The sequence below is a fragment of the Emys orbicularis genome, chromosome 3, assembly GCF_028017835.1.
Source record: "Emys orbicularis isolate rEmyOrb1 chromosome 3, rEmyOrb1.hap1, whole genome shotgun sequence".
NCBI lineage: Eukaryota > Metazoa > Chordata > Testudines > Emydidae > Emys > Emys orbicularis.
Window position 1 is genome coordinate 113,944,411 of NC_088685.1, and position 144,179 is coordinate 114,088,589.

Consider the following 144,179-nt stretch of genomic DNA (forward strand, 5'->3'; position numbering starts at 1 on the left):
ACTATATTTAAAGTATTTAGCGTATGACAACTCTTTTTTAAAAAAGTGAATTGTGTATAGCGTATACATTTTTGAGTATAAACACAATTTTATATCTTTTTCAGAAAGATACACTGAAACTCCCCCTCCCCTTTTTATGACCTTCTTGATTTAGAGAGAGGGTTTTTTTCAGCCAGACAATTCACTTTTCCAAATGCTTCTTACCTGGAAGCTACACAATAACAGCAAAAGTGTGTAACTTCTAAAGAATTAACAGCAACAAACAGACAAAGCCTGAAAGAGGATATTGGATTTTATTTAAACTCTTCAGCCAAAAAGAAATGGAAGTGGATCTGCTAGTTGGATACCCTGGGCTTCTTATAATCTATTTGGGCTTTCCCCCTAAAAGCCTTTTACTGAAAAAGGAATGGACAAATAGAGAAAAAGGTAAAGTAATAAAGAGAATCCATGGAGATTCACTGTCTACACTAATAAATGGTCTCATAAAGAGACAATCATGAATAATGGTTTGAGTGGTCTGTTGGCCATTTTCCATAGTCTGCACATTCCTTAGCTAGAAAGAATTAAATATTAGTCTTCAAACCTTAGACTTATAGCTCTGGAGCCATGCAGAAAACCTTAGAGAAAACAAATGACTCTTTTGCATAAAAGTGCAATAAAAAAAAAAAATCTAAATGGCTGAACCAAAGAATTCGATCCCTTTCACTAAACAAACCAGAAAAGATTGAGTCAATTTTGATAGTGAGTATTGCTCAGCTGCACCATCGAAGTATATGCGTGCATCTGTCAGCCAGATGTGCATTGCAGAGTTTCTGTTTTGTTGTCAGTAACGGCACTGGGCTAAATCAGGCAAAACACCTGTTGACCTAGGCAGGTAACCTGATAGTGATTTATTGATATCTTACTAATTTTTCTTATTTGGTGAGGGAACCCAAAAACTATGAAGCTTCCAAACTGTACACTTAGCTAATATGCACAAGTTTGTGTTCCTAGTGCTGCCAACCTTTTCTCCCCTCTTCTACCTTCTCAGTTGAGTCTCATACATACCTGTCATGTCTAGTCCCTATTTAGATTGAGTTACAGGGGATAGGGACATTGTTAAAACATGTGTAGCGCACTCAGTGTAATGGGGCTCTCATCCTGACTGGAACCTCTGGGTGTTACTGTAATACAGTCATGACGTCCAAGAGTTTTGCATGAATAAGAGCTTCAGCACTTGGTCTAACAATAATCATTCCAATGGATGGAATGCTCTTCAGATCATGATGAATTGATCCTACAATAAAGTAAGGACTTAGGCACAAACAAAACTAAATTTTCTGAGGAAACAGGAATAACCTGTGAGTGCAGGTTTGGACCAGTAGTCCACAAATGCAGTAGGACACTTTTGTAAGACTAGAAGCTAATTCTGAGGTACATAAGAATATTGTTCTGCTGCAAATGTGGAAATTCAATAGAAAAGATTCATTAATGGGCAGTTTCCATCACATGGTAGAAAATATACTCCAATATATACCGCTGTTTGCCCCCATTGCCCCCCCCAAATTCTGAAAATAAGGTAGCAGGAATGAAAACTTCCAATTCTATTTTTTTTTAATTGCAACCCATTGACGTTTTTGCTCGGACTGTCTGTCATTTCAGTAAGTAGGCTACTGGATTTGGCGGATAAATATATATGAAGGGCACTGCGTGCTGCTACATTTCCTTCTGAATTTTTTCACTAATTTTGTTCTCCATGCACTGAGTTCAACATGTTAACCTGTGAACTGTGAAACTCCACATACTAGCATTTATGATTAATAAATCAACAGAGCAGGAATTCATTTTACTGGTGATCACAGAAAGAACCCCACAGTGAGGTGCCAGGGCAGTAAGTCTGGTCTGAGAACACCATGTTGGGGAGGGATAGAGAGTGTTGGCTGTATGCTCCTGTCAAAGTGTCCCATTTGTACACAGATTATACTCTGACTGCTTTTTCATGTTTATCTTTGACATATGAAACTTTTAAAAGATCTGGCATCTGCTGAGAAGCAATTGGGATAGAAAGTCTGGGATATGTAAGGAGCAAAACTATGCATTGCTTCAAAGACTATCATGTGACACTAGAGCTTTTATTCATTTTTAATATGGACTATCAAGGGGGTAAGGCATCTTATCCCAAGGCACAGAATACATCTTTGTGGGGGAGAGGAAATGTCCTGCTATTATTACAGGAATCCCATTTTATCATAGGTAGAGGCGAGGCAAGGCTGAACACTCTTTTTCTTTCTTATATTTAAAGTCATTTTATTTCGTATAGGGGCTTTGCTTTAAAATTATGAATGCCCTAGTCTGTCTTAATGTTCAGTATGGCTCTGTGCTTTTATAGTCTTTTCACATTAACTTTACAGTAAAGCTAATGTGGTAGAATGACCTCCATGCCAGAATCTCTTAATTTCTTTTTCCTTTTTTTTAAAAAAAACAAACAAATATTTTGCTCTTGAAAGAAAAAGTATGCTCAACCATTTCAAGACTCATGCAGCTGATGTGGAGGTAAGTTGTTGTTCCCCCCCGCCCCCCCATGTATATTTTTAGACGAGAACTCTTCTTTACTACTACTTGAAGAATCCATATTTCTCTCCTTTTCCCATCCAAAATTGGGTTAACAGATATTTAGAGCTTTATCCAGCAGAGAGTAGGCATTTGACTCACCTAAACCTGATCCCTATTTACATATAAACTGCTTCTGATTTAGCCATCCTTAAAGCCTTTGATAAAGAATTATACTATCTATCCCATGTAGATCTCAAATTATTGTTTTCTCAGTTTGACTACATCTGTATCCAATGCTATTTCCAAGAACAAGGTGTTGTCTTTAAATTTCCATTTATTTCAAGAATTAGTGTGTAAAAAAGCATAACAACAAATGTCACCGTCCTTTAAAATTAAATTGCCCAGCTGTTGTTTATCTTGCAAAACAAAGTATCTTTAAGGAGCTAAAACACATAGGTTCATACACAAATAGAAAAACTGATAGATTCTGAAGTAAAACATAAGTCAATTCTGCTTAATTCAATCCTAGTTTAGTACAATCATCCATTTAATTTAAACCCTCAGGAACCTTTCTGGTTGTATTGTTGAAATGGGCAGCAAGACCTTTGTAATGTGTTTTGGTTTTCTCTTTGGACTGATAAACTAAGGCCTTGTCTACAAACAAGCTTGCACCATTTTTAACTCTTAGGTCCAAATCCTCACAGATATTTAGGTGCCTAACTCCCATTGGAATCAAATCCTGTCACAAAAGGTAGAGCAATGATTTCTAAGAACAGGAAATTGTAAAGTTTATTGGACCCAGTTGTGTCCCTTTTACATACCAGGCAATAAAGTGTGTATCTCTGCCCTTCACAGGTGCAACTTATGTGCAAAGTGTGATGGGTTCTTTTTTCACCAGTGCCACTTTGTGACCATTGGCAACTCACTTACTCATGTCTGCCTGTTTCACCCATGTGTAAAGTGGATACACTATTACTTAACTACCTAGTGCTGTCATTTTGACCCAAATGTTGCAGGCAGTACAAGGATCTCAGATCCCTCTACCAATGGGACCAACTACACAGCAAAAGATGTTAAATAATCTCTCTAAATCATTTTGACAGATTATTGCTCATTTGTGAGCAGAGGAAACACCTCCACAGGTATTGAATAGGAATTGTAATGAGTTCTTCAATGACTCCACATGGAATAAAATGGATGATTCTGGACTGTTTTGATTACTTTGCAAAATAAATTATTTCCCATGAACAACCTGCATAACTTTGATTTTTTTCATTAATACTTACCATTGGATAGAACAGATTGTAAAGAACAGTTCTGATAGCTGGCTGTTGCTAGGCATTAAAGCATGCCTTCAGCAAAAGGAAAAGATAAGTGTGAGGATTTAAAAATACACAAGAAGCCAGTTTAATCCCTAACCTGCATCATTTGCTTTGAAGTCATCCAATTCTATTATTCTAAAACAGGCAATTAGTAAGAGTAGTGGGCTACATTAAACTTGCTCTGCTCTGCTGGTTCTATATGGTAAGTTTCAAAAACAGATCTCTTTGATTCTTTGCATTTACATAGAACCAAAGTTACTCATTAAGCTTTCATACTTTCAAATCAACTTTTATAGCAGTTATGAAGAAACACGGAAAAGATTTTTCTGCTATTAACAGCTAGATGTGGCTGGACTACAGTATCTATTCCAATCAAAATGATTCTGTGCACCTGTCTTTTTAAGCCTCTTTAACACTTGTAGTAATTCTTCTGGCTCTTACAAAGATTTTAAATGATTAGTAATTTGATAATGCTGTGAGTCTAGGTGACCTAGACTTGTGTCATGACATACAAGTAAGTACACGCATTTACTATATATTATTGCTTAATTCACAGAGGCAAGATATGACTAGCTGAAGCAGCAATGGAATGAGTAAAGAAGTGCATGGTATCTCCTTAATGTTGACATCTGCAACAATGTCCACCAATTAGATTGCAAATGCAAGTCTTTGATTCCTGACAGTCCCATTAGCTGTGACCTGTGCATGATGTCTCTGTATCAGTACTATTCCATTTAGGAAAAAATCAAAATGGCATTCCATTTGGACCTTATTGAAACATTTAGGTTTGATTAGGTTGAAATAACTTTGTTTCAACTTTATTGACTTGGCTTAATAAGTGTTTCAATTATTATATTGAGTCATAACATACTTTCATAATGACATGACATAAGGAGAATAAAAACAATATCTGTATTTTGTATTAATATTACGTGTACCTCAGTTTACCCGCTTGATGATGTTCTGTCTGGCTACCTAGAAGTGTATCAAAAGGGGCTGTAAGGAAAAACCAACAGGAAACAAAACAATGGCTAGAGCTAAGACACCTCAGAGACAAACTTCAACTTCAAGGCCTTAAGAGAATGAGAGCTGGGCCATTACTGGGAACATGCTGTGCCCAGGCAGCCAGAATTACACAATTGGTTTCCCAAGGGCCTAAGATCAAAAGGACACTAAACAGTTAAATACTCTTCCTCTGGAGGGTGTGAGGAGTGTTCAGTTGTCAGGGGCTGCTGGTGGAAAGCAGACAGACTGAGACACTCTGTGGGATAGGTCTGGGCACCGTGCTGGGTACCTAACCTAAATAAACAATATGTTTGTTTCGAAGAAGCTGTTGTGTGTGCTTTTAATCAGCTGCTGGTAACAGGCCCCTTGGGGCTCTGCCTGAGAAAGATGAAGGCAGTGCAACCTGTTGCCTGCGGGGTGCATTTGAGAGGTACTGCAAAGGAGTCTAAGGTGCAGCTTGCTCGGTCACTGTAACCCAGGGTTACCATATTTCCTCGTTAAAAAAAGAGGACACTCCACGGGGCCCTGGCCCCACCCCTTCCCCGCCTCGGCCCCGCCCCAACTCCGCCCCTTCCTCGCCCCAACTCCACCCCTTCCCTAAAGTCCCCGCCCCAACTCCGCCCCCTCCCCTGAGCACCCCGCATTCCCCCTCCTCCCTCCCAGCCACGAAACAGCTGCTCGAGCGCTACCGGCTTCACGGTTTGCTGGGCAGCCCCCAGACCTCCAGACCCTGCACCCCCAGCTGGGCGCTTCCCCTCCCGGGCTCCGGCTACACTGGGGAAACGCCCGGCCGGGGGTGCAGAGTCTGGAGGTCGGGGGGCTGCCCGGCAAACCGTGAAGCCGGTAGCGCTTGGGCAGCTCGGCTCTTCAGCTACACAGAGCTGAGGTGTCTGGGGGGAGCAGCAGCAGCCGCCGCGGGGGAATCCGCCTGCAGCTCGCAGCCTGCGGGAGCCGCAAGGTAAGCAGGGGACTGGGGCAGAGATGCTGGCAAAGCTATTTTCCTGGACATGTTCGGCTTTTTGGCAATTCCCCCCGGACGGGTATTTGAGGACCAAAAAGCCGGACATGTCTGGGGAAAGCCGGACATGTCTGGGGAAAGCCGGACATATGGTAACCCTACCTAACTGCCCCCCAGGACTCCACCCCCTACCTAAGCCTCTCTGCTCCTTGTCCCCTGACTTCCCCCTCCTGAGACCTTCCCCCCATCCTAACTGGCCCCCTAGGACCCTATCCCCTACCTGTCCCCTGACTGCCCCCTCCTGAGACCCTCCCCCCATCCTAACTGGCCCCCTAGGACCCCACCCCCTACCTGTCCCCTGACTGCCCCAACCCTTATCCACACCCCCACCCCCAGACAGACACCAGGGACTCCCATGCCCCATCCAACCACTCCCCCCCCCGACAGCCCCGCCCCAGAACTCCCGACCCATCTAAACCCCTCTGCTCCCTGTCCCCTGACTGCCCCCTCCTGGGACCCCTGCTCCTAACTGCCCTCCAGAACCCCACCCCCTACCTAAGCCTCCCTGTTCCTTGTCCCCTAACTGCCCCCTCCTGAGACCCCCCCCAACTGCCCCCCTAGGACCCTATCCCCTACCTATCCCCTGACTGCCCAAAACCTTACACCCCCAACCCCCAGACAGCCCCCCCAAACTCCCAACCCATCCAACCCTGCTCCCTGTCTCTTAACTGCCCCCTCCAGAACCTCCCTGCCCCTTCTCCGACCCCCTGGCCCCCTTACCGTGCCACTCAGAACAGCGTGTCGGGCTCCACACGCAGCCCAACACGCTGCTGCGCTTCCCCCACGGAGCCCATAGCCTGGTTCCCGCCCTCGCAGAGTGCTGCTGAGCGGCGCGCTGGGCAGGGGGAGGAGCTCCAGACTGCTGGAGGCCCGAACGTCCGGCGATCTGCGAATGCAGGGAGGGAGGGAGTGATCTCAGCTGCAGGCGAGAGGAGGGGGAAGCGGAAGAGGGGCTCTCTCTGGCTGCCGGAGCCCAGTGCAAGTGGCACCATCTGGCCGGCTGCCCTGTCAGCCACGCGCGCTCTGCATGTGGGGGGAAGTCCGGACATTTACAAATTCCCCCCGGACGCTATTTTTAACTCTCAAAAGCCGGACATGTCCGGGGGAATCTGGACGAATGGTAACCCTATTAACCATGTCATAACTTTACATGTGATGTCATAATATAATAGTTAAAACATTTTGACTATTAGATTTTTTACTTTATATTTTATTTTTATATTTTTTCATTTTATCCTAATCATCATTGCTCCATTGAAACAAGGCAAATTTACTCTAGCTGGGGCGTTGGCCCCCGTTCTGCTTCCTCATTCTCTCCTCAGCCCTGACTTAGACCACTATTAGGAATGAGAGACATGATGCAATACATACAAGACACTTCCATTGACATAGTATCAAATTCATGAGTCATTCAAAGTCAGGCCACACATACTGTCACTAGAACTGTTACTAGGAGTTTACAAGCTAACATGAAAAACAATGAGGAATTTTGTTTTTTGCATAGAAGATATAGTCTGGTCCAAGGAGATATATACCGGCTCTTTACATCTATAGCAGGAAGCCAAGGAAAACACACTGGGGGAACATTCTGGGCAGAAGCTCTACAGGGAGAGAGTAGCTCTAGGGAGAGAGTAGCTTCAGGCATAATGCTGTTTTCCTTGTTCTTATAAAGTTCCTTGTCGACTGTTAGAAGAAGGTAACTCACATGACAGATGGATCATGATGTGCAATAAAATAATAACAGTATACAATATGCCTTCTCTGTGAAGTTGGGCGACATTATTTCTTCTCTTCAGAAAAGTCTCTCAGAGAAATGGAAAACTCTTGACAAATGATGGAGAACTTCCAACTTATTTTTCTCTACTCTCACAGGATAACTCTTGTGACATTCATGAAAGAGGGTGAAAATTCACCTAGGGTCTGTGCTGCTTTATATTTAAAACCCTGGTTCTCTCATACCGTTGTTACAGTGCTGTTAGGTGCCAGATGCTTCAATATACTTTTGCATCCCACTTTTGGATGCAGGTAATGTTTTCCCTTCTGGGGAACGATTGCAGATTTCTGAGTTAGACTATTACAATTAATCAAACCATCATCCAAATGTACCAAAAACCATACATCAGTGTTGTGGTTCTCTTAGACCGCTGCCTTTATTGGAGGGTAATCTACCATAATTTGTCAAATATGCAGCTGCATTCAAAGTTAACTAGAGAATATTTGTAAAAAGCGACAAATAGTCCTGTGGCACCTTATAGACTAACAGATGTATTGGAGCATAAGCTTTCGTGGGTGAATACCCACTTTGTCAGACGAAAGCTTATGCTCCAATACGTCTGTTAGTCTATAAGGCATCTGACGAAGTGGGTATTCACCCACGAAAGCTTATGCTCCAATACATCTGTTAGTCTATAAGGTGCCACAGGACTCTTTGTCACTTTTTACAGATCCAGACTAACACGGCTACCCCTCTGATACTAGAGAATATTTGCAACACATAACACAATAGAACAAACTAACCTTTTGTATTTTTGATAATAAAATCACCAGTTAGTGTCACTTCCATGTTCTAACTGTAATTATGGTATCAAATATCATATGGACAGTGAGGAGCATTTGATCTCTGTGACAATCATTATGAAGTGTCTAGTTAGTTTTTCTGTTACAGACTATAATGGTTTAGAATATTGAGAGATCAACAAGAAGCTCTGATAACACAGCCACTTGAATCAGACTGTTAGGTACATTAAGTTTGCCGGATTGATTTGCAAGACATGCTGCACAGTAGCATTCTTATTTGGTGTGTAAATGCAAGGTACATAGTTCATGCAACATGGATTGGAACTTTCTGAGCTTTTTAAAAGCCTGATAGATTTGGCCTGTGTAAATATGCATGAAGCTGTTTTCCTTCCTTCAGTAACCAACTAAGCTTCTCTGTTTGGTGCCTCAATTGGTATTAATATCCTCTATCTCTACCTTTGATCTATGCTGGATCAATATTGCCCACTATTTTCATCAATGAGTGACACAAATAAGGCTGCCCTATTGGCTGACTCTTGTACAGTTGGCCTTGTCAGTAATAGAATTATATGGAATTGCTGAATAGAAAATAGCTATTTGAGTCACAGTCCTATCCTCTTTAAATGTATCTCAGCTCTGCTCTTGTGATGCATTACTGTGTCTCTACTCTCTCCATGGAAATGCCAACCTCTCTCTGATCCTGGGTTCTGATCTCTGATTGAGTAGCCTTGCTTAAGTAACAACTTATGGCCTGATACCGCTCCCATTAAAGCTAGTGGCCAAACTTCTATTGACTACAGTGGGAGCAGGAACTGCAGCTGTTGAGTGGCAATGATGTTGAGCATTCAAGTGGGCCTCTCCTGTATCTTGCATGATTGTAAGGGTCAAGCACAATTAATGTTTGCCTAATTAAATTACTAAGTGGGAGACTGTGTCCCAAGGTGACAGCCCATAGTCAGTAGTGGCATGTTGTGGCCCTGCACCAGATGTACCCTAGGGAAGGAATTATAGCTCAGGGTGTCACAATTCCCTCCCTGACGTCCTCTGACTGAAATAATTCCCCACTAGCCTAAGGCACAAATTCCTTTTAAACTTTTTTTTTTGATTGACTAAAGGGATCCCATCAAATCAAAATCTAATTATATGTTATCCTAATTACAGGTTAACTAATATTGTCCTGCAACCTTAGATGCACGTATCTAAATACGATTCAGCCTTGTGTGACTTGGCAACCTTAGGTTTTCCATTATTTACTTCTACCATAACATCTCTGTTGACCTACCCCCTTCTCTGAACAGTAATTGGTAAATCATTGTCTTACAAACATGTTTAAAAGTTAAAATAAAACAAACCTGGGGATGTTTAAAAGAAGAAACCAGAATATTTAAATGCCAATCTTAATATTAAACTCGTTTAACTAGAACCAGAAAATCCTCTTAGAGTGTTCACTGTGCGAGAGCCAGGACACCAGTCCATTCCAGCTCCTGCTGAAGTCAGTGCCAATATATCTATGCAAGAAGGAGCAAAATGTGCTATCTAAAGGGTAGTCTTAAAGAGGGTAGATTAATAAAATGTCTCTTCAACAGTAGCAATGCCAATGGCCAAAGTACCTGTTAACTCTATGAATGAGCAATTATTAAACACAGTTTATGCCTCTGCTTTAGCTTGACTTTCTGATCAGCGACATTAAATAAATCCAATCTTAAGCAGAGAACCCATTGGGTTTTTTCCCCTATGTGAATAGCTCCACTTATGTTACGGCACAAATGATTGTTTCCAGATAGCTTTATTCAACATACACTGGCATATCCGATGACATAGACAATGTGTTTTAAAGACACTGTTTCCTTCTTTTAATCTCCCTTGGATATAACCACTCCAGTATTGATCCAAGTAAACTGGAAAAAGACCATGAGAACAGAGAAGACAGTGCTAAACAGTACATGTATTAAATTGCTGTGGGATGAAATCAGTATCCCTTTATTCATGAATGCTGTCTGCATGGCATATCCAGCAGGCAGGATTATTTTTTAAGCTTAATTACAAAGAAAAAATTGCCAAAGAAATTATTTCTATTGAGTTTCTGAAAGTCATTTTCAGATGCAAGTGGTAATTTTGATGCATAATTATATTTAATTTAATTTATATGTAAATGACATTATTTCAGTTGCAATTTCACTCTAGCCAGATTATTACAAAGTGAAAAGACTGAGTCAGCTCTGACAAGAGAATAGACTTTGTGAACTGACAATAAAATTTCAAATTATATTTCAAAATTTTGATTTGAACAAAATAATTGGTGTCACAAGTGCAAGATCTTGATAATGTATACCTTGATTTTCTGAGACTGTTGTTTGACATAAATAATGGGTCAAATCTCACTCGTTTAATCAAAACTTGCTCACTTTTCACGCGAAAAACTTCCATTGATTCATTGGGAGTTCTGCTTGAAAAAGGTGAAGAAAATTTGGACCAATCAGGTGTAAGCCTAAGTATAGTATGGATTTAACTAATTTCCCCAAGAAATAAATATTTTAAATCATCAGAATTTGCAAGCATTTTTTGTTGTTGTTAAATCTTGGTGCCTTTTGTCAGGGCCGGTGCAAGGAAGTTTTGCGCCCTAGGTGAAACTTCCACCTTGCGCCCCCCCCCCAGCCCTGCGGCAGCTCCCCGCCCCCCCCTCCACCCTGAGGCACCCCCCCCCCACGGCAGCTCCCCCCCACGGGGAGCCATGCGGCAGCTCCCCACCCCAGCTCACCTCTGCTCCGCCTCCTCCCCGAGCACGCCGCCCCCGCTCTAATTCTCCTCCCCTCCCAGGCTTGCGGCGCCAAACAGCTGATTGGCGCCGCAAACCTGGGAGGCAGGAGAAGTGGAGCGGCCGCTGCCCAGGGAGAGGGAGTCTGAGCCGCACGTGTCAGTGCGCTGCCGGCAGCCCAGCCCAGGAACGCTGTAAAAAAAAAAATTGGGGGCACTGCTTTTTGGCGCCCCCAAATCTTGGCGCCCTAGGCAACCGCCTAGTTTGCCTTAATGGTAGCACCGGCTGTGCCTTTTATGGGGGTAAGGGAGTTTGAGCAAGAGGGAGGGAAAGCTGTTTTTTATTGTTTCATGCTCTCTTGTGTTTTTTGTCAATCCTTCTGAGGCAGATAATGGAGTACCGTATAATTTACTGTGTTTGGGTCCTTTATTTTAGACCTTAAAAGTAAAAATCATGTCTTCTTTATTTTTGATACAAAAGGTCAAATTTTCAGACTAGATGCAATGGATACATACCCCTATCATGCTTTTAATATCTCACTTGTATGTGTGCTTAAAAAAAAGTAAGAATGAAGGGAAAACAAATGCTAACTAAAAAAAAAGTGAAAGAGTTGATGTGGAATTGGCTGAAGCCCAGCAGTAGGAAAAAGCGGGGGTGGGGGAGCCTGGCAGAGATAACAGAGGAATGAATGAGTTTTATTGCTGTTGCCAAGTAACTGGATGCCAAGTTACAGGGAGCTAGGGCCAGGAGGAAGGGAGCTTCCAAAGATCTGCCAAACTTCCAAAATGTAGGATGCTTACTTCAGCCTCTCTAGGGATCTCTTGCCCATGGGTTTACATGTAACATTCTTGTACTGAGACTGGAGATTGTTTTGATATATTGTTCCCATGATGCGTCACTGTAGTGCTGATGTGGCACCACAGTTATGAGGCAGAGAGCATATTTTAATGGGGTTTTGGTTTGGTAAGACAGCAGATGTGTAAGAACTGCTTGAAAACCATCAGTTTTGAGGCTATGATAGTTAAGATATTTAGAGCAAAGGCCCTCTTGTGTCTGAACATCCAGTGGCCCCCCATATCTTTTCTCATTTGCGAAAATGCTCTTGGGAAACTTCATCTAGTTATGAAACTTGGTACTTGCACTATGCTGACCAATTTGGAGCATCATTTACCTCACAGCTCTATTTGGCCCTAGATGAATCCTATATAGCTGCACTTGACAAAATAACTGAGTACCTGAGAATTTCTGGAAATGATTCAGTGAAGAAGTAGGAGAGGAATAATTGTTATCTGCATTATTTACTATGGCAGGAGAGCTTTTTTATGGTACTAGCAAGAAACAGAGCATCGAGACTAGTAGGTTTTATATGCAGTAGCTGGGAACAAAGAGGAGCAAATATCATGTGACCTCCTAACTCTCTACAGGCCATCACCAGGTGAACTGTGGTCCATAGATTGAGGGAAAATATTAAACTGAACACTTAACAAGTCATCCAGGAATAAAATACAAAAGGAGGCTGAAATATAGTTGCTTAGGTGCCATTCTGTATTCTGCTTAAGTATCAATGTTTTTAAGTTTAAAGAATTCATTGTACAGTGGTGGGTGTGCTTCAATAATAGATTCAAGGGATAAGTATTTTCCCCTCCATACTCTTCAGTGAAGGTAGGGGACAAAATACTATCATCACTTGAATAGTCTTTGTGTGGGGGAATGGGCATATATCAACGTTCTAACTGCTCTTCTCTTTGTTGGCTAGATACATATTACCTGCACATAATTATGGTACTGCATAATAGTAATAACCTTCCATTGAAACTTTGTTGTACATAATAGGTAATTCAAATACCATATTATGTTATCTGATACAGTATATGTTCATAGGATTGTGTACTAAAAAGTGTATTGGCTTTCATAGATTTGTTTCTAATTAATTAAACCTGGATAAATACGCACTTGTATAATCGATGCAAGAAAAGGGAAAGAACGGGTTGTATCTTAATCCTTTGTTGTGGAGCTTTGCAAATCTGTTAGTTACTGCTTGACGCTTTTTCACTGTTAAACACCGATAACAGTCATCAGTCAGGGAGAGCTACACTCTTTCAGCACCTCTCAAAATTGGTCCAATTATAGACTCAGACTTTAAGATCAGAAGGAACTATCATGCTAATCTAATCTGACCTCCTACACATTGCACGCCCCAGAACCTCACCCACACACTCCTCTAATAGCACCCTAACCTCTGGCTAAGTTACTGAAGTCCTCAAATCATGATTTAAAAACTTCAAGTTACAGAGAATCCACTGTTTAAACCTGCAAGTGACTCATGCACCATGATGCAGAGGAAGGCGAACCTTCCTGCCCGCCCCGGGTCTCTGCCAATATAATGCATCCCTTTTTAGTGATTTTATAAAAAAAGCATTGTATGCAAACTGGGAGTCCCTAACATGTTTTGCTTTTTTGCTTGTCTTGTCATCACTGGCCATTTATACTATTGACAAGCTAACATATATTTCTGGAGTAACAGGACAATGTAGAAATTGCTTTCAAGCATGTACTTCATGAATAAGTCAGATTGTAGTCATTTGCTGAAGGAATATATATTTTCACATTGCATGCAGCTGTTCTTTTGAATTATCAGTTCATTTATTTTTCACTGAGATTCTGAAGATCACTTAGGATTTCCAGAAACATAAGACAAAGATTCTTTGCTGGCAGTTTTGTTTCACTCTTGCAAGGCTTTAGCTGGGTGTACCTTTCTGAGTTTGTGCAATTGCATTTGCCCCCTTCAATAAATGTGGCAAGAACTATACACTGTGCTTCAATAAGATGAAACAATAGTTCAAAGACTATAACCAGCAGTGCAGCTCAATCCAGACTAGAAATCAAAATTAAACTTTATTCCAATACACTGTTGTTTCAAATAGGGGTGGAAATGTTTTAAACAAAAAAAAATTAAACAGAACCAAAACATATTCAAAGTCAGGAAATTTTAAGTTAAGGTTCTACAAATAACTTCAAGTTCTACATTTGCCAATGGTCCTCTTTTAGTTAGGGTGTTTCTGTTATTTCCCATATATTCCACCCATCATCTCCTGAGGAGCTATCATTTTATCACAAGTGGTTGGTACTGCATTGTAGTCCTTTTCCACCTGTTAGGAACCGTCCATCTTGGCTGGCTAAAACCAATGAGGAATCACTGGGTGAAATCCTGGCCTCATTGAAGTTGATGGGAGTTTTGCCATTGACTTCAATACAGCCAGGATTTTACTCACACTCCCTTACTGGTGAAAACTGTCCCTGCCTCCCTTTGGAAGAACAGGATGCCAGGTATGTGCCAGTAGATTAACCAGTAATTAACCCATCACATAGCATTGATAATCTTGCTATCAAAGTGGTTCAAATCATGTCTTTCATTTTCTAAGGAGGGTTATAATGGAACCCTACTGAGCTAGATGGTCTCTTTAATTACACACACAGCCTATAATGCTCTTATCTTCTCTTCCTCATCTGTTTGCATTTTGCATGTTGTTTAACTAGGGTGGACCAGACAGCAAATGTGAAAAATCGGGACACGGGAGGGGGGGGGGTGTAATAGGAGCTTATATAAGAAAAAGACCCAAAAATTGGGACTGTCCCTATAAAAATCAAGACATCTGGTCACCCTATGTTTAACTCATTTAACTGTAATGCTGTAGAAGCAAGTTATAAAATATAAGTGTATGTGGCCACGGTCCTATGCCACAAAAACTGTCTAATGAGTTTTTTCATGCCCTTGCAAAGTGGAAAATGTTCACTTCTCCTATCTACTGGTCACTTGTGCAACTGAGACACATTTAATTGCTTTGCTTAATGTCTACAGATGGCAGAAATCTGTCTGTAGGGTAAAGCTGGCCCTGTATAGCTCTGTCTCCCAGAGGAAATAAGCCTCCTGGCCTCAAGTTCACAAAGAATGTATCTATGCAACTGTGCATTTCCAAACAATCATGTCTCTTACTGTGTATTACTTCCCTCTCCTCTTTGAAAGGACAAAGGCAAAGCCAGTCCTGTTGAATCAAGAGCCATTAGTGTGTTATTTCTCAACCTTTGAATTGTGTGACACATTTGTTTGTTATCCTTTTGTTCAAGCCTACAATTATGATCCAAGAAAATATTAGCCTTGAGAAATGTGTTACAGTTGGATAAACTGAAATCCATTTATTGCTTTTAGAGAGATTTTTAAACTTTAAAAAAACTGAATGAATCTTTTTGTGGCCTTTAAGGAAGTGTCTGTCTGTCTTCACCTCCCTACAGCTGCCGCTAAGGAGAAGACTGTTAGTATAAAATCTTCAGTAAAAAGATCTAGAAGAAATTTTGTATCTTTCTCTCAACCCCCACTTCCCCCCCCCTTTTTTTTTAATCCCAGGGTAAACATGACCATGTGATAAACTATGCAGGTTTGGAAACTGTGGAAACTGATAGATGTAATACTATATGGATGGTACTATAAACATATCACATCTGCATTAATCCTACATAACATACCATAGCATTTATAAAGTGCTTTATGTTTTAGGGCCAGACTCTCTATATAATTAAAAAAAAACAAAAAAACAAAAAACAAAAAAACACCACAAGGTCAATGAGCATGCACAACTTCTCCAAATGTGCATATAAATAGGGACTAAGGCAGCTAAGTAACCATCCAAACACGCAAATAACCTCTTTATGTGAAATTATGGTAAATGAACATGTAGATATACTGTGGGCGCTCAAATGTACATACAAGTTGGCCTTTTGTATATAAAAGTTTGGTCCTCAACAGTGATGTGTACACATCAATTTTTTCAACAGTCCCCCAGGCTGCTATCTGGAGTCTCTTTGGTCCCTCCCATTACCCAAAGCCCCCATCCTGCCCCTGCTATCCCAGGCCCCAAAGGGATCACACCACTAGCTAGATCTTAGTCCAATAGCTTCACCTCCTGGCTTTGTGCCCAAAAGTACTCACACATGTTCACACCCTGCTTTGCTACCCAGATCCCAGCCCATACCCATTCCTCTTCCCCCTTGTCCCCATCTCTGCTACTTGGCTCCACTGGGGACATGGAGGAACGTTTGGGGTGGATGCATAAACAAGCAGCAACGCCAGGCAGGTCAGGCCAGTCCCGCACATCCCGTTTTCAGTTTAGGGAAATATGATTACCCTAGACAGTACGTGCGAAATGGGTTTCTTAGGAGAGACTTGGGATGCCGTTTGAAGCTACACCTTGTGCGGGGCCGGCTCCAGGCACCAGCGCAGCAAGCAGGTGCTAGGGGCGGCCAATGGGAAGGGGCAGCATGTCCGGGTCTTCGGCGGCAATTCAGCAGCGAGTCCCTCAGTCCTTCTTGGAGGGAAGGACCGGCCGCCGAATTGTCGCCGAAGAATAAAGCAGCACAGTAGAGCAGCCGCTGAAGTGCCGCCGATTGCAGCCTTTTTTTTTTTTCCTCCCCACCGCTTGGGGTGGCAAAACTGCTGGAGCTGGCCCTGACCTTGTGGAGAAAAGCCCATTGTCTACTGGCTACCTGCTCCTGGATCAAACTCCAGATCAAAGACCCTGGAACTGTATAAAGGGTGGACTAAACTTTTAATGAGTGTGCTAGTTCTAGGCTGAGGCTACTACAAACTTGTGACCATAGAAGAGACCCTTTTGTGGGGTTTTGAAGAACTGTTCCTGCCAGAGCCCATGTTCGAGTTGGGGTTATCTCTGGTAAGCTTATTAGCATGCATCTAGGTTCTTTTGTTGTTTTTAATATGTTTTCTATGTAATGCTTTTATCCAAAGAATAAATGGGCTTGCATAGAAAGAGCTGTGAGGTAGCTTAACTGTAGGCAGTTGTACTGTTATCAGTTTCTGAAGAGAAAGCTAGCAGGTCTTCTTAGGCAGACTGTCTTTTGCTGGGAATAATACAGTGAAGGCAGGAAACTGTTCAGCTTGGAAACACCTCCAATCAAGAGGGAGAGAGAGACATGGGTCTCCATCCAAGAAAGGTGATGGCTAGAGATCCAGAAGCCTGAGAGAAGGTGCCCTCACTGAACTACTATAGGGAAATATAGGTGCACTTGCCCTGAACTGTGACAGTTACATTTTTGGTTGCAACTCATTGAAATGGTGCATAAGTGATAACACATCAACGTATTAATTTGATTGGACTCATTCAATTTGCAAATACCTGGAGGATGCAGGGATAATCACTAGCAGACAGCATGGATTTACCAAGAACAAATTATGCCAAACCAGTTTGATTTCCTTCTTTGACAGTGTAACTGATTTGGTGGATAGAGGGAATGCAGTGGACAGAATATACCTGGACTTCAGCTAGGCTTTTGACACAGTCCCACATGACATTCTGATAAGTAAACTGGAGAAATGCAGGCTCGACAGAACTACCATTAAATGGATACATAATTGGTTAAACAACCACAAACAAAAAGAATAACGAATGATGTGGATTGGAGGGAGGTCTTAAGTGGGGTTCCACAGGGATCCGTTCTGGGTCCAGTGTTGTTTACCATCTTATAGTACTAGATCAAATATGCAGATAACACAAAGCTGGGGAGGATTGGCCATACTTTGGTGGATAGGGCTAAAATTCAGAGGGATCTTGATAAATTGGAGAACTGGGCTATAGACAACAAAATGAAATTCAACAGAGACAAATGTCAGGTGCTACACTTAGAGAAGAAATGCACAAATACAGAATGGGGGAAAACTGGCTTAGCAGCAGCACTGCTGAGAAGGATCTGGGAGTTGTGGTGGATCACAACCGCAACATGAGTCAGCAATGCGATGCTGTTGCAAAAAAGCAAATGCAATTTTAGGTTGCCTTAACAGAGGCATAGCATGCAAATCAAGGAGGTGACAGTACCGTTCTACTCAGTGCTGGTTAGGCATCAGCTGGAGTACTGTGTCCAATGTATAGAAAGGATGTAGGGAAACTGGAAAGGATCCAGAGGTGAGCAACAAAGCTGATCAAAAGGATGGAATACAAGCCATATGAGTGAAGGCTGAAGGAACTGGGTACGTTTAGTTTGGAAAAGAAGAGATTAAGGGAGATATGATAGCGGTCTTCAAATACTTGAAAGGCTGCCACAAAAAAAGATGGAAAAAAGTTGCTCCCTCTTGCCACAGAGGGCAGGACAAGAGGCAATGGGTTCAAACTACAGCACAGCAGATTTAGATTAAATCTCAGGAAAAACTTCCTAACTGTAAGAACAGTAGGACAATGGAACAGACTGCTTGGCGAGGTTGAGGAAGCTCCTTCACTGGAGGTTCTCAAAAGGAGGCTGGATAGCCATCTGTCTTGGATAGTTTAGACAGAACAAATCCTGCATCTTGGCCGGGGTTTAGACTAGATGACTCTTGCGGTCCCTTCTAACCCTACAATTCTATAACTCCTGAGTCCTATGTTGTTTCAACCAATAAACATGTTCAGCAGCTTGCTTCCACACACCCCTTCTTATAATCTCTTTAACATAATTGTTGAGAACCTCTGACTGTTGGCCCTTGTAAGGGTGTTCTCATGCCAGGGGTTAGATGGACACTGCAATAAGCAGTGGATTAGAAATACCTGGAAATACTTCTTGTGATGGGTTGGATCACAGAAACCCCCTTGGGAGCTGCCACCTGATGTTCAAAAGACTACCCCTGCTCCTGTTTTCCCTGCCAGCTCAGGACTCCAGCACCCTGTCTTGCTGAGCCAGACACTCCCGTCTGCTGCAACACAGACCCAGGGTCTGAATCACTTGTCCCAAAGCTGCAAGTTTACCTGAAAACAGCTCACAGAAGTGTGCTTGTCTTTAGCACTCAGATGCCCAACTCCCAATGGGGTCTAAACCCAGATAAATCCGTTTTACCCTGCATAAAGCTTATGCAGAGTAAACTCATAAATTGTTCGCCCTCTATAACACTGATAGAGAGATATGCACAGCTGTTTGCTCCCACAGGTATTAATACATATTCTGAGTAAATTACTAAATAAAAAGTGATTTTATTAAATACAGAAAGTAGGATTTAAGTGGTTCCAAGTAGTAACAGACAGAACAAAGTAAGTCACCAAGCAAAATAAAATAAAATGCGCAAATCTATGTCTAATCAAGCTAAATACAGATAATCTCACCCTCAGAGATGCTTCAGTAAGTTTTTCTCAGACTGGACACCTTCCAGGCCTGGGCACAATTCTTTCCCCTGGTACAGCTCTTGTTCCAGCTCAGGTGATAGCTAGGGGATTCTTCATGATGGCTCCTCTCCCTCTTTGTTCTCTTCCACCCCTTTATATATCTTTTGCATAAGGCTGGAACCCTTTGTCCCTCTGGGTTTCCACCCCCCCCTCCCCTCCCCTCACTGGAAAAGCACCAGGTTAAAGATGGATTCCAGTTCAGGTGACATGATCACATGTCACTGCAAGACTTCATTGCCCACTTGCCAGCACACACATATACAGGAAGACTAACAGGTAAACACAGCCATCTGCAGACAATGGTCCTTGTTAATGGGAGTCATCAAGATTCCAAACCATCATTAATGGCCCACACTTTACATAATTACAATAGGCCCTCAGAGTTATATTTCATATTTCTAGTTTTAGATACAAGAGTGGTACATTTATACAAATGGGATGATCACACTCAGTAGATTATAAGCTTTGTAAGGATACCTTACAAGAGACCTTTTGCATGAAGCATATTCCAGTTACATTATACTCACTTATATTTTTATAAAACTATTCCAGTTACATTATATTCACTTCTTATTATGTTTTTATAAAACCATATAGACTGCACAACGTCACACTTCTATTCAAGTCAAGGGGTGTATCTATCAGTAGTACATCTCTTTATAGAAATGTCAGTAAAACAGCCAATATTGTGTGTCAAATACCACAAATAGCCTACCTTCAGCATAGTAACTCAGTGTTTCTGAAGAAATTATAGAATGAAATACTGAAAGGCTACTAGTTAGTTAATTAGATGTATGTAAATAACATGGAAACTTAGGTCCACGTCCTGAAGTTTGGTGTGTGCAAGTGGACTGAGCTTGTGAGGACCCTCACTGAAATCACCAATTGCAAGATGAGGGTCCAAAATATTAAACATCTTTGGGAGTCAGTTAGAAATCTTTCAGCAAGTGAAGTGTGGTGGTACCTACTTAGAGAAGGAAAATCTTGAAGAACTTTAGCTGCGACTAAATGTTGCAAAGATAATTGATATATAGTGTAATCAGCTAGCTATAGATGGATGCAATATGTGAATAAATACATCTGAGTAGAAATATGGTTACAGATAAGTAAATGTGTGCTCAAATGTGTAAGCAATTCCCTAGAGTGACTGGTTGTCAGTCCATCACTCTGACAGATAGCCCATGATCAATAAAGTACCTGGTAGACTTGTGTGCACCGAAGAGGCGTCCACTATCATGGAACAGACTTTCTTTTATGGATATCTACACCACACACATTTTCACTGCACAAGAATTGGCAACCTTTTAAATGTCTCCATAACCCTTATAAACTGAGCTTGCTACCAGAGCTGATCTTTAGGCTACAAGAGGAAAAGTCAGTTTCATGTTTGTCAAATTAATTTCTTACTCTTGGTTGGAACAACAGGCTTGGAAATGCATAAACCCATTGCTAATTGTGAAAGGAAGAAGCAGCTTGGTTCCACATCTGCAGTGGGAGACTGGGAGACCTGAACATCTTTCACCTCCAATGTAACATGAGCCAGTTAAATTTGTGTCCCCCTCAAAATTCATCTCCCTAGCTGACTCCAAAATCCCTAGCCTGGTACTGTGTATAGGGCAAGAGACCACCATACAGCAATCTGTTACCCTAGAGAGGTGGTAGTTCAGCAGTATGTTTCTCAGACCTGCCCCTGAATTTTCAGCTTTCTTTGAAGTGAGGACTGAGGACTGCTCCCTTCAGGCAGCTGCTACAACACCGATGTACCTGTCATTGCCACAGCAACTGCTGTAAGGAAAACTCCTTTCCTCTGTTCCCAGTAGTATCACTAGGAGAGCAGGGGGCGGGGTGCCCTACAGAGACCCCATAACCTTCTGCAAGTTTCCAGCAGGAAGGAGAGGAAGCAGGACTACGCTGCTGTCCCACTGAGCGGGAATCTGCCTGCCTAATCCCAGCATAGAGTTTGAAGAATGAGAAGTGAGCCTGGAGCCTGCTTCCAACCTGAGAAACAAACACTTCCACACATGCACACACACAATCGTTCACACACACCCTTACCTACCCACTACAGAAAGCAAAGTTATGGATTTAAGTCCCCAGACTCATCTTTTTGAAGGTGTTGGGCAGGTTTCCTTTGAGGATGAGGAGTGAGATGTCAGATATGGAGAGATCATTTTGGGAAAAGCATTTGCCCACAGGTGACACAGTGTTTTTGTCTTTTATCACATTCCTGCGTGAGTTCATTTGAAAGTGTAGTGATTATGTGAGTGAAACCAGACAGTTGTTGATGAGGCATTTAGTGCACAGGATGAGGTACACCACATGCTGTGATAGGTCTGCATAGGACCCATGGATCTTGAAAGGTGTTGATCAGGGAGTTTTGATCATTGTAGCAGTGGAGCTATGTCTGCAGGTTGTGTGCCTGTTGTTCTGGCAGGGTCTGGTGCCACTTCGAGTTGGTGTGTCCTGATCTGTGGGGAGGTGGCTTCTAATGAGTTTGGTGACTTATTTGAAGGCCAGAAGAGGGGATTCAGGAAAGATTTCTTTCAGGCTGTAGGCCCTATGGAGTATGGGTTGTAATGATTTAAAGATACATTGTAGAGGTTAGGTTATAGCTAAGGGTGTATGGTCAGAAGGTTTCTCTTTTCTGGACTGAAGCAGTTCCCTCACTCTGGGAATTTCACTGCACTGTAGCAGTGTCCACCTGGGACGTTACTTCAAGGTAAGCTTGTGTGTTGTAGATTCATACCCTGGCTTGCCCCACAGTAACGCACTGTGCAAACAAGCCCTGGGACACAGAGAGTAAAGTGACTTACCACAGGTCACTCAGTGGCAGAGCTGAGAATTGATCCAGATCTCCCGAGTCCCAGTCCAGTGGTCTGTCATTGTTTGTTAAAGGTTCCAGCTTTTAAACAAGATTTTTTGGAAAAGCACTTCAGAACAGAAATGGAGGCATATTCTTTAAATATTTATACAGTGCTGTGGTCCATCTTTTCCTTTCTGTGGACCATTCTAAGAAATGGAGAAAGCTTTTCATCAACTGACCCGTTCAGTTCTCAAAATGTTTCATTTTGCAGACTGCTAAGAAGAGTCCATGAAGCACCTATCTTCCGTGGGCCATTGTCAGAGAACCACTTGACTTTCTTGTCCTGATGGACTCAAAGTGCTTCTCAATCTGATGTAGAGTTTTTGGTGTATATGTAGGGCTTACTTCACCCACAACTGAAATGCCACTTATGGGGTAGGGTTGCCAGCCACCTGAATTTTGAGAGATGGAGTCAGATGTCTAGAACTGATCTTTTCAGGACACCCCAAAGTCCCAAACTGAGAAGAAATTCTTTTTTTTTTTTAACTGGTTTATGTTACCTCATTCCATTCTTCCTCTTTCATTAGGAAATCAAAACTTTTCCCCACTTGCTTTTGTTACTATTAGGTAAGCTTTTATATATTCTTCATCAGTGGTGTAAAGTGGCAAATTCATCTTCAATTGCATGATTGTTTCAAAATACACAATGCCCATTCAGTTTCTAGGGGTATGGTTGCACTTCAAGCTAGGGCCTGTGATTCCCAGTCCACATACGCATATTCACACTAGCTCTCATCTGAGTTAACATGCTGTAAATAGAATAGCTACAGGAGCACTGGCAGTAGTGGCATGGGCTAGCTTCCCCAAGTACATACCCATGGGGTTCAAGCAGCTTTATAGTTGGAATAGTTAGGCCATACTGCTGCTCGCCACTGCCCATTCTACCCTGGCTACCCTTTTATTTTTAGCATGCTTGCTCAGATGAGAGCTAGCATTAGTATGTGTACATGATCTGGGAATCATACTCTTAGCTCATAGTGTAGATGTAGCCTAAAATAAAGGTTATGTCTGTTACTTTATCATTTACCTTTCTTTGATATTCGGAGTTTTTATTTAAACTCTGTTTGACAAATACAGAGCTTGGGCTTTATGACAAATGGAAAAACTAGAACTCCAAGAATTAATGCACAAGCTGAATATATTTCTGGAGATGTGCATTACTGGTTGGATTTGGATAAGATGTCTAATATGAATTCAGGCAGGGCTTGCATTCAGCTTGTATACCGCATTATGGCATATCAGCACCCCCAACGTGGTTCTCCAGATTCTAAGGTTTCACTTAAAAGAAGAAAAAAAAAAACCTCTTCTGGTTACAGTTATTGAGGGAACCTTGAAAATGCCAACAGAATGTAATTGATGCAAGGATGTCTACCTGTGTTTACAGAACCTAAAACAATAGTTATGAGTGATATGAACTGCCCCAGTCACCTCAGCAGGTGTTAACTCAGATTTCCAATCAATACTTTAAATGTCAACTTGTTAATTTGCTGCTCAAAGCATGTGAGAAAGGCTAAGGATCTGCACAAACTACTGTGAGTATCAGCTTATTCTGATACTGCCAATGAGGGTATTTGGGAGAGTAACACTAATTTTTCCTACCCACAATCAGGAGGGAGCCTAACAGGGCATCTGAGCCTTCTTAAGGGGAAGCCAAGTCCAAATTGCCCAGCAGAGTCCTTGGATCTATCCAGATACCACTGAGGGGGAGCTAAGTCCAAAGAGCATTCTTGATCATCATTTAAACAAGTGCATAAACTCCTGTGAGTGGTGTCTCATTGGGTAGAGGTTGGAAGACTATTTCCCCCCAGTCTGAACCCTGATTGCAATAAAAAAAAAAAAACCACCCTACTTTTTCCTTCTCTCCCTTTAAAATGGTATCACAGTTAATTGGTTGAGTTATGTCTTTGCACATTTCAGTGACAAAATGCTCCTGGTTTGTTCTATTTCTGGTTTCCTCTCACACATGGCACAGACAGTGATCCCTGACTTGGCTCAGTGTAGCTATGAAGCGTGTAAACATAGCCTCTGTTGGTTCCCTTTTCTAAGGAAGTTACACCAGGCCCTCTTGCTGTTCACAGCTGGTCCTTATTAGAAGGTGAAGCATGGTAGGGGCTAGGAGGCAAGCATTAGATAGAACTGGCTGACAAATGTTAGACAGAATTTTCCCACTGAAAATATGGTTTAGTTGAAAACTAAACTTATCGTGGGGAAAATCTAACATTTTCAACGAAAAACTGATTCTTCCCATGGGAAACTTCAAAACAAACATTTTAATTGAATTGACAGTGTTTAGTTAAGACACACACAGACCCAAAAAAATCCCAACCCATAACCCCTAAAAAGGCATTTTAATGATAATGCTGAATTAAAACAAACACCAAAAAGTTTATATTGAAAATGTTTCAATCAAAAAATGTTTACTGGAAAAAGCCTAGCTTTCTGACCAGCTTTAGCATTTAGAAACTATGCTGATTCATTTCACAGTTGTACAATCAGAAAACCTTAAGCATGTTGCCAGAGATCGATTTGGTGTGGCTTGATTTACAAGGTCACAGCTCTTTGGGATTTATGATGATCTTGGTTCCACTCCTCTCCCTTCCAAACAGGAATGGAAAAGCTGGAATGTAGGACTGGCCTCTGTTCCCCCTAGCACTGGCAGTCAGTGGCTATATTGATGATTTCCCTGCTACTGAACATGGACAGTGTAAACTAAGAAGAGAATACAAAGGAGAGTGTATACTAAGGAGATAATACACCCCACAAGTCTTAATTTTGAAGGATGTGCCAATGAATTTATTTTGTAAGAGAGTTTGAAACAGTTTTTCTATAGTCCCTTGGGGATTTGCTATAGCCAGAGCGGTAAAAGACTGAGCTTTCCTCCTATTGCAGCAAATCTTGCTTCACTTATCTCAGCTTAACTTTTCAAAATGTCTCTTCACTAATAATATGCAGTAGTGTTGTAGTCATGTTGGTTCAGGACATTAGAAAGACAAGGTGAGTGAGATAATGTCTTTTATTGGACCAACTTCTGGTGGCGAGAGAGACACGCTTTCAAGCTTACACAGAGGTCTTCTTCAGGTCTGAGAAACTTAGATCTGGTCTACACTACAGACCTATATTGATATAACTACGTCGCTTCTCCCACCGACATAGCTACCTCCTCTTGCGGAGGTGGATTAATTACACTGACAGGAGATCTCTCTTCCCTCGGTTTAGAGTGTCTTCATTAAAGTGCTAGAGCGATGCAGCTGCATCCATTCAGCTGTGCAGATGCAGCGTTTTAAGTATGGAATTGCCTTTAATCAGAGTGTCACAGCTAAATACAAGCATAAGTATTTAACACACATTTCAAGAGACCATTTAAGATGAAGTGGCCAGTTAACACCTCTCCATAGGGGAAAAGAGAGGGGGGAAAAGCTGAGACAGTGTGAGTTTAGTGGATTATAGCTTAATGTAATAAACCATAAATCCAGTCTCTGTTCAGTCCATGATTTTTAGTGTCTACAAAAGTTATGAATTTAAGCTCCCAGGTGTTGTGCAGGTCTCCTTTGAGGATGAGGTCAGATATAGAGTGATCACTTTGTGAAAGATGTTCACCCACAAGTGACATGGTGTTTGTCTTTTATCATTTTTCTGTCTGAGTTCATTTGAGAGCATAGTGATTGTCAGGTTTCACTCACATCATTGTTATTGTGGCATTTAGTGAACTGGATGAAGTACACCACATGTGATAGAATTGTGTAGGATTAATGGACCTTGAAAGGCGTGTTGGTGAGGGGTGTTGATCATTACAGCAGGGGGGATATGTTTGCAAGTTTTGCATCTGTTGTTCTGGCAGGATCTGGTGCTGCTTTGAGTTGGTGTATCCTGATCTGTGAGCAGCGTACTTCTGATGATGAGCTTGAAGAGGTTGGGGAGTTGTTTGAAGGCCAAAAGAGGGGGATCAGGAAAGATTTCTTTCAGGATGGGGTCCCTATGAAATATGGGTTGTAATTGCTTACTGGTATCCTGTACGGGTTCCAGTGTGAGGTTGACAACTAAGGGTGTGCGGTTGGAAGGGGGTTTATTTCCATATTGAAGCAGGTTCTCTCGGGGTATTTGGGATGCTCCTTCCATGATGTGATCTACTCTTCTGGTGGAGTGACACTCTGACTCTGACACCAGACCTGAAAAAGAGCTCTGTGTAAGCTTGGAAGCTTGTCTCTTTCTCAGCAACAGAAGTTGGTCCAATAAAAGATATCACCTCACCCACTTTGTCTTCACTAAGATTCCATCCTGCAAGTGTCAGTACACAACTCCATTGTCCCAGGAGCACAGCAGAGATGGAATGGTTACTTAAGAGTCACAGATTCTGCTTCCATTGTGCTTTTATTTTGGGGGGAGGAGGAAAAGGGAGGTAAAGGTAACCTGCACTAGCCTTAGCTCTATACCTTGTGATGCTTATTTCCTTTCTCTGCTGACTTAATTATGCTTCTTCTGGATGCGACATTGAAAGGGTAAAGTTGAGGGTCCACTCACTCCTCACACCTGCCTGCCCACTCCCTACCCATCTGCATAGGAGTAGCCTGGCTGTGGCTGTCTCCATTCTGTGCTGTTACCTATGGCATGGTGTGATGGGGTGTACCAGACCCTTTGAGGCCCCCTGCTGGAGTCCTCAGCATCCTACCACACCCCATCCCAGGAAAGGAGCAGTGAAGGTGGGTCCTCCAGCCCTGCCTAGAAAGGCTGCAGTGAAGTAGCCAATCAGGGAAAAGCAGGCTCAGATAAATGGAGTTGCAGGGGCTAAGCAGCTCAGTTGCTGTCTGGGACCAGAAGGGTGAGGGAGGGCTGGAAGGCTGTGAAACTCTCCAGGCAAGGAGGCCTGGGAGAGACCTTGTTCAAGCAGAGAATAGACCGAGAACCCAAGGGCTGTAACCTAAAGAAAAGGGCAAAGAAGAAAGGGTTATGTGGGAAGTGGCCCAGGGAAGTAGCAGCAACTATTGAAGAAAGCAGCATGTTGCTGATATGTGTAGGGTCTCTGGATTGGGAATCGGAGTAGAACTGTCAGAGTAGCCAAAGCCCTGAGAAGAGAACAAGTTTTGTTTAGAAGCCCAAGAAAGGGGCTAGAATTTAAAGTGCTCAAGGGTGGGGCTGAAGACCCTGCAGAGGGCAAACCTTTTTTTGAACTTTATTATCTCTGGAAGGGACTGAGTTTGAAGGAGTGATGTGGCTGGAGAGCTGGGGCAATAAGAATTGATGAAGGCAAGGAATCCTCAAGGAGAGAGCTCTATGGGGCACTGCTCTATACTAGGGCAGGCACCAACTTAAAGCTAGCCCAGAAGGGGCCGAGGCCTGAGCCGAGAGACAGGGCTAAAGACATTACCAAGGGCACAGGGTTGGTCCTGTTGGACCTTTTACCCTGGAAGGGGTTCATTCATGTGACTGACTGCGTATGACCTGGCTGGAGGGCTGGGACACTGAAGACCCACCTGAGAAGGTAACAGCTGACAGTTTTCAGAATGGAGAGAGATAAATAGTGGTGTCCTCCAGGGGTCTGTTCTGGAACCAGTCCTATTCAACATATTCATAAGTGATCTGGAAAAAGGGGTAAACAGTGAGGTGGCAAAATTTGCAGATGATACAAAACTACTCAAGATAGTTAAGTCCCAGGCAGACTGAGAAGAGCTACAAAAGGATCTCTCAAAACTGGGCAACAAAATGGCAGATAAAATTCAATGTTGATAAATGCAAAATAATGCATATTGGAAAACATAATCCCAACTATACATATAAAATGATGGGGCCTAAATTAGCTGTTACCACTCAAGAAAGAGATCTTGGAGTCATTGTGGATAGTTCTCTAAAAACATCCACTCAATGTGCAGCAGCATTCAAAAAAGCAAACAGAATGTTGGGAATCATTAAGAAAGGGATAGATAATAAGACAGAAAATATCATATTGCCCCTATATAAATCCAATCTTGAATACTGCGTGCAGATGTGGTTGGCCCATCTCAAAAAAGATATATTGGAATTGGAAAAGGTTCAGAAAAGGGCAACAAAAATGATTAGGGGTATGGAACGGCTGCCATAAGAGGAGAGATTAATAAGTAATGGGTTTCAGCTTGGAAAAGAGATGGCTAAGGGTGGATATGATAGAAGTTTATAAAATCATGACAGGTGTGGAGAAAGTAAATAAGAAAGTGTTATTTACTCCTTCTCATAACACAAGAACTAGGGGCCACCAAATGAAATCAATAGGCAACCAATTTAAAACAAACAAAAGGAAGTATTTTTTTTTTTTTACACAATGTGCAGTCAACCTGTGGAACTCCTTGCCAGGAGATGTTGTGAAGGCCAAGAGTATAACAGGATTCAAAAAAGAACTAGATAAGTTCATGGAGGATAGATCCATAAATGGCTATTAGTCAGGATGGACAGGGATGGTGTCCTTAGCCTCTGTTTGCCAGAAGTTGAGAATGGGCGACAGGGGATGGATCACTTGATGATTACCTGTTCTGTTCATTCCCTCTGGGGGCACCTGGCATTTACCACTGACGGAAGACAGGACACTGGGCTAGATGCGACCTTTGGTCTGACCTAGTATGGCCATTCTTATGTTCTTATGACAGGAAGTTCTGGAAGCAGAGAGAGAGAGAGTGTTCAGGTTTGCACCCAACTGACAGGGAGGTGCTCACGAGAGGTGAGTGTCCCTTGTCACACATGGGTAGTCTGTGCAGGAGATTAAGAGTGATCCTTTATGCCTGTTTATTTCCTGTTGTGGGCACATGGCCAAAGTCACAATCATGCGCTAATCCCCTATCATTGATGAGTTTAGGCAATGAAGAACAAGAAACTGTACTTGTGTCTATACAGTCTCTCACTCTCTTTTAGCTTGTACCTCCTTGAAGAAAATGCATCTTTGGTAGAGAGCATGTATGAAAAATAAATCCAATCTCAAACTGAATTGACTTTTTCCCACTGAGCTTGCAGGAAGATGTGAAGTCAATGGGAGTTGAGGTCAATCAGTGCCTTACAAGCTCAGACCCTTAGTGAAGGTCTGAAACATATATATCCTTGTGTTGATTGAAAACAGTTGTTGACATGAAATTTATTTATTTAGGGCCTGATCCTCTCCAATTCTTGTCAATTGGAGTTTTAGCACTGACTTCAGTGAGAGCTGGGTTGGGCCATTGCTTTATAACTTGGGTCAGGAACTTCTCTCATATAGCTTTATTTCCACCCCTTTCCACCCAAAACAAAAACAGACAAACCAAAATTAGTGCTGTAAATCTGTCCATCTCCTGACTGTCTGAGAGTATTCCTCACTGAGTTGTCTCATGACTCTGAATCTGTTTGTAATTGACTTCCAAAATGCACCTGTACTACAAACTAAACCATCCTCACTGCATTACAGATTTACTCTTTGTGGTTCAATTTGCTCACCAGTTATAAGATTTGCATCATCTACAAGTGCATCTTATTGACACCATAGCAAATGATGGCCCTGTCCTCCTCTATTTTGTGTAAGCTTGCCTATAGGGGCCTGATCCGGTAGGCGGCCTCTGAACACACTTATCAATTCAGGCCTTGCATGTGACTTAGGCAGCTGAATGCTTATCTTCCCCTACTTTGTGAATCGCTCTGGGGCTTCGGCAGGAGATAGGTGTCTGGATGCCTAGAGCGACGCAGCAGTGCACAGGACACTGCCCAGAGGCAGAAACATGGGCCCCAAGGGAACTTTTATTACAAAAAGTTAAGCAACAAGTGAGGTTTAGGTGCCTACAGGGTTCAGGAGTTTTGTGGATCACAATGGAAACTAAAACTGGAAATTAGGTGCCTTAAACCCAGGTTTAGGTGCTTAATTTGTGAATCTGGCCCAATGCCATGAGTAGCCACATCTGTATCTAAGCACCCCCCACGTGTTTCAAGATAGAGAAATCTCTATAGTTGATATGCTTTTTAAAAAGTATATATCTTTCCTCTTATAATATCTAAACTTTGTGGTCCCACAGATATTGATACAAGCATTCTTGAAAGGAAAACAGGCTCAAATTCTGAATTTTTTTTATTTTCAGATTTGTTTAAAATCAGAAATAAACCGACTTTTTTACCTTTAATTACACTAACTTGAATGAAACATTTATGGTTTGGGGTGCTCACACAGTAAGTGGCTACATTGCATCCAACATAAAATGTACACTTAAGCACAGGATCTAAGAGCAGTATTGTCTTTGAATGGGACTTGGCCCCATTTTAAACAGGGACACAGACAATGCTAACAGCTAGCATCTAATTCGATGACACAGTTCTGCAATCAAACCTCTCAGAATACTTGCATTTCTTTATCCCGCTCTCAAGTTGCCAGCAGGTTTTACCCACTTACTGTATTTCAATACACACTCATTACCAGATAATTACATCAAATTTATTTTCCCCTCAGTTAACCTTCTATCTATTATATCAGCTGCCTTGCTTAATTCATGAATGTTTGTTCTAGTGTTAGACTATATTACTTTTTTTTTTTCACCCTTCAATCAATCTGCTAGCTAGCTCTGGTGCATTAGGGACAAGTGCCTGCTTTTTTCATACCCTCCTCCGGTTTGGTTTTAAATAAAACATATCCTGCCAGTTAACAAAAGTGTTTTTTGGTGGATAACCTATAAAGAAAGAGTCATGGTTATTTACAAGAGATCTAATTTTGTCTGTGGGAAATTCAGGAATCTAAGCACTGTGGTGAGGTGAGATTGGGTGTATAGGGATGGCCAAAGGAGTTATGACAACCTAAGGGTGATTAAATTTCATTGTTTAGTGAAAATTAAATTAATGCATCACAGTTAATATGGGAATTGTATGTTCTGCTTCCTAGTACATATTTATGGTGGCTGATTCTCAAGTAAGTGACCAGTAGGAATGGATGAACTCAGAAGCAGAGAGAAGAGATGAGGGTATTTTGAGAGAACATTATTCCAAACTTGTTTTGATTAACTACTGAAAATCCTATTAAATGTACCTAATTTTCATGTACAGTAGTGACCAAAGCTCATTGGGAAATCACTTACTTTTCCATAACAAGATTTCTACAAAAACAAATTTTGATTTTTGTCTTTTTTTTTTTGTGTTTCCATAAAAAAGGAAACCCCCAAGCTTTATCAGTTTGGATGTTTTCAAAGAAAACCCCATGTGTTTTTTTAAGAAACTGACATTTGTAATGAAAATTTCAGTGTCATTTTTTGTCAAATTTCAAAAGGAAGATTTCCAACCCACTGTAGTAGTGACAGCTATTGTACAGCAAGAGCATTTTTCTTTTCACAATAGAAAGGAGCTCATATTCACTGTGCAGGAATAGGGAGTCACCATGAAACTACCAACTTTTTTTTAATGCTCAAAAATGGTTCAGTTGGAAACTACACTAGAGAGCTTACAGTGACACAGGGACCCTGATTTTCAAAGTCAGAAAATTATGCTCATGCAATTACACATACAAAACCCCTCAATTTATACCAACCCAGTGAGCACTCACCCAGGACTCCTGTTTATTAAATCCTGCAAGGTCAAAGAAACTGAACAAAGTCATGACTTCATGTCTATATCCTGACAACTTTGTGAAACTCTGTCTTGAAATTAGAAGCCACTTTAATATTTCTAGTCTCCTGTTCAGTGAGAAATAGTCCATCACCCTTACCACAGTAGCCTTGAATGGAACTCCATTTGCTATTTTTGTACATTTTATGAATCACTCTCACTACTATTAATTACTATTAATACTATTAGTATTAATTTCAGCACATGGTTGGAAATATTCAAGTGAAACCTTGCAACTTCCTCATCTCCCTTGAATTAGTCTAATGATCATGGTACAAACCCATAACTCAGACACGATTCGCCTACATTGGCTGTAAGATGAGTTTGGGCTGAGTTTTGAGTGAGTCCAGGCCATGCTTTGTACAAAACATGTTCAGAAGAGGCTGTGACAGGGAGGGATTTATTGTTGAGGGTGGATGCCAGACTTGGTGACCATGGCTGAGCTTTATTCTGAGTTTTTGGGTTCTCTCAAAGACAAATGTTGAATGAAATATAGGGAGTTATGAAGCTCTAAGGACTGAATCCAAAATAAGACTCTCTGTACACCTTGTAAACTGAAACTACCAAGTTTCATACAGCTCTGCTGGTTTCCTATAGTACTTGGTCCAAAACCATGTAGAGAGACTGATGCTCAAGTGAATGGGAGTCTTTCCATTGACTTCAATAGGGCTTTAAGATGTCACTTCACTACTGTCACAATGAAAAGATGCTCTCCTTACATCACCACAACGGGAGGATATTCCTCTCACCCCTATGGTGGCCCTTACATAGAGCGATGCTGATGATGGAAGGCTGCGTTTCTCCCTTCCAGACCACAGGAAAGATGAAGCATGGGGTAAGCCAATGAGAAAAAAAACACACTAAAGGATGAGATCCATAGGTTACAGTGGGATGTCTCATGGGGATGCTGCCACCATTTCGGAGTTAAAGCATCACAGAATAATAAGGGGCCAGATTCATTTCTGGTGTAACTCTATTTCATGAAGGTTGAATTTGGCCTAACAATTCAACTAGCATTGAAATAATTTGAATATTTTCCTCTAAATTCATAAAGCTCCCAGCATCTTTATCTTACTGGCCACTGCTCTGATTGCAAATTTATTCTTAAGCCCATGCTTTCCTAGAGCACAGCTATTCTCAATCTTTCTTTGATTTGTTCCAATTTTCTATGGTGAAAAATTGTTCTGACTGTCCAGCCTGCCCAGTCAGGCAAAATAGCTTCTGATAACTGCTGACAAAAAGGTCACTTTGCTAGGATTTTGTTACTCAGCCTCCACTTCAGATCTTGATTTTTAACTTGACAGTAAAATAAGTCACTCCATGTTCCCTAGGCTTTCAAGACTGCCAAGCTGCCTTTAGAATATTTGGAATAATTTAGTTTGAAGGCGGGTCACTGAAAATCTTTACATGTACTGAAAATACTAAGTTGCTCTTATTTTGATAGGTACCCACAGGAAAGACCCTGCATACTTCTCTCTTCCTACTCTTAAATCTTACTCTATGTCAAGTAAAAAGATAAATTGTATTTTAGTTTTTCAATGAAGTGATAGCCCATCACACCAAAACAAACGTTTTAGACTAAAACCAAGGCCCTGATCTCTTGTGGTCATTAAAAGGATCCCTTGGTATTTTTCAGAAATCAAGAATGTTACCTTAGGCCAGATTCCAAAATCAGGTTATTGCAGTTTGCTTACCTAAGTTTCCCACTCATTTTCAATATGAATTTGCCTTCACTTCCTGTCCCAAACTTGTTTAATAAAGGTGCTGTTAAATAGTTACTATATTTCTTCTTGGAGGTAGCATTTACAAAGAGGATGCAGCAAACTTTGCATATCCTATCACTCCGTAGAGGATTTTGGGGCCCTTCACCAGGGGTGGCTCCAGCCACCAGCGCGCCAAGCGCGTGCCTGGGGCGGCAAGCTGCGGGGGGTGGCCTGCCGGTCGCCATGAGGGCGGCAGTCAGGCTGCCTTCAGCGGCATGCCTGCGGGAGGTCCGTTGGTCCCGCAGCTTCGGCGGCAATTCGGCGGTGGGTACACCGAAGGCGCGGGACCGGTGGAGCTCCCGCAGGCATGCCGCCGAATCCACGTTACCAGCGGATCTCCCGCAGGCGTGCCGCCGAAGGCTGCCTCACTGCCGTGCTTGGGGCGGCGAAATACATAGAGCCGCCCCTGGCCCCTTCATGCTTTGACCCCCATTCCAGAGGACATATCTCCATGCTGATGATGGGTCTGGCTTGATAATGATCCAAAGCAGTGCGGACTGATGCATGTTCATTTTCATCATCTGAGTCAGATGACACCAACAGAAGGTTGATTTTCTTTTTTTGGTGGCATCTGCATCAGAGCGTTGGTCTTTTAAGACTTCTGACAGCATGTTTCACACCTTATCCCTCTCAGATTTTGGAAGGCACTTCAGATTCTTGGGTCAAGTGCTGCAACTATCTTTAGAAATCTCAGATTGGTATCTTTTTTGTTTTGTCAAATCTGCAGTGAAAGTGTTCTTAAAACGAACAACGTGCTGGGTCATCATCCGAGACTGCCATAACATGAAATATATAGTAGAATGTGGATAAAACCACAGAGCAGAAGACATACAATTCTCACCCAAAGAATTAAGTCACAAATTTAATTAACACTTTTTTTTAACAATCATCAGCATGGAAACGTCTTCTGGAATGGTGGCCGAAGCATGAAGGGGCATACAAATGTTTAGCATATCTGGCACATAAATACCTTGTAATGATGGCTACAACAGTGCTATGTGAACTCCTGTTCTCACTTTCAGGTGACATTGTAAATAAGAAGTAGGCAGCATGATCTCCCGTAAATGTAAATGTTTTGTCTTAGCAATTGTCTGAACAAGAAGTAGGACTGAGTGGACTTGTAGGCTATAAAGTTTTACATTTGTTTTATTTATGGAGTGCAGCTATGTAACAAAACATTTCTACATTTGTAATTTGCACTTTCACATTACATTACAGGACTTGTATGAGTTGAATTGAAAAAATACTATTGTTTATCTTTATATTTTTGATTGCAAATATTTGCACTGTAATAAAGTGAGCACTGTACATTTTGTATTCTGTGATGTAATTAAAATCAATATATTTTAAAATGTAGAAAACCTCCAAAATATTAAATAAATGCTAAATAAATTATTGCTTAATAGTGTGATTAAAACTGCAATTAATTGTGATTTTTTAAAATCATTTACAGCCCTAATAAAAAATCAGATCTTTCAAACTGGAAGAATAGAGTAGTATAGAAAAGCCTTGACAATCCAAGGCTGCCAAAAGGCAGTGAAACAAAGGTCATTTGAGAAATTCAGGGAGCGACTTTCAAAAGTCAGTGCTTACCATCTGAGATACTTGTAATAACTTTCTACTGTACTTGGACTGAAATCAGGGCATAATTACACTGTGGAGTGGCAAATATTAAGTTTAATGATGCTTGCTGTATGTGACGCTCTGTAGCTCAGGGGAACATGCTATACCCCCATGTTCATCTTTATAAAATGATTGTGTGGTATCCAATGCAAAGTTTGTCATGTTGGGTGTCTTCAGAAGGCTCATGATGCACTGAGCATGGTTGTTATAGTGATGTTGTAGTAATTGTTACATGAAATTATAACCTATAACATTACTGTATGTAGTTATGAGTCTGAAAATGTATCCTCGTGGCTTAACTGGTGGGCATAACTGGACACTGCAAGATGGAGGTTCCTAGGGTTGTGTATGGGACTGGAGGTATTGACTAGTGTCATTCAGTTGCACAAGCCAAGGAGCAGCTTACATGCTAGAGGCTGTGCATGATCAGCCCAGGAGTGGGGGTTCTCACAGCAGAGCAGGGTAAGGCTGGCTCCCAGAGTTGAGGATTGGAGTGACCTAGCAGATCACGGTCCAGACAACACCAGAGCGGAACATCACACTGTACTAGCTCCTTCTACGCATCCTCTTACAAAAGCTGCCCATGACTGAGAAATGCACATACATTAACATATGGTTCATACACTGAAAATCAAAACTGGCAGATACCAAGCAATCAGGGTTAAGTATTTACTACATTTAAAGAGTCATAGGAGTGCTCTCTCTGATGTACAGAGCAATGCAAATCCCAAAGCATCAGATAAACTTATGGTTTTTCTGGTACACTTTGAAATTTGTTTCCAAGCTGAGTTTGTAATTTGTTCTTAATATGGTGCAGCTTTATAACCAGGCTTTCCTAGAAAAATTAGAATTGTCACTCCCATCACTCAATATGTGCTGAATTGTAGAAGGGACAAATTAATACATTTCATAATCCTTTGTAAAGTTTCTTGAAATTTTCATGTTTGGGACCTAGAAGATACCTGTACAATGGTTACACTGATCTGATAGGATTAAAGGGCACAGAGGATTGCACTAAAAAAATACTATTTGGATGGTGGTGATAACACTAAAGAAGCAGCAAGGAACTAAATTATATCACCTACAGGTTAAAAATGAGTTTTGTTTTGTTTTTTAAGGAAAAAATTTTCTGTGAGGGGAAAATAAGCAAAAGACTAATAGTAAATGCAACCAGAACAGGTTTTGAGGCAACAGTTTAAGAATACTGTACATAAGAATGTGCACACATGCATGTGCCTTTACAATTAACAAAAAAACAAAGAAATCCCCAGTTAGGTTTACGATAATATCAAAAATAACTCCATTTCACCCAAACATCATAATGTCCACATGCACTTGACTGTCAGACATTTCACCTCCATAGCTAATTTTTTCACTTCCCACCTATAATCACTCACAGCACACATGTCCAAATCCTCTAAATCTCACTCAAATGTGCAAGCTTAACTAAAAGCTTAGGGAGATTAAGAGATTTTTATTAACACACTCACTGCACAAGTATGTAATGTGCTTGTATTGCCTTTTTAAAACTAAAATAAAATCTGGTTGTCAAACAGGTGCAAGCCCTTAAGTACTCCTGCACTGACTAGGGCATAGAGACCTGGGAACTGGCTGACTATGCAGAAGGAGAGCTACTGAAGCACCCTTGCTATGGTTTGGAACAGAGTGGCTCCCTTTCTCCCACTACTGTCTGCAGCAAGCCACAGCAGGTGTGTCAGATAGAGATGATAGGAAAATGCTGGTATTCCCCTGCCTCCTGCCTTCTCAGCTCCCTCAAACCCTTCTATGTCACTACCCATCCCCCTATGCTTTTCCATCCCTCTTTTTCTGCCCCCTACTTCACCATATCCTATCCATTCTCCCATACTAACTCCCCCAATAAGGGCATGTTTTTATAAAACTACAGATCCCTAACTCTGTGTGGGTCCCAAGTAAACATTTCTCATTTCCATTGGCTTTGGAGAAACTCAGGTCAGTTATTGCTATGTCATAACTTTAGCACTTTAATATTCCAAATTCCACTACTGAGCTTCTTTCTCAGATTGTAAAGAAACATTGCTGGTTGAAAGTTAAAGCCTGTGCAACATTTATCTTTTAAGTTAGAGAAAACCAAATAAATGAGGTAAAACCAAGGCAAACTTTTGAAAAGGCAACAAGAAAAAACACACAATGGCAGTAGACCTGTGAAGTAGTACTGTGTCAAATACAAAAAATACTTAATTTTTATACTGAAAGACGGATTTTAGTCCTCCAGTGCAAATCTAAACACTAAATTCTGGAGTTGCTACACTGCCTATATATAATAGGACTGAAGGGCTGGTAATGAGATAGCAAGCCTGTTGTTCCATTGCTTTGCACCTTATGGAATCAGCTACAGCAGTATAAGTGGGGTATAAAACGCTGCTTTTTTTTTTCTCCACTCACCTTGCTCTGCTGTGAATCACGGCATTAGGTGCAGGATGATGGAAAATCAGGACCAGAGTCTTTAATCTCTATTTTGAATCCAGTCCAGGTTAATAATGAAAATTGTTAAAATCTAATGACTGGCCAGGGACCTATGCGGAATGCGCTTGATGGGTCTCAGTCCTGTCTGCTGGGGCAGGATCCATATCACAGAAAACATCCCCATAACTAGCATTAATTAATCCCCTTGTGGGAAGTCTCAGAGGCCAAGGACTGAATAGACATTGAGTAAATTATCCCTACTGGTGGCTGTCATGCTGCTTGGAGTGGCTCACAACAGAGAGTGCCTATCTCAAGGCAGACTGTTAAACAGGGCAGACACCACAAAGTGGTACTATGTTCCATAATTAGATTTCATGAATCCCGTAACAAATGTGAACTCCTAGATTACTATATCAGTCTTACCCTGAAGTCAGCCTGTCCTCTTAGGCTCTCCAGTCTATCTTGCCACCTAGGCAAGCTGGACTTAGTGATAAATGGTCACTTACACTAAAAATCACAAAATATTCAGGTTGCTTCCAGTCCCAAGAGACCAGTCACTTACCCCAGGTCAATTAGTTCATTTCAGGATTGTCTTTAGTGTAAAATCTAAGGTACAATCTAAAGGCTTGTTAATTAGGAAAAAGAAATGAGTTATTTACAGGTTAAAGCAAGCATACACACACACATGAGTTACACTCTAAATCCTAAAGGTGACAGAGTTGTAGTGATCTGTTAGCTCAAAATGTCTTTGAGGGCAAACCCAGGTTGACCTGCGGGTTCTCTGCTTTACTGTCTCTGGCCCTGTGAGAATTCAAACAGCAAATATATGGAAAAACTTTCTTGTGACCCTGTCTTTTTACATTTACTCTTCCAGTCTGAGACATGCTCCCTTGCAGGTAGCATCTTCAAAATGTGATAGGGCCATTCACCAATCCTTTATGTTGTGATGTTACTTAATGGCCCAGTTAATCTTGATGGGTTTCCTGAATAGGCAGGGAGAGAAGTCCTGTGCCTGGGTTCACAGGTTCAGAGCAAACATTTTCAGTTATAAAGCAAAACTTACATATTTCCTTATAGCATGGAATACAGACTTACAAGTGAGATTAACACATGCAGCAATTTATAAGCACTTAATGGTCTAAACTCTAAATACATTCTTATAAGACTAATACACCTTTTTGAACAAAACTACCATACAGATGAGCTGGTTTGGTTTCCAGCTATGAGTTTCAGTTCTTAGCTAAGGCCTGGGGCCTTGGACAGAGCTGGCACTTGGTTTACCAGCATCAGAATGGCCCCTTTTAGGTCAAGAATGAGGCACATTTCTGCCACTTTCCATGCTACATCTGTCCTAGGATTCATTGTTTAAAGTGGTGAGCCCAGCACCTTTTTAGAGACAGGAGAAAAGAAACTCCTGCTTTGCAGATTACCATCTCTTGGCTCATTTTCCCTCCCCACTTTCACAAATATGGTAAAGGCAAAATTCTGCCCTTACATTTGGATCCATGTTAGACAGGGTAACTCAGTGAGTGGTGCCAGAGTTAGATAACACTGCTCTACAGCCAAAACGCTTCTGAAATAAATGTAGTCAAACTTTACTAATTCTGGGTCACTGAGAACGAAAATGATGCTTAAAATTGTTGATTGGCTCTAGTTTTCAAGATATGCTATTGGGTCAGTATATACGACCCTTGACTTGGGAATGGCGGAGGATAAGTGAGTTATAAAGGGAAGGGATCTCAATTTAAACCAGAAATGACTAAAATACATCTTTGACTGGATCTATGAATAAATCTATGACTGGGTTTGGACAGTACTTGCTTCTTAGGCAAAACAATGAATGATGCAATCTGAAGCTGGTATTGCGTCATACATGATATGAATTGCATCATGTTATTCCTAGAAGTCATGGATGATGCAATCATAACGAAGCTTACATCACTCTGCTGAACAAATTGCCCTATATCAGCTCTAGAAATCATACAGTGTCGTGCTCTCTTATTTGTCAGTTTGATTTTGCAAAGGGACACATTTCTGTTTAGCCAAAGTGAGCAGAAATGCCTCGTACTTGTGTGAACAGTGCAGATAACTTCTGCTATGTTTGTGGTGAAGTGACTTTTGCATCACAAAAGCGCAGTATAACCACTATGGTTAAGAAAGCCTATCACCTTTATTTTGGCTGCAAAATTGGAGATCAGGACAAGAAGTGGGCCCCACACATATGCTGCAACACTTGTGCAACACATCTTCGCCAGTGGTTGAACAGGAAAAGGAAATCTATGCCTTTTGCAGTGCCAATGATTTGGAGAGAGCCAACAGATCATACCAGCAATTGTTACTTCTGCATGGTGCCTCCAGTTGGGAAAGGTGTGTCAAAGAAGAAAAAGTGGACTGTGCATTATCCAAACATTCCATCAGCTATATGCCCAGTACCCCACGGAGAAGGACTGCCAGTTCCTGATGCACCAGAATCATTCTCACTTGAGTCAGACGAGGAAGAGGAAGAGGATGAAACTTCTGGTCCTGAACCATCAGTGTCACAGGACCCACATTTTCTCCCATCCTCCTCCTCTGAACCACACCTCATAACACAAGGTGAACTGAATGACCTTGTCAGGGATTTGGAACTACCCAAGAGTAAGGCAGAGCTGTTGGGCTCCAGACTACAGCAGTGGAATCTCCTGGCAGGTGATGTTAGGGTTTCCATGTTCCGTGACCGTCAAAAGGATCTTGTCCCATTCTTCTTCATGGAAGGTGATCTTGTAGCCTGCAACAACATCGATGGTGTGATGGCAGCCCTCAACATCGTTCACGATCCAGATAAGTGGAGACTGTTCATTGATTCATCGAAGACGAGTCTTAAAGCTGTTTTACTGCAGAATGGCAATGTTTTGCTATCAATTCCAGTTGGTCATGCAGTCCATATGAAGGAAACCTATGACAACATGAAACAACTTTTGAGGTGCATAAACTATGACCAACATCAGTGGCAGCTTTGTGGCGATTTGAAGGTTGTTGCTCTCTTGCTTGATCTGCAGACTGGATACACAAAGTACTGCTGTTTTCTCTGCGAATGGGATAGTCATGCAAGAGATTCCCACTACATCAAGAAAGATTGGCCACTCCGACAGTCATTGGCGCCTGGGAGGAAAAGTGTTCAGCATCCACCACTTGTTGAATCAAGGAAGATTTTGTTACCACCCTTGCACATCAAGCTGGGTCTGATGAAGAACTTTGTCAAGGCCATTGACAAAACACAAGCAGCTTTCAAGTACCTCCGTGGAAAATTTCCACGGTTAAGTGAAGCTAAGATAAAGGAAGGTGTCTTTGTTGGTCCTCAGATTCGTGAACTTCTTCAAGATGATGCATTTGACCATGCACTGCGTGGCAAGGAAAAGATGGCATGGAAAGCCTTCCAGTTAGTGGCAATAAATTTTCTCGGAAACAACAAGGCAGACAACTACTGGTTGTTGGTGGAAAACCTCCTCAAGGTATACAAAAGCCTTGGTTGCAACGTGTCACTAAAGATACATTTTTTGCACTCTCATCTAGATTTTTTTCCACCGAACTGCGGAGCAGTGAGCGACGAGCATGGCGAGCGATTTCACCAGGACATTGCAACAATGGAGAAATGCTATCAGGGCAAATGGAGCCCATCAATGCTTGCAGACTATTGCTGGACAGTGACAAGAGATGCTCCATTTAATGAATACAAGAGACAAGCCAAGAAGCGCCGAGTAGACACTGAATAGGTCTAAACTATGTACATAATAGTTTTTTGCCTTTTGTTTCATAATAAATTTTATTTATATAACCCTTTTGCTGATTTTTAAAGTGTTACATAAACAGGACAGGTGAAATATTATCATGTAAAGCAACCATAAACACATGAAAAGACCTAGGTTTACAATTTATGATTAAAACTCTACTATCTACACAATATACATAGACATAAAATGTAAAAACTTAAATATCTTAGAAACAGTAGCCAATCAGTTGTTTTAATTGACATATTTGAATTCAGCACATCAAAATACATAATAAATAGCACATTTTATCTCTGAAGCAGACGACTTCTCAAAAATTGTAGACCAGTGTAATTGGGCCTGAGATGCAAAGTTCAGATTGAGACCTGAACTTTTCTAAAGTCCAGGAGTAATTTATATTTGGCGTTTTCATTCAGGCTCACTTCTATTCTAAGATAAGTAGATAGATTTTTGTATACAAGTATCTACAGCTGTACAGTGCTTTAGTACTCAGCATTCCCCAACAGTGAATCTTTCAGCCAAATATTGAAGAGGCAAAAAGGTCACATGTAGTGCTCAATAGAATCATTTAGTTGTGTGCAACTCAGTCTGCCATTAACCTGCTTTCCTAAAGTTACATGCCTATACACACTAGAGCAGCAGTCAGAAAGTGCAGAAATAAAATGTGGTCCTCCGGCACTGATTCCTTTCTTTGCTTTTCCAATCAGTAGTACTACATAAGAGGTATGAGATAAATGACGTCACCCTATTGGAATAATTAATTCAGATTCTCACTAGAAGCCTGGCATTCAGTGACTAGGCAGAGAAAGGGCTGCAGCAGGAGTAGGAAGGCCACAATCTGTACAGTGTGAATGCATGTGCCAACTAGGCCCTAGGCATGGAGTGAGGGGGGGGAAAGAGAAGTGCAGGGTGGGTGACACACCACCTCACTGTGTTCCTGTTTGTGTTTTTTGTTGCTGTGCTCCTTCATTGAAGAAGCATTTGCAGGTTATTCTAATTGTTGGCAAGGATGAAAGCAGAGAACAGTGGTCATGAGTCTCATGGTTGGAGACTGTTTATATGCAGGAAGTAATCTGTAGTGTCTAAGTAGGAATGAGATCATGTATTCAAAAAGGTCATAACTGTGTACGTCTGTTTTAGAAACTTAGAGGGCCTAACGTTGCCAGCATCTCTTAAGAGAACATCTTTGTTTTAACATCCACTGATTATCAATTGCCTCTAATCACTTTTAACCAAATATTTTCCTGTTCGGCAGTTATGAAGTCTATAAAAGATGAGTCAGGCTGTGGTTTCTGTAGCTATGCAACTGCCATTTTGTGTTCAGTTCAGATACATCCTGTTGCAGAGGGGATGTACCCTGATCTCCCATAATCTTTGTTTCACCTAGGGCTGGCCTTACCATGAGGCAAACTGAGGCGGCCACCTCAGGTGCCAGACTGTGGGGGAGCGCCACTAGGACCCAGACTGTAGAAAATTGTGTCTGCTGCTAGTGCATATGTATTCTCTCTGCTCTAGATGCACAGAGATGGTGGAGTGCTGTGCTGGAGGAAGGAGGGCACAAGAGACATAACAGGCAGGCAGGAGAAAAGGTGAGAGGGAATAACAGAAAGCAGCAGGAGCTGCAGGGAGAGGGAGGAGGAGGAGCCTCTTATGTACCTCTCTAGCACCCCCAGGAGCCTGGACTGATTAACACCAGCTTCTCAGGGAGCTTCCTTTTTCCTGCTGCTTCCCTGAACCCACTTGAGGAGAACAGGCAGTCAACTGAAGTGGTAGGAGCCAATTAGGCACTTAAGACATGATATCTTCCCTCACTCAGGCCCTGCTACCAGCCTCCTTATTTGTCCCCTTCAATTGAGTGTTGAGAGCCACTATAGCTGGCACAGAACAGCAGTCTTGAGTGAAAGAAGAAAACGCCCCTCTGGGGCAGCATTCAGAAAAAGAAAGAAAGCAAAGGAAGCTTTTCTATCTAAGCTGGAAGGAGCTCTCCTGAAATACATAAACACAAATGTTCACGGTGAGCCTTCTGGCCCCAGTGAGGATGTGAGTGGTGAGGAGATGCCTGATCTTCCAGGTAGTCAGAGTGCAGGTGACCTGGCAGCTACTGCAACATCCATATCTCCATCTCAAATGGATGTAACCATGCACATTCCTGAAGAAAAGTGTAGATCAGAGAAGAGTGTGGTGGAGGTGCAAGAAACAGCTGCTGCTGAGTTTAGTTCCTTAAGTCTAGATGATTCAGGACTGTGGACCCACTTGAGCAGTAGCCTGAGGGACTTCCTTGTACTGCATGGGCCACAGCAAGTGAAAAACTTCATGTTTCCCAAAGACAATGAAAATAGAAGTTTCCATCCAACACATTACTGGTGTGAAATCCCCAATGGTGACAAAGTGGAGAGACCATGGCTTATGTACTCAAAAACCCAGAATGCTGCATGCTGTTTTTGTTGCAAACTCTTCCAGTCTAATGTTCCAGCCACATTGGGACTCTAGAAATCTGGCATGCCATGAGAAGGCAGCAAATCACCAGAGAGCATTCTATAGGTGGAAAGACCTTGAGATTAGACTAGGTTAAACGTTAACTAAGGTTAAACGCCACCATAGATGATCAGCATCAAGAGAAGATTGTATCAGAGTCTCTTTACTGGCAAAATGTTCTGGAAAAGCTCATTGCCATTGTGAGAATGCTTGCTACCCAAAACCTAGCACTGCGTGGCACTTCAGATCAGCTGTATGTATCAAACAGTGGAAACTTCCTTAAAATTGTGGAGCTGATGGCTGAGTTTGATGCTGTACTCCAGGAGCATCTAAGAAGAGTCACCACCCAAGAAATGTACACACACCCCATTACCTTGGGAAAACAATTCAAAATGAGATCATACAGTTACTGGCAACAAAAGTCAAACAGAAGATTGTGGCAGATCTGAAGTCAGCGAGATATTACTCTGTTATTCTGGACTGCACACCTGACATCAGCCATATGGAACAAATAACTTTAATGGTGTGTTTTGTAACAACAACAGAACCTAGTGAAAATGTCCCTGCAGTGGTGACTGTCAGAGAGCATTTTCTAGAATTTATTGACATTGATGATACCACAAGAGCAGGTATGACAACTGTGCTTCTTAAAAAGCTGGAAGATACAGGAATTGCGATAGCTGACATGAGAGGTCAGGGATTTGATAATGGTGCCAACATGAGAGGAAAGAACAGATGAGTGCAGACACGGATCCGAGAGTTAAACCCTCGAGCTTTTTTTGTCCCATGCAGTTCCCATTCATTGAACTTGGTGGTCAGTGATGCAGCATCAGCTTCTAGTGAGGCTGCTGATTTTTTTAATGTAATTCAGAGCATCTATGTATTTTTCTCTGCATCAACTCATCGATGGCAAATTTTGAAGCAACATCTGGGAACATCCCCTCTGACACTGAAACAACTGAGTGCCACACGATGGGAAAGTTGAGTAAAGGCGATAAAGCACCAAATTGGGAAGATAGATGATGCCATAGTTGCCATTATGGAGGATAATGTTATGACAGGAACTGTTTGTGGAAGAACAGTGGCAGAGGGAAATGGAATCACCAGAAACATACATAAGAACATAAGAAAGGCCGTACTGGGTCAGACCAAAGGTCCATCTAGCCCAGTATCTGTCTACCGACAGTGGCCAATGCCAGGTGCCCCAGAGGGAGTGGACCTAACAGGCAATGATCAAGTGATCTCTCTCCTGCCATCCATCTCCATCCTCTGACGAACAGAGGCTAGGGACACCATTCTTACCCATCCTGGCTAATAGCCATTTATGGACTTAGCCACCATGAATTTATCCAGTCCCCTTTTAAACATTGTTATAGTCCTAGCCTTCACAACCTCCTCAGGTAAGGAGTTCCACAAGTTGACTGTGCGCTGCGTGAAGAAGAACTTCCTTTTATTTGTTTTAAACCTGCTGCCTATTAATTTCTTTTGGTGACCCCTAGTTCTTGTATTATGGGAATAAGTAAATAACTTTTCCTTATCCACTTTCTCAACATCACTCATGATTTTATATACCTCTATCATGTCCCCCCTTAGTCTTCTCTTTTCCAAACTGAAGAGTCCTAGCCTCTTTAATCTTTCCTCATATGGGACCCTCTCTAAACCCTTAATCATTTTAGTTGCTCTTTTCTGAACCTTTTCTAGTGCTAGAATATTTTTTTTGAGGTGAGGAGACCACATCTGTACACAGTATTCGAGATGTGGGCGAACCATGGATTTATATAAGGGCAATAATATATTCTCAGTCTTATTCTCTATCCCCTTTTTAATGATTCCTAACATCCTGTTTGCTTTTTTGACCGCCTCTGCACACTGCGTGGACATCTTTAGAGAACTATCCACGATGACGCCAAGATCTTTTTCCTGACTCGTTGTAGCTAAATTAGCCCCCATCATGTTGTATGTATAGTTGGGGTTATTTTTTCCAATGTGCATTACTTTACATTTATCCATATTAAATTTCATTTGCCATTTTGTTGCCCAATCACTTAGTTTTGTGAGATCTTTTTGAAGTTCTTCACAATCTGCTTTGGTCTTAACTATCTTGAGTAGTTTAGTATCATCTGCAAACTTTGCCACCTCACTGTTTACCCCTTTCTCCAGATCATTTATGAATAAATTGAATAGGATAGGTCCTAGGACTGACCCTTGGGGAACACCACTAGTTACCCCTCTCCATTCTGAGAATTTACCATTAATTCCTACCCTTTGTTCCCTGTCCTTTAACCAGTTCTCAATCCATGAAAGGACCTTCCCTTTTATCCCATGACAGCTTAATTTACGTAAGAGCCTTTGGTGAGGGACCTTGTCAAAGGCTTTCTGGAAATCTAAGTACACTATGTCCACCGGATCCCCCTTGTCCACATGTTTGTTGACCCCTTCAAAGAACTCTAATAGATTAGTAAGACACGATTTCCCTTTACAGAAACCATGTTGACTATTGCTCAAGAGTTTGTTTTTCTATGTGTCTGACAATTTTGTTCTTTACTATTGTTTCAACTAATTTGCCCGGTACCGACGTTAGACTTACCGGTCTGTAATTGCCGGGATCGCCCCTAGAGCCCTTTTTAAATATTGGCGTTACATTAGCTAACTTCCAGTCATTGGGTACCGAAGCCGATTTAAAGGACAGGTTACAAACCTTAGTTAATAGTTCCGCAACTTCACATTTGAGTTCTTTCAGAACTCTTGGGTGAATGCCATCTGGTCCCGGTGACTTGTTAATGTTGAGTTTATCAATTAATTCCAAAACCTCCTCTAGTGATACTTCAATCTGTGACAGTTCCTCAGATTTGTCACCTACAAAAGCCTGCTCAGGTTTGGGAATCTCCCTAACATCCTCAGCCGTGAAGACTGAAGCAAAGAATCCATTTAGTTTCTCCGCAATGACTTTATCATCTTTAAGCGCTCCTTTTGTATTTTCATCGTCAAGGGGCCCCACTGGTTGTTTAGCAGGCTTCCTGCTTCTGATGTACTTAAAAAACATTTTGTTATTACCTTTGGAGTTTTTGGCTAGCCGTTCTTCAAACTCCTCTTTGGCTTTTCTTATTACACTCTTGCACTTAAGTTGGCAGTGTTTGTGCTCCTTTCTATCTGCCTCACTAGGATTTGACTTCCACTTTTTAAAGGAAGTCTTTTTATCTCTCACTGCTTCTTTTACATGGTTGTTAAGCCACGGTGGCTCTTTTTTAGTTCTTTTACTGTTTTTCTTAATTTGGGGTATACATTGAAGTTGAGCCTCTATTATGGTGTCTTTAAAAAGGGCCCACGCAACTTGCAGGGATTTCATTTTAGTCACTGAACCTTTTAACTTTTGTCTAACTAACCCCCTCATTTTTGTATAGTTCCCCCTTTTGAAATTAAAGGCCACAGTGTTGGGCATAACTTCAAATTTCGGTGTGCCTTAGTGTTGTGGCATGACGTACCGTTTGGAGTCTCTTGCTTACAACATTTATTTCAAGGTGTTGACCTTGATATATCAGGAGCAATGGAACAACTGGACAAAGCAAAGTCATACCTACAGTCTTACCGGTCAGATGAGGGATTTCAAAACGTTCTGAAGAGTGCACAGAAGTTGGTAGAGGAACTTCACACTGAAGCTATTTTCCCACCCATTCAGGAATACAAGAGTCACCAAAGAAGATGACATTTTGATTACGAGGCACTGGATAATCCCATAAGAGACCTCAAACAACAATTCAAAGTTGAATTCTTTAACCAGGTGCTAGATTGTGCAATACAGTCAGTTGAACGTTTCATGCAGCTCAAGGAACACAGCAGTATATTTGGGATGTTGTATGATATTCCAAAACTGCTCACTATAACTGAAGAAGACCTACACCAGCAATGCAGGGCACTAGAGACAGTGTTGACACATGTTGATATGCACAATATTGATGCGAGTGATTTAGGTGATGAACTGAAAGCCCTTTCAAGATACATTTCAGCAGGATCAACTCCAAAGGCAGTTCTGGAATATATGTGCACAAATAAGATGACCACCCTCTTTCCAAATGCTTTTGTTGCTCTGCGCATACTTCTAATACTTCCTGTAACAGTTGCCAGTAACACATCTATGCTCCACAATGACACAAGAGAGGCTGGTCGGCCTTGCAACCATCTCAATAGAGCATGAGCTGGCCCAGACTGTGGACCTTCAGGAAGCAGTTCAAATCTTTGCAACCAAGAAGGCACGAAAAGCACCACTTTGATTATTCAAACAGATAAAAATGCCAGTGTTTACTATGCAGACAAGAAACGTTTACATTTGCTGTTCAGGCGTTTGAAAGTTGTGTTACTTAAAAAATTTTAACAAGGCATTTTAAGTTGTTAGTTCTCCTTTATTGGGGTAGGTAGCAGAGCAGTACCATGAGAGGAGTAGAACAGGAAGAAGGCAGAATTGAGACCTTTCAAAGTTTTGGCCCAAGCGAGGGGGCATCATTTGAGCTCCCCGCCTCAGGTGCCAAAATGTTGTGGGCCGGCCCTGGTTTCCCCCTTAATCTAGAATAAGTGTGTGCAGAGGCAACACGTGGTGGAGGGGAGGGGGAGGGAAGGAGGCATGCAGGATCACATGCCCCCTCAGATTGCTCAGCCACATGGTTTGGCCAGGCCCACCTCTCTGCAGAGTACCTGAGCCAGCGAGCTGCAACCAGCAGGGTGAGGCTGAGGCAGGAGCAGAGGAACAGCTGGGAGCAGCATGAAGGGGCCACTGCATTCCAGGAGGAGAGAGGGCTATGGGGAAGGGGCCTGACTCAAGCTGTTCCAGAGTTGTGCCCCCCCAGTGTCAGCAGGCAAGAGTTGTCTGAGTCTGCCTGCACCCACACCTCCTTCCATCAGTTTGATCAGTAGTGACAGTAATTTTGCTTTCACGGACTCTGGCAATCAGTTGGCTCTCTGCACAGCTATTTGCGGTATTTTTGCAAGACTTATTGAGAAAACAGTCCTTTAAGGCATTGATAGAACTTCCTGTAACAAACTAATTGGTGGCTTCAGAGCTGAGACCTGTACCCGTTACCTGTAATGATATGTTAAGAAAACATAAAAAATGCTTTCCTGGCTAATGAAGGTTAATGGGAAAGTGCTGGATCTGTTACTACACGATCATCAATGCCTTCTTTAGAGAGGTTTCTGACTTCCCTTAAGGAAGCATTTGTGTAGCCTTGGATCAATAAACCAATACTTGAAATGGGCAATCTAACCAACTATCACCATGGATATAATCTGCCATTTCTAGTTAAGACTATTGAAAGGCTGTGGTGAAATCACTTTCCCAGTATCTAGATATAGCTGGCTTTCTTGACCTTGTCATTCTGGTTACAGGCCTGCGTACAGCATAGAGACTGTGCTGATTGTGTCTGGAGATGTTGCGATAACTGGGTCTACAAATTTACCTTACCTCAACTGTAAAAAGTGAGTGAAACTTCATAAACTGTCACAATGACCTGTTATTTGAAACTGCTTAAGAAAAGATATGAGAAGGAGATTTTTTTGATTAATTCAGTCTAACGTTTTACTGATACCACCAAAGGACTGGTCTAATTTTGACTGGTAAACAACAGTAGAAGACCAGAAATCAATCAACCCCAATTGTGTCTGTCATGGGGTGAATATAGCCCATACTGGCCCAGCAGCCAAGGGGTTAATGCAGGTCCTGCTAGTGAATGTTGACTGGCAGCTTTGTGTAACCCACACACCTTCTGGGTGTGGTGTTCTGTCCCATCTAGTGGCACTGAGACCACTTAAAGAGAGAGAGAAAATAAGTCTGCTCTACAGCCTTCGCTAACAGCTTTTGGCTCATGTACTAAGCTCCAGAGGTCCCAGGTTCGATCCCGCCCGAAGATGACCGCGGTCTGTCGGCATTACACTTGCACCAGCTAGGAGGATAAAAGAGCTAGGAAGCAGCAGGGCAAGGTGGCTGCCAGAGGAGCAAGCAGGCTGGAGAAAGGCACTCCTGCCAGAAAGCTGCTGAAAGCTGCTTGGAAACAGTACCCTGAGAAGGGACAACCAGACCAACAGGCTGAAAAACCTACAGAAACCAGTAGGAAGGAACTCAGAGCTGGAATTCTAACGGGAAAGCTCCCAGAGGACTAGAAAATGGCAAATATACTGTGTGTGTGTATATGATGGGGGGGGGGGGAAGACATCCCAGGGAATTATTAACCCCTAGTGAGCTTAACCTTGGTACCTGAAAGATAATGGAGCAAATAACAAAATTAAGTTGTAAACCCCTAGAAAATGAGGTGATAAGTCAACGTGGATTTGTCTAGAACAAATCATGTCAAACCAGCCTAACATCCTTCTTTATCAGGATAATAAGCCTAATCAGTAATGTGATATCTTGACTTGAGTAAGGCTTTTGATACTGTCTCATGTGATCTTCTCTAAGCAAATTAGGTAAATATAGCCTAGATGAACCTGCTATAAGGTAGTTCACTTGGGCACACTGCCTCCACATTAGTCAGTGACTAACACTCCTGCAATAAACTAAGGGGGGTGGCATGACACTCTGTACCTCAAACACCCTGGAACCCCCATATTCACCATAGTGATGTGACTGATGCCTTGTGAGGTATCATTTTGAAAGTCTTGATCTGTTGAACATTATTATTCTGTATGTGAAGTTATGACACATTGCTGTATGTGTTACTGAAATATGTTGTGCAAAGCCCAAAGCCAACCTCTAAATTACAACAAAAGACCAGCCAGACATGCTGATGGTCCATTAAAGGGAATCCACTCTCCCAACAGCCATCCCAGAGACTTATTAGAGAGAACGTGTACAGTGGAGATGACTTGACCAATGGGGACTGCCAGATCCCCAAGTCAGAGCAAAGATCTTTCCAGCAAGCTGGAAGAAAATATGAGGGGAAGTGACATAATCACTTGGCCTCTCCCCCAACTCAACACCTGGCGGAACGTCTGGAGGACAAAGACTTTGAACTGGGGAAGGTGGTCCCAGGCTGGAAATGGAGTCCAGTCTGTGTATTGAGGATCTGTAACCTGCTTGTACCATCTGTCAGGGTGAGACACTGCTTGATTCAAATCCTGCTTAGTTTCTAGAACTTAAACAAAACTAAATTCACAGTCTCTTAAGTAACCAACTCTGATCTCTATGCCTGCTACTTAAAATCTATCCGTAGTTAATACATCTGTTTTATATTTTACTTAAAACAGGGTGTTTGGGTTGAAGTCCTTGGGAAATCTCAGCTCAGTTTTCAAAGGCTTGTGTGTGTCTACTCCACGTTGAGGGAGTAGCGAACTGGGTAATGAACTTACACTGGCCAGGCTTCTGACCAGGGCAAGACGGTACAGTTCTGTGGTGCAAGCCTAAGGAGCTAGGGGAATTGGCTGGAGCCTCTCTATTGTTGGTTCATGAGTGGCTGGGAGAGCATTCATGCAACTGAGTTGGTTGTGTCCCTGCCTGTGGATGTCCATGTGCAGTACGTGCCAGAAGTTTGTAGCTTAACCTTAGCATCACCGTGTGAGGGCTATCCCAGGTTGATGGGTGCTGGAGGGCTGAGCGGTCACACAGTCCAGGTTGCATTGAAGGCACCAACTCTTTTTCTCTCTCTCCTTGAACCCAAGTGGGATGATCCAGCCTCACACATTGCCTGGTGGAGAATAGGTTGTGGATGAGGGCTAGCTGGGTGAGGCTCAATCCACATAAAAGTGAGGTAGTTGGGGGAAATTACTGACAGATATGGCAGAGTTTGAGGTCATGTGCCAATGTTTCCCCTAACTCTTTTTCCTCACTTAGGAACAAATGACTACTAGAGCTCAAGTTTGAACCCTATGAGAGCAGTCCCTCATTACTCCCATTCCTTTCTTCTCTTATCCTCTCCCTCATTTTATGCAACCAAGGCCCTCTTGGATCTGCCACTACCCAGTTCAGTCCTGAGGATCAACTTGGTCTGTGCCTGGTCTAGTCTGGTCCCATACAGTCTGCATTGCACAAGGTTCAGAATATCTGGGTAGGAAACCCACAGTACATCAAGGCCCCTAGTCTCTCAGAAAGAGTCCCTCCAGTTCCCTTGTTGAACTGGACCTTCTTTCAAAAGTGGAACCTAAACTTGCCCTTAATATAAAAATATTGTTGCTATGAATCTCCTCAGTGACACTGACAACACAAATGAATGTCTCTAAAATACTAGCTATAAAACAATAAGATTTCTAAAATGGCTTCACAAAGTGCCCTGAGTATGTCTTGAACATAGTGCCTCTCACTGGGTAGCAGCCCTTACCTTCTTTCTTTCTAATTCTTCCTCCCTGTACTGTTATAGGTTCTCGCTTATACTTGCACTGCAGAAAGAAAGAACAATTCTGAATAGAAATTAATATGCTTACTGGTATTTTTAGACTATGAACATACAGGTGAAATAGACATCTTAACATCCACAGACCTTTCATTTTCTCCCCTTATAACCAGTGCCAAATTCATCACTGGTGTAACTTTATCTCAGTGAACGGAGTTTCACAAGGGATTACTTTGACCATGATTCTTCACTGATATGTGCCCTGGAGGGGCTGTTTAAGTTGATGATGATTTCAAGAGGCTGTCCCTGATGTTTTAGGGAGCAGAAAGAGGAGCTCTTCTTTTTCAGTCAGGGATTCATTAGCCTCACCTTTTTGAGTACAAAATAAAAATAATAAACATATACACAAAATGACACTAAGCCATAAGTGATCCCTTTGATTGCATTAACTAAAAATAAGAGGCTAGCTTCCATTATTGTTAGGAAGCTGTAAAATGCTGTGGATGTGATTTATTTGGAAATGCTATTGAGCTTCTCTGACAAGGGCACACTCATCAATAGCTTCTCTTGTTACATTTTTATGTCTTCTATAAATAGCCGTGTATTTGCTTTATATCTTCATATTTTAGAAGCACTTGTGGGACAACTTTCTTTATGGAATAATTACTGTAGCTTAAATAATAGGACTTCTTGAATAAAATTCTGCATTAATGTCATTTAATCATTTCCCTGACTCATCTCTGTAACATACTACATGTGAAAAAGGAGACAACTGTAATCCCAATATGGAACTAAGCCAAAATAACAACATATGGGGCTGGCCCAGTTGGTACATAACTCCCTGCCACACAGACTTGTAACTGGTTATCCTAACTTCAGAACTGCCATAACGCACACTGGTGAAATCTAGGAGCCCTATGAAACACATCCCACACCCACACATTCTCTCTCTCTCTCTCTCTCTCTGGGGGAGGACTGCATTGCACTCAAGCATTTCTGCTCAATGACTCCACTGTCTTCCCCTACTAGGACCAGTGATCAATATGCTTCCCCCCCCCCCCCACTTAGTGCAATTGGCATAAAGCAGGTAGGATTAAAGAAAAATAATCTTGTCACTTTAAGATAGCAGCAACAACCTCAGCATGAAAAATTTCCTGGGGATTAATAACTGGTTGAAGTTAATGATCCAAAGCACAGTTTGGGCCATTAACTCCTCCCAGCTGGTTATCAATCCCTCAGAAAATGCCTTACACCTCGAGTATTATTGCTTAATTTATACCAGCTTTGTTGGGTTTTTCTGCTTTATGATGTCATGTTTCCAACAGCTGTTGGGTCATCTGCTAACTACAATGCATCCTTCCAATGCAAAGTTTCCTGGAAGGAGAAGAACAATAGCTCTATTTGATGATCAGCCAGTTTAGATTCACTCTCCCACTGGCTCTGCAGAGAGGACCGCATCAACAGTGGAGGGGAAAAAGTTACAATAAAAGTTATGTACTGATCCCCCTTGTTGAATCACATATTAATCAAGTCAGTTCCACTGAAGTTGATGGAGCTGCTCATAGAGTTAAATACTGTTGCTCAGTGTGCAAAAAGGTCTCAGTCTGGCCCACAGAGGACCACTTAGATGATTGATACACAACTAGACCTGACCAGAAAAGGGAATTTCCATTCCACAGGAAATTCAAAGACTTCAACTTTTTTTCATTCCAAACTGGAACAGAAAGCCAAATTTCCCATGGAATTAACCTTATGAAGTTTTGATGCAGGAGTACCAATGCATTCATTTTGATAACATCAAATTGTTTTGATAAAGTAAAAATGCTCCATTTTGATGTCAAATATATATATTTTATTATCATTTTAATATCTGTGAACTAAATGAATCAATGATAAAGTAGAAACTTACAAAACAAGACAATTTATTCCAACTTTTCCCCATAAAAAGTATTGTCAAAATGGACACTTTCCTGCCACATGTGTCAACTTAAATGAAACAGTTCTCTGACCAAAAAAAAAAAAAAAAAAAATTCTGCTGGAAATGCTTTCGAACCAGGCCTATTCCTAACAGCTGCCTATTATTAGTACTAAAGGCTTTTGTGGCTGATACCCTAGATTTTCTTGTGACATAAACTCACTCCTTACTTAGACAAAGCTTCTAAGTATTTGATGATCCCCTAAGCTGAACCTCAGTGGGTTCACTGTCCTCTTCCATTCAGCTATTCATGTTCTAAACTGCAATAGTTTAAACAGTCTTCCAGACCCCAGTATAAGGATAGCCTATGGGTTTTTGGGTTTTTGTGTATGCTAATGGATTTAACTTGTATTTTTTATAAGTGGAAGGGGAGAATGTATTTTAACCAAATAATGTTAAAGAAGTTGATAGGAAGGCAAAGCTGAAATTCCAGGCAATTATAAAAGCATAGAAGACAACACCTCTATGTTTGGACTTGCAAAGGTGATGGTTATTTGTAAGCTTTGAGGGCCACTTTAAAAAAAAAAATCTGTCCATTTGAATTACACTTTAAAAGTATAAATATATACTTTCCACAGAGGTAAATATGCATTTGCACCCACAGACCACCACTTCCTCTTGCCAAACAGATAACTGCACAAAAATGGCCATTTGCAAGTGTAACTGCTAACTTTTTATGCATAAAAACACAGGTAGGTTTTTGGATGGGTACCCTGGCAAATTCTGGAACCACACTTTAGGTAGCCAGTTTGGAAAATTGTGACTTAAGTTACTACTTACTAATCAGGATGAAATGCCTGTACTGTATGGATGCGAAGTGAAGCTTTTGACACCCACTAGCAAAGTGACCTTGGTGCTAAGATGCTGGATATAGCAAGGACAATAAGAAGGATCTGGAATGTCCTGAAGCCTGCAGTAGAGATGCTATTCTCCCTGCACTATGTGGTGAAATAACCAGTCCTCCCCCACCACCATCCTGGAGGTACCTTTGGTGGGTTTGAAAGGTGACAGAAAAGCTGTGGAACCTTAATCAGTTGGATGAACTTCAAAGTAAAGAATTTTCAAACATATTTTTCAATGTCTACTGAATACTATTTCAGACCACTAGCTCCCGATGGACACCATCTTTTCATTCCTCACAGAAGCCTTCACCCAATGCATAGTAGGGAAAAGAAAACTCTTGTTTCTATTCATGCTTGCTTGGCAGAGCAACTAGAAATGGGTGCAAACAAGGTTAAATACGAAGTGTAGACCTCCACGCTGAATGCCACTTCTTTACGCTTGAGATAGAATTAAAAATAAAGTGAGCATGGGCACAGAATGCTTAAGTGAGAGCCCATCAGGTTACTGAAGCCCTTTGCTGTGTGCTCCTTCCTATAGCCTGACCCAGATAGATTTTTAGGACCTTGAAGGTCAGCTTCCTGTTTGAAGCAGAAGATTGGTGACAGATATCATCTTAGTGTAATAGGTTTGTTTATGATCTGTACACAAGTCCTGTTGCCTTGAACAGGGGCATAATGAGTATCACACAGCCAGCTCCCTTCTCACAGAACCCTCAAGTCAGGCATCTGTGCCCCATCCCTAGAAGCAGCTGTCTTTTCCCTGCCTCAATCTCTCTCTCCAGGGTTTCACTCTAGTCTCAGGTTTCAGAGCGGTAGCTGTGTTAGTCTGAATCAGCAAAAAGAATGAGGAGTACTTGTGGCACCTTAGAGACTAACACATTTATTTGAGCATAAGCTTTCATGGGCTAAAACCCACTTCATCAGATGCATACAGTGGAAAATACAGTAGGAAGATATATATTCACAGAGAACATGAAAAAATGAGTGTTGCCATACCAACTGTAACAAGAATAATTAATTAAGGTGAACTATTATCAGAAGGAGAAAAAAACTTTTGTAGTGATAATCAGGATGGCCCATTTCCAACAGTTGACAAGAAGGTGTGAGTAACAGTGGGGGGAGGGGAAATTAGCATGGGGAAACAGTTTTTACTTTGCATAATGACCCATCCACTCCCAGTCTTTATTCAAGACTAATTTAATGGTGTCTAGTTTGCAAATTAATTCCAATTCTGCAGTTTCTCATTGGAGTCTGTTTTTGAAGTTTTTTTGTTGGAGTATTGCGACTTTGAGATCTGTAATCGAGTGTGCAGGGTGGTTGAAGTGTTCTCCGACCGGTTTTTGAATGTTATAATTCTTGACGTCTGATTTGTGTCCATTTATTCTTTTGTGTAGAGACTGTCTGGTTTACCCATGCTAATTTCCCCCCCTACTATTACTCACACCTTCTTGTCAACTGTTGGAAATGGGCCATCCTGATTATCACTACAAAAGTTTTTTTTTCTCCTTCTGATAATAGCTCACCTAATAGCTCACCTTAATTAATTATTCTCGTTACAGTTGGTATGGCAACACCCATTTTTTCATGTTCTCTGTGTATAAATATCTTCCTACTGTATTTTCCACTGCATGCATCGGATGAAGTGGGTTTTAGCCAACGAAAGCTTATGCACAAATAAATTTGTTAGTCTCTAAGGTGCCACAAGTACTCCTGTTCTTTTTACTCTAGTCTCACTGCTTCACTTTCCTCTTCCTGCACTAGTCCCTGACTTTCACACTTAAGCCAAGGCTGCTCAGAGACCACATGGCCTAGAACAGTGGTTCTCAAACTGTGGGTTGGGACCCCATTTTAATGGGGTCACCAGGAGTGTCATTAGACTTGCTGGAGCCCAGGCCTGAAGCCTGAGCCCCACTGCCCAGGGCTGAAGCCCTTGGACTTCAGCTTGACCCCCAGGATGAGCTTTGGCACCCCTGCCTGGGGCAGCAGGACTCAGGTCGGCTCAGGTTTTGCCCCCTCCTGGGGTCATATAGTAATTTTTGTTGTCCGAAGGAGGTTGCAGTTCAATGAAGTTTGAAAACCCCTGGTGTAGAAAGATTAACCTTGATGTCTACTCACCATTTTGCACAGCTGCTCAGCAGCACCCAGGAACCTCAGAAATTCAACTGCTAGACAACGAAGAGCTTTAATCCATACAATACCCTTAGTATCAGAGGGGTAGCCGTGTTAGTCTGAATCTGTAAAAAGTAACAGAGGGTCCTGTGGCACCTTTAAGACTAACAGAAGTATTGGGAGCATAAGCTTTCGTGGGTAAGAACCTCACTTGCATCTGAAGAAGTGAGGTTCTTACCCACGAAAGCTTATGCTCCCAATACTTCTGTTAGTCTTAAAGGTGCCACAGGACCCTCTGTTACTTAATACCCTTAGTGACTTTCTGGGTCCAATTACTGAATGGCTTCTTTAGCTCTTTCTGTGGTAAAATTCAACCTGAGAGTTTATACACCAATGACACTTCATGTGCAAGACATTAGCACCTTTTGTCATATCAGCACTCACACAGGCGACATCCACACCTGCACTCTGCATATTCAAGCCCTTAGGGCATATTTTGCAGAAAGATTCCTGAGGCCACACAACTCTCAGAAATGCTCATGAGAGTCACACAGCTAAATCCCTACTTGCTGCAAATATAGTATTCACCCTGAGGGATAATTTCTGAATCTGAAAACAGAGAGGGGGGAAAAACCCTTAAGATCCTCTTAAAATCTCAGTGCCTTCTGGCCAGTTTGCTCTCATGCTAACTTCATTTTATTCCTTGCCACTGATCCTTAAGTTGCATTTATGGGTGTCTATTTTTGCTCACAGTCTTCGCATAGTCACAGATGTATGCATTCAGAATGATTACTCTGATTTAATCAGGGGAAATGAGAGCTCCAGTAAAGAATAGGAGGAGAACCTCTTGCAAGTGCAAGTTTCTGAACTTCTGCAAAAAGGGGCAGGACTGGAGTAACACTTTTTGGCTTTGCACTTGTTGTGGAAGTGATTTCACAGTCTTGTCATTGCCAATATGATCTTTTCTTTGGTAAGAGTGAAACAACTTTTCAGTGCATGGAGAGATTCAAAAGGTTATGGAGGAAGATGTGGTGTTTGTCAGCATGCTGGCAGAAAATAACTTCCTTTTTCTTGTGCAGATCACATCACATAGATGATCAAGGAGTACTGTGCAGCCACAAACTGTCAAGTGTATGAGCAGTGGAGCAACAAAAGCCACCTGCTTTCCTAGTAATAACTTTGACCAAACTACCAGAATAATGTTGCTACTGCAGGCCTCATGTCATCTTGTTATAATCATTTCTTCATGTGACATTTCACTGGGGCTGTCTTGTCGCAGCAAAATCTCATCACATTAGATCTGGTTACGCACATCATGGAGCGTGATATTTGGGCTTGGATATGTCATTTCTATTATTACTCAGTGCAAGAGTCTGGCTTTATGGTTTCTAACTCCAGGCTCCCTACATGGAACATTGGTCTAAAATGTCCATGTATGAAAGTCCAAGTTAAAATTCATGACAGAAGATGTGTGACCAGATCTAACCAGATGAGATGTCACTATAATCAGACATCACAGATTGAATTCAATGTCCTGAATGAATTTTCCATACAAGGATTAGGTAGTACCACTACATGCAAAATAAAAAATATCTGTAGGCCAAAAGACACGAGTGACTCTTTGACCAGGACTGGCATAATCTAGTGAATGTTGTAAATAAACAGGGCAAGCAACCCAAAAGTCTCAGTCTCTCATCTACAGCATGGAACATGCTGCAGTAATTGAAGAGCAAATAATAATCCAATATTAATGACACCAAACTTCACATCACAAGTGGGTGGGATGGGCTTCCTTTGCCTTCTGACCACTCTGTGTAAGAAATTTTTTAGTACAGGTACTTGAAGCTTCAGAAAAACAACCCATAGTAGAGGTGTGGAGGAGGGATTAGCAGCCCTCTTAGGCAGTAAAAGCTAAACGCCCAACTATTGTGTGACTTCAACAATGATTGATTTGTTTACCCACAAGATGCCTTACTACAGAAGTGCAAAGAGGTTGGGCTAAAACAAAAGCCATTACCTCCCCGTTCTCATGCAAAATTTATATGTAACCCAAAATAAATCTGACCCAAATACTTTAATAGTTCGGATTTTTCCACCCTTTCCATTTTAAACTTTTGTGCACCTTACCACTTCTAAGTCATGTGTGTGAACTGGAACAAGAAGCATCAATATAACCAGTTAGACTTACCTTTTTAAAGGTGCCTAAAAGAGTTAGGAACCAAAATCCCATTACATTTCAATATGAGTTGAGCATCTAAATCCCTTGGGTTCCTTTTGAAATATCTCAGGACTAATCTACTCTTAAAAATTAGAGCTATCTAGCTATGTCACTCAGGGCTGTGAAAAATTTTGTGCCTTGAGCACGACAGTTAGTTTGACTTAACCCCCAGTGTAGATGCATCTATGTCAAGAAAAGAATTCTTCCATCAATCTAGCTACTGCCTCTTAGAGAGGTGGATTACCTACATCGATGGAAAAAACCCTTCCATTGATGTTGGAAGCATCTACAATATGGTGCAGCAGTGCTGCAGCAATGTCACTGTAGCGCTTGCAGTTTAGACATAGACATAAATATTGTTGATGAGAAGAAAGAACTGCACAAACTCTTTCAGGTTTTTGTCCTCATGAGAATTTTCTACCTCCGTTTTTGCAAACCCCATAGGTTTGGATGGCCCAGATAAACACCTACATTTTTTTGTACTTATCTAAACCGAAGGGAACTTCAGCACCTTTGGGAATTCACTCATGTCCACGTCATTCTCTGTGAAGGATCATAAAGTGCACGGTTGACATGCAGTCACCTTTGCTGAGTTGTAAGCAGCTGACAGCCAACTTGTTTGCAGATCATTGCATTGCAGTAGAATGGTTTGCAGATTCCTTAATCCACACTGCAGCTACAAAAATTCACCTAGAAGCTTGAAAGCAAGCAGAGCAGTCTTGATCAGCACTGACTAGCGAATGCACTGAGCAGAAGCTGCTTCTCAGCTTTTCTAAAGAATTGATTTGCTAATTTTAAGATATTTTGATTTATTTCTGACCTGGTAATGTGATAGTTGACCATAAACGAAGTGCATAAAGATCCACAAGGATATTATTTCTGGGATTTTATGGACACTACTTTTACCACAAAAAGAAATTGTTTTTCATGCTGTAGGCGTTGAAAGATGGTAAAGAAGGATTAGTTGAGAAGCAATCATTAGATTTTCTTACTCGCAAATTGTAGTGGAGTAAGTGTATTATTCTGAGATGTCCCTAGGCACAATTCTTTGTTTAGAAGGCTGGTATTGCTGCTTCTGTGTTTGTGCTACCAACATATAGAGCATTAAGTGTTGTTAGGGGTCAGACACATGACTGCATAAGAATAGTACCAATCTTAATGGTTCTCTTCCATGTATATATTCAGAGTCATATCTACTATCTACACTGACAAAAAATATTTTGCTACCTTCTTTTCCCAAAAGCACTGTGGAACCAATGCAACTATGAGAGTCTTAATTCCATTTTAACTCCCAGATCATCAACAGAATCATTTATTTATGTTTCAGTTGGTAATCTTTATTACCAAAGGGAGCACAGCTTAACTTTTAGTAGATCCTAGTGGGGGGTTGTTGGGCTGGTAACTAGAAAATAATATTCTTCTCTCTGTAAACAAAATAAATGGAAGTCAATGAGAGAATAAAGATGGAACTCCAAAATACCATCATTACGTATACCGTAAGGACCCACCCAGGCCTCATGGATTCTATACAGAGAAAAATTTAGTCTTGTATATTTTCACTGGGTGGAGAGATTTCAAAGCACTTGAAAACAAGAATGTTGTTAATGAGGATACATCATTTTCTGCTGCTTATTCTTCATGTGAAATCATATATCTTTTCTTTGTAACACTGCAGTCAGTTGCTGTGGAGATCATTATGATGCCACAGAGAATGACTAGTCTGCAGCTGACAAATTAAGAGCTGGAGCAGATGAACTGCATTAATATATCTTGTTTATATCTTTCAAAAAATTACAAACTGCACATAGCTGGTGTTTCTAACCTGGCAAATCTTGTTCTCCCAACTGTTTCCTTAACATATCCACACTGTATTAATCTCAACCTGTCTTGTGCATGCCCAATCATCAGTGAAGCTCCACATGATCAAAACAGAACTCACAATTTTTGTGCCAAGCCCTTACCCTCATTCCTTTCTCAGTAAGGACAGACAAAATCATCATTTTTTTCCTATGCTTCAGTCCTATAATTTGTTTGATCTTTGACTCAACCCTCTAGCTAGATCATCATATCCAGGCCATGTCTGAATCCTGCCACTTCTTCCTGCATAACATCATTAAGATCCAGCCTTTCCTCTCCATCCACACATCTAAAATACTCATCAAACCCCTCAACATCTCACATTTTGATTCCTGCAATGTCCTTCTTTCTAGTCTTGACAAATCCCATCTTGTCCCACTTATATCCATTTCAAATGTTGTTGCAAAGGTCACTTTCCTGGCTCATTGCTTCAACCCTTTCTCCTTGATATCAAACACAAACTACTTACCCTTCACTCTTAAGGCTATTCAAATACATAATGGATTCTGAAGTGGGTGCTTTTCAGTTTTCCCTAGAATGTTAGAAGGTTTTGAAATATAAAAATCTTTAATTTTTTGTATGACATTGAAGGAAACCAGACTTGAGAGGAAGCTTGACATCCAAAAGCCAGTCTTGGGGGCAGAAACACTCCTAGTACAAAATATTGTCTTTCTTATCCAAAGTATTTGGAGTAATAAAGTGGTACCATTAAGATGACTACAAAATATTGTACTGATTGAGTTCATATATTTATATGGTTTCTTTTCTTTTTCTGGTATACTAAATTGTAGTCATATTAATGAGTAGAGAAGGATCAAGTTGTGGAAAAGGGACCACTATCTTACACATGTTACCTATCCATCTTCCCCTTCTTATAACCAATGCTGCCTCTTCATGCAAAACTTCACTACCTTCACCTCTCTCCTTCACTTAAATCTAACAATCTCCACACAAACATATTCATTTGGTTTGACCTTAAACACACTCTTACCGCCCATATCTTCTAGGATGCTATTATCACCTACCTAGCAATGCCTACATCAAACACCCTCTTGACCACTCCTCTGCCATAACTTATTTCTGTATATATCAGGCCAGATAACCCATCCTTCACACCAGTTTTAGTCATTGCAAGCCCAACCCAACTTCACTTATTTTGAGATCTGTAATCTAGTTATGGTCTCCCTAAATCTACAATCTTCCATTCATCACCTATTTCAGAGTCCAGTACTAACTCTCCCTATATGTCTTTGTGCTTCTCTAAAGACTTATGCACTCCCACATATCTATCTAAATGATCCTTTTGCTACTACTTGTAGGAGTTACAAAAGAAGAACACTGTTTATTTTTCTGTCTCTGTGCAGCCCCACTTTTCTTTCAGCTCTCTTCTTCTAGAAAAGGCAATAATAAAATTTCATAATTAGCAATATAGGAACATACAGTAAATATCTTGAAATAAATATTTACTGATAAACTTGTAAGTATCTTATTTATTCAAGTAACCTCTAGAGACCCCCAACTGAGATCCAGGACCTATTGTGCTGGATGCTGTACTAACATATAAGAGATAGTATGTGCACCAAAGAGCTTACAATTTAAAAGAGACAAGACAGAAAAATGGTGGGAGAAAGGAAGTATTATCTCCATCAACCAGATGGAGGACTTGTGAGTTGCGCAAGGTCATGTAGAAAGTCTGTGGCAGAACTTGGAATTGAAACTGATCCAGTGCTTCAAGCACATGACAATCTTTCTTAGACCTTTCCCCCCCCACACACTTTAAAATGTATGTATTCTTTCTTCTATTTATTCTCTCCCAGTTAAATTCTTCAGGCCAGTTCATCAACTGGTGTAAATCTGTACAGCTACACTGAAGTAAGTGAAGCTATGCTGAGTTACACCAGTTGGAGATCTGGCCCTTTATTTCCATAAAACATAATGCTGCATGATTAGCATCTTTGGAGGAGTCTTATTACCATGGGTTTCTCAAGCTTCTGCAAGACATTGTTCAAGTAGCATTTGATAACTTTATTCTGTAAAAAATCTGACTGGCTGCCATCTGAGAGAGCCAGCAAGAGAAGGACAAAGGAGTTCTAGAATTTTTCTGGTTAATATTATAAAAAATATTGAAGGGATGCAACAAATACCAAAAAAAAATTTTTTTTGCATTGTGTTTAGAATTGACCACTGAGTACGTGTGAATTTTTTTTCAGGCGTTTTAGAAAATGAGTTTTGGTATACTCTTGATGTTATTTCATCCAAATTAGCCTTAACTCAAAGAGATCATATTACAGCTTTGTTGAACAGGCCAATTCCATCCCCCACCCCCACCCCCCGCTCCTTACAACTGGGGATTTTATTTGGTGTTAGAAAGCACTAGCTCAATTCACTGCATCTTTATGTAAGCATTTTGAATGTTCTAAAGGATGGATTATCATGAGAGTGAGTAACTGTAAATTGGTTACATGTATTCATTGTCTTGTGAGGTTTATAATATGGTTTATGAGATTGTTATGCTTTTTGACAGGACAGATTAAATTGCACATCTGACAGATAAAAAAATCTTATTGCTGCTAGTATAAAGGCAAATTCAGCTCTGGTGTAAGCAGGTGCAAGAAATATCAAGGGGGAGTAGATTAAACTCAGGCTAAACTAATGTACTACTATAAAGAACTAAAATCCTTTAAAAAAATTAAACAAGTTCCAACTCATTAACGAAGAACATGTATAAACGTAACACAGCAACATTTTAAAATGAAATTGTTGGCAATACAAGCACTCTAAATGCTGCACTTATTAAATGTATGTTAGCACACTTGTAACAAGATTCTCTGCTCACTACTGAGGCGCCTCCTTGCGGCTGCATCTGGGAAATAGCTCCACCCAGTCCGATGCCCCCTTCTGTCTCTCATTTGCACTGCATCCCCTTTTATGCTCCAGGAGTTGCAGTGCTTCCTTTTTCTAAGTCAGGATGCTCCCTCTTGGTGGCTTTGCCCTCTGGCCAGGTCATTTATAGTTTTCCCCTTCAGGGGTATCAAAGTCCCTCTGATCTGGCTGACTGGGTATTGTTACCAGTAGTCCTTCAATTCAAGGCAGTGCCACTTCCCCAGTGGTGGTAGGGAAACCCAGACCCCTACTCTGGGTTCCAGCTCAGGGACGTTCAAATCAGACCCTAAGGTCTATGCCACCCCAAATCTTGCTGCCATTTCCCAGACTTTTCCTACTCTACCTCTATAAGGCTTCTGCTACACCACCCTTCTGGGTAAACCCTTCCTTCAGGGACAGGATCCCAATACTTCTACTCTCCCCCTGGGTTTCCTCCTTTCCTCTCTAAGCCTTGAGAGTGACAGTAGGCTTTCCCATTGGAGCTTTCTTCTGCCCTCACTTCCTGACCTTATTCCAGCCTGCCTGTTCCTGCCGAGCTAGGCTCCATCCTCAATCAGTGCTTTCCTATCAAGCTTGACTCTCTCCCTCAGCTGTGGCCTATCAGGCTATTACTTAGCCCCTTCTGAGTGAAATTAACCCTTTCCAAGCTAGCATGAGGTGAACACACCAGCACAACATCATAAACTTAAACTTATGCAGAACTTCATTAAACAGACAAATTCAGTTTTTCTGTATGCCTGAATCTATGTCCTATGCTCAGAGGTTAAGAAGAACAATTTTTCTCCCTCCATCCTTTTATATACTTGAAAACTGTTATCTCAGTCTTCTCTTCTCTTCTCCAGACTAAACAACCCCAATTTTTTCAATCTTCCCTCATAGGTCATGTTTTCTAGACCTTTAATCATTTTTGTTGCTCTTCTCTGGACTTTCTCCAATTTGTCCACATCTTTCCTGAAATGTGGCACCCAGAACTGAACACAATACTCCAGTTGAGGCCTAATTAGTGCGGAGTAGAGCGGAAGAATTACTTCTCGTGTCTTGCTTACAATACTCCTGCTAATACATTCCAGAATGAATTTGCTTTTTTTGCAACAGTGTTTTGCTGTTGACTCATATTTAGCTTGTGATCCACAGTGACCCCCAGATCCTTTTCCTAGGCAGTCATTTCCCATTTTGTATGTGTGCAACTGATTGTTCCTTCCTAAGTGGAGTACTTTGCATTTGTCCTTATTGAATTTCATCCTATTTACTTCAGACCATTTCTCCAGTTCGTCCAGATCATTTTGAATTTTCATCCTGTCCTCCAAAGCACTTGCAACCCCTCCCAGCTTGGTATCATCTGCAAACTTTATAAGTGTACTCTGTATGCCATTATCTAAATCATCTATGCTACATCAGGGATCAGGGCCTGCAGCAGAGCTAGTTTTTGGGCAACCAAATAAATACAGCTGACCTGCAGTAGACTGCCTGATTGGATATGCTGTCTGATTGGTTGGAAGAGTCAATAGACCAACTCTTAAGCCCAGCAGCAGCAGTTCGGTAGCTGCTCAAAGCATTTGCCCAGGACTGTGATCGTTCCTGCACCTGCTTCTTTCCAGCCCTGCTTCTGCCTTGCCTCACTCCAGGTAACTCGGATCTGATCCTTAGTTCCAGTTCCTGACCTCTGACTCTGGCTCTGATCCTTGGCTGTGGCACCTGGCATCTGACTCGGATTCTGATCCTGGGATCCGATAACTGGATACCACCTCCCGTTCTAACCACCAGGCCTGGCTCCTGCTCCAACCACTATGCCCAAATGCCCACATCCCAGTCATGTGACATAATATGCCTTTCCTCTGGATAAATAAAGGGCTCCAATAAACTTTTTAAAATAGCTGTTTATTTAGGAAGAATGAGAAATTTTACAAATAATTAACTTCAGGCAGGGCGTTAAGATCAAAGATCATGTTGACAGAACAGATTAGTTTTGGTGCATTTGTGGAGCAGTTGAATACTGATGTAAATGGATTTTTCATCATAGAAAATATGTGAACAAGAATTAAAGGAGACACAAGCTAAGGTGATCCTCCTCAACCCCTCTCCAACTTTCTGTGGGGGTTCCACGAGGCTCTGCCCTTCTCTCCTGTTCTCTCCCTCTAAATTTTATCTCTGGGTAATCTCCATTTGCAAACACAAATCGAACTTCTCTCTCTATGCTGATGATTCACAGATCTACCTAGATGCTCCAGGCCTGTCTCCTGTCCTAACTAGAATCTTGGCCTTTCTCTGACATCTTCTCATGGGTGGCTAGCCCTCAACATGACATGATCTAAACAAGCCCCTCCCAAGCCCTGCACATTACTTACTTTCTCCATCACTGTAGACAACACCACCATCCTGCCTGTCAATCAGGCCTGTAATCTGAGGGTCATCTTTGACTCAGACCTCTGTCTATATCCTCACATTTAGGCTCAGTTTAAATCTTACCAAAATTCTGCATAACATCTCTACAATACAGCCTTTTCTATTCATCCACACAGCTAAAATACTCATCCAGGCTCTCATCTCACGTCTTGATTACTGCAACATCTGTCTCACTGGTCTTGACTAATGCACTCTTGCCCCACTCATATCCATTCAGCATGCTGCTGCAATGACATTTTCCTAGTCTATTGCTTTGACCCTATCATTCCTCTCTTCATCCTTCCACAGACTTCCCCTTTTCTATTGCATTAAACACAAGATACTTGTCTTCACTTTCAAGGCCTATCCTCACCCTTCTTGCCAGCTCTCATTCACTATCAAGATGTTGATTACCATCTCCAATCAGCCCGTACCATCAGCTTCCATCACCCATTTGTTAAATTTTCAACCCTGACCTTCATGTCCCTTCTTTTTGAAAGGGACTCCCCATAAACATCTGAAAAGCAACTTCATTGTTCTTCAAAACTCTCCTTTGCTGTGATGTCTACAAAAAGACTTGTACTGGTTGGGTCACTGGTGCGCTGAGCCTATCACGTTGACCAATATTGTCTCGTTGTTTCCTTGTACTCTCCTGTCTGTCTATATCTATCTGCTGTCTCACGTTTTATACTTAGATTGTAAACTTTGTGGAGCAGAGGTTGTCTTTTTTGTTTTGTGTTTTGTACGGTGCCTAGAACAATGGGGTCCATGTCCATAACTAGGCACCATGGTAATACAAATAAATAATAATGATTTGTATTCCATACCAACTTGTAGCCACTTGTATGAGAAAGTTGAACATTACTGTGGAAACCGGAAATACACAATCCGAGAGCAAACAGTCCTGCTCTTTTATTTCCTCTTCAGGCAGGGTCTGGGACTACAGTAACTGACATTACCAGATTAGACCATTTGTTTATCTATTCCAGCATCCTGTCTCTGTCAGTGGCCAGTACCAAATGCTTCAGACGAAGGTTTAAGGAACCCTGTAGAGGATAATCATGGGGAAACTGCCTATAGGGAAGTTTCTTTAACCATTTATAGCCTGAAGCATGAGGTTTAGGAGTGCCCAGCTTCTCAAAGAAAAACAACCCTTCATGTGACTCTCTAATGCTATCAGGCCTACCATTACCGGTGGTGGGGGAGGAGGAAATGGACATTTGTCCCCTCCCAAAATGATCTTCAAGGAGCCCCAAAATATTGTCAGAAAGGCCAAAATATGTGCAAAGTTATCCAAAGTTAAGCAGTGATCAGCAGCAGCACACTGGGAAATTTTCATCCTTTATATAAATTATAAATCACAGCAAAACACCGACACAGTAGCTAAATTTTACTCATCTAAACTCTTAAAATCCAAGGTTTTCCAGGGTCTAACTAGTCCCTGGACTTCCAAAAGATTGTTTTTTAAATAGAGATACCCAGGGGTTCCAAAAATACCCACTTGACCTTCCAGTAATGGGACCCTAGAAAAAGCTTTGCTTTTTGTATAAATGACTGTGATGTAGGTCTGGAGATTTTAGAGGGAAGGGGAATTAAAGAAGGAAAAACAGAAATCTATCAGAGATCTGTCTGTCTGTCTGTCACACACACACACACACACACACACACACACACACACACACACACCCCTCTTAGGAAAAAATGTGCAAGAAGCGGTCATATCACTTTGGAATGGAGATTAGGACATAAAAGGGAACAATGATGACAGCGTTCTGGAAGTAATAGCAAGAAGATAGCAACATTAACCTAGAAAAGCTCAGGAAGTGGAAGGTAAAACTGTACTCGTGGAATGAACAATAGTTTCTTAGCTCCTGTAGAAAAGAAAAGAGGAAAAGGACCCTAGGCAATGATGGACAGAAAATGGCAGAAATGACTTCTCTTTTTTTTTTTTAAAGAAAATGAACAGAATGCTACTGTGAGAAGCATGATGGAAAAGGCTAAGGGATGTAAAGCAAGAAAGAAAAACTGTTGGAAAGAGCTGTATAGATGAGATCCCCGGAAAAAAAACTACAAGGGCTAAGGAAGGACAAATGCAGAATGTCAGCATGCACTGAGGTATTCTTGAAGAAAAGAGAATAACAATGAGAAGACTATTGGTGATTTGTGTGAAAAGAATGTTCTCATGCAATCAAGACAAAGGAAATATCTAGTTAAAGGCAGAGAGCATGAGGCCTGAAGTATTTTTCTTGTAATTATCCAAGTGCAATAGTGTTTATTAGTAGACGGAATAGAAGACAATACTGAATACACACCCCCTCCATAGTAAAACAAGAAAGCAAGCAAAGATGAAAAAGTGTCTTGGTTACAGAACATTGCTTCTGCTATAAGAAAAAACTGAAGGAAAATTGTTCTGAAAGTGAGAACTGTATCATTCTATTTTCCTAATCTGTAGACAGTTTCAGAAATCTTGTATGATTTTTCTTGTATGATCTTGTATGATCGTTCATTTTCTCATGCCCATAATCTTTGTCACACTCTCATTTTGTTGAAGCCTTCATAATCTGAAGTTTCTGGCCTGATGCAACGTTACTTTTTTTTTTTACTAGATTACCTATATACCTGTGTGCCCTAATCACGACTGATGTCCTTGTAAGGAAATGCACTGCTTACTCCAACTATACACCCTCAAGTACCATTAATAAAATTCCTTTACACTAAAATAAATTACTATGGTTGTCACTATCTAGTCCCTTCATAATTTGAAATGGCCCCATATTTTGCCTCTGAGATTTGTCACATGGGAAGTAGGCATTAAAAGTTCCAATTTCTGGAAAAGAATGAAGACTGTCTGCCTGCTCACCCAACCTTACCCAACGGCAGCATGCTCTAGTCACCTCCTGAAATACCTACCTTTTTCATTCTCTTCTCTAATCAGAAGACAGCAGGAGGAGGGGATGTCCAGTATATGGGAAACTGAGATCTTACAATGTCCTTTCCTTGTGCTTCCAGCTGCATGTTTTTCATAGCAATAGATGATGAATATCATGGGTTTGAGGAAAGGTTTGTGAAACTGAACAAAGCTTTTATTTTATTTTTGGTCAATCCTGAAACCATGCCTGAGAGAGAGGGAGAAGGTGAATCTCTAGTTTAAGGAATACGTCCCTTAAAATGAGTTTTTATTATTATGTATATTACTATAGGGCCTAAGAGCCCCAGGCATGGACCAGGATCCCATTGTGCTAGGAACTGCACATATCCAGAACCAAAAAGACAGTCCAAGAACTATTAAGGCTATGACAACTTCTTCTAATTGGCATGAGGAGAAGTACACCTAGAATCTAAGGCCTTTCCTTGGCAGCAATGGTATTGGGTGGGTATAATCCTCTTCATGCTAATTAGAAGCTGTCACCATCTCACATTGCTGGGACATTAGATATGAGGGAGCAATATAACCATGTACGAAATTTGGCTTGTGATCATGGTGCCAGCTACAGGAAAATTATTCTTAAAGGAAATGCACAAAGTTAATAACTCAAATACTAATATGATTAATACTTCCATTCAGTACTCCTGAAATAGAGCTCAGTCATCAGATATCCAAATATCATTCCATTACTATAAATGTATGTTTACACTGGGATAGTTTGATTAATTTGATTTGATAATTTACATCAATGTTGTTATAGTTTGACAGCTTAGCTAATGCCTCTTGCATCTTCTGTGCAACACCGCTTTATTACATTCCCAAACTGTCAAACACTAACTCTCTGCATACACATGCATGAATGGTTCAATGGCTACTCTGTATATGAGATCCTGAATGATGAAACATGGAAACACAGTTAAAGGCAGAGGTAACCAAACCCAATTACACTTCATTGTTTGCACACTGTTGACTCCAGTAATTTTAATTGTTTTCAGTCATAAACAAGATAAAGGTCAACATGAACGTGAATCATACCATGTCATGCAGCTCTTGCTCACTTGGAAACTGGTTTGTCAGCATTTGTTGCACACAGCAGCTGCATGATGGTACCAAACGTTTATATCTGAAGAGTACAAGTATTTTTTCCCTTTACAAAATAAAATCTTTGCAAATTTTGAACTAAGTAATCCTGAGTTACAAATTTACATAACTGCAGTTTTATATTCTTTAAATCTCCACCTCAGATTGTTCCCTGCTATTAAAATAAGGCCAATCACATACGGATAATAATCTGTTTTTATAGTACAATAAGAAAGTAGATTAATTATAATAAAAATAGGGTGCTTGCTGGTACAGAGAATCAATACAATGATTTTTTGTAAATATAGATATAAGAAGCGTCTGAATGAGCTCTCCCATGACATCTAGTGATGAGCCGGGGGAACTGACTTCAGGAACAGTTTTGCATGGACACACCTACTCTGTCTAGGTGCGCAGCATGATAGAGCTGCTTTGCCAAAATGATCGCTTTTGGCTGGTGTTTGGGTTACAAATCATTTTAGTATTGAGTGTGAGGGTAATCCTTATTGAATAGGTAAAAGGTAGTAAAACTTTACTTAGCCTGCCCTGATTGAGAGCAGGTCACCCTAAACTGAACCTCACTTGCTAAACAGGGTTTAGGGATGCCAAGAGGTGAAGGAGAGATAGGGGGTAGGGGTGAAGGGACAAGGACAAGGACAACGACAACTGCTACTGCTTGGTGATGTGGTGTACATCCAAAGAGTCCTAGACACCATTTGACCTTCCTCTCTCCAGTGTCTAAAGCCAGAGCTAATTAGTCTCAGTTGAGAGTCCTTGTTTAGGTTCAGCGATCACTAGTACTGAATCATGGATAAACAGGTCTAGAGGCTATGTGGTGTGGGTACCATGGTGAAATGAAAGACAACACAGAGGCTGTATTGGCAGTGAGGTTCTCTGTTAACCACTGAAATCACTAAAGACCTGTGTTTAAGTGGTGGAACCTCAGAATATGGTACTGCAGAAGTGACAGTGAGGGTCCAACAGTGGCAGCACACGAGCAGAAAAGCAGCAGCAGCATGTGATTGGCAGACACAGAGAAAAGCAGCAGAATAGATCAGGATGCGGGCCTAAGTTAGTATATTACCTACTAGTATATTGATTCTATCTATTATATGAAGTTCCTGAATGCTTAGAACTGATTTAGAGCAGCAGTGTCCCTGGTTTGCATTGATTGCACTATTAAATTACTGAAGCAATTGTTCCAATTCTTGATACATAGGTCCAAATCCTGGAGTGATGTAAATGGTGGAGTAAGTCATACCTCAGGATTTGTTTTTACCCCTGGGGTAAGGTTTGCCAATGAACTCAAGATCGCTTACACCTTTGTAAAGGCTAGTATGGATGCTTCCCAAATGTTTGTTTCAAGCTACACGGTTGCTAGGCTGAGTCCTAGGCCTGTGCTGTTAAACAAACTGAATCCCTTTCGCTGCATGCAGATGCATAAATCGTTCAGTGGCTTCTGTGTACATGAGAGCCTGAATGATTAAATGTAAAAACTCTGCCAAGGGGAGGTTGAGGTGATATACATTGGCTGCTGCTCCAGTGTTGGAGTGATGATGGCCTGGGGGTAGGCAGTGTAGCAATAAAATGGGCATTGCTAGCCAGAAATGGACATGGCCAAGCTGGCCGGGGAATGTGCCTATACAGATGCTTTCTAAGCTATGAAAATAACTTGCAAGTAAACTGTGAGCCAATGAGGATCCGTTTTGCCTGGTGCAAGGAGATAATTATGGTTGTGAGTAGAGCTGTAGTGGGAAGGAGAGAGGGACTTTCACTGCTGTCAAACACTGGAAAAAAATCCTGCTTTTGCCAAATATGCAAGAGATGATGAAATTGGGTGGTGAGATCCAAATATTTTGTATTACCAAAAGCTAGCTTCTTTTCAGCTTTCTGATTTCCAACAATTAGAGGACCACAAGTCATGTCCATATCAATTGTGTATAAATAAGACTCCAGTCCTCTATCTAACTTGCATAGGCAGTTCCTTGCTCCTACGTGGAGACCCTTTGACCTTATTGACCCTCTGCATTCGTGTGGGAGTCCACCAGTATAGCTCAGGTTGCAAGATGCAGGCCTAAGTTAGTCTATTACCTACCAGTATATTGATTCTATCTATTATATGTTGTCTACTACCTCAGTATCTGAGCACATAGAATCATAGAATATCAGGGTTGGAAGAGACCTCAGAAGGTCATCTAGTCCAACCCCCTGCTCAAAGCAGGACCAATTCCCAACTAAATCATCCCAGCCAGAGCTTTGTCAAGCCTAAACTTAAAAACCTCTAAGGAAGGAGATTCCACCACCTCCCAAGGTAACCCATTCCAGTGCTTCACCACCCTCTTAGTGAAAAAGTTTTTCCTAATATCCAACCTAAACCTCCCCCACTGCAACTTGAGACCATCACTCCTTGTTCTGTCATCTGGTACCACTGAGAACAGTCTAGATCCATCCTCTTTGGAACCCCATTTCAGGTAGTTGGAAGCAGCTATCAAATCCCCCCTCATTCTTCTCTTCTGCAGACTAAACAATCCCAGTTCCCTCAGCCTCTCCTCATAAGTCACATCACCACCTCTAACATATTTATCACCACAACACAGCCAGGATATAGGTAAGACTGTTGTTCTCATTTTACAGATGGGAGCCAAGGCACAGATAGACTAAGCGACTTGCCCAAGGTCACCCAGGAAGCCTGTAGCAGAGCAGGGAATTCAACCTGGGTCTCATGAGTCCCAGGTTAATAACCACTCTGCCTCCCTTCCTTTCAGTATATTTTTAGTATCTTGTGCCTTTTATACATACAGTTTTTGTGCCTATTTAACTATTTTGATAGGGTGTGATTTTATACCAATAAAGTTAAATTAGTACAACCCTTACTGTGAATGCTGTTATACGTGTATAAAGAGGCTAATACCTTTTCTAAACCAATATAGTTAAAGTGCTACAAAAACTGGGTGTAAACTAGCCCTTAGTATACAAGCATGGCTCACTAAAGTATATAGACTGTTTCTTTGATGTATAGAAAGTGCACTGTAAATTTGTGTGGCATTTCAGAAAGACTGTACTCCATAAAGTCTACAAACATCCATGGCAGAATCTGAATTTATACATGTGTACAAGTCTATGGAAATAAACAGGAGCTGTGCACAAGTATCTAGAAGTGGAATTTGGCCAATGGATGGATTTGGTCATTCTTACACACACACACACACACACACACACACACACACACACACACACACACACACACACACACACACACACACACACACACACACACACACACACACACCCTCCCTGTAGCTCATATACTCTCACTTTTGTTTTCAAGGTGTTAGACCAGGGGTAGGCAACCTATGGCACACGTGCCGAAGGCGGCACGCAAGCTAATTTTCAGTGGCACTCACACCGCTCGAGTCCTGGCCACCGGTCCGGGGGACTCTGCATTTTAATTTAATTTTAAATGAAGCTTCTTAAACATTTTAAAAACCTTACTTACTTTACATACGACAATAGTTTAGTTATATATTATAGACTTATAGAAAGAGCCCTTCTAAAAATGTTAAAATGTATGACTGGCACGCGAAACCTTAAATCAGAGTGAATAAATGATGACTCGGCACACCACTTCTGAAAGGTTGCTGACCCCTGTGTTAGACCGAAGAGTGTTCAGAGCAAGCTATTTTGTTCTCAGTTTTTCACTTACATTATACATGTCCTCCTCCAAAGGCTTCAAAATGCACCACTACTGTTCAATTAACCTTCACTGGCTAGAAGTTAGAATGACATCTTCCCTTTTGTTTATTGAATGTTCTCCTGGGACACCTGGATGGCTTTTTGATGCTCTGCCAGCCTTTCCAGCATGTACTCTATTGTCACTGTTCAACTATTAGTGTAATATAAGCATTCCTGTGCAGGACTAAGAACACTTTGATATTTAAGGTTGTTTTTTGTTATAACTAAAGACACACCTTTCTTCTATGTCAATTCTGAGATGGGGCCAAACTGCACAGTTCAACTTTAGACTTCACTAAAGTTCAGCAGTATTCAGATGGTCAGACCCTGCCATTTGGTTCTGCCCATTACAAACATGGGAGCCAGCTGGAAAATCTGGATCTAGATGCAATCTTCCTGAAAACTCAGGACTGTTCAGATTTGAGGCTTGGATTTGTGTGGTGTAATTTGAATATCATCACTTGGATCATTCAGGGAGCACTAGTAAAGCGAAGCCAGGGTTTTCTCTACACCTGTTTATGCAAAGGTGCCAGGCAGAAACGAATTAAAGGCTTGCACTGCTATTTAGCATAGTCTGTAAATATGGAGCTGTTGATTTCTGAGGCCAGTCTTTGTTTATTTATGCCTATGGAGCACTCTATAGCATCTGTATCAAAACTGGAAATGAAGATCAGTTCAAGGGTGTTTATAATCCTTGAAACAGTACGAGTCTGGAATCCCTTTTGGAGCATACAAACTCAGGCACCATGGACAGTCAGCTCATCTATCCATCTATGAAGTTACAGTAATTGCAAAAATAAAACAACCCTCTCCTCCTTCTCACGCTCAATAATACTGGTGAACAAGAGCCTGTTGGACTCTAGAGCCTTCTTTTCTATGCCTTTTCCACTGAAGAAAAATTCCAAAGTCAGTTCTGCAGCCAATAAAAATGTAGAGCAGATTGTACCTCCCTTGTTTATCCAGTTTCATCCCAGAACCTGTATTTTATACTCCCGTTAAAGAGTGGATGCAGAAACCTATGATAGCAGCTGAGAATATGTGGCAGGAGACGGGAGAGTAGTGGCCCTAGCTTTATGTAGAGAAAAGCAATTACAGCCGGTAGACCAGGAAAATTCTGTGCGCGTCTCTTGCTCTGGAACAGCTCAGGGTGACCCTGCCCTTCTCCTCACCCTCTTCCCCAAACAATCTAACTGCTGACTGGCAAGTAGGCAAGTGAAATGATCAAACACCTCCTGGTATGTGCCAAACAGTAGGCACAGCTGTATATTTGTCGCTACACTGCTTCCTCTGCAGAAAAAAAATCATATGCCATTTGTTTGGCTCTGACTGGGCTGATATTTCACATCTTGCTTTACACTATTTTTTTTTTATCTTGAGTCTGAGTGCATTTCCATCCACAATAATGAGAGAGCTCGCTGAGAAGCAAACAGAAAGCTCAGAAGCCAGAGGGAGAGAACAGTTTGACACCAGTTTAATCATAATGGCAATTAATAGGGTCTACAGGGACCTGCAATTGAAGTGGTTTGGGGATCTCTCACTTCCTATGAAGTAGCAACTTGCATTGTATAATGTTCAGAGAGTTTTGAAAAGTTACTGCTATGCATATTCAGTAGTTACTCCACAAACATACATACTGTGTGAATCAAATCCTGGTGAAAATGGAGGGATTTCCCATTAGAGATTAGGATGTGGCCCAGGTTGCCATATTAAAAACATGTTCCCAAAATACAAAAAGGGAATGTCTGCAACTTATTTTTATTTTTAAGTCTTTTTAGCTGGAGTTTAGTCTTTTATATTTTTTTCATTAAACCATTCACACAAGCTCTCAAAATAACAGTAAAAATTGAGGTTCCATATTGCATACATAATGGTACAGTTCAAGTGGAACATAGTGAAATCAATCTCTTACTTCTCACAGTTAGGTGGCATTGAGCCAGTGTAAATTCATTTCTGCAATGGATTCTTCTTTGGCTTAAAAAGTAGCAAATCCTGCTTAAGAAAAATCAGCAGTGGTATAACATTTGGAAGCAGGAGGGCCTGTGGAGAAATCAGCACTGCTCTCTGGATGCCATTCACATCCACAATGGAAATATGTTGTGTTTGAAAAATAATTTTCTATTAAGGATTAACGTGTGAGAGAGGAGTGAAGGGGGTAAACAAAACAAAAAACCAAAGACTATCTTAAGCTATTTTTATAAGAAAGGAATACTGGAAATAAGTTTTTTCAGTGTTGGAAAGGAGGAACTTGTAGGGGCAAGGGTGGGAAGAAAAGAAGTGGGTTGTAGCCCACGAAAGCTAATGCTCTAATAAATTTGTTAGTCTCTAAGGTGCCACAAGTACTCCTGTTCTTTTTCCTATAAGGAAAATATTTTGAATATGTGTGTCCCTTGTTACAATCTGGTACATTCTGAAGGCAAAAATAATTTGTTCTCCTGAGATCTCAAAGTCACCCAAGTAAAGGGATGGGCTCGTCCAATAAGGAACACCTCTTCCCCACACAAACACATTGACTGTCAATGGGATTTTGGCTTTTAAGTGTCTAAATCACTTTTTAAAATGGTTAAGTCACTTAGGTATTGTAGTACTGAATGCCTATATACCTTTAAAAATTTGGGCCTTTGGCTTTAATGCTTTCTACAATGGCATGGGGGAAAAAAAACAAAAAGACGGAAACTGAGACCAAGAAAGCAGGGGAGGGGAGAAGAGAGAAGGAAAGGGAATCAGTTGCCACCATATGTTTGTTTGTTTTTTCCACTGCCAGCAGAAAGCTGTTTTTCCCTGAAAATGGGGAGCAGTCTCAGGGACAAAATCTCTGGAAGGAAAATGGACACTAGCATTGGTCCTAAGAGCTTCAGGACTTCCTAAAAAAATATACATTGGGACTGTTCTTGTCCTATAACGTGAAAGGGAAGCCCACCTAACTTAGAGTGACCAGACAGCAAGTGTGAAAAATCGGGATGGGGGGTAATAGGACTCTATATAAGACAAAACCCCAAATATCGGGACTGTCCCTACAAAATCTGGACATATGGTCACCCTAACCTAACTTAGCTTGTAGCGAAGCACAAGATCTGATGAGATTAAACATGCAGATCCTTTGTTGTTCTGAAATAAGTTTCTCTAATCCTTTGTTCCATATACTAATAAACCTACTTATTTTAAGAAGGCTGTTTGTAACTATCCCTGGTCACAGACCCCAAAGGGAAGAGATACAAGTGTCCAGTCAGACTTATACAGTAATAAGTGGTTGGCATAGGAAGGGTGTTGGTCCTGGGAGAAGACGGAGAATTGCGGAACTCCAGACCAAGACAAGCAAGGGCACGAGGCCTAACACCTCTGTGTGGGGGGGTGGGAGAGGTGCACTCAGAGAGACCAGAAAGGAGACAGAAATGCAAGCAGCCTCATAATTGTGACAGGGTCCCTATTTGAACATTGAGGGGTTGTCCCTATGTGATCTATGTCCACCAAACCCACCACCCCACCCAACACCATCGTCAGACATTAGGCTTTGCCATATTGTGGTACTGGACGTGCACAGTTTCTCCTTGAGAGTATTAGGTTTTGGGGCTTTTTTAAATGCCCTCAATCCTAGAATCAAGTGATATATGTGAGAATCTCCACTTTCACTATGTGAAAAAAACACAGTTCCAGCCCATAATGGTTGCATAGAAAAAAAAAGCTTGAAAATGTGACCTGAATTCACCCAAGAGGCTCAGAAACCAGAATAGAAATAAAATGAACCCAACATTTATTATTTTTTTAAAAGCTCACGATTGGCTTAAAATCTCATTATTTTGTTGAGTCCTGACTCATGCTTTCTGAATGCCTGGTGTGGTGAGGAAGACCTGCACCACCAGGCAAGAATGGGTTAAAGAGCTTCTGTGATCACAGTCAGCCCCAAACTGCCTTGCCTGCCGGGCTTGTCCAGCCTGAAGGGTGGGCCCTTATAAGAGAGGATCTTACACCAATTGCGAGCTGGATCCTGAAACAAGCAGAGCTGGAATACAGCGTTCTCAAGTGCAGGGGTCACTTACTAGGGAACTGCTGAGCCTCTTAAAGATGAAGATGGTCTGGCTTTCTTTTGGGGTTCTGGGACTAAGCCTTGGGCTTCAGTAGGTGCAGAAGGGGGGGATCTGAGCCCCTCACCAGGGGCCCAGAGAACCCTTCTTTGCATGAGATTGCAGAGAATCTGGCCTCCTGTAGGAGTGTTGTAGGTTGTATCTCTAGGGTGCCCATGTGGGGTGAAAGTGGGCACCTCTCTCATGCCAGATGGCCCTCTCTGGCTGCAGGTGTCACTGTTGTGCTGGTTTGGAGTGTGGGGTGTGGTCCCCTGGCTATAAGTCTGCTGGGCATGACAGCAGTCCAAACAAAGTAAAAGCCAAACAAATTAATCCTGCAGCCCACAAAGCAGCCGCGGGTTGCCCTGCCATTTCCCACAAAGCAGAAGGTAAATAGTCTCTTTGAAGGGGCCTGGGTTCCTAATCCCCTGTCTGTCTAAGCCTGGGTTTTGACTTAGGTTTGAGCCCAAGCCCCCCTCCCCCAGGCTGGCCTTAGCGAAAATGGCACCCTGGGAGAACTTGTATTTTGGCATCCTTTCTTGGAGTCTGGATGCATGGAGCTTGGGCAGATGGGGGGCAGCTCCCCATCTAGTGACCCCTCCCCCTGTGGTTGGGAAGTGATGGGGGCAAGAAGTGGGGTAGGGGGATGCGGAGCTTCCTGCAGCTGGGGGAGGTTCATGGAGTTGAGTCTGACCTGGCCCTGGGAGCAGCCCGTGCAAGGGAAGAGGCAGTCCCGTCCCTCCCCAGCCCAGCCAGGACTAGCAGCTGGAGCCCAGCACATGGTAGAAGCCCCCAGCCGGGGTGCCCCCAGCCCTGCTCCTCCCTGGCTTTGGGCCAAGCACTTGCAAGCTAAAGGGGCCTTGGGCTGGCTGTGTGTGTGGGGCAGGGGGGTGTTGTCCATGGTGCCCCCCTGACCACGGCACCCAGGGACACCTGGAAAGCCAGTACTGCGCCCCCATTCTGTCCACACAAATCTGAGTCAGGTCAGCAAGCACTCAGGACCTGCTGTGTCCTAGGACCATGCTAGGTGGGGGTGGGTCCAAGCACTGTCATTTTGCAGTATGGAAGCAGGTCAAGCCTTAGACCCAAGTCAGAAAGTCCTGGGTAGTGCAGTATAGACACATGGCAGCGTGGACACTCAAGCATGAGCTTGGAAACACCAGGTCCACAAGGCTGAGTCCCATGGACCTGGGTCTACTGTGCAGCATAGACATACGCTAACATAGGTGCTGGAGCTATGGGTGCTGTGCTGGGGGTGCTGCCGCACCCCCTGGCTTGAAGTGGTTTCCATCATATACAGGGTTTACAGTTTGGTTCAATGGTTCTCAGCACCCCTGTACCTTAAGATGTCCACTCGGAGTACCCTGGGCTCTCATGAACAGAAAAGCAAAGTAAAAATAGTCCCTCTTCTTCTCCAGAGAGTCAAGGCCACAGAGTCTCTTCAGAAGCTATCTGGGTAAGCAGCCCCTGCTTTGTGGAACTAGGGAGCTCTAGCTTTGCTTCCCTCTAAGTGTTGTGTTGCACTGAGCTCAGATCCTCCATTTTAGAAATGTCCTTCTCCAGGAACAACAGACCTTATAGGTGCACCAAGTTGGGGCTGATTTTGCCCAATGAAGCTCTTGAATCTCTTCCTGATGGGGGTGGGAACCTGTCCCGCCACAGGCAGTATTTTTCTTTTTAGCTGGAGTACTTCGTGCCCTGTAGAGGGGCAGACCCTCTAAGAGTTGCAGCCAGATAATTGCACCCCATACCTTGCGGCTGGTCTACAGTACTGCTGTTCTCCAGGAAATGTCTGAGGCAAGTGAGATGCCTGTCCTTTCCCAGAGGGGGTGTATGAGACACACAACTTGTGACAGTGCGGTTGACAATACTGCTATGTGGTTGAAGAAACAACCCCATAGAGACTGAGTGGCTGGGAGTGGTTCACATCATTCATTCCATGACCCACACCCACATTCAGCAAATGGTATTTTTATTTTTATTTATTTGGTAGAAGTCTTGGTCTTCATCTTTCTCCCTCCATCTGCCCTGTGGGGAGTCATTGCATCCTAAGGACCTCAATCTACTCTCTCCATGCATGGGCCATGGAGGGATTGTGGCCCATGCATGGAAACCAGATGGCTGTTTTGATAGGGAGCCTATTTCCACTAACCCAGCATGAATCATGGAGCAGACCCCTTTTTTTGCTAGCCTTACCACCCTCAGGATTAATCAGGCTAGCGCAGAGCCAACATTTATAGGAATGAGAAGCTTATGTACTTATTCCATGGCTACGTGGTTTCAAAATTTGATCTTGAGAGCTAGCCATGTGGTTCCCCTTAAAGTCAAAGGGAGATATGTTGTAAAACACACTAACAGTTTAGTACTTGCAAAGCTCTGGGTAGTGTCTGAAGCACTCTCTTAGGAATTTTTTATGAAGAAAACATTGTTCAGAAACATGTTTTTCTTCCAAAACTTGTTGATGTAAGCGGGGGAATGGTCCCGCTATTGTGGGGAACTTTCCTGGCTTCTGCACTACCCCGGTGAAGTGGGCTAGCGAAAGGATCCGAGTCCTCGCTCCCACTTCCTTTACCCAGAGGCCTCCCTGCCCTTGAGGACTCCCCTTCCACTCTCCTGTCTGGCAGAGTCCTCGTAAACCCCGACAAGGCTGGGCCCAGGATTCCTGGGGGGCTTGACCCCCAACCCTGCTGTGGTCACCTAGGACAGGGGCTAGGGTGTCCCCACTCCGGGGTACTCTCTTTGCACTGGGCACCTCCCTGACCCACTGATCATCTTATACAATTTAAAACAAATACAAGTTGTTTAATTAACAATTACTTTTAAAAAAGAATAAGGAAAAATGGGAAAGGTTAAAGGAAACACATCACCCTGCTCTGAGGTAGGGAATATCACAAGCAGTGTCTCTGGAACGTCAGGGCAGTTCACAGTCTGTTCCTTGTAGGTCCCGGGCCTCCTTCTCAGGCCCTGGCTGTGCTGCAGAGACGCTGCGGGTTGGACACTTGCTCTGGCGGTGGCCACACGCTCTCAGGCTCTAGGTGGCAGGACCCTTCTTCCCAGCGTCGCCCCCGCCCTGTCAGGGTTACGATCCCCCTCCAAGTCTGGCCTGCAAGGCCTCTTGGCTGAGGTATCTCCCTGTGCTGGGCCCACTGCCAGGGTCCCCCTCACTCTCCCCAGCTGCTCACCGCACCCGGCTCCGGACTGCTCCAGCCCCAGCTCCAGCTCCACTCTGCCTCAGCACGGCTGCTGCTGCTGCTCTGCCTCCAGCTCCCTGGGCTGCTTCTCTGGCCCCTCTGGCTCAGGTTGCTGCAGCTCTGCCCCCAGGACAGGTCTGCTCTGCAGGCTGCTTTTGTGACTCTGCTTTGGGGCTGCAGCTCTGCTCCCAGCAACTTAGCTCAGGCCCCTTCTCTCTCCTGGCTGTGCTCTGGCTTTGGGGCTGCAGCTCTGCTCCCAGCAACTTAGCTCAGGCCCCTGCTCTCTCCTGGCTGTGCTCTGGCTTTGGGGCTGCAGCTCTGCTCCCAGCAACTTAGCTCAGGCCCCTGCTCTCTCCTGGCTGTGCTCTGGCTTTGGGGCTGCAGCTCTGCTCCCAGCAACTTAGCTCAGGCCCCTGCTCTCTCCTGGCTGTGCTCTGGCTTTGGGGCTGCAGCTCTGCTCCCAGCAACTTAGCTCAGGCCCCTGCTTTCTCCTTAGCTGGGCCCCACTCAGTCTGACCCAGGCAATTCCAGCTCACAGGGAGGACGGGGCCTCCCTCGCCTCCTGACCCTCTGATTAGCCTGTCAATCAGGCTGATCTGGAGCATTGGCCTCTCCCCATTGTTCCTGGGGACTGTCAGTCTCAGGCTCCTGATTTGCTATCGACCCTTCCCCTTTTAGTACTGGGAGCAAGCCAATCAAAACACCCCTACTGAATGTTAGTAAGGGGGCAACAGTCCCCTTACATTGAGAAGGGAGATGACTGTGAGAGCTATTTAAAGTTGTTCTGCTGCTACATAGTATTGTCATGCATCGTGACATGTTCTGTCAGTGAAGTTACATAACATAGCTGTATGTCCAGACAAAGGGCCTAATTCCCCCCCTGGTATACCAGTTTTATGCCACTGTAACTCCACTGATATCAGTCAGGCCCATAAACTTGAGACAAGAATATTTTTTTCCTCTTCTTAGAGATTTGATGTTTCTCTGTGCAAGAATTATTTTTGCTATAGCAAATAATATTTTGCTATTTTCTTTGAACCACAGTGACTATTATATTTTATTAATTTTAATTAATGCCCGCTAGATGCTTTCCACATTCCACAAGGAGCATTATGTGCCTCCTCAGGAAAGCAATGGTGATATTAAAGGGATACTATGACTAAGGTTAAGATTTTGATGTGGGGATTTTTATTAAAATTTATGGGCAGGACACTGGCAATAAACAATAAATCACGGAAGCCCCAGCCCCTCGCTGTGGGGGGCTGACAGCTGGAGGAATTCCACTGCTCTGGGGCACTCAGGACCGGCTCTAGGCACCAGCAAATCAAACACGTGCTTGGGGCGGCACAATTCCAGGGGCAGCATTCCAGTGAGGTGTGTGTGTGGTTTTTTGGTTTTTTTGCTTGGGGCGGCAAAAACCCTAGAGCCGGCCCTGGGGGCACTGACTGCCCGAGCTGGAACCCCGCTGCTGCGTGGGACTGAAGCCAGAAGTCACAGAGGTCTGTTAAAGCCCCAGAATCTGTGACCTCCATAACAAAAGCATATCCTTAACTATGACTAACAATATAGAACGCTATCCTGCAATCCTTACTCAGGCAAAGCTCTAATTGAAAGCTAAGTTTTAAGGTCTGCAGGATCAGGTCTATTGACATATTGAACTATGATAGTACATGTGTATATGAACTGCAAATCTATGTTGATGGATCCAATTCCGTACTCTCTCTCTCTCTCTCCTGTGTAGCCCCAGGGAAGTCACTGAGAGTGCTCTTGAGAGGAAAGGCATTGTAGAGCTTTGAAATAGTCCCTGAAAATTGAATTAATTTTTGCTATCTTGATTCTTGGTCAGTCTGAAAAATCAGCAAATACTATATTTAGCAACAGCATTACTTACCTGCAGAGGCCAGTTGAAAGCACAAAAGTAACTTAATGTGAATATTTTGACTTTTTTCATAGAAACAAAAATAGTATGCATACAGTATATATTGCTGGGGTTCTCAATTTGCTTGCTTTAAAAAAATATTTGCAAGCCTTAGAGATACATAACCATATACCTACATTATAAACTCTGTAATATATATAAATTATAGGTTGAGCTGTTAGTGACACCTATAGTTAAGATTGCCTAACATTCCAATACAAGACCCTGTTTTCTGGTGGTTATAAAACTTTGCCAATCTTTAATAATTAGGACTGAGATTTTACTTTGGAGTGGTCTTCAGGCAGGTTTGTTTTTAAGCTTCAACAAAAAACAGTTCAGACACCTCTGTGGACAAGATTAGGGGAAGGTGTGTTGTTTTCTCCATATTAGAACCTTCTAACAGCTATTAGATTGAGAAGTTCTAGAACCTCCATGCTTTGGGGCAGGGACTTGACATTTGGCAGTGGTTGTGCGATCACCCTTTTCCTGTCCTAGTGAAAATCTGCTCAAATATTGCTGAGTTAGAAATCTTTGAAAAGTGTTGTTTGCACATGCTCAATAGAAGCTAAAATTCCAAACGTTCTGTTACACTGAACATGCCCCAGACAAAGGTCGTAGAGGTTGAGTAAAATTTCTGTAATTGCTCCTTCTGGCAGCTGGAACTCAGAGAACTGAGCGCAAGGAGTCTCCTGCTCTCATTGCTCCCTCCTCTGGTACCCAGACTGCATGGAGAAGAAAGCAGCCTGACTCAAATGCAGAGGGATGAAAAAGCAGATGAAGCAAGGGGCAAGTTATATAAGTTTCAGGGAAATGTGATAATGTGTGTTATTTATTACATACATTTAACCACCTCACCTGCCTTCTGCCAACTAATCCATCTCTCCTAGCACTTATTCCATCACTCCAAATCCCTGAGTGGCTTCAAACAGCTTCCATATTTTATTTTTAATAACAGTCCGACAGAAAAATATTCCTTCCTTCTCCTGTTCCTGTGTAATTCTTCCCCAGAGAAAAACTGTGCTAGGCTGTGGGTCCTCAGGGCCTATTTGCTTTTTCCTAACCTGATCCTCACAAGGTGCTGAACACAGGGCCGGCTCCAGGCACCAGCTTACCAAGCAGGTGCTTGGGGCGGCCACACCAGAGAGGGGCGGCACGTCCGGCTCTTCGGCGGCAATTCGGCAGTGGGTCCCTCACTCCCGCTCGGAGCGAAGGACCTCCTGCCGAAGTGCCGCAGATCGCGATCGCGGCTTTTTTGTTTGTTTGGTTTTGGTTTTGCAAGGGGGGGGTGGCTGCTTGGGGCGGCAAAAACCCTGGAGCCGGCCCTGGCTGAACACAATGAAATGTACTAAGCACCTTCAACCCTGGGAAGTCAGTAGGAGTTCAGGGCACTCAGGAATTTTTAGCAGGTGCTCAGCAGCTGGCAGGATAGACTTATGTTGGGATATTTCAGTGTGACAGTGACACACCAGCACTTTGCTCCACAGGAGCTGGCTTGATTCATACTTTTCACAGGAAAACACCAGTTTTCATTCTGCCCCTATCTATGACCTCACTGCCACTGGCCAATCATCAGAACAGCTAGGTGAATTTTTAATACTGACTGTTGCAACTATAAGTGAAGTTGCCATACAAGGAGCAGACTGCCAGAAAAGGAGTCTGTGATAGGTTGCTGCCCCTTGCTGGAGGCCCTGCTATCTTGGTGAACCATCCCTGCCCAAAGAAGGTGCCCTTTTGGGAGGAAAAGAGCAGCATGTTTAGACTCCTAAGAGCTGGCTAGAGAGGCCACCCAGGATCAGCCACTGGTGGAACCTATAATAATAGGTCCTCCAGTGGCCAGAAGACCTGGAAACAGGAAGCTGCCAGTCACGGCCCAGCAGGCAAGATAATGAGGGCTGGCTGCTTTTTCCACTGGTCAGTTCTGGGTGAAGCTGAGATGGGGAAGAGAGGCAGGAAGGATGGATTGATCGATCTCCTGTCTTCACCCACAAGAGCCTGGCCTAATCAGGGGCTGAATTCTGATTGCACCTTTTTGACTGTCCGTGAAAGACTGTTTTTGTTTTATTTTGTGAAATGTAAAGTCCAGCTGGCCATGTTGAGCTGGATATCTGTTGACCTAGAGATGTTCCACTGGTTGAGGTGAACCTGTGACAGAGTCACACAAGATATTGATAAAGTAAGTGGGTGACAATGATAAGTTAATGTGGGGAGAGGGGAAAATATAGGTTGGAGTACATGGCAAAATTCCTCTTGGGGATTGATCCACATATCATTACATCAGTTCTGTTTTATGTAGGTTCTGATACCATTCATTTTGGCATAGTATCTGAGCACTTTTCAGTAGTGCATTAAGTGATATGATTAACGCGTTTTGTTCTTGTCACCCTTTCCCCAGGGGAATAAATGTACGTGCAGTGGAGTGTCTTTTTGCTTGTTTGAGGTTTTTTGAGGGGGAGGAGGGCAGCTGATATATATGCTGCTGTGTATTTATAGTACAGAAGAAAAAGTTTAAGTGCAATGCACATAGCTTTGAGTGGAAGGTGATGAGGTTTGTGGTGGTCTTTAGTTGTTGAAGGAGTTCATTCCATAGTCTCAGACTGGCCCCCAAGGAAGTTCTGTCACCTGCAGAGGCAAGCTTCATCCTTAAGGTAGAAAGTTCCACTATACCTAGTGAATAGAGTTGTCTACCATGGTCTTAATCCTGGGGTTTAGGCAATCATTTAAGTATCCTGAGCCAAGTGCATTAAGGGCCTTGAAGATAAGGACTGAAACCTTGAATTTGATTTAAGATCCTATGGGAAGCCCCTGTAGAGAGCAGGGGAGCGATACTTGTGGTAGCTCATGTTGCTGAGGGGATGCACTGCAATATTTTGTACTATATGTACCACAATATTTCAAAATGTAACCAGTTATGACTTAAATTTACTTACTTCAAAATCAGAAGTTTCTGTAAATATCACTTATTTTTACATTAGGGAGATTCCTGGTAGGCAACTCAATACCTATGTAGGCACCAGGAGACCAGGCTGCTGTAAGTTTGTTACTTTCTGAGTGCCTGTTCTTGATATCATCCCCAGAAACACTCATGCCAAGAGTAATCTTATAGCGCCAGAAATACTGACTTGCTGGTGTTGTACTATGATTTCTGGAGTACTGTGCTCTGGCAAAACTCTGTCAACTAAATCAGATTGTGGACGAAGAGACTGGACAATATGCTTCCTGCCTAGTTCTAATGCAGCAGTTCTCAACTGTGGGTCAGGACTCCAAAGTGGGTCGTGACCCTATTTTAATGGGGTCGCCAGGGCTGACTTAGACCTGCTGGGGCCCAGGGCCAAAGTCCGAGCCCCACCACCCAGGGCCAAAGCCAAAGTCTGAGGACTTCAGCCCTGGGCAGTGGGGCTTACAGGCCCCTGCCTGGGGCTGAAGCCCTTGGGCTCTGGCTTTGGTTCCCCAGCCTGGGGCAGTGGGGGCTCGGGCTTTGGATTTCCCATACACATACAGAGGGCGGTGTGACGTTATTGATATAGTCTGGGACCATATAGATCATTGTTGCAACCAAGGTCCTGTAGTGGCACCCAGATCTTGTATAAAGGGGGTCAAATGGGGTGTCTAAGATAAGGTTATGGTTTACTGGTTATAATTATGCTGTCTATATGTGTGTATCAATTTTGTAGTTGAAGTTATGAATATTGGCTCTATACTGTCTGTATTTCAAACTTATGCTATGCTGCTGGGTGACATCCCAGACAAATTGGTGTTAGCTCTGCCTAGCCTGCTTGATGGCCCATTAAGGACCATCAGCTATACAATGGACCCATTGAGAGAAGGCAGATACGCCTTGTAACTCAGCAAAGTATGCAGGGACTGGCCCATGTGACTCCAGACTCCATTTTGCTGTAGTTTTCCACAGTAAGAACAAAGGTGTTCTTACACCTGGAAAAGACTATATAAGGCTGATGCCTCATCTCCATCTTGTCTTCAATCTTGCTTCATACCTCTGGAGGAACTTTGCTACAAGCTGAAGCTTTGAACAAAGGACTGAGGACCCATCCCAGCGGGGGATGTATTCCAGAGACTTGATTTGAACCTGCAGTTTATTCTATCGCTGCTGCAAGCCTGAACCAAGAACTTTGCCATTACTGTATGTAATTGATTCCATTTAACCAATTCTAACTCTCATCTCTATCTTTTTCCTTTTATGAATAAACCTTTAGCTTTTAGATTCTAAAGGATTGGCAACAGTCTGATTTGTGGGTAAGATCTGAGTTGTATATTGACCTGGGTCTGGGGCTTGGTCCTTTGGGATCAGGAGAACCTTTTTCTTTTACTGGGGTCTTGGTTTTCATAACCATTTGTCCCCATAACGAGTGGCACTGGTGGTAATACTGGGAAACTGGAGTGTCTAAGGAGATTGCTTGTGAGACTTGCGGTTAGCCAGTGGGGTGAGACCGAAGTCCTCCTAGTCTGGCTGGTTTGGTTTGCCTTAGAGGTGGAAAAAACCCCAGCCTTGGGCTGTAACTGCCCTATTTGAGCAATTCGTCCTGAGTTGGCACTCTCAGTTGGGTTCCGCCAGAACCGCATTGTCACAGTGGCGTAGTCGGCAGGATCCACAGAACCAGGTCAATTAAGCTTTGGGTCAGAACCCCACGCCATCCAAATTTGAATTTTGGGATTGAGAGTCAAGTTGGTTAAAGAGCTGCTGCAATGGCTGAGCAAAGAGCATATGAGGGACTTGGCAAAAAAGCCCTGGAAAATTTGTGTTCAGAAAAGAGGATAAGCTTTAGAAAGAAAGCTACAAATCAAGAACTGAGAAATCTGTTAATAGCCAGTGATCAGGGGGCAAGAGCACAGCCCTTACCTGAGGCTACAGAAGATTCAGAAAAAATTAGGATGCAAAAGGTGACAAGTAAACTGCAATTTGAGCATGAACAGAAGCTAGCTGATCTTCGATTGCTGGAGAAGCAAAAAATAGCAGAATTAGAAAGAGAGAGAGAGAAAGAAGCCGATCAAAGAAAGAAGGAGGCTGATGAGCGAGAAGAGAGAGCTCGTAAGGGGCGTCTAGAGCTGCTCGCTGCTGAACAGGAGACTCACAAGATGGAACAGGAGACGGCCAGACTTCAGCTCCAAGTAATGGAAGAGCGGAGAAAGTCATCCCCACCTGGTACTCCACTTCCCCCCCCCGCCATGAGAAAAACTGGGAAAGGATGTGTCCCATTTACAATGATACTGAGGATATAGAGGAGTTTTTGTCTACCTTTGAATGCCTCTGCAATCTGTACCAGATCCCCGAGGGTCAGCGAATGCCTGTCCTGCTGACCAGACTGATTGGAAAAGCCAGGGAGGTATTTAATGAATTGGGGGAACAAGAAGCCTTAGATTATGAGCGGTTTAAGGATTCTGTGTTAAGGCGGTTCAAGGTTACTCCTGAATCTTACAGAGTTAAGTTTAGAGAGTTTAAAATGTCTAAGGATTGTACTTTTGTAGAATGTGCTCATAAGCTGATGGGTTTTGTTAAAAAGTGGGTTGTGGGAGCCAAGGCGCATGGGAGTTTTGAAAAACTGCTGGATTTAATAACTTTGGAACAGTTCTTAGACATTGTGCCTGACAATGTGAGAGCAGCTGTGTGTGATAGGGACCCTGAGTCAGTCCTACGGGCAGCAGAGATTGCGGATGCCCATACCCAAAACAGGGCTCGAGAAGGGTGTAAAACCCCGGGGAAAACTAATCACCATTCTCCCCAGTTCAAGAGGAGGGAAGGATTTAAAAGTAAACCTGTCCCTGACTCTTATAAAGGAGTTCAAGGGGGGCTGGAGGGTAGGAACTCTCATACCAGGACGGAACAGATTACATGCTATCACTGTGGTATGCTGGGCCACATGAGACCAGACTGCCCGACCCTGAAGGGCAGCCCAAAGCCAGCAACCCCAAATGCCACGATAAATGCCAACTCCATTACCCTGAGCACTCAGGCTGAGCCAAGCCACAACAGCTCCACCTTAAGTTCAGGTGCAAGCACAGCAGTAGCTAATGTTAACCCCATCGTCTCCAGTGGCATGGGAGGAGGTGATAAGCTCACCAGTTATGTCAGGACTGAGGCATGGCAGGGGAGTGAGAGGTTTATCATGGAGGCCAAGGTCAATGATGTTGACTGCACGGGATGGCGAGACACTGGCTCGGATGTAACTATAGTCAAGGGACATCTGGTGAAGCCAGAGGACATGCTGCCGGGGGAGTATGTGACGGTAGTGGCGTTATCCGAGTACTCTGTGGACCTGCCGATGGCTAGAATCCACCTGGAGTGGGATGGCTTTAAAGGGGATGTGAAGGCTGCTGTCCGGGATTTGATTCCGGCTGATGTCTTGGTAGGAAATAACATATTGGGGGTGCCTGGCCAAGTTAATGTAGTGACCAGGTCACAGAAAGAATTTGGGGCTGTGGCAGATACCCTGACTGATGGCAGTGAGGGGGGCAGCAAACAGACAGAGAGTGCCTCTCAAGATGGATCAGGTGAGGGTTTGTCTGAGATATCAGAGATGATTCTGAATCCAAACAAAACCCAGAGTGAATTCATTGTGGCTCAGCAGGGTGATGTATCTCTAGAGAGAGCCAGGAATGATGCTCAGAGTCAGGTCCCAGCCTGTGAAGAGAGAGGCAGGTTTTTTATGCAGGATGGGCTGTTGTATAGGGAACCGCCTAAGGGAAGAAAGAATTCCCAAGCAGCAGCTCGCAAACAGCTTGTGGTACCTGAGAGTTACCGCAAAGATTTGTTGAAGTTGGCTCATGATAGTCCCTTTGCAGGACATCTGGGTATAGGCAAAACGTGTGACAGGCTAGAGCAGAATTTCTACTGGCCCCACCTTTTTGGGTCGGTGAGAGATTACTGCAGGAGCTGTGAGCTGTGCCAGAAGCGTAAGGGGTTAAGGGGGCCTAGCAAGGTGCCCCTCCAGCCTCTGCCCATTATTGGGGAGGCTTTTGCCAGAGTAGCTGTGGATATTGTGGGGCCCCTCCCAAAACCTTCCAGAAATGGGAAGAAATACATCCTGGTGTTGGTAGATTTTGCTACCAGATATCCGGAGGCTGTAGCCTTGGCTAATATCGAGGCAGAGACAGTGGCAGTGGCCTTGTTCTCTATTTTTAGCAGAGTGGGTTTTCCCAAGGAAATATTGTCTGACCGTGGATCTAACTTTATGTCTGTGGTTTTCAAGCAGTTGTGGGGGTTATGTGGGGTGAAGCACCTGAAAGCCGCTCCCTACCACCCCCAGACTAATGGTCTAGTGGAGAGGTTCAATGGAACCCTGAAGGCTATGTTGAAAATGTATGTGGATAGACGCCAGAATGACTGGGATGTTATGCTGCCGTATCTATTATATGCATACAGGAGCGTGCCCCAAGAGTCTACAGGGTTTGCTCCCTTTGAACTGCTCTATGGGAGGCAGGTCCGGGGGCCCCTAGATTTGGTTCGTGACTCGTGGGAAGGTAATGTGGAGGAGGCAGAGCAGCCGGTGGCCGAGTATGTGGCTCAATTCAAGGAGAGTTTGCAGGAAATGATGACGTTAGTTGAGCAGAATCTGAAAGAGAGCCAGGATACTCAGAAAGCCTGGTATGACAGAGATGCTAAGGAGAGAGCGTTTGAAATAGGGGACATGGTGTTGGTGCTAGATCCTGTCCGGAAGAACAAGATGAAAGATGTTTGGTCTGGACCCATGGAGGTAGTGGAAAGGATTAATGAGGTTACCTATGATGTGAGGAAGCCCCAGGTCCAGGGAAGTGTGCAGACAGTGCATGTGAACAGAATGAAGGCTTACCATGCAAGGGAGGTAAATGTGAACATGATCTGTTATGCTGAGGAAGAGGCAGGGTCCGTCCCTTTAATTGACATGGTTGCTGAAAGCCAGGAGGAGACGCCTCTCGAGAGCATTGAGATGGGGGAGGATTTAACCCCCCCTCAAAGAAAGGAACTGCTGATGCTGTTAAAACACCACAAGCGAACATTCTCCAATAGGCCAGGGCTCACAGATAGGATGACACACTCCATTCAGACGGTGGGTCCCCGCCCAGCCCCTAGCAGAGCTTACAGGGCCAAGGGAGAGATGCAAAGACAGATCCAGGAAGAGGTGGAAAGCATGTTGACAATGGGAATAATCACCAGATCCCAGAGCCCCTGGGCCTCTCCCATTGTGATGGTGCCAAAAAAGGACAAGACCATGAGGTTTTGTGTGGATTACAGGAAGCTAAATGCTATCACCCAGTCTGACCCTTACCCCACACCCAGAATAGAGGATCTATTGGATACACTGGGAGGGGCAAAGTTTATAAGCACCCTGGACCTGACTAAGGGGTACTGGCAAATACCCCTAGATGCCGAGGCACAAGAAAAATCCGCTTTCATAGTGGAATCGGGCCTATATGAGTTCAAAGTGCTGTCCTTTGGGATGCGAAATTCAGGGGCTACGTTCATGAGACTTATAAATGAGGTCCTACGGGGATTAGAATCTTTTGCGAGGGCCTATACAGACGACCTGGCCGTATTCAGCAGTTCGTGGCAAGATCACCTGAACCACATAGGGATTGTGCTGCACCGGCTCAGGGAGGCCAATCTAACGGTTAAGGTTTCTAAATGCAGAATGGGAGCTGCTGAGGTGACCTACCTGGGGCACAGGGTGGGCAATGGGCAACTGCGCCCAGAGCCTTTAAAGGTAGAGGCCATTAAAAACTGGCCAACCCCTAGAACTAAAAAGCAGGTCCAATCCTTCATTGGTCTGGCCAACTATTACAGGAGATTTGTGCAGGGATTCAGCGACATTGTTGCTCCCATCACAGACCTGACGAAAAAGGAAAAACCAGACCGGGTGCTGTGGACGGAGGCCTGTGAGCAGGGTTTTCAAAGCATAAAGAGCGCTTTGGCCAAAGAGCCTGTTTTGGCCAGCCCAGATTTTGAAAAGCCTTTTTTACTATGTACAGACGCTTCCAATATTGGGCTGGGGGCAGTGCTAATGCAGGAGGGGGAAGGAGGTAAGAGACATCCCGTGGCATATCTAAGTAAGAAATTGTCCCCCACTGAGCAAAATTACGCTACCATTGAAAAGGAATGTTATGCCATTGTCTGGGCTGTCAAGCAACTTAAGCCCTATTTGTACAATAAAAAATTCACTGTGTTGAGTGATCATGTCCCTCTGGTCTGGCTGCACAAGGCCAAGGGCAACAACTCCAGGTTGCTGCGTTGGAGTTTGGCCCTTCAGGAGTATGAAATGGATATAGTCCACATAAGGGGAAAGGAAAATATTGTAGCTGATGCATTGTCCAGAGTGGAGAGCTCTTAGGATGCAGTCGGGGATGTTTGTGACATCCCTTCCTGCATCAATTTTGCGTTGGGGGTGTGACGTTATTGATATAGTCTGGGACCATATAGATCATTGTTGCAACCAAGGTCCTGTAGTGGCACCCAGATCTTGTATAAAGGGGGTCAAATGGGGTGTCTAAGATAAGGTTATGGTTTACTGGTTATAATTATGCTGTCTATATGTGTGTATCAATTTTGTAGTTGAAGTTATGAATATTGGCTCTATACTGTCTGTATTTCAAACTTATGCTATGCTGCTGGGTGACATCCCAGACAAATTGGTGTTAGCTCTGCCTAGCCTGCTTGATGGCCCATTAAGGACCATCAGCTATACAATGGACCCATTGAGAGAAGGCAGATACGCCTTGTAACTCAGCAAAGTATGCAGGGACTGGCCCATGTGACTCCAGACTCCATTTTGCTGTAGTTTTCCACAGTAAGAACAAAGGTGTTCTTACACCTGGAAAAGACTATATAAGGCTGATGCCTCATCTCCATCTTGTCTTCAATCTTGCTTCATACCTCTGGAGGAACTTTGCTACAAGCTGAAGCTTTGAACAAAGGACTGAGGACCCATCCCAGCGGAGGATGTATTCCAGAGACTTGATTTGAACCTGCAGTTTATTCTATCGCTGCTGCAAGCCTGAACCAAGAACTTTGCCATTACTGTATGTAATTGATTCCATTTAACCAATTCTAACTCTCATCTCTATCTTTTTCCTTTTATGAATAAACCTTTAGCTTTTAGATTCTAAAGGATTGGCAACAGTCTGATTTGTGGGTAAGATCTGAGTTGTATATTGACCTGGGTCTGGGGCTTGGTCCTTTGGGATCAGGAGAACCTTTTTCTTTTACTGGGGTCTTGGTTTTCATAACCATTTGTCCCCATAACGAGTGGCACTGGTGGTAATACTGGGAAACTGGAGTGTCTAAGGAGATTGCTTGTGAGACTTGCGGTTAGCCAGTGGGGTGAGACCGAAGTCCTCCTAGTCTGGCTGGTTTGGTTTGCCTTAGAGGTGGAAAAAACCCCAGCCTTGGGCTGTAACTGCCCTATTTGAGCAATTCGTCCTGAGTTGGCACTCTCAGTTGGGTTCCGCCAGAACCGCATTGTCACAGGCGGAAGGGCTCAGGCTTCAGTCCCCCCTACTGGGGTCATGTAGTAATTTTTGTTGTCAGAAGGGAATCGCAGTGCAATGAAGTTTGAGAACCCCTTTTCTAGTGAAAGAGGAACTCTGAGGGACACCTCTGCAATAAGTTACTAGAAAAAATTCAGGTCCATCCATGCTGTTTCATAACAAATATTTTAAAGTAGTGTATATAGTAAAGCTTTAATATTGTATCAAATAAAAGCAAAGGATGCTTGGATAATGAGTCTTACTATATTAGTAATTTTATGCTATAAAAGATATTTAATAATTGCAGAAAATTCTTATCTCTTTACACTCCACTGTATAAAGATTAGCAATCACAATGAATGGCCATGCTAGCAAAAAACAAAGTTCTGTTCTTGTTTTCTTCTCCCCAAAACAGGAAGCAGATCATGTAACAGCAGAAGTTTTTGTGGTATGTTACAAGATGTTGTTGCACCATGAAGTAACTTTTATGATGCTTTAAATATAGTTGGTAAGAAGATCTGGTCAAATAGTAATTGCTGAATACAAAATTAGAATATATACACACATCAGATATCAGAAGCAGACAAATGGCATAATGGATTGTTGGTAAAAATCCAGTATTTACATTCAATAATCAAGCTTCAAAATTGGCCACCCAAGTCACTATGCAGGCCAAATTCTACATCGTAAATATTTACAAATACAAGTATTCTGAGCAATTACCATTTCATCAGCTTGGAAGGACAATGTCAAAAAGAAAAAAAATGGTTTTGCATCTGAAGCAGAAACTATAGATTCAAGGACCTGGAAAGGGGAGAAAATGTTGATAGCACACAGCAGTACAACCTTGGTAACTCCACTGTCTGCAATACCTGGAATGCAAGGGAGACACTGTGGAGCTTCACTGTAGCCACTGACAGCCGCATTCAGATGGAAGAAAGAAAAACCATGCATGTGTGCCATGCCAATAAGGTGGTGTTCATGTGGTTTATACAAAACCAAATGAAAGCTACACTGATATCCTGGCCTATGCTTAAAGAGCAGGCAAGACACTTCCATAAAGAGCTGAACTGTGAAGAAGCAATTTTTCCTGCCAGTGATGGCTGGCTCAACCAGTTTAAACACTGGCCTGGCATCTGTCAGCTGAGTATCGCCAGTGAAATAATGAGCACACCTAATTATTTGATTATGAAAACAATCTTCAGCAGTCAGCTACAAAATGGCACAGTGGGACTCGCAGACCAGAAGATTTACATCACTGATGAGACTGGGTTCTATTGGTGCCTTCTCCCAGAGAAGACATTAGCCTCTTCTAACATGCACAGAGCCCCAGACTTCAGAAATAACAAGGAGCACCTCACCGTATTAGCTTGTAGTAATGCCATGGGAGAACATAATCTCTCTCTCCTACTCATCAGAATGTCTGCTAGCCCCTGATGTTTTAAGTACATCAACTTTGTGTCCCTTCCTGTACTTTACAGACCCCAAAGGAGCATCTGTATAAATGCTGAGACCAGGGCTGGCTCTAGGTTTTTTGCCGCCCCAAGCAAAAAAATGTTTGGCTGCCCCCCACCCCAGCCCTGGTCTACCCCCCGCAGCCCTCTGCCGCCCCAGCCCTGGGCTCTCCCCCCCGCCGCCCCAGCCCTGGGCTCTCCTCCCCCCCCCCCCACCCGCACCCCCTGCCGCCCCAGCTCTGGGCTCCACCCTTCCCCCCCACCAGTGCCCCCCTCCACCCACACACACCCTGCCGCCCCAGCCCTGGGCTGTCCCCCCGCCAACTGCACCCTCCTTCCACCCCAGCCCTGGGTCACTGGTAACTCGCTCCCAGGGCGGGTCATTCAGCGGGAATTTTAGATGTGCACAGAACACAGACAGGATTGGTTCCCATATGGTTACAGAACTGCAGTAAAGTGGAACAATTTTCAGCTTGTGTGATTGGAGGATATCTGGATGCATATTATAAAACTGTCCTCCATAAATGAGGAAAAGTTGAGGTGCCTTTATTATTCTTTTGTTCCACTCTTTCTTTCTATGGGGAATTTGCCAATGCAATATCACTGTCTTCCTTTTAAACCAATAAAACTAAAAAAAAAAAAAAAAAAAAAAAAATGGCAATGGCTGTTGAAAATAGCAATTCCAGTCCTAATAACCACTGGGAAGCATTTCTTGCTCAATTTTATCCTACTTTTTCTACAACAAGTTACAGTGGATCAGTATATTTGATTTGGGAGAAATGAAGTAACAGCTGCCCAAATTGAGCTTGAGCACTCCTGAATTTTGAGGTGTTCAAATCTGGAAGGCAGGTGCTAGACTCCCTTTCTGAATATTAGTTATATCTGGAAAGGAAAAGTCAATTTCTGCTTCCATGGCTCAGAAGTGGAAATCCTCCTATGTGCCTGGTACTGTATCTAAAGCTGCCCAGGTCCAGAGCCTCCCCTCCCTTACTTTTCATTTTAAATTGTAGTGGGATCCATGTACCTCCCTTGCTAGGCTTCAGATAGAGAGGGGCACTGTCCATTTAGTCCACCCAATTCTTTCTTTGGGGGTTGCAAGGTGAGGTCACACCAGTATCCCTAATCCAGGATGGGGATGTCTTCTGAAGGGGATATCTGGGGCAAAGCCTTCTACTCCTTGGGCATACTTGTTCCTCATTCACAGTGCCACCCCATTCTAGCAGTGAGCTCTTCATTCACAGCAAGCTGCAGCATGGCTCAGCTACCTCACTCCCTCCCCCTCCCTTTCCTATTGATAGCAGCCAAGGGAATGCTGGGAAATGTAGTTCTTTTCCTGCTCCAGGGCTGGCTCTATAGGCAGGGAGCTAACCAAGGAACTACAGCTCCTAGGGCCCCCTGTTGGTTCTCAGCTCCCATGCTGGCTCCCTGCCGGCTGCCACCCCTGCAAATAGGCTGCCCCAAGCACCTGCTTGCTTTACTGGTGCCTAGAGCCGCCCATGGCTGAGACCTTCCACAGCTGGTGTGCTGACAACTTCATCCCTGCTATGCACTTCTTTCTTTAGCAAAGAGACTGCCCATCCATGTAGTCCTTCTAATCAATAATGCTGGTGCACATCCAGAGGCAGAGAGCTTAAGAACTGCTGATGGATCCATATAGTGTGAATTTTTGCCAACAAACACCATGATACAAATTCAACCCTTAGGCCAGGGGGTGCTAGATATACTAAAAATTTACAGAGGCACATTGCTCAGCTGTGTCCTTAATCTCAGAGTTAGCTTCTCATTATTCTCATTATCAAGTCAATATCCATTAAGGAAGCCACCTACATGTTGGTCAAGTCATGGAAGGATATACAAACATTGACAATAAAAGAAAATGCTGGGCTAAACCTACACAGTTGCAGACACCTGAAAAGGCTACCAATGAGGCCCCGATGCCCCAGATCAAGAGCAAGAAGCCATCAGCAACATCCAGGGCATTGCCGAACAATTTTTTCTTTAATGTCCAGGAGGCGAAGAACTGGGTTCAGAGTGAGAAAACTGATGAGGGGTACAACAACTTGTCCAAGAGTGACCTTGTGAAATTACAGCAGGAGCAGACCAAATGTTATGAAAGTGGTGCAGACTCAGGTGGAACCAGATGATGTGTGAATCCTGACTGATTATGAGGCTGACAACTGCCTGGAGAAAGCTATCATCTGATCAGAAAACCAGACTGGTGCAGACGGCTTACACATTCTACTGTTGAGTTAATAATGGCAGAAGGCTATATAAAAAAAACAATGCTGACAAACAGATTGTGATTAATTTTTTTTAAGATAAGTAATTATGGTGTGTTAATGAACTCAATGAAGTTGTTGCTGTTTTACTCTTTATTAAAGTATTATTATTAAGCAGACATCAACATTACTCTTTTTGTTCCCCCATCTGTGAAACTGCAGCTAAAAATAGCACTTCTATTTTTCTGAATGCCTGCTTATTGGAGGTTTTGAATGTCCCCAGTGCCATTCATACAAACAGAATTGTACTGTATTCACCAGATATTCCTGATTTTTCCCCCCCCAGCTCTAATAATAGGATGCCTGTCATTCCACAGAATAAACTCTGCTTTGCAGCCATTTAGGACAGCAGTTCTATGAACTTGAGGATTTGCATAGCCAGCCCTGAAACACTTATACCTGTCTGAGTGAGCAGGTTTGGAATCTGGAGGAGAACCAGGGGAAAGAACTTTCTCTTGATAAAGGAAAAGAGATAAGACTGCCATCTTTGTCACCCAAAGACTTGACCCAACATTTTATCACATACTTGCACCATAGTTCTCATCAGCTTTAGGTTGGAAGTATTTTTACTGAAAATGTGCCATGGCCTCTGTGGAGAAAGGAAGTAGGCAGAGTGAGAGGCAGCTGGGTATATCAATGGGAAAACTTTACAGCTAGATGGGCTAACATACATATGGACAAATGCCTGCCCCTTCTCCCCCCACTCCACATCTCATTCTTTTGCTTGCAGGAGGCGCAGCAAAATGCACTCCTACCATAAAGCCAGCCATATGAGGAAGAAAAACAAGCTGTAAACTAGAGCCAAAGAAGGAGGTACAATAGCATTGGCAGCAAGACACAACAGCTGAGAGTGCTGGGGGCCCGTTGGCAACATAAGTGAATAAACGAAAACAAAGGAACCATCCAACCAGCTGATGATTAATAGCTGATTTTAGATTGCCAGTGGTAGCAACTCAAGCCAGCAAGAAAATATCCCTCTGTGTTTAAATAGCTACTGAAAGCTGGGTGGAAATCCCTGCCTTAACTGAGACAGCAGGAGAAGAGTGGGTGGAAATATCCTCACTGACTCTTTCACCCTCACTATTAAGGTAAAACCAATAGAATGTGGCTTCCCAAACAGGGGGTCATAAACAGCTCCAAGGGGATCATGACCACTTGCCTCTCCTTATAGCTAGATGTGGGGGAAGGGAAAGGGAATCCCAAAACTTTTGCTTTTGTAACATGGGGTCATGGTGTGGAAAAATCTGAGATCTACTGCAATAGACAGCATTCATTCAACAGCAATGAAATAAAAGATGCAGAAAAAACCGCAACCTCTGTCAGCATGGCTTGCCATGAGGAGAGAAGCTAAAAATGCGGAGGAAAGAATAATAGAAAGGTAAGGCTAAGAGGGACCTTGAGAAGTCATCTAGTCCAGGCCCCACCCCTCACCTGCCAGGCTGAGACAGGAGAAAATATACCAAGACCATCCCTGACCGGTGTTTGTCTAACCTGTTCTTTAAAATGTCCAATAATGGGGATTCCACAACTTCCCTTGGAAGCCTATTCCAGAGCTTAACTACCCTTATAGTTAGAAAGTTTTTCCTCGTATCTAACATAAGTCTTCCTTGCTGCAGATTAAGGCCCATTACTTCTTGTCCTGCCTTCAGTGGACATGGACAACAGTTGACCAGCATCCTCTGTAGAACAGCCCTTAATATTTGAAGATTGTTATTGGATTCCCCCTTCAGTCTTTTTTTTTCTGAAGATCATACTCAGTGTTTTTTAATTTTTCCTCATAAGTCAGGTTTTCTAAATCTTTTATCATTTTTCTGCAGTACAAATTTCTACCCAGTTATTACCCATTTTATAGCTGTGCATTTAATTTTTCCTTCTCAAGTGTAGTACTTTGCACTTGTCTTTACTGAATTTCATTGTTGATTTCATGCAACTTTTCCAGTTTGTCAAGGTCATTTTAAATGGTAATCCTGTCCTCCAAAGTGCTAGCAACCCCTCCTAGCTTGGTGTCAGCTGCAAAATTTATAAGCATACTCTCCACCCCATTATCCAAGCCATTAATGAAAATATTGACTAGTACTGGATCCAGGACCGATCGCTGTGGGGTGGGGAGAGGGTGGCACTAGATATGACAGCAAACCATTGACAACCATTCTTTTTTGAATATAGTCTTTCAATCCGTTTGTAGGTGTAGTAATGTTACTAGACCACATTTCCCTGCTTTGCTTATGAGAATGTCATATGGGACTGTGTTAAAAGCCTCACTAGAATCAAGATATATCATGTCTACTGCTTCCCCTCCTATCCACTAAGTCAGTAGCCCTGTCAAAGAAGAAAATTAGGTTGGTTTGGCATGATTTGTTCTTGGCAAATCCATGTTGGCTATTACTCATCACCCTGTTATTATCAAGGTGCTTACAAATTGATTGCTTAATCATTTGTTTCAGTATCTTTCCAGGTGCTGACTGCTCGGTAATTCCCCTGGTCCTCTTTGTTCCCCTTTTTAAAGACAGATACTATGTTTGCCCTTCTGTACTTTGGAACCTCACCTGTTCTCCATGAGTTTTCAAATATAATCATTAATGGTTCTGAGATTGTGTCAGTTATTTCCATATGTACACCATGGTGAATTTAATCAGGCCCTGCTGACTTGAATACATCTAATTTATTTAAATATTCTATAACTGTTCTTTCCCTATTCTGGCTTTTGTTCCTTCCCCTTGTTTATATTAATTGTATTAAACATCTGGTCACAATCTTTTTCAGGAAGACTGAAGCAAAATAGGCATTAAGCACCTCAGTCTTCTTGGTGTCATACATTTTAGTTTAGTGGACCTACTCTTTTCTTTGTCTTTCTGTGGCCCCTAACATATTTATAGAACTACTTCTTATTGCCTTTTATGGCCTTTGCTAAGAGTAACTCGTTTTGTGTCTTAGCTTTTCTGATTTTGTCTCTAGATGCTTATACTATTCTTTTGTATTTATCCTCAGCAATTTGTCCATGTTTCTACTTTTGTAAGATTCCTTTTTTGATTTTTCAGGTCACTAAAGAGCTCCTGATGGAGCCATATTGTCCTTTTACTATTCTTCCTACTTACATTTGCACCAAGATAGTTTGAAGTTGTGCCTTTAATACTGTCTCTGAGAAACTACCAGCTCTCCTAAACTCCGTTTTCCTTTAGATTTTCTTCCCCGGGACCCTACCCACCAGTTCTCTAAGTTTATTAAAGTCTTCTTTTTTTGAAGTCCATTGTCCTTATTCCGCTGCTTTCACTCCTTCCTTTCCTTAGAATCATGAAATGTATTATTTCATTATCACTTTCACCCAAATTGTCTTCTACTTTCAGATTTGCAACCAATTCCTCCAAAAACTTCATAGATACGTATAAAGAGCAGGTTCCTATCTTACAAAGTGATTGCTAGCAGCAGCAATGCACTCTGACTGAAACTGGGAAAAAATGCAAAGGTGAAACTTTCCCTTATTTTACATAATTGAGGAGGCAGAAGTTTAGTGCAAACAGCTGAAGTGTAATTTAGCCAGGACACACATTCATTCCCCTTTTGGGAATACAACATAATCCTGGGGTCAGCTACTGCAAGCTACAAAATTATAATAATATTTATCTTTGGAGAAATTAAATACCTTCTGGAAAATCCATATTACACAAACCACTTGACTCTACATGCATACATAAAATAATAAAATCAAATTTAAAACCAAATCTAGTTCACCAAAGAGCTCTAATCTTTAAAAAATGGCTATTTGGATAGCATTAGTACAGTAAATTGAAGGCCCAAATATGCTCAGATGAGGGAAGGCAGAAAACTCTATAAAACAGCTACATGGTAGGTAGATGATACATTGATGATACAGAAAGCCCTCTGCTAGTGTGGGATGGGCAATAGCACATGCTGGGTGTTTCCTAATTTTTTCTAACAATTTAGAACCTTTGTTGTGGTGGTTTTAGATGAGTTGGTTACTAGTACAATATATATAAAGACTCAAGTAGAAAAACCTACTAAAAATCAACCTTTTTTTCATTAATGAAGCATTCTATCAATTTCACCAGCTTACAATTATATATATTTAACTTGAGGAAGTAGTCATTTGGGTACTATGAGTTTGATCCAGCAAACCATTAAAGCACATGCTTACCTCTAAGTATCTGAGCATTGATGTCAGTGGGACTACTTGCTTACTTAATGTTAAGCATGAGCTTTGATGGTTTGCTGGATCAAGTCCCATAGTATTCATGAACCAGGGTCAGGACAGGCACCCATATATTTGGAGATTGGAGATCTTTAGATCAGTAGATCTTTAGTGTCCATCTTGTTTTTCCATATCACCTGTCACTGTACTATCTAAGCACTGTGCAGGTGAATTAGACGTGCATGACAATTGCTCATAGTGAAATCTGTTCCTCAATCTTTCCAGGTTCAAGGAAGCTTTTCCCACTTTGCAGCATGGCTTTACTACTTTATTTCAAACATATCAAATGGGGACAGGGGACCTTTTCCGTGTTCCACAGCACAGATGGGTAGAGTTTCTTTCCTTCAGATTAAAGTTATTTCCTCCTCTTTCACCCCCCCCCCCCCAGGAATTTATGTAAATTTTTGGAAATTATTTTTCAAAGCCCTATTTCGGAAAAAAGCATGCTTTTGTCATAAAATAAACAATTATACCAACAACTGAAAAACAATGTACAGTATACCAGCAGCCTAACAGCTGTCAACGGCTTTGTAGGCAACTCAGAAAAGGTGGGTTGGGGGTTTTGGAGGAAGATAGTGAGTTAATTTTGTGGATGTTTACAGGGAGCTTCTCCCAAGCGTGAGGAGTAGTATGGGAGGAAAACCAAAAGGTGCTTGTTAGAAAATTTAACAAATGGGTGATGGAGGCCGGGCTAGTCAAAGACAAGGGTCAACATATCAAGAGCATATGAGAGAGTGACTGTGATTAACCTTGAAAATGAATACAAGCAGTTTGTTTGAGGCAATAGAGAAAGGGGAGTCAAAGGAGGGATGCAAAGAGAGGGGCGACATGGTCAGAGCAATGGACTAGGAAAATGACCTTTGCAGCAGCATTCTGAAATGGATGTGAATGGGACAAGATCACATTTGTCCATACCAGAGAGAAGGATGTAGTGGAGATTGAGACATGAGATTATGAGAGCTTGGAGAAGAGTTTTAGCTGGCAGATGGATAAGAAAGGCTTACACCTATTAGCTCCCACCGGGGATCTGGTCTGAAGTTTTCAAAACTCGAATAGCCAGTGCCATATCTAGGAATTTGTCTATATTTTTAATAGGATATTAATAATTATGGCAGTGGGAAACTGCTGACACATTTTCCTAAAACTATAGGATTGTGAAAGAAAATGTGGAAAAATGAATTTCTAGATCCTGAGGTTTTTTTAATCAACATGGTATTAAGCTGATTTTGCTGATGTGATTTTCAGAGGGGTTACCAGAAAAGACACTGGGACAGGCACCTTCTCTCACATTAGAAATGGGCAAATACATTATGGAAACACAGTTCAAGAAAATGCATGAATTTACAGTACTTAAGTGCTGCCAAGGCATTGTGTTTCATAGCTCTGAAGCTTTATATTACGCAACGAGTGCTCCTCATCCTCTCCCGTATTTCTCATTCTCTTTGTCACTCATTCTGTCTTCTTCACTTTCTAATATTGTCTTCGGTGTTTCTCTTCCCATTCTCACTCCCCTTTTGTGTTGATCTTTCTCCTCTATTTTCTTTCCCTTCTCTATCTGTCTGTTCTGCTCTTTCCTTCTTTTTTTCTTCTCCCTTCCATGTTCTCTTTTCCTTCCTCCTTCAGTTTGCCATTTTTAATTGCTAACAAAGTGACCAGAGAGCCATTTTAAAGTAGGGGTCAGGCCATCTTAGAGAAGATAATACAAATCTACAATTTTATCAAATCAATGTTTCAGTATCCTGGATCACAAATGTACAGTTACACAAATGAGTCTGGCCTGGAGATACATACTAGACACTCTTGAAGCTAATAAATCCCATGTATACACATAGAAATAGAAGTTTTAGTCTGCAAAATAGAATTACCTTTCCTAGACACAAGTGATAAATTCCATCCATTCATGAATATTATATTAATCTTAAAACTAAAATACAACTCCACCTTTCCCAGTCCTGATCTCATTTTGTGGGAGAAATATTTTACCTTAATTAAGCCAGTTTTCTATTATGACAGTGAAATTAGAAGGAGGTGGAGATAGCAAATGCCCTCCTCACTATTATAAGAGAGCCTCAGAACCCTTGATTTGTAAAAGCCTGAGTAGCCTGCTTCAGGAGATTGAAATCTTTAGCCTCCATTCTTTTCAGAGAAGAGCTCAGAATCTATCTTAGAGGGACCCTCTCCTCCTAGAACAAAGGTCATCCTAGTCATGAGACACTGTATCAGATTGGAAGACTGAAAATTCAGGCGGGGCCCTCCCCGCTTTATTGCGTCCTCTATGTTCTCTGGCTTCATAGCTCGTTAAGCAGATTGTCAATTACAACAGGTTATGGTTGATGAGACATTGTCATTAAAATCTGTAAATTCAGGTGCTTATAACTTTTAAGGGGAAAATGCTCTTTAGTGCTCACATTTCTCATACTTACTCTCAACTCAAAGGTGAATGTTTTGGGAAGTTTGATAAAATTCCATTTGGCTGCTTTTGAGTGCATTAACAGAGTACACAAATGTTTTTTCATTAGTGAAGTTTTTCATGTGCTGCTTTTGCAGTCAGTTAACTCCAAAATGGCCTTATTTAAAAAAATAAAATAAAATAAAACAAGTCATGGACATAGGCCATAGTTAACATTAATGCTTTTAGCATGTCTCAAAATATTTAATTTTAAAAGTATGAAGTTATGTCTGAAAATTGCAGGGTATGTATGTACAATAAATACTGACTAGTCCTGTATATGGTCAATAATGTGCCAAAAAAATGCACGCGAACAATGAGGAAGCATGCCAATATGTCCTGCGTTCTGCACATTGAAATAAAAATCTCTTTATCTGAATGTGTTATGCATATATGTATAAGAACACAAATGATTGCTTGGTTCCATTACACTCTCAAATGAACTCACGCAGGAAAATGATAAAAGACAAAAACACCCTATCGCCTGTGGGTGAGCACTTTTCACAAAGCAATCACTCTACATCTGACCCATCAATCCTCATCTGCAAAAGAAACCTGCACAACACTTTCAAAAGACAAACCTGAGAGTTTAAATACATAACTCTGTTAGACAATACAAATTATGGACTGATTAGAGACTGGATTTATGGCTTATTACAACAATCTAACCCACCAACAACACCCACCCCAGCTGCTTCTCCCTTCCTTTCCTTCTTATAACTGGAGGGGTGTTAATGGACCACTTCACCTTGAATCATAGACTTTAAGGTCAGAAGGGACCATTATGATCGTCTAGTCTGACCTCCTGCACAACGCAGGCCACAGAATCTCACCCACTCACTCCTGTATCAAACCCTTAACCTATGTCTGAGCTATTGAAGTCCTCAAATCGTGGTTTAAAGACTTCAAGGTGCAGAGAATCCACCTGCAAGTGACCCATGCCCCACGCTGCAGAGGAAGGCAAAAAAAACCCAGGGCCTCTGCCAATCTGCCCTGAAGGAAAATTCCTTCCCGACCCCAAATATGGCAATCAGCTAAACCCTGAGCATGTGGGCAAGACTCACCAGCTAGACACCCAGGAAAATATTCTCTGTAGTAACTCAGATTCCACCCCCATCTAACATCCCATCACAGGCCATTGGGCATATTTACCGCTAATAGTCAAAGACCAATTAATTGCCAAAATTAGGCTATCCCATCATACCATCCCCTCCATAAATTTATCAAGCTTAGTCTTGAAGCCAGATATGTCTTTTGCCCCCACTGCTCCCCTTGGAAGGCTGTTCCAGAACTTCACTCCTCTGATGGTTAGAAAGCTTTGTCTAATTTCAAGTCTAAACTTCCTGATGGCCAGTTTATATCCATTTGTTCTTGTGTCCACATTAGTACTGAGCTTAAATAATTCTTCTCCCTCCCTGGTATTTAGTCCTCTGATATATTTAGAGAGAGCAATCATATCTCCCCTCAGCCTTCTTTTGGTTAGGCTAAACAAGCCAAGCTCTTTGAGTCTCCTTTCATAAGACAGGTTTTCCATTCCTCGGATCATCCTAGTAGCCCTTCTCTATACCTGTTCTAGTTTGAATTCATCCTTCTTAAACATGGGAGACCAGAACTGCACACAGTATTCCAGATGAGGTCTCACCAGTGCCTTGTATAACGGTACTAACGCCTCCTTATCTCTACTGGAAATACCTCGCCTGATGCATCCCAAGATCGCATTAGCTTTTTTCACAGCCATATCACATTGGCGGCTCATAGTCATCCTGTGATCAACCAATACTCCGAGGTCCTTCTCCTCCTCTGTTACTTCCAACTGATGCGTCCCCAGCATATAACAAAAATTCTCCATTGAAATAACAATCTGTTCAAACCTTGTATTTATCAGTGACACTTTGGGTATGTCTACACATCAATGTAAGTCAAGGGTTAGTGGGACTCGAATCAGCTGACCCGTGTCAGGGAACCCTGGGCTTGAGCATCTACATTGAATTTGAACCCTAGGTTAAGAATTTTCTGACCCATGCTCGAACCTAGGGCTCTGGCCTCCACACTGCAGTGCACAGACCCAAGTCAAAATAAACATATCCCAAAGTGCCTAGCACCCACTCACCCCCCATGTTGACACTCTAGCCCTACAATTGTGGTGCAGTATGTGAAAACTCTACTGCCCACCCTGTTTCCTAATTGTGGCAGTGTATTGATGGCACTTAGCTGCCCATAAGGAGCACATGAGTACCTAAACCATATAAGTAGCTCCTTTGGTGGCTGTCTCAGTAGACTGAGTGTAGTTTGAGAAGGCTTTATCCTGAACTACCATGTAATCTGATAATTGGGCTCTCCAGCTCCAGGCTGAGTCACACTGGCAGGAAAATGCCCCGGTGCACCTGTTCTGAGGATAATGAGGACATCAGTCTCCAAGGCTGTCAATCTATTAAAATGAAACTTTGCAATTCTTAATTTTTAAAATGGGATGTTCAATGAAGGTGTTTTTGTTTGGTTGTTTTATTTTTGTCTGTTTGTTTTGAAGTTTGACGTAAACTGAAGGTATCAGAGGAAAAACACACACACACACACACACACACACACACCCCAGCCTGGCTACTGCTGGCTGAGGAGAGCTGACATGCATCCCCAGGGCTTGGGGTGCAGTGTGCTCCAGCACCCCCTGGGGATCTCTTATTTCTGCCCCTACTGCACCCTGGGAGGCAGGAACAAGAGATCCCTGGGAGGCTGCAGGGAAATTTTGGGGCTGGCTCCCACTCACTGCCCTCACAGTTCATGTAGCCTGGGTGCCCCTGCACACACAGTCCCAGAGAGAGCGGGGGGTGGGGGAGAAGGCGGGAAGCAAGGGCCAGAGAGCTAAGTGGGGACCGAGCACCGCCCTGCAGGGAGGGGGAGTGGCAGGGCTCCCAGCTCAGCAAGGCTGAGGGAGGGATGATCATCATCTACAACATCCTGGGAGCTAGGGTGACCAGATGTCCTGATTTTATAGGGACAGTCCCGATTTTTGGGTCTCTCTCTTGTATAGGCTCCTATTACCCCCCACCCCGTCCCGATTTTTCACACTTGCTGTCTGGTCACCCTACTGGGAGCTGCCTCCCATCTGTCAGCTTTGCTCCCTGCTCTGGGCAAGCTCTGCTCAGCAGCAAGGAGGAGACTGAGCAGGAAGGAGGAGAGCATTCAGCCAGGCAGTAATGACACTTCCGGCCGCTGTGCTGGCTGCCTGCAGTGCTGCTCCTCCGCTGCCAGTAACTCTGGGCTACATCCAGAGAACTTCTGGAACATGAGTCAAACTGGCACCATGTGTGCACAGGAAAGCAATAGGGTTCGGACCCTAGGTCTCTGCTTAACACAGACTCAGACCCTCCAGTCCTGCAAGGTCCTGGGACCGAGCCCTAGGATAGTGCAACTGGTGTGAGGATGGTTTGAGGCCGGGCTTACACCAATGTGTAGACATACCCTTTGAGTTAGTTTCCCAGATCTGAAGAAGAGCTCTGTGTAAGCTTGAAAGCTTGTGTCTCTCACCCAGGGATACTGGAACAATTTTTATAGAGGGGGTGCTGAGAGCCATTGAACCAAACTGTAAACCCTGTATATCAGTGGTGGGCAACCTGCAGCCCGCGGGCTACACATGGCTCATCAGGGTAATCTGCTGGCAGGCCGCAAAACAGTTTGTTTACATTGACCGTCCGCATGCACGGTCACCTGCAGCTCCCATTGGCTGGGAATGGCGAACTGCAGCCACTGGGAGCTGCGGGCGGCCGTGCCTGCAGATGGTTAATGTAAACAAAAAGGCCCGCGTGCTGCAGGTTACCCACCACTGCTGTATATAATGGAAATCACTTCAAGCCAGGGGATGTGGCAGCACCCCCTGCACTCCTAGTTTAGCACCTATGCTCTCACCAACAGAATTTGGTCCAATAAAAGATATTACTTCACCTACCTTGTCTCTCTAATGTGCTAATAATAAACATTCTCCCTCTGGAGATCCAAATCCAGTCTGAGGCCAGGGCCTTTATGTACTCTTTATCAAGTGGAGAACCTATTTCTATGGACTACCTCACAGACTGATGAACCCTGTGAGATTCCAGAAAGCTCTGAGGGCTTTCACGTTAGGTCACTCCGTTGATGATCTAATGGAACATTAACCATCCGGTGGCTGTTTCTGTTGACATAACTGGGCACTTTCCTACATACCTTGAATTATCCTCACAGGTCACCATGGTATGGAGATGACATTTGACAGATGAAGGCGCAACCCTGATCTGAGTTTGATTGATTACCTCATAGATAATTTGCTGTGATTCTTGCAAAGAATATTTTGTCCCTGGGCCAAAGAACATAAGATCACCTATACTGGGTCAGACCAATGGTCCATCTGGCCCAGTATCCTATCTTCCAACAGTGGCCAGATGCTTCAGAGGGAATGAATAGAACAGGGCAATTACCAAGTGATCCATCCTCTGTAATCCAGCCCCAGCTTTTGGCAGTCAGAGGTTTAGGGACACCCAGAAGATGGGGTTGCATCTCTGACCATCTTGACTAATAGCCATTGAGGACTTATCCTTCATGAACTTACCTAATTTTTTTGAACCCAGTTATACTTTGGACTGCACAACCTCCCCTGGCAATGTGTTCCACAAGTTGACTGTGTATTTGTGTGAAGTACTTCCTTATGCCTATTAATTTCATTGGGTTACCCCTGGTTCATGTTTTATGTGAATGGGCAAATAATACTTCCTTGTTCACTTTCTCCACACCATTCAAGATTTTATAGACCTCCATCATATCCCCCTTCAGTCATCTCTTTTCCAAGCTGAACAGTCCCAATCTTTTTAATCTCTCCTCATATGGAAGCTGTTCCATATCCCCAACCATTTTTGTTGCTCTCCTCTGTTCTTTTTCCAATTCTAATATCTTTTTTGAGATGGGGCAACTAGAACTGCATGCAATATTCCAGGTCTGGGCACACAATGCATTTATATAGTGGCATTATGATATTTTTTCGTCTCATTATCTACCCCTTTTCTAATGGTTCCATAACATCTGGGAAAGCCATACCAGGAGAGTAAGTCTGCATCGTGGGCATTCTGATTAATTCAGGCTGCCTTGGTGTGAGGGAGCAGAGAACCTGTCGTCCGGCACAGCAGAGGTTAAAGAAAATCTTTGGGTTCAGCTAACCCCACCCCGCTATACCTGCAGCCAATGCCAGGCCAGGAGGGTGGTAAAAAGAAGGGAACCTGGCTCAACTTGGAGCTGACTGATGAGGCAGAAGCTGCCTGCCTGCCTGAAGGGACGGATCAGGGACCAGCCAGCACAGCCACTTAAGGCAAGTAAGGGCTCCTCTGCCAAGGGGAGGTTGCAAATAAGCCCCAGCACCTGGGGCAAATGATGAGAGGAGCCCCAGTAAACTGGGCTAGCTGGTCCATGCCCCAAATTGAAGACACTTGTAGGAAGTAGCCCAGAGAAGCAGGTCTTGACTCCCCGCCAGGAGGGAGACCCATTTCCCCTGTTTAGGGGTTGATCTATATAGGGCTCTGGACTGGGACCTGGTAGAGAGGAAGGGTTTGGGTCTCCCTATCATCCCCCTCTAGCCTAGAGTGACCAGACAGAAATTGTGAAAAATTGGGACCGGGGGGGGGAGGGGTAATAGGAGCCTATATAAGAAAAAGACCCAAAAATCAGGACTGTCCCTATAAAATCAGGACATCTGGTCACTCTACTCTAGCCTTACAGATTGAAAGACCAGCAATCCAGCCACTAAGCTGCCCAGCCGTGGAAGACCCTAACACAAGGTTATAACAGTCATTTTTCACTAAGAGGAATTTTCAATTTACTTCTCAGCTAATTTGGTCTAATTTTGCTACTTCTTTGAAATAACGGTCAGAGCGAGAGGGGAAAAAATACACCAAACATGTTGCTGGAATGATAGGAGGAAAATTTCTTGATCTTCCATTTTCTTCTACTGATACAGCTGCACTTTGAAAATTGTATGGAGAAAGAAGAGAAGTCCTGATCACCTTTCATTTTGATTACTATAATCTCATCCCCCCTGGCCTCACACACAACCTTAGTTCTGGCACTTCCTAAATAATGAGTGCTTCATTTTGCAACCTTAAATTTTTTTTAATGTAGTCAGGGGTATTGGAACAATTTGTATAGTGGGGATGCTGAAAGCCTTTGAACCAAACCGTAAACCCTGTATATGATGGAAACCACTGAAAGCCAGGGGTGTGGCAGCACTTCCAGTCCCCCTAGTTCCAGCATGTATGAATGTAATTTATTTCTATGTTATTTTCTAGTTTTTAAAAAAAAGCAAACCAAAAAAGCAGAAATTCTATTATATTGAATCATATTGACATTCACATGGCTCATTGGCAGGGTTGGAACCTTTAGATCCACCACACAGATTTTTGCCACTTAAGCTGATGGAGTAACTGATAGCAGTAGTAGGTGGCAATCCTTTATGTGGACTAGCACTAGAGGGGGATGAGACACACAGTTTGCAAGTGGGTTTCACAGCTATTAGCTGGCAGCAGAGGAACGATATGACTTGGAATCTTTGGTTCCACTGCAGGTTCTGAAGGGATGTATACTCTATTGTTCATAGACTTTTCTTCCCCTACTCTCCCCCAAATCGGATTCCCTCTGTCCCTGTCCCTTTCAGCCTGTCCCTGTCCCAATCCTGTCTCTTTCCACATACACCCAAGCTCCTTCTTCCAATCTTCTTGCCCAGGTAGTTCCAGTTTCTTTCCCCTAGCTCCAGTCCATTTTCCACCCCTCTTCCCAATCCTAGTCCCCCGTCCCCTGCCAGGTGCCTTGTCCCAATCTATTCCCTCTAACCAACCCGACCCCAGTTTAGCTCTTGTAACTCTATGCTTTCAAGTCAGGGTGCTTCTTCCTCAGCACTGCCTGACCCCAGCTGGCAGGGAGGTGCATTGAGAGCACAGGAGAGACAGTTCTGTGCCCAGTCCCTCAGCAACCCACAGCAGTTGGGAGCAGTAACTGCCAATGCATCTCTGGGCTGGAGTGTGCCCAAAACAGATGGGCTCCTCAAAGAATTTGCTGGCAAACTGTCAGTCTATGGGTACGTCTTCACTACCCGCCGGATCGGCGGGTAGTAATCAATCTATTGGGGATCGATTTATTGCGTCTCGTCTAGACGCAATAAATCAATCCCCGAACGCGCTCCCTGTCAACTCCGGAACTCCACCAGAGCGAGAGGCGGTAGCGGAGTCGACGGGGGAGCTGCGGCCGTCGATCCCGCGCCGTGAGGACCCGAGGTAAATCGATCTAAGATACTTCGACTTCAGCTACGCTATTCACGTAGCTGAAGTTGCATATCTTACATCGATCCCCCCCAGTGTAGACCAGCCCTATGTCTATACTGCAGCTGGGAAGTTTGATTCCCAGCGTGGGTAGACAGACTCACTCTAGCTCAACTTGAGCAAGCACACTAAAAATAGCAGTTTTGATGTTGTGGCATGAGTGGTGGCTCAGGCTAGCCATCCAAGCTCAGATTCAGGGGGTGAGGTGAGCTTGGAATCAGGCGATTAACCCGATCTGACGCCAGTGCCACAATGTTTTCATTGCTGTTTTTAGCACACTAGCTGCACTAGCACGAATCTGTCTACTGACAGTGAGAAGCACCCTCCTCAGCTGCAGTGTAGACATACCCTATGAATTCTCTACTAAGTAACTATAAACTGAGATTTTTTTCCCAAAGGCTAATAGCTTGGACAAATTTGGGTGGTTTTTCATGGGGACAGCAAAGGGCACCTCCCTGACTCCAGTGTGGTCCGCCCCTCCCAAATGTCACGTCCCTGTTCCAAAGCATAGAGGTGCTAGTGTTTCTCAATGAAACAAAGTGATGATTTTTTTTTATCATGGACACAAAAATTGTATTTTTTTCCTAATCTCACTCTCAGAAATGGCTGAACCATCTTTGCAGAAACTCCGCCCCCCACAAAAACAAAATCATCCTGAGGCAGACACTTATTCAAAACTTCAGCCTAAATGAAGTTTGGCAAAGTTACAGGCAACCGAAAACACAATCTTATCATGGAAAGTGTTACGGCAGCACTGCAGTTTCATCTATAATACATATGCATGTATACACACACGCACATAGCTGACATAGGCTATTGTTATGGTGCTGTATTAATTTCAAATCCTTGTCCCCACATCTACTCCTAGGCACAGGATCTAAGAGCAGTATTCTCTTTGATTAATAGGATTTGGTCCATTTTCAAACAGTGAGAATTGCAGCTAATACTGAGCTACTACAGGTAATCAGATGATACAGTTCCGCAGACAGAACTCTCAGAATACTTGTACTACTTCATCCTGCTCTGGAATTGCCAACAGATTTTACTCGCATACTGTATTTCAATCCACACTCACTACCAGATCATTAGTTTGATGTAATTTTCTTCTCAACTAACCTTTTATCCTTGTAGATACTAAGCAAAAATGTAAAATACTTTCTTGTCCCAACCCTGCATTGAGAACCATGTGGGTGCTGCCCTGTACTCAGACAGAGTCCCACTGCAAAGGTACAGAGAGTCTCATTGCGGGACTGGGATTGAGGTAATTTACTATATTACCAAGAAACTCTAACACTATTTAAAGTTGGGGGTGGGGGCGTTAGATGGGGTTTTGTGCCTTAAAAGCAGAATTCATGCTGCTTCTGAGGAAACAGTTTTATTGGATGAATTCCCTAAATAAATAAAAACTTCTTAAATACATAAGCAAAAGCTAAGGTCAGTGTACTAGAGAACCCTATTCTGTTTGCATGGAATCTTGGCTAATCTCATAAGGTGACTAAAGCCTGTAATTAAAATGAAAACCAACCAATTTAAATATAAAACAGCCAGGTTTTTTAAAACAGATTACAGGATTTTTGAAATAGTTTTGATGTTGGACCTGATTTCATTTCAATGTCTGTAAATCCAGTCATGTCAGCAACGCTCAGTCTTTAGCCTTGTAGTCATTAAATAATGATGGTAGCATACTAAAGATTGATGGGCATGTTCTCTACACATTCTTGAGAATTAATTTCCCAGGAGCTGACAGAAAATGTAGAGTAATTACAAGAACGATATTCCCGTGTGAAGGCTTTTTTGATCATGTGAAATTCCAGCCTGCAACACTCCCTTATTATATTATTCTCCTATGAAAGTGCTTACTACTTTTGTTCTTTTCACTATCTACAGAAGGGACAATATATAGCGCCTGGCATGATATATTTTTGATTAGCATGCACTTAGGTCATGTCACTTTTAGTCTTATACATAGTAATTTTGATGCTCTTACTTGGAGTAATTAAGAATTCTGAGCAGTTGGAATAAGAATCATTTGGTCTTGAAATAAAATGGTACTATTTCCTGAGAGGTGATCTACTCATTGGTTTAGAAGAACCCAGTATGCTTCACCCAAACAGAGTGGGTCCACTTTGACATTTAGAGTGACTTTTCAGAGTGAAGCAAACATTTGTATTTAGTGCAGGGGAACATTTATACACTAGCTATTTACAGGGCCAGCCATCTCCTTTATTCTCTTTGCTGTTATTTGTATTTCAGTAAGGGATTTTTCCTCACATCAGGGCTTCTTGCTCATTTAGTGAAGACATAAACCTTTGTCTGTGTTGCTACAGAAGCTATTGTGATGTTACAAATGTATTGCTATTTATCAGAAGGTTCAAATTAGAAACAAAGATTTGAGTGGTAAACAGGGCTGGCTCCAGGCACCAGCCCAGCAAGCATGTGCTTGGGGCAGCACCTGGAGGGGGGCGGCGTGGTGCTCCGGCCCGAGAGCGGAGCCCCCGGCCGGGCTCGCCGCCCTCCTCCCGGCGCTCCGGCCGCCGGGGAGAGCGGAGCCCCCGGCCGGGCTCGCCGCCCTCCTCCCGGCGCTCCGGCCGCCGGGGAGAGCGGAGCCCCCGGCCGGGCTCGCCGCCCTCCTCCCGGCGCTCCGGCCGCCGGGGAGAGCGGAGCCCCCGGCCGGGCTCGCCGCCCTCCTCCCGGCGCTCCGGCCGGTTGGGGAGAGCGGGCCCGCGGCCGGGCTCGGCGCCCTCCCCTGCCACGCTCCCCGTGGGGGGGGGGGGGCGCGGCGGTAGGCTTTTTTGCCTGGGGTGGCAAAAAAGCCAGAGCCGGCCCTGGTGGTAAAGAGTAATTATGATAATTAAAAGTCCATTAAATTGTCTCCCATATGTCTAGTCCCATTTTCCCTCTCAAAATAGAGTACATAGTATTTAGCACCTTTTTAATTCAGTCTCTGCATCATTTCTCTCCCAGATCTGCCAGAACTTGTAGTGCATGACAACAAGGTAGGCAGTATCTCCCAAGATGGTGGCAAGAACAGCACGGAGCAGAACTCTAAAAAGTTTAATTTGTCTTCCTTTTTTGTGCAGGAAAGGGGCTTGATGATTTCATATGATAAAGCTCATATTCTCCTGACTTTAAAGGCTTCTAAAGCAACTATGGGAATAAATGGAGACAATCCCAGGTGACAGCCAACGTTTTGCAACTCCTGTGAACTCCTTCATTGTCCTGCAATTGGTCCACTGGAGGCCACAGTATATTTAAAGTACAGCTGTTCAGAACCTTTTCAGTGAAATTTTTTCCCACTGAAAAATGCTGTTTTATCAAAGCTGAAATTTTTCAGAGTCCTATTGATTTTCTATCAGAAACTGAAAGTGTGAGCCCTACAGTGGCCTCTCTGGTCACGAAGGAGGAGGGGAGAGGGGGAAAGAGAGAGAGAGACCAACCCCTGAATCCAAAACTTGGCCTTTTTAAAATCCAAAAATGGACATTAACAAAATTCCATTTCATGAAACATTAAAAGGATTTTTGTTTTCATTTCAATGTGGAATGAACAAATTCGAAACCTCAAAAGTTGTCATGAAACAGAATTGCTGTCCTCAGGCCAGCTTTAATTTAATGATAGAAAGTAATTTAAAGCGACAGTATTGTATCACTTTGAACTCTGTTTATTCATTTCTGTGCCATTCTTCTAATTCCAAAAATGTTGTGTTCAAAAAAGAAGAATGAAAACAAAACAAAACTAGAACCAGGTGTGACAGGTTGCCCCCGAGGTGCCACTTGGAACTGGAGTACCACTGAGCCTGCCTGACCCACCAGCCTGAGCTCCCTTTACACTGTACTGTGGAGGCAAGCCTGCCAAGCCCTTTCCCAGGCTTCAGACTGCACTTTACCAGCACACATACAGGTAGGGACACACCCAGCTGCAACTTCACACAGATGCTGAGATCAGCTGTGCATGGGAAGGTTCAGCTAAGGAACTACCAAGTTACTCAAGTAATCTGTAAAATGTGCACTGTCCATGTGCAGGATACTGTTTTCAAAGGCCTCTACCTCAGTTAAATCCTACCAAGTTACTCAAGTGCAAACACCCCCCTTTGAAATGTCAACCCAAAATCATACCATCTTGCGCTATACAGAGAACTGTAAAGAGTAAGCTCATGAAATTCGCCCCCTTCCTCAATGTGGAGAGGAATATACACAGCTTTCTGCTCCAAGTTACTATTTCCACACACTAGTTTTAGACAAAACAAAAACAAGTGTATTAACTACAAAAGATAGATTTTAAGGGATAGCAAACAGATCAAAGCAGATTACTTAGCAAATAAAACAAAACACAATCTAAGCTTAATATACTAAAGAAATTGGACATAAGTAGCAAATTCTCACCCTAAATGTTGTTTTGGGCAGTTTGCAGAGATTCTTGAGGGCAAGCTACACTTGCGTTCAGCTTAAAACTCCAGGTACTCCTTTCACTGGTTAGAAAACTCTCTAGCCTGGGTTCTCCCCCAGTTCAGTCTTTGTTTCTTAGATGTTTACAGCAGTCATCTTGGGCGGGGAGTCAGTGAAGAACAATGATGATGCTACTCACCTGCCTTAAATAGTTTTAGAATATGGTGGGAAACCTTTGTCTCCCCGTTTGATTCCCATGCCTGGTCAGTGGAAAAACACTAGTATTATAATGGAGTCCAGTATCAGGTGACTTGGTCACATGCCTTTGTAGGGCCATAGCAACCACGAGACAGAGGCTGTTTGTAACATCCTCAGGAAGGCTCCCCTGTGGCAGATTAGCATCTTCAGAGTCCTATTGTTTTCCCTAATGGCCCTTCCTAACCAGCCATCTAGACTGATTGCATTCTGTCTAGTGGGCGTTCCTCAGGTGTAAACACATTTGTAGTAGATGCATAGACAATAGTCCTAACTTCAGATACAAAAATGATACATGCAAACAAATAGAATAATCATATTCAGTAAATCATAACCTTTTCAATGATTCCTCACATGACCTATCTTGCACAAAATACATTATAACTATGCCATATTCATATCATAATAATATTACTATGAAGAATATGGGGCATAATCCCACACCAGGACTACTGAAAACCTAATGATCTGTTAAAAGCCCTATGAAAACAAACTAGCAACTCTGGTTTTCTCTGCAGTTTAGATGTGGGAGAGGAAGGTTGTTAGCATGCATGAGTTAAGGTGCTGAGCACTATGTAACTTATCTAAAAATATATTCTGGAGAAACCCAGGTCTTACATGCAAACTATTAATAGTTTATCTTGACTTAAACTCAGGAAGTGATCCCACCATCTGTCACACAAACATTCTGTTACTAAAGTAAGAGACACCATGACTCAGACAAGAAAAATAACTCAGTTATTAATAACTAGTCATATATTCTATAAAAAAATCCAAACGAAGCAGTGAAAGTATTTTGACACTACGTAATGTCTGTTTCTGAAGCTACTAAAGAAGCTAAGTAGTCATGCTGTGAGAGGCAAAGTATTGTCATGGATAAGAAGCTAAGAGACAGGAAACAAAGGGTAAGAACAAATTGGTCAACTTTTAACTTGGTGAAAGTTAACACCGGGCTGAATCAAAATTCTCCATGAGGACTAGTGTTGTTTCATTGTGTTGTATACAACTAATGCAACTGATTATTACATCATTGTGGACTACTCCTCAATGAAGACCTTCACTCAATGTGCATCTGCATTCAAAAAAAAAAAAAAAAAAGAGGCAAAATGTTAGGATGCATAAAGAATGGGTAGGTGAATACAAAAAATATGGCATTATATAAATCAATGGTATGCCCTCATGTGAAATACCTTTTCCACACAACTAGTCTGCGGAACTCATTGCCACGGAATATATTTGATGCCAGCAGTATAGCAGAATTCAAAAAATCTTAGACACTTATGTGGAGAAGTATATTCAGGGTTTGTGTTGGGATGTCCACCCCAGAGCAGATTAAATTAGGTCAATTAACCTTATAGGAGGTTAGAATCTGGAGGAGAGCCAGGGCTGATTAAAGTCAAATGAAAAAAGCAGTTCAACTGGGAAGGAGCAGGTTGGGCCTATATAAAGGGATGAAGCTGAGACCAGAAGGGAGGCTGCAGGGAAAGTAGTTTGAAGTTACTCCCTAGGAGAAGGGAGGTCTGTTTGAGCTGGTAAACCCAGGGCACCAAATATAGAGAAGACAAGTAAGAAGGAATTCAGGGAAATAGTGATAAGGTCTGGGAGCAAGTAGACCATAGTTGCTAGACATATCATCCTTGGGCTAGAACCCAGAGCAGTTGTGTGTGTGACTGAACCACATTACAGCACTATAATAGTAAACAGAATTTTAAAAACAGTAAAGAATTTGGGAAAGGTTATAAGCCCTCATGCTTCAGCGCATGAGCTAACTTCTAGCGTCTTGGATGGGTGCACACTCCAGACAGCTAGCCCTTGCCGCTGTTCATGCCACTGTGACTACGCTGCTATTTTTAGCATTCCAGTTCAATCAGAGATAGATTGGGTATGTGTCCTCAAGCTAGTAATTACACCTCCAGTTCCAAGTGTAGATATACCCTAACCATTGAGGGCTAGCAGAAGACTTAACCTGCCCCCAGGGCATCTCATAACTATCTACACTATAGTGTTTATTGCACATTCCTCAGAGGCATCTGGTACTGGCTACTGTCAGTGACAGAATACTGGACTGGATGGACCACTGGTCTATTATGGCAGTTCCTATGTTTATTTATGCGAGTATATCCTCTAGGCAGCAACTGTGCAACTTAATAAATTATTCCAATCAGAGTCAGGTGCAGAACCACTTTACTGAAATATACAACAGCTTCTAAAAAGGACTGCACCACAACTAATAACCAATGTCTCTCAAAAATCTAATTGTCTATGTATTCACTTAATCAGAACTTGTAAAACTATTTTAATAGCACCATGTTATGTATTCCAACAATATTACAAGTACACACAAGGTTTTGTACCATTTCATTTTTGTCAAAATGTTTTAGAATTTTTTTAACTTTTTGCCAAAAAACAAAACACAAAAACAAAAGCAAAACAACAACAATGTTTTCAGGTTTCAGTATTTCAACCAAAACAAGAAAACATTGTAAACAAACAATTTTTTGTGTGTGAAAATTTCCGTTTTATCAAAAAGCCATTTTCCATTTAAAAAAAAGTTTCAACATAAATTTTTCCACCAGCTCTAGCCCCAAGTGCCTAGAACTCTCCCTCAGCCCGTACCTCTTTATTATCCAGTTATCTTAACCATACAGGCATCACAGCATGGCCACTTTATGAGCTTAGGCCCAGATTCTCAGAGGTACTTAGGGTGCCTAATTTCCATTGATTTCAATGGGAGTTAGGTTTCTAAATACCTTTGAGGATCTGAGCCTTCATGGGAGAATAAATCTGTAAAATGTGCACTGTCCAGGATACTGTTTTCGAAGGCCTCTACCTCAGTTAAATCATAACAAACTTTCACTTATGCACTCAAAAGTACTCCTCCCACTGAGGGCTACTTTGATGGTAAATTTAAGCTTCCCGCATCCAACCATTACAACTGTAGAGCTGTTCAAAAACACACCACTAGATTTTATCTTTTTTTTAAATAAGGGGTGACGGGGAATCTATTTTCTCACTATCATACTCAGAATGGCTTAATCCTTTTTGGCCAAACACTTCAAAAAGAATTCACTTTTGGGCAGAGACCAAGCTTGGAAAACTTCAGCCAGAAAGTGAGTTTTCTAAACTTATGAGCAACTGAAATCAGGAGACACTATTATGCTATGTCACCTACCGCCTTTGCTGATGGCATAATAATCTAATGTAAGAAACATAAGGTGAAAGTACACAATTATCTGCTCATCTCAAAATTAATTAAAGGTAAACTTAAGGCTTTATCATATCACATCAATAAACCAGTGCAAATAGTAATTGATTCATTCCAGGGTGGCAGGCATCCGCATACACTAAATTTGGGGATGAATTTAATGTATCTGCATGTTTCATATTTACATGCAGAAAGTGTATTAAAATGTATAGATGCCTGAAAATTTCATTTTATTTCCTGCATTCTGGAACTTGTATAACAAGTTGAATGAGCAAATGTAATTCTATACCTAAACTATAACATTTTAATTTCACATTTTATTATATTATTCCTTCCTTTTAGGAGGAGAGGTTAGAGATGAGGGATGTTGTAATTAGAACATCTTCACAGGGTTTTTTGTGCAGACCCTTTGCATGCATTTGCAAACCACCCAAAATACAGCATAAACCCAGGTTTAACAATAAGCTTTGGGTTCAGAAATCAAAATATCAAAGTGAGACTCCATCTAGTTTAACCGTGTTTCAAATTAAAAACATAATACCCATTAATTTCACACAATTATGATACATAAAACTCTAAACTGGCTCTGGTTCACTCTGACGGTTCATGAAGCTGCACTGAGGTTCAAGTTGGTAAGGAAATCAGATGAGTTTTGCATACTTTGTAACAAAGTTTTTGAACAAGTTATATGTTTGCTGTTACACTGCAGTATAGTACTGGAAGTGGATAAGAAGTGTTCAAATCAAGTGACTAATGGGATGTGTCTGCACCAAATTTGGACTTGGTTTAAGTGGGTACAAATCCATTGATATTAGTGGATACCCATTACACCACTGCTGAATTCAGCCCTCTGGGTTTTCAGATGTTGTCACTACTTTCATCAACGTCCCTTTCAAGTTTTGCTTCTGTGTTCCCTTTATTAACACTCTCATGGGGGAAAACTTAGTTTAAAATCCATTAAGGCTGGTTAGTGTGACACCCACATGATGCAAATCCTTAAAAGTATGGAAATGTCAAATTATGGGACACCTCTTAACTGCACCTCAGTGCCCATACTACATATTTCCCCTGACAGTGCCAGACTTCTCACCTCCAGTGGAACTTCTGTCTATCACTAATGCTCAAGGAATCACATACAATACATTAATTTCACAACCACATAATGCACCACACACTCACGTCAACACTGAATATTTGCTAATGTTTCTAAAGTCATAGGATGTTTATATGTGATATTGAAAGGAAGATGATAGCAGGGTGTGAATTTTATTTATACTTCAGATTTGTATATCAGGGCTATCTAAGTGATATACTTTGCAAATTTTTAAATAGGAAAAGTTAAAATCTATTTCTGATTCCATATGCTCCAGAATGGACTGATGGCTTGGAGGACATTAGCCAATATGTTCAATGATTTACAGTTCTATACCTCAGGTGAGGCAGCAAATTAGCTGGGGAAAGGGTTAGCTGAGGATAACAATACCTAGAAAAAACTATTAGATTAGAAATCTGGATTGAAATGTGTTGGTTAAATCCGTGGGCAATTGAAATGCCCGATAAAGGAAATATTGGTATTTGCAGGGTTGTCCTGGGAAACATTTGCTAACTAATCAGGAGTACTTTCTTAGCACAGCCTTCTTTGTTGCTTGAGTCCCTCTTCTTTCATACCTATTCCTTAGCACTGCCTCCTCTCTGTATTGTTGGTACCTAACATGGGTATATAAAAGAATCCTGCAGACATGTTTTTTTCAGAGCATATTCTCGCACATATTCTACCAACTATATGCAGATAACTCACTTTAACATTAATAGGAGTTATATGCATATTGACAAGTGAACTGAGCACAAATGAAGATTTTTGTCAAACATCCACCTTCAACAACAACAAAACCCCCTGAAAATGAAACAAAATTTTGTGAAAGAAAGAAAGAAAGAAAGATCATTTCAAGCATTTCAAGCCAAAACAATGTTTGTTCTGATTTTTTTTCCAGTTTGTCCATCAAATCAACAAATCAATTATTCACTTAGCTGTAGTCAAGAGCAGCCTGTGGCCTATTCTAATTACATTGGTGTATAATACCCAACTTGTCATTGCTGGAGTGCTGGGCATTCTGGTCATGTCCCTACCAAACTTTCTATGTCTATTAATTTGGGCCATAAGGGGATGGTGTAGTGGTGGCTATACTGACTATATAGCAGCTAAGGATTCCTCAGTCCTGGAGGAATTCTGAGCTGCCCAAATATGACTGTTTTGCCACTGGAGTGATACAAAGGGAATTTAATACAGAGAGAGCTATATCTCTGTTTTTTTCCAGCAAGTATCAGTTTATCTGCAACAGACAAGACACATTTATTAAGATTGCAGTTTTTTAATAGGCTTGTTAGGGCCAGGAACTTGTCTTCCCCTACATTTGTAGTACACAGAATACATTAATAACACTTAAATATTAATAAGAGGTCTTTTCCCCTATCTAAATTGAATAATAGTTATCAGTGAAGTGATATATCTGTGAAGAATTCATACATTTTCCCTACTGTGAGAAAAGATCATTTAACTTTTGTGTCCACAAGGATGCTGCCATTCAAATGATTGAAGTTGCTGAGTGCTGCAAAAAGCAGCAAGAAATACCCTTGGCGAATGTAGGGGTGGAGCGGGGGTACTAAGAAATCAGCCCCTTGTTTTTGAAATATAATGTTGGCAACTCTAGTTTAGACCGACAGGGAAGTACAATTGAACTATGAAGCAATATTGGTTGGCATGATAGTCAGTGGTTTTTGCACACTAGCAGCCTAACCATTTTATTTTATTTTTTTTGTAAGCTTCATGGCAAAGGAGAGTTTTGAGGAGGGATTTGTGGAGTTTTGAGGAGGGATAATGAACATTATCAGTAGCTTAACAAAAGTTATTAATATTCTCAGGTTACAAAGGCAAGAATGTGTGAGGAAAATTATATGTACCAGGATGAATACATTCTCCTTATTGTAAAATGATTGTCTTGCAGGAACAATGTTTAACTTATTCATCAAATCAGAGTACAGTATGGGGAAGCCACACCTTGTAACTGTTTAAAGCTGATGATTTTGGAGGAAGGATATCATTGAAGTGAAACAGTTATAGCTGGCAGATTTCTAAGGCTATGCATGGCCCTTTCTCTGACAGTTGTCAAACATTTTTGATGCCTTGGTGTAAGGTCAGCCTGCAGGAAAGAAAGTCACTCAACCCCCTGTCAGTCCTGTAGGAATAACTTTGAAATAGTTCCAATATTGAAAGGAGAATGAGACCTGGTTTTGTTTTTTCCAGTTTCATCCTTGTTTTTTCTTGTCAATGGCTGTGTAAGAGAATTTAGCAATAGGATTACTTTTCATACAGCAAAATTTCTTCTTCCTCAACTCATTCTTTTTTAATATCAGAAACCTAAGAATACATGAACTTGAATCTCTAACAGAGCCAAAGCAAATGCATCTTCATGTTTTCTTCCTTGTTACCCCATAAACACTGGATACTTACCCTGAAGTAGTCCAGAAAGCCATTTTCATGTCCCTCTTTCATATCTCTCCACCAGATTCCTATGGGAAACTGATAACAGCTAGGTACATGGTCACTAGGGTCTTCTGAAACATATTTTATTCATACCTGAATATCTTGTTTCTTTATTAAAAAAAAACTGTCCTCCTCAAAACCACCTAAGGCCCTGATCCTGAAAACCCTCAGGCATTCAGAAGGCTTGTACTATTTTGATCATTAGAACACATATTTCATTAGAAGGACTATACATAAGTTAGTTGTCATTAAGACTCTGGTTATCACTGATGTTTACAAACTTTTTCTTTAAACATCAGCTGGACTTACATTTTTCTAAAGGGACTAGCAATTTCGGGTCCTGAGCTCTGAAAATCGGGTCTCTTTAAGGTTGGGCACTAAAAATGGAGGCAACCAAAATCACTAGTTTCTTTTGAAAATTTACACACAGAAGCCCTAGGTTCCATTGCTGCCAATAGCTGAGTCACTAATGACAAGGAAAGAAGGATGGTGCTGTGGTGAAGGCACAGGCATCAGAGTACGTGTCTACCACAAACTTCCTAGGCAAGGCACTTTAACCAGTCCATGGCTGATTCCCTAAGTTTCAAATGAGGATGATAACTCTTCCCTAGCTTACAGGAATGTTGTGAGTCATAAGTCATCATTGTTTGTGAGTAGCTCAGCAACTACAATGATGAGCTCCATAGAAATGCCTCTATATAAATAATCATTTCCATTATAATCCCATGTTTTTATTTGCTTTTAACTTTCTGAAACCTACACTTCCCTGGCTGATATTTTCCAAGCTTGGGCTCTCTCTGTCAAAGGATGGCACATATATAATTTCCCCCCTGAAAATCTGAGCACTGGAGGATCCACACTTTAGTGAAAGTAAAGAGTGGATAGATAGGTATACTCCAGATTATCCAAACAGCATGAGAGACATGGATTTTATTCACATAATTGGGAGTTCAGCTAATCGAGAGAGCAGGAGCAGCAGCTCTGCAGCTGCGCTGTCATGGCTTTGTGACAGCAGAGCTGCACAGGGCTCCCTGCGCTGCGGCTCCTGCATTCCCGTAATTGCAGTCACAAGGTGGGTTGTACGGGAGGCTAAAGTCCTGGTGGGGCCAGGACATTGTTCTGCCCCGCCAGGTCCACGGCTTCCCTTGCACCAGTCCCTCCTTCCCATGACAGTGGGGCTGCAGAGGGCTCCCTGCACTGTCACAGGAGACATTGAGAAGCAGGATGGCCTTCCACGTGGCTGGGGGTTCTCTGCTCTATTATCCAAACCTCTGCATTATCAGAATCCCTTGGCTATCCCCCAGCATGGGGGACAAGAAAGAAATTCAGATAATGCAGAAGTTTGGATAATAAGATTTCAGAAATTGGGCAGAGTGTGTGTGCGCGCGCACGCACACGTGCGCACACATGCATACACACACTTTTAAAAGTTCTCGTATAAAAATGAGTTATTGTAGATAGCTGTAATTTGGCAGGGAAATGATCCTCCATTGAGAAATACCTTTTGATTTTGTTTTTTGTTTAGGGAGAGAGATTAGCCTCTGAAAATCACTTGTCACACATCAAGATTTGCTTATTGAAAAAGACAGATCTCCATAGGTATCAGGGATATATAGAGTTCCCTTCACTCACCATTGCCATGCATCTACTTCTGGCATAGAACACTGCAATCATTCTAGACGAGGAATACTGCATGTAGTGCCAACAATGCTGTATAGCAATATCTTTATGAGCAATAATAAAAACAGCTCTCCCACTTGAAACTACAGAGGAATGTGAACACTTGGCTTGAAACTGGTATTAAATGAAATAGCTCAATAGCAAAGCTAGGCAGTATGCTGCAGGGTATTCTTGGGAGTTCTCCAGAGCCCAGGTTAAAATTTTTGCTAACAATCTGAAGGGGGATTCAGATGACTTCTTTACTTCTGATGGAAGGATTCCTACTGTGGGTACAGCTAAATTATCCCTGTATATATTCATGGGGGCTCATAAGTAGGGCCCTACCACATTCACAGCTGTGAAAAATTCATCAGGGACTGTGAAATCTGATCTCCCCATAAAATCTGGTGCCCTGTCAGGGGCTCCTATCCATGCAGGGTTCCAGCTGCTAGTCCTGGCTGGGGATGGGGAGGGAAGGGACTTCCTCTTACCCTGCAGGAGCCTCTCCTGAGTGGATCAGACCCACCTCTGGGAACCTCCCCAGCTGCAGGAAGCTACATGGCTCCAGCTGTCAGCCCCCTGACCTGGTCATGAGTCTACAACTCCAGCTGTTGCCTCCCCGCATAGAGAGTCTTCGGCTCGAGTTGTCACCCCCCCCACAGCCCCAGGTGGAGAGTCCGCAGCTCCAGCGGTCACACACTACCTCCCTCCTCGGTGTGAAGAGGCTGCGTCTCCAGCTGTCAGCCCCCCACTCAGGCAGGAGACTGCTGGGAAAACCGGACATGTGGTAATCCACCCCTCCATACCCTGTGACCCTCACTTCTGCACTGCTGCCAGGGGTGCTGGAACAATTTTTATAGTGGGGGTGCTGAGAGCCATTGAACCAAACTGTAAACCCTATATATAATGAAAAACACTTCAAGCCAGGGGGTGCAGCAACACCCCCAGAACCCCTAGCTCCAGCACCTATGACTGCTGCTGGCAGTGGTGCTGGCTTTAGAGCTGGATACCCAGCCAGCAGCCTTCCTCTCTGGCTACTCAGTTCTGAAGGCAGTGCCCCTGCCAGTAGCAGGGCAGAAGTAAGGGTGGCAATCCCAGAACCCCCGTACAATAGCCCCCATACCACCCTGACCATCTTTTGGGTTGCATCCCCCATGGTTACAACACGGTGAAATTTCAGATGTAAACACCTGAAAATGTGAAACTGACTACTTTTAAAACCCTCGGCCGTGAAATTGATCAGAATCGATCTACTCATAAGAATACTACTAAACAGCAAACTTTTACTTTTGGAATGTACCATTTTGCTATAAAAGCAAGTATATTTAAAGAATGTCTTGGATGAGGACATGGGCAAGTTTTTTATCTCTATCCCACACCTTAAATTATACACGTTGATCACTGTGCTATTTTATCAGCATATTTGGTATATTATTCTGGAACAAAGTGTAAATGTTTTTAGTCAGATGCCTGACTCAAGATGGAAGCCCCACTGCTTGTTCAAACTTGAATGAAGACATGACCCCCTGAACAAAAGAGCTTACACTCTCAGAATTCTAAAATGAAAGTCACCTAAACTTAAAGCACGTTGCCTACTAGAGAACTGGAAATGACAATGGGATAGTGAAGTAACAATGAAAGAAAACATGTCTACATGACACAGTACAGTCAATCTAAGATCCTCCATTTTGTCTTGCCTGACTGCACTGTCTCCTGCAGGAACAGCTAGAAACACTCCTTGCATTTAAAGGCGCAGAGAAAACCGAATAAACATCTGCTTAGATTTCAGAGTAGCAGCTGTGTTAGTCTGTATCTGCAAAAAGAACAGGAGTACTTGTGGCACCTCAGAGACTAACAAATGTATTTGAGCATAAGCTTTTGTGGGCTAAAACCAACTTCATCCGATGCATGCAGTGGAAAATACAGTAGGAAGATATATATATACACACACAGAGAACATGAAACAATGGGTGTTACCATACACTCTGTAATGAGAGTGATTAGTTATGGTGAGCTAATACCAGCAGGAGAGAAAAAAAACTTTTTGTAGTAGTAATCAAAATGACCCATTTCCAGCAGTTGACAAGAAGGTGTGAGGAACCGTAGAGGGGAAAAATAAACATGGGGAAATAGTTTTACTTTGTGTAATGACCCATCCACTCCCAGTCTTTATTCAAGCCTAATTTAATGGTGTCAAGTTTGAAAATTAATTCCAATTGAACAGTCTCTCGTTGGAGTCTGTTTTTGAAGTTTTTTTGTTGTAATATTGCGACTTTTAGGTCAGTAATCGAGTGACCAGAGAGATTGAAGTGTTCTCTAACTGGTTTTTGAATGTTATAATTCTTGACGTCTGATTTGTGTCCATTAATTCTTTTGCGTAGAGACTGTCCGGTTTGGCCAATGTACATGGCAGAGGGGCATTGCTGGCACATGATGGCATATATCACATTGGTAGATGTGCAGGTGAACGAGCCTCTGATAGTGTGACTGATGTGATTAGATCCTATGATGGTGTCCCCTGAATAGATATGTGGACAGAGTTGGCAACGGGCTTTGTTGCAAGGGTAGGTTCCTGGGTTAGTGTTTTTGTTGTGTGGTGTGTGGTTGCTGCTGAGTATTTGCTTCAGGTTTGGGGGCTGTCTGTAAGCAAGGACTGGCCTGCTTAGAGTTATACACAACACAGAATTCTTGTTTTGAATAATTAAGATGCTTTCACTATGCCTTCTTGTTGGGCCTGAGCCAATGCATATTGAAGTTAAAGGAAAGACTGCATTGACTTCAAAGACATTGGTTCAGGTCCATAATGAGCAATGTGGTGTCATACTTATATCTATTATATTAGTGAAATAAATATTTTTCTGAGAAAGGGAAAATCTATGACAATATTTGCATTATTACTGCAATTCTTTTGCAAGCATGACAAATGTGGTAAGTCAATCCTGTTCGTTCACTATAATTTCCACTGACTCTAGTTTTAAGGAGTGGCTGTTTAAATATATCTGACACACCCTCTTTATCAAGGCTAGGGTCAGGCTCAAAGGTGCAGTTTAATCTTTCTATAGTGTTCTTAAGACACTGCTGGATGTGCTAAAGCACTTGAAGTTTTATAGATTCTTGGGAATAGGACGTAGGGCATCACCTATCATTTATACTGGATCAATGGTATATTGTCACTTCACAAATGTACCTCTTAGCATATTTTCAGTCATCTCCTTCAGAACAGATGCCTCTTGTTTTCAATAGGTCCATCCCTGCAGTCCTTGGACAAAAATTCCCACTGAAGCCTGAATAAAGATTTCAGAATTGAACCTACTGTTGTTATTACCATTGAAAAAGTATGGAAAGCTCCAAGATTAATTTTGTGAATTAAATAACGTGAGAAAAGGGTTTTACAATCTTAGTATTCTCCTAATGTGTTTTTTTAGTGCTACTTTCCTATTGTCTCCTTGATTGTAATGTTCTAATGTTCTTTGTTCATGTTTTCAAGCACTTGAGTAAGCGTAAGGAGGGTACTGGATTGCAATGTTGCCAACTCTCATGATTTTACCATGAGTATCACAATATTTGGTGTTTAAAACCCTAGCTCCTGGAGTCATAGTAAAATGAGAATCCCAACTTTCATTTTTAAAGCAAGTTTTTAGACCCCAGGTTGCAAGAAAAAAGCTTGAAAATGTGACTCACGCATGCCCTAAAGTTTCAAAAACCAGAATGTAAATAAAAAAACAAAAATGTACTCACCTATCTTGCACTTCATTATCTGGATTATTGGTAGTTGATGCTTTAGACCCTTACTAGTCCAAGCATTTAAGCACATCTAACTTTGAGCGTGAGAGTAATCCAGGGGTGGGCAAACTTTTTGGCCCGAGGGCCACATCTGGGTATGGAAATTGTATGGCGGGCCATGAATGCTCACGAAATTGGGGGTTGGGGTGTGGGCTCCGGCTGGGGGTGCGGGCTCTGGGGTGGGGCCAGAAATGAGAAGTTCAGGGTGCAGGAAGGGGCTCCAGGCTGGGGCAAGGGGGTGGGGGGTGGGGGGGCTGAGGGCTCCAGCTGGGGGTGAGGGCTCTGCGGTGGGGCTGGGGATGAGGGGTTGGGGGTGCAGGCGGGTGGTCTGGGCTGGGACTGAGGGGTTTGGAGGGTGGCAGGAGGATCAAGGCTGGGACAGGGGGTTGGGGCACGGAAGGGGGTCGGGGTGCAAGCTCTGGGCGGTGCTTACCTCAAGCAGCTCCCAGAAGCAACAGCATGTCTCCACTGCAGCTCTATGTGGAGGCGCGGCCAGGCGGCTCTGCAAGCTGCCCTGTGCATAGGTACCACCCCTGCAGCTCCCATTGGCAGTGGTTCCCGGCTAATGGGAGCTGCGGGGAAAGCGCTTGGGGGCGGGGGCAGCATGCAGAGTCCCCTGGCTGCCCCTATATGTAGGAACCGGAGGGGGGACATGCTGCTGCTTCCAGGAGCTGCGCGGTGTGGGGAAAGCCCCTGACCTCACTCCCCAGCTGGAGCACCGGAGTGGAGTAAGCCCCGGACCCTGCTCCCCAGCAGGAGCTCGAGGGCCGGATTAAAACATCTGGAGGGCTGGATGCGGCCCCCGGGCCATAGTTTGCCCACCCCTGGAGCAATCCTACTGAAGTGCTAAAATTAGGCACATGTTTAGGTACTTTGCTGAATCAGAGACTTAAATGTAATCTAATGATTATAGCATTCATTTTATGAACACAGATCTTATAGCAATCAAATACAAAACTTATAATGGAGAAGACAATTACGGCTCTATCATACTACTCACTTGGAAGAGAGTACTCAATTTAATGAGATTATTTGCTTTTATAAAAAGATATAAAGTAACCAAAGTACTGAACAGCTGTTTTTGGCAACAGAGCAGCAATTTATGTAATTCATGTTTGCAGCATTGTCTGCAGCTGTGAACAATATTGTAGGCTACAATAATGGACCTAGGCAAAGTGAGCACACACCCTGTTTGTAAACTTCTACTCTATCTATGCTCATATATTTTCCCATAAAAGGAGACTTGTGATTAGTTCCCAAGAAAATTGACACAATAATCAAAGTAGTCGGAGGTTTCTTTGTCAGACTTAACAACTAAGGTTACCACTAAACTACAAAAATGAAAATTTAGTATGAGTATCAGGGAAAAGCTTCCTGTCCCTGGCATCTACTAAGAAATTGGTGGAATTTCCATTACTGGGAGTTTTAAAACTAGGTCTGAACAAAACAATAATTATGAATTGTGAGGCACAATCTAACACTGGCAGGGAGATGAACTGCATGCCCGGATAAGCTGTTTCTGACTCTCTAAATAGTAAAACTGTGTAAGAACAGTTAATTTTTAAAGAACTGTAGAAGATGAATGTCTCAGAGAAAAAAACTCCACTAGTTGTCACCTACCACCCCACACTGGAATCCATACAGGGTATAATTAAACAGTTACAATCCATACTCAGTGGGGACCGGGTCCGGAAACAAATCTTTCCCCTGCCCCTTCTTCTGGCTTTCAAACAACCCCTCAGATTCCCCAAGCTCATCAGAAGAAGAAAGCTTCCCACAGACCAGGACATACAAACTCAAAGTGGCACCAGATCCTGCCATAACAACAAATGCAAAACCTGCAGACATAACTCCATTGCTATGATGATACATAGATGAGAATGGCCTGAGTCAGACCAATGGTCCATCTAGCCCAGTCTCCTGTCTCTGTCAGCGAGCAGTGCCAGACGCTTCAAAGAGAATAAACAGAACAGGGCAAGTGATCCATCCCCTGTCATCCAGTCCCGGCGTCTGGTAGACAGAGGTTTAGGAACACCCAGAGCATGAGGTTGCATCCCCAACCATATTGGCTAATAGCCATTGATGGATCTATCCTCCAGGAACTTATCTAATTCCTTTTTGAACACAGTTATACTTTTGGCCTTCACAACATCCCTGGCAAAGATATCCACAGGTTGACTGTGCATTGTTTCACGAAGTACTTACGTTTGTTTTAAAACTGCTGCCTGTTAATCTCATTTGGTGACTCTTGGTTTGTGTGTTATGTGAAGGAGTAAATATCACACCCTTATTCACTTTCTCCACACCATTAACAATTTTATAGACTTTATCATATTCCACTTCTATCATATTCCATACAGTCCCAGTATTTTAATCTTTCCTCATACAGAAGCTTTTCCATACCCCTAATCATTTTTGTTGTCCTTCTCTGTACCTTTTCCAATTATAATATATATATTGTTTGACAAGGAGCAACCAAAAATGCATGCAGTATTAAAGGCATGGTTGTATCATGGATTTATTCAGTGGCATTATATTTTTTGTTTTATTATTTTTCCCTTTCCTAATGGTTCCTAACATTCTGTTAGCTTGTTTTGACTGCTGCTGCATATTAACTGGATGTTTTCAGAGAGCTATCCATGATGACTTGAACATTGCTATTTTTGAATGATAATAGCTAATTTAGACCCCATAATTTTGTATGTATGGTTGGGATTATTTTTTCTAATGTGCATTGCTTTGCACTTATCAACATTGAATTGCATCTGCCATTTTGTCACCTAGTCACCCAGTTTAGTGAGATCCCTGTGTAAGTCCAAAGCTGACTGAGAAGATTTAACTTCTCAAAATAACTTGAGTTATTTTGTATCTTCTGCAAATTTTGCCACTTTGCTATTCTCCTCATTTTCCAGATCATTTGTGAATATGTTGAACAGTACAGATCTCAGTACAGATCTTTGGGGGACCCCACTGTTCACCTCTATACATTGTGATAACTGACCATTCATTCCTACCCTTTGTTTCCTATCTTTTACCCAGTTACTGATCCATGAGATGAGCTTCCCTCCTATCCCATGATTGCTGACTTTGCTCAAGAGCCTTTGGTGAGGAACCTTGTCCAAGGCATTCTGAAAATCCAAGTACACTATATCAACTGGATTTCCCTCCTCTACATGCTTGTTGACTACCTCAAAGAATTCTGATAGATTGGAGAGGCATGATTTCCCTTTACAAAAGCTATGTTGATTCTTCTCCAACATATTGTGTCTATCTGTGTATCTGATAATTCTGTTCTTTACTATAGTTTGAACCAATTTGCCTGATACTGAAGTTGGATTTACTGGCCTGTAATTGCCAGGATCACCTCTAGAGCCTTTTAAAAAAATGTGTTATCTTAGCTACCCTCTAGTTATCTGGTACAGAGATTGATTTAAATAATAAGTTACATACCACAGTTAATAGTTCTGCAATTTCATATCTGAGTTCCTTCAAAACTTGGGTGAATAACCTCTAGTCCTGGTGATTTATTACTCTTTAATTACTCAATTTGTTCCAAAACCTCCTCTACTGACATTTCAATCTGGGACAGTTCCTCAGATTTGTCACCTAAAAAGAATGGCTGAGGTGTGGGGATCTCCCCCATATACTCTGTAGTGAAGACCGATGCAAAGAATTCATTTAGCTTCTCTTCAACGGCTTGTCTTCCTTGACAAGGCAGATTAAGGTTTCCCAGGGCCCTGGGACAGAGCAAGTGGGGGGCCCCTCTCCACCTCTTCCACCTGCAGTCCCATCCCCATTCCGCCCCTTCTGTCTATGACCCTGCCCATAGCCTCACCCCTTTCTGCCCCTTCCCCGGGACCCCGCCCGTGTTCCACCCAGGATCCCCCCCATTCCGCCTGCCCCACAACCCATTTGCTCCTTTCTCCCCCACGCCCCTGCCACCCCAAGAGCAGAGAAGCTCTGTCCTTGCACCACAGCCCCGGGGCTGTAGCGGGGACTGAGAGCTCCTCCAGTCCTAGGGTTGCATGGGGGTCCAGGGTCAGGGGCTTCTCCTGCCCCACCCAGCACTTCTGCCAGAGAGTGGGTCAGTCACAGGGGCTTCCCCTGCTGCCCTGCAGTTTCTGCCAGGGACGGGTCACGGAACTAGGGGCTTCCTCTGCCGGGGACGGGTCAGGAGGGCACTGCTGGGGGACTTCCCCCATCCTGCTGGGGACAGGGTCAGGGGGAAACCGCGGGGGGGGGGGGCTTCCCCCATCCAGCGGCTTTTTCTGGGGAGACTTCCCCCATCCTGTGGCTTCTGCTGGGGATGGGGTAAGGGGGGGCGCTGTTGGGGGCACTTCCCCTGTGCCCCTGCTCCTGCCAAGGATGGGAATGGGGGGGGGGGTGCTGCTGCCTGCGGCTTCTGCCAGGGATGGGTTCGGGGACGCTGCCAGGGGGCTTCTCCCGTCCCACGGCTTCTCCCAGGGATGGGGTATGGGGACGCAGGAGCTTCCCCCACCCTCCCCACCAGGTGGAAGCCGGGGGCTCCCAGTTGTCCAGGGACCCTGGCCCTGGGCTCCGTGGGCCCAGTGGCTAATTCGTCACTGCTTCTTTCAGTGCTCCTTTAACACCTCAATCGTCCAGTGGCCTATCAACATCCATGGTTCCCACACATGCCTATCACAACATATGGTGTACCTCATCCAGTGCACTAAATGCCACAATAACAACTATATGGGTGAAACCAGACAATCACTACACTGCCAAATAAGCTCACACAGGAAAAGGATAAAAGACAAAACCACCACATCACCTGGGGCAAACTCTTTTCACAAAACCGTCACTCCATATTTGACCTCTCAGCCCTCATCCTCAAAGTAAACCTGCACAACACCTTCAGAAATCAAGTCTGGGAGCTTAAATTCATAACTTTGCTAGACATTAAAATCATGGACTTGGTAAAGACACTGGATTTACAGCTCATTACAACAGGCTAAAAGAACGAGAAGTACTTGTGGCACCTTAGAGACTAACATTTATTTGAGCATAAGCTTTTGTGGGCTAAAGCCCACTTTATCAGATGCATGCAGTGGAAAATAGAATAGGAAGATATATATATATTTACACAGAAAACATGAAAAAAATGGGTGTTGCCATACCAACTCTAATGAGACTAATTGATTAAGGTGGGCTATTATCAGCAGGAGAAAAAAACTTTTCTAGTGATAATCAAGATGGCCCATTTCAAACAGTTGACAAGAAGGTGTGAGTAACAGTAGGGGGGAAATTAGCATAGGGAAATAGTTTAGTTTGTGTAATGACTCATCCACTCCCAGTCTTTATTCAAGCCTAATTTAATGGTGTCCATTTTCCAAATCAATTCCAGTTCTGTAGTTTCTCGTTGGAGTCTGTTTTTGAAGTTTTTTTGTTGAATAATTGCGACGTTTAGGTCTGTAATAGAGTGACCAGGGAGGTTGAAGTGTTCTCTAACTGGTTTTTGAATGTTATAATTCTTGACGTCTGATTTGTGTCCATTTATTCTTTTGTGTAGAGACTGTCCAGTTTGGCCAATGTACATGGCAGAGGGGCATTGCGAGCATATGATGGCATATATCACATTGGTAGAGGTGCAGGTGAACGAGCCTCTGATAGTGTGGCTGATGTGATTAGGTCCTATGATGGTGTCCCCTGAATAGATATGTTGTCAGAGTTGGCAATGGGATTTATTGCAAGGATAGGTTCCTGGGTTAGTGTTTTTGTTGTGTGGTGTGTAGTTGCTGCTGAGTATTTGCTTCAGGTTGGGGGGTTGTCTGTAAGTGAGGACCGGCCTGTCTCCCAAGATCTGTGAGAGTGAGGGATCATAAAATCATAGAATCATAGAATATCAGGGTTGGAAGGGACCTCAGGAGGTCATCTAGTCCAATCCCCTGCTCAAAGCAGGACCAATTCCCAACTAAATCATCCCAGCCAGGGCTTTGTCAAGCCGGGCCTTAAAAACCTCCAAGGAAGGAGACTCCACCACCTCCCTAGGTAACGCATTCCAGTGCTTCACCACCCTCCTAGTGAAATAGTGTTTCCTAATATCCAACCTAGACCTCCCCCACTGCAACTTGAGACCATTGCTCCTTGTTCTGTCATCTGCCACCATTGAGAACAGCCGAGTTCCATCCTCTTTGGAACCCCCCTTCAGGTAGTTGAAGGCTGCTATCAAATCCCCCCTCATTCTTCTCTTCTGGAGACTAAACAATCCCAGTTCCCTCAGCCTTTCCTCATAAGTCATGCGCTCCAGACCCCTAATCATTTTTGTTGCCCTCCGCTGGACTCTTTCCAATTTTTCCACATCCTTCTTGTAGTGTGGGGCCCAAAACTGGACACAGTACTCCAGATGAGGCCTCACCAATTTCGAATAAAGGGGAACGATCACGTCCCTCGATCTGCTGGCAATGCCCCTACTTATACAGCCCAAAATGCCGTTAGCCTTCTTGGCAACAAGAGCACACTGTTGACTCATATCCAGCTTCTCGTCCACTGTGACCCCTAGGTCCTTTTCTGCAGAACTGCTACCTAGCCATTCGGTCCCTAGTCTGTAGCTGTGCATGGGATTCTTCCGTCCTAAGTGCAGGACTCTGCACTTGTCCTTGTTGAACCTCATCAGGTTTCTTTTGGCCCAATCCTCTAATTTGTCTAGGTCCCTCTGTATCCGATCCCTACCCTCTAGTGTATCTACCACGCCTCCTAGTTTAGTGTCATCGGCAAACTTGCTGAGAGTGCAGTCCACACCATCCTCCAGATCATTAATAAAGATATTAAACAAAACTGGCCCCAGGACCAACCCTTGGGGCACTCCGCTTGAAACTGGCTGCCAACTAGACATGGAGCCATTGATCACTACCCATTGAGCCCGACGATCTAGCCAGCTTTCTATCCACCTTACAGTCCATTCATCCAGCCCATACTTCTTTAACTTGGCAGCAAGGATACTGTGGGAGACCGTATCAAAAGCTTTGCTAAAGTCAAGGAATAACATGTCCACTGCTTTCCCCTCATCCACAGAGCCAGTTATCTCATCATAGAAGGCAATCAGGTTAGTAAGGCACGACTTCCCCTTGGTGAATCCATGCTGACTGTTCCTGATCACTTTCCTCTCCTCTAAATGTTTCATAATTGATTCCTTGAGGACCTGCTCCATGATTTTTCCAGGGACTGTGGTGAGGCTGACTGGCCTGTAGTTCCCCGGATCCTCCTTCTTCCCTTTTTTAAAGATGGGCACTACATTAGCCTTTTTCCAGTCATCCGGGACCTCCCCCGATCGCCATGAGTTTTCAAAAATAATGGCTAATGGCTCTGCAATCTCATCCGCCAACTCCTTTAGCACCCTTGGATGCAGCGCATCCGGCCCCATGGACTTGTGCACGTCCAGTTTTTCTAAATAGTCCCGAACCACTTCTTTCTCCACAGAGGGCTGGTCACCTTCTCCCCATATTGTGCTGCCCAGTGCAGCAGTCTGGGAGCTGACCTTGTTTGTGAAGACAGAGGCAAAAAAATCATTGAGTACATTAGCTTTTTCCACATCCTCAGTCACTAGGTTGCCTCCCTCATTCAGTAAGGGGCCCACACTTTCCTTGACTTTCTTCTTGTTGCTAACATACCTGAAGAAACCCTTCTTGTTACTCTTAACATCTCTTGCTAGCTGCAACTCCAAGTGTGATTTGGCCTTCCTGATTTCACTCCTGCATGCCTGAGCAATATTTTTATACTCCTCCCTGGTCATTTGTCCAATCTTCCACTTCTTGTAAGCTTCTTTTTTGCGTTTAAGATCAGCAAGGATTTCACTGTTTAGCCAAGCTGGTCACCTGCCATATTTACTATTCTTTCTACACATCGGGATGGTTTGTTCCTGCAACCGCAATAAGGATTCTTTAAAATACAGCCAGCTCTCCTGGACCCCTTTGCCCTTCATGTTATTCTCCCAGGGGATCCTGCCCATCTGTTCCCTGAGGGAGTCAAAGTCTGCTTTTCTGAAGTCCAAGGTCCGTATTCTGCTGCTCTCCTTTCTTCCTTGTGTCAGGATCCTGAACTCGACCATCTCATGGTCACTGCCTCCCAGGTTCCCATCCACTTTTGCTTCCCCTACTAATTCTTCCCTGTTTGTGAGCAGCAGGTCAAGAAAAGCTCTGCCTCTAGTTGGTCCTTCAGGATAGGTTGTAGATCCTTGATGATGCACTGGAGAGGTTTTAGTTGGGGGCTGTTACTTTCTTTGTTGGGCCTGTCCTGTAGTAGGTGACTTCTGGGTACTCTTCTGTCTCTGTCAATCTGTTTCTTCACGTCAGCAGGTGGGTATTGTAGTTGTAAGAATGTTTGATAGAGATCTTGTAGATGTTTGTCTCTGTCTGAGGGGTTGGAGCAAATGCAGTTGTATCTCAGAGCTTGTCTGTAGACAATGAATCGTGTGGGGTGGTCTGGATTAAAGCTGGAGGCATATAGGTAAGTATAGCGGTCAGTAGGTTTCTGGTATACATCGCTTATTAGCACTGTAGTGTCCAGGAAGTGGATCTCTTGTGTGGGCTGGTCCAGGCGGAGGTTGATGGTGGGATGGAAATTGTTGAAATCGTGGTGGAATTCCTCAAGAGCTTCTTTTCCATGGGTCCAGATGATGAAGATGTCATCAATGTAGCGCAAGTAGAGTAGGGGCGTTAGGGGACAAGAACTGAGGAAGCGTTGTTCTAAGTCAGCCATAAAAATGTTGGCATACTGTGGGGCCATGCAGGTACCCATAGCAGTGCCGCTGACTTGAAGGTATACATTGTCCCCAAATGTGAAATAGTTGTGGGTGAGGACAAAGTCACAAAGTTCAGCCACCAGGTTTGCCATGACATTATCGGGATACTATTCCTGACGGCTTGTAGTCCATCTTTGTGTGGCATGTTGGTGTAGAGGGCTTCTACATCCATAGTGGCCAGGATGGTGTTTTCTGGAAGATCACCAATGGATTGTAGTTTCCTCAGGAAGTCAGTGGTGTCTCAAAGATAGCTAGGAGTGCTGGTAGCGTAGGGCCTGAGGAGAGAGTCTACATAGCCAGACAGTCCTGCTGACAGGGTGCCAATGCCTGAGATGATGGGGCGTCCAGGATTGCCAGTTTTATGGATCTTGGGTAGCAGATAGAATACCCCTGGTCAGGGTTCTAGGGGTGTGTCTGTGCAGATTTGTTCTTGTGCTTTTTCAGGGAGTTTCTTAAGCAGATGGTGTAGTTTCTTTTGGTAACCCTCAGAGGGTAATGGCCTGTAGAATGTGGTGTTAGAGAGCTGCAACAACAAGCTGTAACCCACTAACTCCCTCTTTGTCATATGACTGCAGAGGTGTTAACTGCCGACTTCAGCTTGAATAGTCCCTAAACACATATCCTAACTCCTTATGCTAAACAATCTGTTCCACCTTGTACGTAGCTGTGACACTCAAAAGCTCGTATGTGGTGTAGCTGTAGCTGTGTCAGTCCCAGGATATCAGAGACACAAGGTGGGTGAGCTAATATCTTTTATTGGACCAACTTCTGTTGGTAAGAGAAACAAGCTTTCGAGCTACACAGAGTTCTTCTTCGGGTCTGGGAAAGGTACTCTGAGCGTCACAGCAAAATACAAGGTGGAATAGATTGATTGACATGGGTAGTTAGCACATATTCTAATGAACCATTCAAGGTAGAGTGGCCCGTTAACACATCAGCAGTCATAGGACAAAAAGAGCGGGATTAGTGGGTTACAGTTTGTTGTACTAAACCGTAAATCCGGTGTCTCTGTTCACGCTATCATTTTTAGTGTCTAGTAGAGTTATGAATTTAAGCTCCCAGACTCATTTTTTGAAAGTGTTGTGCAGGTTTCCTTTGAGGATGAGGACTGATAGGTCAAATATAGAATGATCGCTTTGTGAAAAGTGTTCACCCACAGGTGATAGGGTGTTTTTGTCTTTCATCATTTTCTTGTGTGAGTTCCTTCGAGAGAGTAGTGATTGTCTGGTTTCACCCTCATAGTTAATATTGGGGCATTTAGTGCACTGAGTGAAGTATACCACATGTTGTGATAGGTGTGTGTGGGATCCATGAATCTTGAAAGGTATGTTGTAGGGGTTGTTGATCACGGTAACAGTGGAGATATGTCTGCAGGTTTTGCATCTGTTCTTTTGGCAGGGTCTGGTGCCGCTTCGGTGTGTCTTGGTGTGTGGGGAGCTTGCTTCTGATGATGAACTTGAAGAGATGGGGGATTGTTTGAAGGCCAGAAGTGATGGTTCAGGAAAAATTTCTATCAGGATGGGGTTCCCATCGAATATTGGTTATAGTTGTTTGATGATGTCCCATGTGGGTTCCAGTGTGGGGAGGCAAGTGAAAACTAGAAGTATGCAGTCAAAGGGGTTTTATTTCTGTATTGAAGCAAGTTCTCTCGGGGGTTTTGGGTGACCCATTCCATGATGCAATCTGCTACTCTGGTGGAGTGTCCTTGTTCGTTGAAGGCAGTTTTGAGTGTGTTAAGGTGTATATCCCAGATTTTCTCCTCAGAACATATTCTGTGGTACATGAGTGCCTAGCTGTAGATAGATTTCTTGGCGTGTTTGGGGGTGGTTACTGGATCTATGAAGGTAGGTGTGGTGATCTGTGGGTTTCATGTATATAGTTGTCTGTAGGGTTCCATTGTTGAAGCTAATTGTGGTATCCTGAAAGCTGATGCTAGTGTGGGAGAGTTGCAGAGAGAATTTAGTGGATGGATGATGGTTGTTGAAGTTGAGGTGGAAGTCTATGAGGGAGTTTAAGCTGTCTGTTTAGAGGATGAAAATATCATCAGTGTATCTCAGTTATATCATTGGTTTCAGAGAAAAAAGTATGTCCTCATTACAAGTGTGGTCTTTTATTATATATAAAAACAGGGACTTTTTTTCCCCCTCATGTGTGCTTGAAATATTGAGTTATGCCTTACTTCTCTCTCCCTGGAAAGTTTAATCATCTTTGGAGAGCCTGAAATTACATACATTTTAGAATAATTTGAAAAAGCTATGAAGAGCTATTAGATATAGAAAGCAGAAGGTAATATCTACACGATTTTTAAAAAGATGAAACATTTTTGAGGCTTATTTTTTGGCTTTTTCACTCATACCATGGAAAGTATTTTTCAACTATACTAAACCTTTGAAAGTCACGTAACCTGGGTTTTATAGAGAACTATGTGATGAGGTGGATCATAGCTAATGACAGTGATTATCAGGTAGGAGACTGCTGCACTTCCTACCTCAGCCACTTTGTACTGCTCCTCTGGCCTCAGTTTCAGTGCTGTCAGATCAGGCCCACACTGGACCTGGGAATAGAGAAATAAGGGGGGAAGATTTAGGGGATGAAGTTCTGAAAAAGGAAATAAGGGAGACAGATGCCAACCTCTAACATTAAAAAAAAAAAATCTAATGAGGCCCCCCCAAAATCCTGAGACTTTCTAAAATATTAAATCACATTGTTTTTTGCTTTCCTTTTATTTTATTTTCATCTTCAGAGAGAAGGCACCTACCCCCAATTTCTGTGTGATCATCTCAGGGTCAAAATTCAACATTACAAACACACACAAATATAGCCTCCCTGTTCACTGATTGGAGGGTACATCACCGTGGAGAGCTGCCATTCTGTTCTTCTCTATTCCCCTCCCTTGCTAGACAAGATAGGCAGCTGCCCTACTCACATTCTCCCTCCATGATTCACCATGGTCTTTTGTCTCATATCTGCCTCTTATATTCATTTGCTTCCAGGTTTCCCTCCCTTTTCTCCCACAGTCTCCTAACTATCATATTTTCCTCTCTATCATGCCACATTCCCTGACCGGCCTCCAAATCTGCCTCCTGCTACCTCCGTATTCCACTGACTCCTTATACTTTTCTGTCTTTTTTTCCTAACACATCCCCTCTTTCTCTTGCCCTCGCAGTCTTATTCTCAACACCTTTAAATTTTCCATCCCTTGCATAGTGAATAAGGCCTTATCTTGACCCAAAAAAGGGTGTGTTTTTCAATTGTTAGCCCATGTCTTGACAGGGATTTTCTATTGTGTTAAGCTAACTCAATTGAGATTGAAAAACACACCGGTTTTTGTCCTTCAAGAAAGGAGCTATCAGGCCACCATCTTTCCCAAAGGCAGCTTGGCTTCAGCCCAGTTGGAAACAATCGGGCATCTATCTTTGCATGTGGTCACCCATACTTTCACCTACAAAAGTTAATGAGAAATGGTGGCCATCTTGCTGAGGACTGTCTGGGGATTTTCTCTCATTGTCCTTAGTGGGAGATGGCAGTTATTTTGAATGAGGGCAAAATTCTATTCCATAAAGGTTCGTTTACTGCCCTCATCACTATAGCTGAAGACAGAAATCAGAAATTCATGAGACCCCTTAAGCTCCAAATATCACAAGACTTAAAATGAAATTGCAAGTGTTAGTAATAGTGGAGGTGGGGATGCGACATGGTGCACTGCAGACATACAGAGTCACAAGAAGACGAGGTAAAGGAATAAAAAGAGAATGAGAAAAAGGAGCATACTGAGGGGGAAATCCCCAAACATTCTATTGCATTCCAGGGTGCAATTCAGACTAGTGAAGGGCTGTGTCACCACCACCATGCAACCTTGGGTGCCTCACAATGCTTTGCTGCTGTAGCTCCCAACCTGGGCCACTCACAAACAGCTGAACAGCATTTCAGTCACACCCTGAGTGTCTGTGTATAGCTGCAGCCTGCCTGCAACACTCCAGTCACACTCTGGCTTCCACCAGCCTTGGTTATGACCTGCAAGGTGACCTCAATACATTCCCAGTCCTGGATTTACTCCCAAAACACGTGTGCTGCACTGTCCAGACCTCTCCTGGACTGTTCGGCTAATTAGAGGGCTATTGCCTATAAGGGGTCAATATACAATTGTTTGCTACTTTAACTGGAGCTACCAAACAATTTAGTTTAAACACAAGACTTAATTACTTTTGATTAAAGAATAAAACAAGTTTATTTAACTATAATGATTTTAAGTGAGTACAAGTATAAGCTATTAAAGTCAGAAATGGTTACAAAAGAAAAAAGATAAAATGCTTTCTAGTAACTAAACTTAACAAACTAGACTCAGTTCAAGGTAAAATGCTTACCACAAGTTTCCAGCAACATTGCTGACAAAATTTTCACATCAGGATCCAAAGGCTGGTTCCTTTGTCTTCTTAGATGAAAAAGAGTGACAGAGATAGGGTGAGAAAACCTTGGGTGGTTTTGCCCTCTCTTTTATAGTCCAGTCACCCTTTGAAATGCATTTTCCTGAGGGTCACCCCAAGATAAAGTTCCTTCCTGCCGTGAGGATGGCGACATGGAGTCTCATGGTAAAAGAGGTTTCATGTTGTTGCTTGCTAAAATCTAGATCGATCTATTCCTGCTCCCCTTATGTTGCCACAGAATGGCCACTTGATGGGCAATTGCATATCAACTTTATTGACACCTGGGTAGAGGCTTTAGCTTGTCCTTTGTCTTTGAGGAAGAGGTCTGGTAAACACATTTCAGTCATTATTTCAGCTTATATTCATAACTGTACATATAATGTTGCTATACACATTTCATCATGATATTATTGACCAGTGAGTTATTAGTTTTCAAATGCTACCTCACAAGGCATATTTTGTACAAAGATCATTACAGTGGCATGTAGGGGGTGCATTCAGCCACACATTCCCCCTTAGACAGGAGATAACAAAATTGACAAGCTCTCAGCTCTGATGGATGTTTGGGAAAAGCCATATAACCCATGCCCTGGGAAGCGAAAAGGAGAAAGATACCTTCTAAAGATACTGGAAGGAAGGATAAGGCTTGCTTTTCCCCCTGAAGATAACATGGGGAGTAGCCAGCTGGGCTCCCACACAGTCTCCTCTCTTTTTAAAGGACAGAAGTGTTTTGGGGACAGATGATCATGAGAACTTGTGAGGGCTTCCATATGGTAGAATAAGCATCCAAAACTCTAGATATTTGTCTAAACATGAAACCTTTTAAGACCCGTACAATTAACTGTGTTTTTAATGTTGTGTTATGGATAGGAGTCTTTTTATTTATTTAAACAAAAATAAATAAGTCAAATAATTAAGAAGTTAAAAGAACCCAAAATGCATCAGGATTCATAGATTCCAAGACCAGAAGGGACCACTGTGGTCATCTAGCCTGACCTGTAAAACACAGGACACAGAATTTCTCCAAAATAATTCTGAGAGCCTATCTATTTGAGAAACATTCAATCTTCATTTTAAAATGGTCAGTTATGGAGAATCCACTATGACCCTCGGTAAATTGTTCCAATGGTTAATTATCCTCACTGTCAAAAGTTTATGCCTTATTTCCAGTCTGAATTAGTCTAGCTTCAACTTCATGTTATATCATGTTTCTTTACTAGTTTGAAGAACCCATTAGTGAATATTTGTTCCTCATGTAGGTACTTATAGACTGTAATCAAGTCACCCATTGACTTGTCTTTGTTAAACTAAATAGATTGAGCTCCTTGAGTCTATCACTAAAGGCATGTTTTCTAATCCTTTAATCATTCTTATGGCTCTTCTCTAAACCCTCTCCAATTTATTAACATCCTTCTTGAATTGTGGGCACCAGAACTGGAAACAGTATTCCAGCTGTGGTCACATCAATTCCAAATTCAGAGGTAAAATAACTTCTCTATTCCTATTTAAGAGTCTCCTGTTTATGAATCCCAGGACTGCATTAGCTCTTTTGGCCACTGCATCACACTGGGAGCTCATGTTCAGCTGATTATCCACCCCCATCCCCAAATCTTTTTCAGTCACTGCTTCTCAGGATAAAGTCTCCTATCCTGTAAGTATGGCCTACTTTCTTTGTTCCTAGATGTATGCATTTACATTTAGCTATATTAATATGCATATTGTTTACCAAGCGATCCAGCTCACTCTGAATCAGTGACCTATCCCCATCGTTATTTACCAGTCCCCCAATTTGTGTGTCATCTGTAAACTTTATCAGTGATGATTTTAGGTTTTCCTCCAGATCATTGATAAAAAATGCTAAATATAGCGCAGGGCCAAGAACCGATCCCTACCAGACCCACTGGAAACACCCTTGCTTGATGACAATTCCCCATTTACTATTACATTTTGAGAGCTATCAATAAGCCAGTTTTTAATTCATTTAATGTGTGCCATGTTAATTTGATATCATTCTAGTTTTTTAATCAAAATGTTATGTGGTACCAAGTGGAACGCATTACAGAAGTCCAGATATATTACGTCAGCATTAATACTTTTGTCAATCAAGCTTGCAATCTCATCCAAAAAAAAAAAAAATCAAGCTAGTTTGACAGGATCTATTTTCCATAAACCCACATTGATTTGCATTAATTACACTTTCCTTTAGTACTTTATTAATCAAGTCCTGTATCACCCACTCCATTATCTTTCCCAGGATTGATGTCAAGTTGACAGGCCTGGAATTTTCCAGGTCATCCCATTTACACGTTTTAAATATTGGCACAACATTAGCTTTCACTGGATCTCCCACCAAATTTGAAGAATTGTCCCAGGATTTTTTTTAAATGTTGACAATGATGAGTGGGTAGATTTAGCACAGTTTCTAGCAAGCCAAAGGAAGGTGGGGATAAAAACCTGTCTCAGGCAGACAAAAGCCTCACAGCTGCCAGAGATCAGGCTTCTTAGCCTTAACCTCAGAAAATTCCCACTGGTTTATTACACTAATTGATAGCAAGATGCTGACAGTTCTAGTGAGTGGCGAATATTAACCCAAAAGAGAAAGAACTGAGGTCTCGAGTGTAACCTACACACATTAGGGCACCCCACCTTTTCCCAGTCCATAGGGCTCCAGATGAAAAGCA